Source organism: Dendropsophus ebraccatus, chromosome 3, assembly GCF_027789765.1.
Source record: "Dendropsophus ebraccatus isolate aDenEbr1 chromosome 3, aDenEbr1.pat, whole genome shotgun sequence".
In the NCBI taxonomy this organism is placed as follows: domain Eukaryota; kingdom Metazoa; phylum Chordata; class Amphibia; order Anura; family Hylidae; genus Dendropsophus; species Dendropsophus ebraccatus.
This window is the reverse complement of record NC_091456.1, coordinates 46733417-46857720: the sequence shown is the minus strand read 5'-3', so window position 1 is coordinate 46857720 and position 124304 is coordinate 46733417. Positions and strand designations below refer to the sequence as shown.

The following is a 124304-nucleotide window of genomic DNA, read 5'->3' as shown; positions in this document are numbered from 1 at the left end:
AAAAACGGATCAAATGGATTAAAAAAACGGACGAAAAAAAACGGATTGCAAAAACGTAGTGTGAACCCAGCCTAAAGCACAAACTCGTCTAAACTGCCCATGGCAACCAATCACGGCTCAGGTTTCATTTTACCAGAGCAGAAAGCTAAGCTGTAATTGGTTGCTATGGACAGTTTACACCAGTTTCCCTTTCACAGTGTAATAAATCTGTGCCAAAATGCATTGTGAACATAGTCTTATGGTATCCATACATCTTCAATAACTGTCAGCTAATCTCTCCCAAAAACATCTCCACAAGTTCCTCTGTTGTCTATGGGGAGAAGAAAGGTGCAGAAAGACTACTCTAGTGGTGGATTCTGTCGGTTGCTTCTTGGGAGATCACAATATACTGATCGCCGAACCAGCCCATAAAGTGTATGGAAAAATGTAGTGTGCTTGCCCATGACCTACTAATTTTATGAATGAGTTTAGCTATTATGGATGCACACATCGTTAAAATGACTACCGTATTTATTAGACAGCCGTCATTTAACAACAAATTACGGCTGTTATCAGGGCTGGGTTAAGGTTGGTGGAGGCCCCGGGCGACAATCCCCCACCCCCCAAAAAATAAACTATACCGCGATCTATACAGATGGCTGCTTACTGTAGGTGAATTAGCACAGGCCCCTCTTCAATCCTGGCTGTATATGTCAGCATCCTCCTCTGTTATGCACGTGGTCACTAGAGGCTGCAGAACAGGGGAAGATGCCAGGCCCTAGAGACAGGAGCAGAGGGGGGTGGGGGGTGGACTAAGTATCCGAGTGTATTCCCACATTGTGTTTGTGTTAATAATGCAATGTGAGAACACAGCACTTTCTGCGCGCTGTTGCCCACTGTGTTAGGGCCCTATTACATGGTCTGATATCCTGGGTAAGCAGCACTGTGCTGCTAGGGTTCAAGCTGGTCGGGGCCCCTAAGTGGTGGAGGCTCCGGGGCACGTGCCCCTTGTGCCCTCCCTTTAACCCTGTGAGGACCAGGCCCAAAATGACCCAGTGGACCGCGCAAATTTTGATCTTAGTGTTTTCGTTTTTCCCTCCTCCCCTTCTAAGAGCTCTAGCACTCTCAGTTTTCTATCTACAAGCCATGTAAGTGCTTGTTTTTTACAGGAATAGTTGTACTTTGTAATGGCGTCATTCATTTTACCATAACATGTATGACAGAATCCCAAATATATTATTTATGAAGATATAAATTGGTGAAATCGTAAAAAAGAATGCAATATGGTAACTTTTTGGGGGTTCCTGTGTCTACCTAATGCACTATATGGTAAAAGCGACATGATACTATTATTCTATAGGTCAGCCCGAACACAACCATATGCAGGTTTACGCAGATTCTCTAATGTTATATATATATTTTTTTTAAATGAAATCCTTTTTTTTTGGCAATTAATTATAAATAAAATGGGACTATTGTGACGCTTATAACAGTTTTATTTTTTCACCTACGGGGATGTATGGGGTGTCATTTTTTCCGCCATGATCTCTAGTTTTTATTAATACCATATTTGTGAAGATCGGACGTTTTGATCACTTTTTATTAATTTTTTTAATATATAATGTAAAATAAAATCGGTTATCCGCGCACTTTTTCCCCTCTTTTCGTGTACGCTGTTTACCTTCGCAATGACGCTTGTAATATTTTTATAGATTGGACAATTACGCACGCTACGGTATATTATATGTTTATTTGTTTATTTATTTTTATATGTTTTATTTATATAATGGGAAAGGGGGGTGATTTCAACTTTTATTGGGGGAGGGGTTTTGGGGTAGTGTGTTAGTGATTTTAACTTTTTTTTTTTTTACACATTTGAAGTCCCTTTGGGGGACTTTTACATACACTAGTGTGATTACACACACTGATCATTGCTATGCCATAGGCATAGCATTGATCAGTGTTATCGGCGCTCTGCTCATTGAGCCTGCCTGTGCAGGCTTAGTGCAGCAGATCGCCGATCGGACCGCACGGAGGAAGGTGAGAGACCTCCGGCGGTCCGTTTTACCGATCGGGACCCCCGCAGTCACACTGTGGGGGTCCCGATCGGTAAGTGACAGGGGACTCCCCCTGTCACTTACATTTAAACGCCGCGGTTGCGCCGCTATCGCGGCGTTTAAGGGGTTGATGACACACGGCAGCGCGATCGCTGCAGCGTGTCATTACCGGTGAGGTCCCGGCTGCTGATTGCAGCTGGCCCCCACCTGCTATGAAGCACGCTCCGCTCCGGAGCACGCTTTATAGCGGGAGAACCACCCAGGACGTACAGTTACGCCCTAGGTCGTCTGGGGACAGACTTCCATGGCGTAACTATACGCCCTGGGTCGTCTAAGGGTTAATCCGGCCCTGGCTGTTATTTTCTAAAAACAGCCATTATTTGTCGTTAAATAATGGCCGTCCAATAAAAACAGTCATTTTGACAGTGTGTGAACATACCCTATAGGTGTTTTTGGGGATACCTCTATTAACTAGGGCACTAATAAGGTTAATACTGGTTAAATCTTATCAAACTACTCCCATTTAATTCACCTAATCTTTTATGATTAATATTTTTTTTTATACAATTTCACCCACCGGTTACATGGTTGAATATTTCTCTAATGGTAAAATAAATTCGGATCCATTTCCCGTCCTTGGCTGAGCTTTACAATTGGCCCTGTGCAGCCTAAGCAGAATGTGCTGATTGCTTGCAGGTGCCTCCGTGTGACCACTAAGAGTAGCCCGTGTAAGCAGCAAACATCAAAAATCTCCAGAACCCTGGTTTTAACACACACCCTGTCTGTTATGTCAGAAGTATACCACAAAGAATAAGCCGTCCGTCTGGAAAATATGCTTTTATTAATGTCACCATTCAAACGCACAGTGTTTGTTATAGTTAGCCAACAATGGCAATGCATTCCTCATCGCTCTCCGGCCTTATTGAGACATGTGGGCACAAGCATTCTTTCAGAATCTACCAACAGAGACCTTCCTTTAAGCAGCATTTATAGGACTTTTCTATGGATTTCTGAAGTTATGTTAGTAAATTAGGAGAGCCGACACTTCATAGATCACTAGATGCCAATTCCCTGCGAGCGGAGTAATCATGTCCAGATGCGGTGACATAAGGAGAGACAATACACCCTTTTGTGATTGGACTCAGATCAGATTTCAAAAGTGTAAAAAAATCAAAGCTCAAACAACTGTTCCTTTTTAATAAATACCTTATGCATTTCTTCCAAATAATGATGTATCCCAATGAAAAGCGCTTAAACCTACTTGCTGAGACCTGGGGAAATGCATCATATTAACTCAACTGAAACGATTGGTCGCATTTTGGGTATTTTAAAGACTTGTGGTGATGAAGCAATATACATAGGCTATAAGCTATCAGGCGATTTTTTATTGCCCACTCTTAACCCCTTAAGAACCGGGCCTGAAATGGCCTTAACCAAGTAATGGGCTTTATTCTGCTGCCATCAGCTTTTTACGGCGATGGCAGAGAATAGAGCAGGGGCACCAGTAAGGCCCCCACCCTGTCTCCCCAGCTACTGGAGGTAGCTGCGGGGTCGGGGCAGTGTGTGGGGTCCGTCCCGGCTACCCCCCGCACCCGCGATCGCCGTTACTAAGATAACGGCGGCCACCATGAATCCACAGTGAAAGGAGATGAAAAAATGTCTCCCCCCACCCTCCAGATTAACCCCCTAGTGGCCCACTAACTAACCCTCCCTGGGCGGCCATCCCATCCAGGATGGCCGCCGCCATCACTGTGAGAAGACTGTTCACATTGATGGAAAAGTAAAGTCAATCAAAGCCCCATTCTCCGGTGGTGGAGAGCATGGGGCAGTGATCAGGGACCACCCTGTGTACGGGTACAAGCGATCAGCGGTATATACTATATACTATAATATACTATATACCGCTGATCGCTTGTTCCATGCACTGACTGGCACTTTTTATCCCCTGTCACCATAAATCATTGGTGACGGGATAAAAAGTGACAGTGTGCCCCCCCCCCACCCCCACCCCCTGAAAATCTGCTTACCAGATCACCCTGGAGCAGGAATATCCTTCCTCTTCAAGCGTCCAGGCAGTCTCTGAAGTGGGCATGCGCTTCAGAGGCAGCAAACGCAGAAAATTTAAAGTGACAGAGACCAATTTGGTCCCTGTCACTGAACTATGATCACTGACAGTGATCATAGTAATATAGTAAAATAAATGTGAAAGTGGAAAAAAAGTGGAAAACATACAAAAAAAAAATATACAACACACTTTTATTATAGTAATAATTGCAGTTTACTTCCAGAGTACCCATAACCCCCCAGATTGCCCGTAACCACTGCACGTTGCCCGTAACCACCCCAGATTGCCCGTAACCACCCCCAGATTACCTGTAATCTCAAATATTTTTTTTGCAGCTGCGCTATTCTAAGCAGTTTCTAGCTGCGGTTTTGCTCCAGCAAAATGACACTCCTTCCCTTCTGAGCCCTGCTGTGTGCCCATACAGTGGTTTATGCCCACATATGAGGTACCGTTGTACTCAGGAGAACCTGCATTACAAATTCTCCTGTTCCTCGTGAAATTGAGAAATTTCAAAATAAACAAACATATTATTGGAAAAATTCTAGTTTTTGATTTTTACTATCTAATTTTGAATACATTCCTCTAATAATCGTGGGGTCAAAATGCTCACCACACCCCAAGATGTATTCTTTGAGGGGTGCCCTTTCAAAATTGGATGACTTTTGGGGATTTCCACTCTATTGGCACTACAGGGGCTCTGCAAACGCACCTGGCACTTGGAAATTTCTTCAGCAAAATCTGAACTGAAAATGAAATTGGCGCTCCTTCCCTTCTGAGCCCCGCTGTGTGCCCATACAGTGGCTTATGCACATATATGGGGTACCTTTGTACTCAGGAGAACCTGCTTTACAAATTTAGGGTTGCTTTTTCTCTCACGTTCCTTGTGATAATGAGAAACTTTAATCTAAACAGATATACTATTGGAAAATTTAAATTTTCCATTTTTTTTACGGCCTAATGGCAAATACTTTCCTCAAGCACCTGTAGGGTCAAACTGCTAAGTATACTCCTAGATTAATTCTAGGTGTCTAAGTGTCTAGTTTCCAAAATGGGGTCACTTATGGGGGTTTCCAGTATACAAGCCTCCTGAATCAATTTAAAAAATGAACTGGTCTCTTAAAAAAAAAATTAGTTTTGGAAACTTTCATGAAATTCTGATAATTTGCTGATACATTTCTAAGCTCTGTAACACCCTAAAAAGTAAAATATGTTTATTAAATGAAATCAGAATAAAGAGGATATATTAATAATGTGACTTAGTAACTAATTTATGTGCTATGACTGTCAGCGTAGACAAACACGACCAGACAGTGGGCCCTAAACTGAATCCACCCACTGTCCCTGCCTAATTGCCTCAGTTGACCCTAGGCGGTCGCGGACAACCACGAAGACGTTCCCTGCACTGAGTACGTGGGACACAAAACACGACAGACGGACAAAACACAATAGAGAGTAGTGAACAAAGCCAGGTCAAACCACATGGGCAACGCAGTACAGAATCGGCAGGCAAAGAATAGTCACAGGTCAGGCGGAGGGTCACGAACACGAGAAAACAGGCAGAAGGGAATAGGACGGGGAACGCAGGAATAGACTGGGGAGAGCTGGGACCAGGAGTTAACCTAATAGCCAGCGAATTACCACTGGCAGTGATTGACTTATATACTGGACCAGGAGCCCGGACCAAAGACTGATTGGTCCGGCCTCCTGAGTCCAGCCTTACTGCAGCTGGTGCACTGCAGGCTGAGCGGCCGGGCGACCTGTCACTCAGCCTGAGTGCAAACCCAGCAGCTGCGTGCCGGCCGGCCGGCTAACGGTCACGTGAGCCCACGGCGTCCCCGGTTGCTAGGGACGCCGTCGGGACTCCGTGACATCACTCGGCTCCGGCGGGCGGAGCGACGCCGCGCTCCCGAGCTGACCGCCGGAGCCGAGCTGGAAGGAGACGTCGCTGGATCCAGGCAAGGTAAGTTCCTGACATTACCCCCCCTCTTATGAGGGGCCTCAGGACCCTTATCCACTGGACCAGGCCTAGACGGGTTCTGAGCATGGTAACGTCGGAGCAACTGAGGAGCGTGCAGGTCCTTGAGTGCCACCCATGTACGCTCCTCTGGTCCGAAGCCCCTCCAGTGGACCAGATACTGCAATGAGCCCTGGACCCAACGGGAGTTTAGAACTCGCTCCACCTCATACTCCAACTCGCCCTGAATGATAAGTGGAGCAGGAGGAGGCGACGGGGACACCGGCGGCACATATTTTTTCAGCAGCGCTTTATGAAATACAGAATGAACCCTCAATGACGCAGGTAGTTTAAGTCTGAAAGTAACCGGGTTAATGATCTTTACTATAGTATACGGCCCGATGTATTTGGGCGCCAGTTTCCCCGATTGTACCCTTAATTTAACCTCTTAAGGACATAGGACGTACCGGTACGTCCTATGTCCTCACTTGCACTTCAAAGCGGGGCCGCGCGGCGGCCCCGCTTTGAAGTGCCGCGATCCCGGGTGCCGCGTGTAGCCCGGGACCGCCGCTATTAGCGGGCACGGTCTGATCGCCGTGCCCGCTAATTAGCTAATCGGAGGCAGCTGTCAAAGTTGACAGCTGCCTCCGATTACCGGAGGCAACGTTTCCCTGGTGTCTAGTGGGGGAGATCGCTCCTCCGGGACCTTGTCCCGGAGGAGCGATCTCCGTTACTGATGCCGGCCGGGGACGCGTCCAAGATGGCGCCGTCCTCGGCTCGGCACTCGTTTACTTCCGGCTGCAGCAGCCGAAAGCAAACGAGTGCCGATCTCATGGATCTCTGCAGCATATTGTAACGCCCGGAGTAGTGGATCCACTGGACCGGCACCAGCGATGGCACAAACCTCACCAGGGAGCGGAGTCTAAGGGGCCGCTGGTTTTCACCAGAGCCCGCCGCAAGGCGGGATGGACTTGCTGCGGCAGGCGACCCCCAGGTCGCTACCCCTGGCTTGGTTGCTGGTGTCGGCAGGCGAGGCGTGGCAGGAGATGGCACAGGCAATAGTCTGCAGATGAGAGAGCACGTGACAGGCTGGACACGGGAACAGGTGGAGTGACAGGGGAACAGGAACCAGGAACAGGGACTTGGGACCAGGTAACGGACAGGACTCAGGAACAGGGACTTGGGACCAGGTAACGGACAGGACACAGGAACAACAGGGAGCTGGGCCAAACGCTATGGGAAGCATGTAGAGGCTCCAACCCAGGGAACAGGGCAAGCTGGGATTTATAGGGGAGTGATTAGGTGCAACTACCAATTAGGAGCGCACTGCCCCTTTAAATCTGAGACAGCCGGCGCGCGCGCGCCGGCCGGCACAGCGGGAGACAGGAGCGTGGAGAGGTGAGGCGCCCCCCGGGGCCGAGGTGATAGCAGCGCCGGGTCCCCGACTATGGACACCGGCTGCTGCATGGGGCAGGAAGCGGTCGCGGCGGCGGCCCGGAACGCGGGACGCCGCCGCGGCTGTGACACATATCTATGCTGCAGAGATCTCAATGAGAGATCACAGTGTATATACTAGAAGTCCCCCATGGGGGCTTCTAGTATATGTGTAAAAAAAAAAAAAAAAAGTGTTGTTAATAGTAAAAAGCCCCCTCCCCTAATAAAAGTCTGAATCACCCCCCCTTTTCCCAGGTTTTAAATAAAAGTAAACAAATAAATAAATAAATAAACATGTTTGCTATCGCCGCGTGCGTAATCGCCCGAACTATTAATTAATCACATTCCTGATCTCGTACGGTAAACGGCGTCAGCGCAAAAAAATCCCAAAGTGCCAAATTGCGCATTTTTGGTCGCATCAAATCCAGAAAAAATGTAATAAAAAGCGATCAAAAAGACGTATATGGGCAATCAAGGTACCGATAGAAAGATCAAATCATGGCGCAAAAAATGACACCTCGCACAGCCCCATAGACCAAAGGATAAAAGCGCTATAAGCCTGGGAATGGAGCGATTTTAAGGAACGTATATTGGTTAACAACGGTTTGAATTTTTTACAGGCCATCAGATACAATATAAGTTATACATGTTATATATCGTTTTAATCGTAACGACTTGAGGAACATGCATAACAAGTCAGTTTTACCCCAGGGTGAATGGCGTAAAAACACATTTCCCCCAAATAAAAGAAATGCGTTTTTTTTTTCAATTTCACCACACTTCGAATTTTTTTCTGGTTTCGCAGTGTACTTTATGCAAAAATTCAGCCTGTAATTGCAAAGTACAATTAGTGACGCAAAAAATAAGGGGTCATGGGGGTTTCTAGGTGGAAAAATGCAAGTGCTATGACCTTTTAAACACAAGGAGGAAAAACCGAAAACGTAAAAAACGAAAATGGGCCATGTCCTTAAAGGGTTAAGATTTCGAGTAGAGAGCCAGACCTTATCACCTACTACATATTGATGGCCAGATATGCGTCTTTTGTTAGCGAATTTTTGGTAAGACTCTTGGGCTTTAACCAAGCTCTGATGAGCTTGGGCCCAAACTGTGCACAGTTTAGAAAAGATAGTCTCAGCTGAGGGATTAACAGACTCTGCAGAGTGAACAGACGAATATCTGGGATTGAAACCATAGTTACAAAAAAAAGGTGACATATTAGTAGAACGTTGTTCATGGTTGTTAATAGCAAATTCAGCTAGAGAAATGAAATCTCGCCATCTATCCTGCATATCAGCCACGAAACATCTCAGAAATTGTTCCAAAGACTGGTTGATCCTCTCAGTTTGTCCATTCATCTGGGGATGGAAAGCAGACGAGAAGGACAAAGAGATTCCCAGCTTACCACAGAACTCCCTCCAGAATCTGGCCACAAACTGGACACCTCTATCGGAAACAATGTTCTCCGGGACACCATGTAATCGCAGAATATGATTGATAAATAACGTGGCCAACAAACGAGCACTAGGGAGTTTACACAGTGGAATAAGGTGACACATTTTAGAAAACCGATCCATCACTACCCAAATGACAGTCTTACTCCTAGATACTGGTAAGTCGGTAATAAAGTCCATCGATATATGTGTCCAAGGTTTCGTAGGGATCGGCAGAGGATGTAACAATCCCTCCGGTGGCCTACGGGGAACCTTGGACCTAGCACAGACCTCACATGCTTCAACAAATGATTTAACATCTCGGCCCCAAGTTGGCCACCAGAAATGGCGCGAGAGCAAATATTTAGTGCCTGCTATCCCTGGATGTCCTGCCAAAACGGAACTATGGATTTCCTCCAGAACCCAGAGGCGAAGGTTCAGTGGCACAAATAGGAGGGAATCAGGAGTGTTATGGGGGGCTAAATCCTGAGATTCAGCAACAAGTGTAACCAAATCCGGTTGTAGGATGGATACCACAACACCTGACTTTAAGATCGTATCGACCTGTTTCTCAGGAATGTTCCCGGGATCAAAGCTGCGAGAGAGGGCATCTGCTTTGATATATAACGAGAGCCAGGTCAATATGTGATCTCAAAGTCAAATCTAGTAAAAAATAGGGCCCATCGGGCCTGACGTGGAGAAAGATGTTTGGCAGTATCGAGATAAATGAGATTCTTATGATCTGTCAACACTGTGACTCTATGTTTAGCACCTTCCAAGAAATGCCTCCACTCATCAAATGCCATTTTGATAGCCAGTAATTCCCTATTCCCAATATCGTAGTTGCGCTCCGCTTGGGAGAACTTCCTCGAGAAGTACGCAACTGGCCGAAGATGAGTAAGAGTGTCGGTTCCCTGGGATAAAACCGCTCCCACACCCACCTCGGACGCGTCCACCTCTACAATAAATGGGCGCTCGAAGTCGGGTTGGGCCAGTACTGGAGCCTCTGAAAAACATTGCCGAAGGGTGTCAAATGCCATGATTGCCTCTGTGGACCAGTGTACCAGATCCGCCCCTTTTCTGGTTAGATCTGTGAGAGGTTTAGCTATAACTGAGAACCCCTTAATAAATTTCCTGTAATAATTAGCGAAACCTAAAAACCTTTGTAAGGCTTTCAGGTTATTAGGTCGTTCCCAATTTTCAATAGCAGCTACTTTAAGGGGGTCCATACCAAACAAATCGGGGGTAATGTTATAGCCCAAAAACGAGACCTCCTGGATACCGAATTGGCATTTCGACACTTTGGCGCAAAGATTATTTTGTCTCAGAAGCTCCATTACCGTGCGGACCTGCTTTACGTGGGAAGACCAATCTGAGGAAAAGATCAAAATGTCATCAAGGTAGACAACAAGAAAACGTCCAAGGTGCTCACGGAAGATGTCATTAACAAAGTGTTGGAAGACTGCCGGGGCATTGCATAACCCAAAGGGCATAACGAGGTACTCGAAGTGGCCCTCTGGGGTATTGAAGGCGGTCTTCCACTCGTCACCTTCCCTGATTCGGATTAAATTATAAGCCCCCCGCAAGTCAACCTTGGAAAACCATTTAGCGCCCACAATTTGATTAAACAAATCTGGAATTAACGGTAGTGGGTGTTGGTTTTTAACAGTAATTTTGTTTAGTTCCCGGTAATCGATACAGGGCCGGAGACCCCCATCTTTCTTGCCTACAAAAAAGAAGCCTGCACCCATAGGAGAAGAGGATGGACGTATGTGGCCCTTGCGTAAACTGTCCTTTATGTATTCTCGCATGGCTTCTCTCTCAGGGCAGGACAAATTAAATATTTGACCTCGGGGATATCTGGCACCGGGAACTAAATCAATGGCGCAATCATACGGCCTATGGGGTGGCAACCCGTCCATCGCTTTTTCGTCAAACACATCAGAATAATCCAACAAGAATTCGGGAATCTCTCCCTCCGCCGGGGAGCATTCTGCAAGGGAAACAGCGATACAATGGGAAGCACACCCAGGCCCCCACCGCACAAGTTCCCTGTTGGACCAATCGAAGACTGGGTATGAGCATCCAGCCAGGGTAACCCCAGGATAACATCAGACGATAGATTATGCATAATAAGAAAATCAAGATTTTCAACATGGACGGACCCTATTTTAACCTCCATGGAGGGGGTCCTATACCGTACATCACCCTGGGCAAAGGGAGCAAAGTCTGCTCCAGTGACATTAACTGGACGCTGGAGCAGCAAGGGACATACCTCTAAGCCTGAAAAAAACATGGGGTTAATGAAATTTGCTGAGGATCCAGAATCGATCTGGGCATACCTGCTAATACTTTTATTTCCCAACACCAAAGAAATGGGCAACAACAGCTTATTTTTGAAGGATACCTGTGCGCCTGAGAGACCCCCTCGATAGTCTCTCAGGTGTTGAAGTTTTCCGTCGGAGACCCCGGCTTGTTGGGACACTGCCGAACCTGGTGTCCTGTCTTCCCACAGTAGAAACACAGCTTATTCTGCTGGCGATGGGCTCGTCGGGCCTTGGCATCGGCGGGGTCTACCTGCATTGGCTCCTCGCAAGTGGGTGAGACAGGAAAGGGAGGTTTGGAGGACGGGATAGGAGAGATAGGGGTTCTGGAATGGTCAGGAGTACCCTTCTCCTTTTGTCGATCCCTTAATCTACGGTCAACTGAGTTGGGAGTGGGGTATGCTACCAACATGTCCTTCAGTCGGTCACTAAGACCCCCCCGAAACTGAAATCGGAGGGCTGAGTCGTTCCATGTGGAGAGACAGCTCCACTGCCTGAACTCAGAGCAGTACTCTTCCACTGGACGACGGCCTTGTCTCAACTCAGTCAGCTGACGTTCGGCATTGGCTGCACTGTCCGGGTCATCATACAGTAATCCCAGCGATAAAAAGAACTGGTCGGTGGTCCTTAGGTTAGGAGAGTCAGGTGGTGGTCCTTGGAGGAGGGACATGATAATGCCCACTCTCTGGGTCTCATCTCCTGAGGAGCGTGGGCGTAACCTAAAAAACAACTTGCACCCCTCCCGAAAAGTACGGAATTTACTACGGTCCCCCGAGAACTTGTCGGGGAGCTGGACAGGTGGTTCGGGAGGTAATGGGGAGGTTACAGTAAGCTGTCGGGATGCTGTCTCCTGATCCTGGACTCTTACAGCAAGTTCCTGGACCATGGTGTTAAGTCGCTGCATTTGGTCCACGATATTGGACATGGCGGTCCTGTTGTCCATGGGGCAAATGGCAGTATAAGGGCTGGCTATTCTGTCAGCGTAGACAAACACGACCAGACAGTGGGCCCTAAACTGAATCCACCCACTGTCCCTGCCTAATTGCCTCAGTCGACCCTAGGCGGTCGCGGACAACCACGAAGACGTTCCCTGCACTGAGTACGTGGGACACAAAACACGACAGACGGACAAAACACAATAGAGAGTAGTGAACAAAGCCAGGTCAAACCACACGGGCAACGCAGTACAGAATCGTCAGGCAAAGAATAGTCACAGGTCAGGCGGAGGGTCACGAACACGAGAAAACAGGCAGAAGGGAATAGGACGGGGAATGCAGGAATAGACTGGGGAGAGCTGGGACCAGGAGTTAACCTAATAGCCAGCGAATTACCACTGGCAGTGATTGACTTATATACTGGACCAGGAGCCCGGACCAAAGGCTGATTGGTCCGGCCTCCTGAGTCCAGCCTTACTGCAGCTGGTGCACTGCAGGCTGAGCGGCCGGGCGACCTGTCACTCAGCCTGAGTGCAAACCCAGTAGCTGCGTGCCGGCCGGCCGGCTAACGGTCACGTGAGCCCACGGCGTCCCCGGTTGCTAGGGACGCCGTCGGGACTCCGTGACGTCACTCGGCTCCGGCGGGCGAGCCGAGCTGGAAGGAGATGTCGCTGGATCCAGGCAAGGTAAGTTCCTGACAATGACTTTCTTTTTTTAAAAGCAGAGAATTTCATAAAATGCTAATTTTTCTATTTTTTCATGATATTATGACTTTTTTCACACAAAAAGACTAAAACTTTTGCCAGTAACATAAAGTACTACATGTTACGAAAAAAACTGTTTCAGAATCGCTAGCATACATTAAAGCATCACTAAGCTATAAGTGCATAAAGTGAGACAGATCAGATTTTGTAAAATGAGCCTAGTCATTAGGGACCAAACTAGCTGCAGCACTAAGGGGTTAAGGACCGAGGCAAGTTTTATGAATATGACCTGTGTCACTTTATTCATTAATAACTTGGGAATGCTTTTACCTATCCTGCTGATTCTGAGATTGTTTTCTCGTGACATATTGTACTTTACATTCCTGGTAAATTGGAGTCGATACTCATAACAAATCTTTATTCGTGAAAATAACGTGAAAAATTGCATTTTTCCAACTTTGAAACTTTTCTGCTTATACAGAAAATAGTTATGCCACATAAATTATATATTAAATAGCATTAGCAATATGTCTACTTTATGTTAGCGGCATTTATTAAACTATCTTTTTAGACAATAGAAAGCTTAAAACATTAGCAGCAATTTTCCAAATTTTCTGTAAAATTTCAAAATCTGATTTTTTGGGGGACCTGTTCACGTTCAAAGTGTATTTGAGGGGACTGTATGTTAGAAAGCCCCACAAAGCACCCCATTTAAAAAACTGCACCCCCCAAACTCTACAAAAGCACATCCAGAAAGTTTTTTTAACCCTTTAGGTGAGTCACAGAAATAAAAGCTAAGGGGGACATTTATCAAGGGGTTTGCACCTAATTTTTGGTGAATAATGGAATTTTTTACCCATTTTTGGTCTAAGTTCTATTTATAAATCAGTATTCGACAGGTGAATATTTTTAGATGCAACTTTTTTTTTAATCTGCCTGTTTTAAGTATTCACCCAAAAGTTTGCATAATCTGGGATTAGCGCCCAATTTCTCATTTGCGACTTTTTTAAAAGTTCCATAAACAGCTGCAAGCTTACGTCTGGTCACAACCAGGTGAATAAAACTGTGCAATTTTTTCATAGTTGCGCCTTTTTATTTAGATGCATTTACTATGGCAGTGCTACATGTTAATGAATCAGTCACAAGATATTAGAACAAAATACACACCAATCCCCATTAGAATAGTTGGACTTATTTACTTCTTAGTAAATGTCCCACTAAGTGTGTAAGAAATTTAAACATTTTAATTTTCTGTGCAGAGATTTTATTGTAATCCAATGACTTTCATAATTATAAACTTATTACCAGATTAATGCACCCCAATATTTATCATCCCGTTTCTACAGTTTATAGAAATACCTCATGTGGCCCTATTGCGCTATTTGACGCAACCACAAGCCTCAGATACAAAGGAGCACCTATTAAATTTATGGTTCAAAATGTTTTTAATAAAGGTTTTCTTAACATGGTACAACGTACAGCATATATAACAAGACATGCAACTGAGACAGGCTTAGAGGGAACATAACATGGCTATCATGAGTCAACAGGAAGCATACGATGCAGCGTTCTTAAGCGGACCAGTAGAACACAGTTCGGATTATGGGAATAAAAAGGATCACGTCAATTAGTGGCCACTACACAATCCGTACTCTGAGAAATCTGAGAAATCTGAGAAAGGGGCGCTCTCGTTATGTTCCTAACCCATCGTCTCATTCTGTTTGTATAACCTAGCAAAACTGTCACAAACAAAGATAGACGCACATATAGACAAACATAGACAAACATAGACAAACATAAACACAACCACACAACACTAAGAAAAGAAGGGGAAGAGGAAAATGGAGAAGTACCCTAAGAGAGGGCCGGAAGGGGGGACTAGAGCTAGATCAACACAGTCTCATAGCCCTTGGAGAAAAGAATAAAAGAAGAGAGAGAAAGGGGTTAGACATAAAGGGGGTTAGAAAGTAGGGAAGTCAGAGGGGTGGTGGGGAAAGTAGGGGAAGGGGCCCACCTCCAACAGCCACCACAGAACACCGGTGGCTAACTACCAGGGTCTAGGTGCTTCCAATAGTGTCATCACCCGCCAACCATCGAGCCATCTCAGGAGAGGACTGAAACATGATCCATATTCTCCACTTAGTAGAGAACTTTTTGCTGAGGTTGTGCTCGTCCGCCCGCAGCTCCTCCATCCGCATCAAGGCACCAAATGCCTCTGCCCACATGAGTCTGGAGGGGGGAGTGGTTGACCTCCACAGTCTCGGAATAATTTGTCGAGTTGCCAAAAGAAAGAAACCCAGTAGGCCCCTCTTAATCTTAGGCAACGAGCCAGGCAAGATAGATAGAAGAGCCATTTCCGGCTTCAGGATCAGATTTTGAGAGGTGACCGCGTTGTACAGAGCCTGAACCGCCCTCCACAGGGACTGAACAGATGTGCACGCCCACCAAATGTGGAGCATGGAGCCCACTTCCTTGCCGCATCTCCAACATAAGCTAGATACTGAAGGAAACCATTTGTGTAGGCGTTCAGGGGTTCTGTACCACTGGGCCACTACTTTATAATTCATCTCTTGTATCATAGCGGACACCGTAAGTTTATGAGTGAGCGTAAACGCTTTCAACCACTCCTCCCCCGAGAATAACTTGCCAAGTTCCCTGTGCCAGGCAGACTGAAAGCCCAACAGCTGGCCCTCTGTCCCCTCAGGTAGCATAAGTCCATATAGAAGAGAAATTCTGTGTTCAGGAGGGTCAGCGACCATGCATATCTGCTCAAAAGTGGTTAGGGCGAGGTTGAGCTCCCCTACTGGTGCCAGAGAACCCACCCGACTACGCAATTGGAAATTGGATCTATTTCCTGTCGTGGACGCACTCCTGTGGAGGACACCACATCTCTGATCCTAGGTGTGTGTGTGGAAGCAAGGGGGAACAAGGAGGACCCACTCATGAGCGAAGGGAAATGTGGGTTGCCTAAAAGGGGCGTAAGGGGACCTGGTATGGTAACAAGTCCAATTTTGGACGCAAAGCCCTTCCATATGGAGGACAGTGACCCTAAAAGGGGGGAGAGTTTCAGCTTCCGGGTATCTGTCTGTCTGGAGATCCAAAAGATCCCCTGTATCTGCATGCGTATCTGTGGCGTGTTCCATTTCGACCCACAATTTAGACGATTTGTGATGAAGAAGATCTAGAACACACGCGGCTATGGATGCTCTATAGTAGGTGGTAAAGTCGGGTAAGCCTGTCCCACCATTGACTTTCCGTCTGATAAGGACCGAATGCCGCAGTCTTGCCCTGAAGGAGCCCCAGACAAACTTGGACCCCATTCGTCTGACACGCTTCAAGAAGGAGCATGGGAGGTGTATAGGGAGGGTCTGGAAATAGTATAGAAGTTTTGGTAAGGAATCCATTTTAAGTACACTAATTCTGCCGAACCACGATAGTGGTAGCGTACCCCAGCTCCTCAGATCCCTCTCAAGCGTAGTCAGGAATGGTTTATAATTAAGATCATATAGTTTAAAAGGGTCGGCTGAGATGGATGTACCAAGATATTTAATATGGTCATGTCGCCACTTGAATGGGAAATTGGCACGTAACACATCTACCTCCCCTGCCCGCAGGGTAACATTCAAAATCTCAGATTTCTGTAGGTTGACTTTAAAGTTACTGAGATGGCCAAAGCGCCTAAATTCCGCCAAGACGCTAGGCAAACCCACTCTGGGGCAGGACATGTAGATCATGAGATCGTCCGCAAACAGTGATAATTTATGCTCCCTTTGCCCCATACACACACCTCTGATGGCCTCATTGTTTCTAAGAGCATTAGCTAGGCTTTCCATTACCAATATATATAGGAACGGGGATAGCGGGCATCCTTGGCAGGTGCCATTGGACACCCCGAAAGGACTGGACAGTGAGCCATTAATGCGCACTTGAGCCGATGGGCACGAATAAAGCGCAAGAATCCTGTCCACCATTATGTGACCCAGCCCCACTGCCCGCAGGGTCTCCTCTAGGAACCCCCAGTGCACCCGATCGAAAGCTTTCTCAGCATCTACTGTTAGGATGCACAGGGGGTCCCCGGAGATTCGAGCCCTAGATATCAGAGACACCTCACGACCAGGGACAAAACCAACCTGTTCCAGATGGATCATCCCTTGAACCCAGGGCTGGAGACGCAGAGACAATATCTTGGAATACATTTTTAGATCAATATTGATCAGGGAAATAAGTCGGAAGTTCCCACAGGCCGACGCGTCCTTCCCCGGCTTCGGTATGACCGTTATGTGGGCCCTCAAAGCCTGCGGTGGGAATGGGCAACCAGCAGAGACCGCATTGAAGGATCGCACGAGGAAGGGGGCAATCGAGTCTCCCAGTAATTTGTAGAATCGCGGAGTACACCCATCGGGTCCTGGACTCTTTGCGTTTTTGAGATTCTTGATGACTCCCACCACTTCCTAGAGGGAAAAGTCCTCGTCCAATTCAGCTGCCGCATCTGCTGGTACCCGCGGAGGCGCAAACAGTGACGGATAGGATCTCCTTTCTTCTCCCGCGTCCGATTCAGCAGGCACATTAGCTCCAAGGTTATAAAGGTCAGAGTAATAAGACCTAAATTCCTTGAGGATGTCTGTAGTGGAATACACTACACCCTTGGTCGGGGAATTAATAGAGAACAAATATGACTGCTGGAGCCTAGGGTGGAGTGTTCTAGCTAGGAGTCTACTGCATTTGTCCCCATATTCAAAATAGTTATACTTCATTTTGTCTTGCATACAAAGAGATCTCTTATCCAGGATAGTGAGGATATTTTGCCGGAGAGTCAGCAGTTCGGACTCCAGGGCAGCTGAGGGGGTCGCCTTATTGGATGCCTCCTTCTGGTTCAGGTCCGCCAGAAAACCTTTGAATTTAAGGGTATTTGCCTTTTTAAGCCTCAACCCATGGGAGATGAAGATTCCACGTAAGACGCATTTCAACGCCTCCCACCTTATCGGGTGGCTGGAGAAGTCCCCCTCGTGGACCAACTCAAATTCCTCAATGGACTTTTTGATGTCTCTAAGGTATAGCTCATCATTCAACAGGTTATCGTTGAGGCGCCAGTTATAGCCCTTATTGGAATGAGGAGCTATCCGAAGAGAGCCGAAGAGATGATCTAGTCTACTATAACTATTGTGTGCCTGGGAGTGATGGGTGTAATCCCTGACACCAGGGTGGAGAACCCGCCATAGGTCAACCAAATGTAGAGCAGATAGGCTTCGCTTCAAGCGACGGATCGACCTGAGAGGGACACATGACCTACCTGACGAAGAGTCCTGACCTGGGTCCATACAGAGGTTGAAGTCACCGCCAAGCAGGATGGGTGAGCTATCGGCAAACGTAGACAATTCTTGCAGCACTTGGAACCCAAATGTTACTTGACCTTGATTAGGAAAGTACAGGTTAGCCAGGGTCAACACACGTAAGAAACGGCCTTCCTTGTCAGAGAGTGACCCCACAAGTTCATATTGTAGCGACTTGTGGAAGGCTATTGAGACTCCACACTTTTTCTTATCGGGGTGGCAGCTATGGAGCCACGTCGGGTAGTATTTGGAAGTAAATTTGGCCATACTTAATTCACTAAAGTGTGTTTCCTGCAGCATTGCCACCCACACTCGTTTCCTGTGTAGGCGGTATAAAACCTGACTGCGTTTGGAGGGACTGTTTAGGCCTCGCACATTGTACGAGCAAAACGTTAGGTCTGCCATATTGAGCAATGGACCCGTGACAAAAACCACATATGCACCATTTGGCAGCTACTGGAGGAGGGTGGGCTCCTAGGGGAGGGGAAGGATCAGAGAAAACCAACTAGAGAAAGAGAGAAAGGGTTAGGGAGAAAGAAGACACAGACACAACAACACACAAACACAACGTAGAGACCACAAGAAAACATAGAAAACGAGGTCAAAATCGCCTCTAAAGTAACTATAATCGTCAATTGACAGTGGCAGCCAAAGGCTGACTTCCCTAGATGGGAGAGAGGAAGACCAGACGAGTAGCAGTTGGGCCTACCCTACCCTTAACAGTGAAACCCAAAGAGGGAATGATAATGTAAACCTCAGCACTTAAAGCGTAACTGTCATGTTTTTTTTTTATTGCAGAAATCAGTAGTATAAGCGATTTTAAGAAACTCTGTAATAGGTTTTATCAGCCAAAAAAGCCTCCTTCTGTACTCAAGAAGCAATCTCCCAGCCTCCCCCCCTGACTTCTTATCTGTGCATTATCAGGCAAACACGTCTTAATTACAGAGAAGCCAGTGAAGACGGGCTCTGCTCTCTCCATTGTAAGCCTATGAAGGGGGGAGGGGCTGAGGGAGATGAGGGAGCAGGAAGAGGTGACATGAAGGTCAGCTGTTTGTAGACTCTCTGGACACCTAAAACGCAGGATTCTGGGGTCAGAAAGGTCAGTGCTTATCTATGAACTTACTGAGAGAAGATTGCAGGGTGTTGTCCTTTGCAGAAATCCTCCGTGCTCAGTCACTCCTAACAGCCCCTCCCCTCTCCATAGCCACATAATTGAGACAGAAATCCTGCTTCATTTGATGTGAGGGGGGAGGCTGGGAGATTGCTTTTTCAGTACAGAAGGAAACTCTTTTAGTACATAAAACCTATTACAGAGTTTCTTAAAATCGCTTGTACTGTTGATATTTAATGTTTTCAGAAAAATGACCCTGAAATGACATTTACGCTTTAACTATAATAGAAAATACACATTAGATGAACATTAGTTAGAAGAAACACTATTAGAACCTGCTATTCAGGATACAATTAACAGATACCGCCATTAGGTAATAATAGCCAAAAAGAAACAGCACAAGCGTCCTGTTACTCAGGTCGGAGCATCCTGTCGGACTCGCGGCTTCCTCTGGGGTTTTGGGGCAACTCGCTGCCATCTCTCTCCAGGCGGCGTCACGGGGAGACTGCTCACAATAGGCCACTCCGGGATAGATATCGGTATCTCAAATGTCCCCAGGAATTTCGGGAGATCACCCAGAGAACGGAATGTCGCAGATCTGCCTTCCTGCTTGGCGAATAGTTGAAAAGGATATCCCCACCGATACGGAATGTCCCTCTCTCTCAGAGCATCCAGCACGGGTCTCAGCGCCTTACGCAGTTGTAGAGTGCGGCATGCTAAGTCAGGAAGCACCAACAGTTTATTTCCTTTCTACGATAAGTCCTTGGACTCCCTCGCCTTCTGCAGGATGGCTTCCTTATCTTTGAAAAAATGGATCCTGCACACAACATCCCTAGGACGCTTGGGATCTGTTGATTTCGGGCCCAGCGATCTATGGATTCTATCTATTTCAACCACTTGGTCTGGAGGGCGTTGTAAAAGATGTAAGAAAAATTCTGTAGCCCAGGACTCTAATTGGTTGGGCCCCACGTCTTCAGTGAGACCCCTAATGCGCAGGTTATTGCGACGATGGCGGTTTTCCAAATCGTCAACATGGGCTAGAAGCTCAGCAATCTGATGAGAATTAGTCTGGATAGCTTGCCTATGCATATCCAGGGTGCACAGAGTCTGTTCCTGCACGTCTTCCACCTCCACTATTCTCTGACCCACTGTTTGGAGGTCTTTCTGCAAGGCAGCTATATCATGCTTGTGAGAGGATTCCAATTTAGTGAATAGAGAGTCCATTTCAGACTTAGTTGGAAGGGCTTTCAAGTGTGCCTTCCAGTCCCAGTCCTCCCCATAGTCCGTCTGTCCCTGCACACCTCCACTAACCTGCGACATGACAGTTGGTGAGGAAGCAGCCACGTGCGCCCAAGATGGCGTCCGTCTTTCTGCCTCCCTGGGAGGAGGTGTTTCAGCCCATATCGAGGCCGGCGAGGGAGAAGATCCGTGATCCGGGGGGCTGGCAGCCCTCACCTCAGCATCTCCTGCAGGGTTGGAGTCACCGGATACGTCCGGGGAAGCCGGCAGAGCCGTCGGAGACGGGGGAGAGCGGGTCTGCTGAGAGCTGACAGGGCCGCCATGCGAGGGAGCTGAGCGGGCGCTACGTAGGTACCGCTCCATGGCGCCAGAGTCTTCTGATCTCAGGGTGGCTGATACCAGGGGCTTGAGTCTGCGGGTGCGGGTCATCCGGGAGCGTTTTGTGCCGATGGACAGTGCTGAGGTTCAGTTATGCGATAGGGTAGGACCGGAGCTCCCACAGTGTGCTGCTCACTCCGCCATGGCCAAACCACGCCACATTCACCTATTAAACTTAAACGCTACCGTTATATTTGGTCATTTTTGACTGTACCACTTCAGGTTGGCAAAGGCTCTGGGGTGCCAAAACCTAAAAAACACCCCTAAATAGACCCCTCAAGGAATGTAACTAGGGGTGCGGTGAGCATTTGGACCCCACAGGTGCTTTACAGATTTTCAGAACAATGTGGCGTGAAGAATGAATTTTTTTTTACACTAAAATGTTGTTCTAGCCTTCAATTTTTCATTTTTACAAGGGGGTGAAAGGAAATAAAAACACAAAACGTGTAGCACAGTTTCTCCCGAGTACGGAAATACCCCACATGTGGACAAAGTGCGCAAGACGAGCCTCCAAAGGAAAGGCTGGAAGCTGGATTTGACTGGAATGGATTTCAAGGGCCATGTCGCATTTACAGAGCCTAGTGCTGCCAAAACACTGGAAACCCCCCACAAGTGACCCCATTCTGTTGAGGCAGCACAGAGGTTTTGTAATTGCATCATGGCAAACCTTTAATGGGAATGGGGGCCATACCTATTTAGTTGGGGGAAAGGGACAATTTTTAATTTATTTGCAGGTATTATGCCAATTATTAGTTTATAAGGTTGAAAATGACAGGTGTCCATCAAATTCAACCTGTGTTGATCCAGAGGAAGGCAAAAAATCCTTGTGAGGCAGATGACAGTAGCCTCAACACAGGGAAAAAAAATTCCCTCCCGACTTCAAAATGGCAATCAGAATAATCCCTGTATCAAAGTGACCCCTGAAATAGGAATAAGGGAATTAAGAATAAAGAATTTAGAAAATGTAGAACTCCAATGACGTATGGTATGGTTTGAAGCGATCCTGTATGCAGAGGCCGGGGTGATCAGGACAGGTGTCACATTGGAAAATGGTGTCCTTCCTGATCACCCTGTTACACCACACTCTGCACTTCTTCTGGGATTTCCAATTCTCCAGTGTGCGAGACGTCACCTGGAAAATGTTGCCGCTCCATGGCTGCTAAATATTAGGGCTCTAATTACTTCTGATATTTTCGGATCGTGCCACAAGCTACAGTAGCTCGGGCAGCGAGGGACCAGAAGAGGGAGATTCCGGAATAAAAGTTATCTCCATACAGGTGGTAACCTTTATCCAGCAGTGGGAAGATGAGTTCCCAAACGACCTTCCCACTAAGTCTAAGGATGGGGGGGCATCTGGGGGCTGGATTCGGGTGTCCCTTCCTTCATATACTTTAAGGGTACGTGCACACTGCGGAATGGTGACGGATAACCCGTTGCGCATTTCGCAGCTGGCACCCACCGGTGGACTGATGCGGGCGCGCCCGTCTCTGCACGTGTTGTAGACTCCATTCTATGCATGGGCGGATTCCACCCTCCGTCCAAAGAATGAACGTGTTCATTCTTTGGACAGACAACGGAATCTGCCCGTGCATAACATGGAGTCTATGACACGGGTGGAGACGCACACGCCACATCAGTCCGCCGGCGGGTGCCAGCTGCGGAATGCACAAAGGGTTATCCTTTGCCATTCCGCAGTGTGCACGTACCCTAAGGTACTCTCACAGAGTTTGTAGAATTTCACACCATACCACGATCTCTTATTGAGAAGATACTGGCGGAAAAGACGTGTCTGGGGGGCAGCGTACGCTACGCTACCCCCAGACACATCACTGGATGATGAGGATGAATGGAGGAAAAAAGGATCCCCTCCATTCATCCTCACTGGCTATTTCGGTGTCTGAGGCAATAAGAGTGTATGCCTCCTCCGCTGGGTCATCTTTATACGGGGATTAGTATATGGGGTATGTAAATGTGTAGTGGGGTGTAGTGTAAAACTTTATTTCATGTAGTGTAGTGAAATGTAGTGTTTTTCTTTTTTTGTTTGTTTTTTTACAGTAATAATAATAATAATAAAAAAACACCTATGCCAAGAAAGGAGTTGCTGATAAATGCAGCACTTATGTGCGGTACTTATCAGCAGAAAGTGGCGGTAGAATATAGAAAAAAAAAAGGGGGGGGGGAGGAAGCGATCGTGGCGGTGGCACGGTGACCACCCCCATCCAGGACACTAATGGTGGTCCGTGCTGTCTCGGACAGCACCAATCGCCATTGCTTTTCGAGCCACCGATGACCTGGATAGCTGTTTTCAGCTGATCTGAATTGATCAGCCAGCAGCAGCAATCGTCAAGCTATGATGGCCTGCTATACATTATAGCAGGCCATCTACCCCGATCGCTGTATGGGAAGACAAGATTTTTAATTAGAATTACAAAATCTACATAACTTCCTGAAACCAGTTGATTTGAAAATGATTTTTGCTGGAGAAGCCCTTTAATGATTTTAATTTTTGTAAATATTGCTTAGCAATAGGATTTTATGGTGATTTTCTGTACAATTAGCAGGGAGATGTAGGCAAGGCCTATTGTAAGCAGTTTAACTAAGTTATATTAAGAATTCATCTGGCTTAGGGCAGGCTAATGCCTATATCATGAAATGTTTGGATGGGGTCAGTCATAGTAACCTTTATTAGTTCTACTTATCCCATTAGTTTTTATCGAAAAACTGGACTTGATCTTATCAGAAGAGATAAAGTAAAAACTTTCATTTGGAAGATTAATGTCAAAACACATTATACAAATGTAATATACAGAAGTCCTTTGAAGCAGAACGGCCTCAGGTCACAATTTTTTTATCCTACAAAATTCACTTTAAGTTTACCATTGAAGTTGTGCATGTGCAGTGGGAGACATGTTTGCAGGGTTAGTTTAACGCAATATTGGTGTTTGGGTTTTTTCCCCTGACAATCTCAGAACATTATATTACAAAAAAAAAATAATCATAAGGATGGAATGGCATAACAGACTCTGCTATTTCATATATGAAGAGCTGTTAAAAAAAAAATCTAGTGACACAGATGTCAGAATATTCCATGGCTTTGGCTTCAAATCTTGGGCAGATAATCTTTCTGTGTAAATGGGCCATTATAATGAAGCTGCCTAGAGAGAGATTACAGATACTCCTCCCATCTTGTTTCCTCAACGGTAGTGGTCTCAGGGTCACCCTGGCCGATCATAACTTTTTACTTTTCCATGTGACACCAATAAAAAAAAAAAAAAAAAAAAGTACATGCCAAAAGGATGTAGCCCCCCCTACACACACACACACATATATATATATATATATATATATATATATATATATATATATATATATATATATATATATATATATATATATATATATATATATAACACAAAAAAATGGTCAGCACCCCAATACCACTGTTCACACTATGCAAGTGCATGCTGCTGTGGCTAAAATAAAGACAAAAAAGAAAAATGCATTTTTCTTGTGTGGGGTGTGGCTACCTCTTTTTGGCTTGCACTCCAAGTACAGTTGGATCCTGCATGCCCAGTTTTGTAGGGTTTGTATTAGCCCAAGAGAGGCCAGTTTCAGTATAGGACCATCCCTCTGTGGTTCTCCTTGACGTGGTGAGATAGTACACTTTATTTGATCAAATTTGGCCAAAACTTTTTTTCAACAAAATTTTAGAGAAGTTTTTCAATTTGAAATATCTATATCATGTATATGACGGAGGGAGCATGTACGGTAAACCCTAGCACTTGCAGGTTTGCTGATGCATTTTTCATGTTTTGTCTATTTTAGCCACAGCAGCATGTAACCTGTACAGTGTAAAAAGTGGTATTGGGGTGCTGACCGTTTTATTGTGTCCCTGTGAAGTCAAAAGTTTGTTGTTGTTTTTTTTTTTTTTTTTTTACAGTGCCCATTTAATTTGTAATACACAATGTTGTTCTAAGAAAAAAAAAAAAAAAAAAATACCAATGCACATAAAGACAAATGTACTGTTAAACAAAAATCTATTCCAATTCTAGCAGTTTACTTTTTTTTATTTTTAGCAGCAACAAAAAGGCACATGTTTAAAAAAAACTCCAAAGAAAATTTAGTACAAAATATCAGTCATTACAAATGATTGTTTAAAAGCTTATTTACCATAGGTTTTGGACGCCATAACAATACTCATTGACAGTTACTAAAATGTATATTTTAACATTTCCATTAGAAGACGATTAGAAAGACCACTTCACCTCTGCAAACAAAGTTGAGGAATCGACTGCCGTATGTTAGTGCCCTATGGTATAAGTGCAAAGAAGTTGTACTTCTAAGGTTCTAAAGTTTTAAACTACAAAGTTAAAGCAGATTTGCAGATACTTTTACAGTTTTTGTATCAAGGTTATTATGATTTTCTTTATTCAATTACATAACTTGTTGTAAACTTTTGTTCAAAATTTGACACGGGGGGAATAAATGAAAGTAAATAAAAAAATTTGCATCAGTTTCGGGGGGGGGGGGGGAATAAGGAAGTGCACCACGCTCGACAAGCAGGGAGAGTTTGGCGGGAAGCAGAGGGAGCTTTGGATAAAAGGGGGTGGGACATAAATACAGCACCATGATGCGCCAGATTTTCAAACAGCCTGAACTACTGTTAAAGATCTGGGTTTTATTTCTCTCCCCCAAGTGTCTTAAAAACAATATAGTCAAGACTAGGCATGGTCCGAACCTGCCGAGGTTGGGGATCGTATGAACCTGAACGCTCGGCATCAGATTCCCGCTGTCTGCCCGCTCCGTGGAGAGGGCGGATACAGGGGGAGGAACGCCTGAAAAACTGGGATACAGCCTATGGCTATATCCCAGTTTTCCAGGCAGTCCTCCCGCTGGATGCGCCCACTGCACGGAGCGGGCAGACAGCGGGAATCATTACCGAGGGTTCGGGTTCGTACGAACCTAAACCGAACTCTGTCGGACCATCCCTAGTCAAGACCTTAAAAAGGGGCAATAACACTTCACCTGCTTCTTCCACCTGAATTAACAATGGGAAATGGCAGCTGGTATACTGGGCGGTATTGTGGCCAAGTACAACACCCAAAGTCCTTCTCTCCAACATAGTTCCTATGACTATAGTTAGGCTGTGTCTACACAGTGTGGTTTTGAGTTTTTTCCTCTCGGAATTTTTCTAAAATAGCTGCAAAAATTGTGCTATTTTACCATGGATTATGCAAATTGCGCTAAACATTTTACACAACAATTATTTTAAGTATGTCTCCAGCTCCCACAATGCTCCGTGTTCTGACTTTGTAAGAGGGTAAAATAAAATATATCATAGTTTTAATTACAAATACAGGCAGCACATGACAAGAAAGTAGTAAAGTGAAAAGAGCATTTTTCTAAGCTAGCAAATATAAACCTCTGGTTGCACATCCTCATGTATGAGTGTCCTTATTGAAGACAGACATGGCAGGTAGACAATGGTATGCATGAAAAATGAACCAGGCACACGGTGGCAGACACAGACAGCTAGCTGGGGAGGAGATAAGATGAATACCTCATCCATTCCAAGTAATATAATTTTGCTTTTCTTACAAGATGAAGTGCCCCAGAAGCAGAGCCAAGCAGCAGCATGTACACCCCCAATCTCCCTAACGTGACTGATGAATAGTTTAGTGCTGGAAGTCAATTAATCGTCAAAATAGGGAGAAGTGGGGGAGGGAGCGAGCTCTGAGCTGCCTGTGCGGCACTTTAGCTTACAAGGTAAACTAAGTTTTATAACTTTACAAATGGCCAGCGGATAAGTAACTTTAAGTAACTTTTCTACAAGCAATGTGTGGCTGCCGTCATGATCACATATCTAATCATTGTCAAAGCCCTAAATGGTTTTCTGCATTGTTTGTCACCAAAAGGGCAGTCACATGATGGCAGGGTTTTTCCTTTCTAAAAAGCCAACTTATATTTTTTCTAAACCTTTGTAAATGGTTTCCAGGAAGAATTGTGGGCGATATTTTCATCATGCATTTTCAAGTGATTAAAGGGGTCGGCCACTTTATGGTATAAATGTTTAGCGTACAGTATAAGTGTAGTCACAGCACTGACAGCAGCTGCCTGTATGCCTCTTTTAGCTAAAATCAGACTTCCCTCCTCCAGGCTGTGCTGTCCTGTCTTGCTGTGATTCTGTCTATAAGATGGCCAACATGGAGGAGCATAGGGCCATGCCCCACCCTTAGTGTCCACCACTGAGCCTGTATATGCCTATGGAGGACATTAGGGGGTGGGGCATGGTCACATGCTCCTCCGTGTTAGCCATCGTATGGACAGAATCACCTCAGAGCAGGAGAGCCCCCATGGAGGAAGGGAGTCTGATTTTAGTGCTATGAGGTACACAGGGAGCTGATGTCAATAAGTGCATTGAGTACACTTACTAATACTGTAGACTGAACTTTTCCACTATAAAGTGGTCAACCCCTTTCAAGTAACTTAAAAAAGATCAGAAAATAGCAAATTTACACTGAATATGACATGCTTGGGTAATAGTTCTAAAACAGATGCCTTTAAGCCTGCTAATGTGCTTGTAACCTAAAGGAATCACAGACAGACACAGAAATGTAGCTCTCGCCTATGGCACAGACAGTTTTAACAATGGTGAATTTACAGTCTTTGATATTTACAGGGTTAGCAAAACTGAACTTCCTCCAACTCAGAGCTCCAAATGAGACAAAAATCGGACAATGGGCAATTCACACATCTCGTTTACCATTGATTCCATTTCAAATTTTAGTACATAAAGTCAACAATGGGTAGCACTGTGGCTATGCAAATAAAAATACAAATGTTAAATATGTCCCCCTTGGTTTGTTACAGCCACAAAACCATGATTTTCCACCACTGGCCACAGCAAGGCAGTTTAATTAGCCTTTTGCCAAGGAATACTGTTATTTGATCTGACACTGATGCAGGTCTGTCACAGTAGAGCTGGTCATTCAAGAAACCTTACAATTATACAGTAAGTCACACAAAGCAAGCTTGAGTGAAGGAGACCACACTGTTCGGAAATAACAGGTGATCACCCATGCCATCTAACCCCTTAATATATACAATACAAATACAATAGTGTTACTGCTAAAAACCACCTATCAGTTTGTACCAACATTTCATTTAATAAATGGCGACTGCATCAGTGCCCACTGTCCAATTAGAGCAGCAGAATGCCATCCAGGGTGCCCTGATCTGTGGGAAGTTTAATTTCACTAACCCTGTACAGAGAGACTGTAGCGCTACTGTTTCATAAAGGATATACTTCACTTGAATGCATATGATACAGATATGGAGAGCCAAATCAAAACTGTAAAGCAAGTTCTTACAGCTTGCATAAAAATGAAGTGTTTGGCTAAATCCATATGGGGGAGATTTTTTTAGGCATTCCTACAGTAGGAATATTCTTTGGTGCCCATAGGAGCCAATCCCAGCTCAGCTTTCAAGTAATCATGAATTCTGGTATAATAAAAACTGAGCTGTTATAGGCCGCTATAGGCAAACCAAGAATATTCCTACTATAAACACTTGATAAATCCCCCCCATAGAGTGGTGTAATCTATGGAGCTTTAGAGTTACCATGAACAATGTTTAAAAAAAAAAATGAAGTTATTCTTTCATTACAAGCTACAAATAAATAGTAATTTTAGTTAGTTCATAAAAAAAAACCAGTTACTCTATATACTTTTATCCAGTGCTTCAACACACAGTTAGGAATATAAAAAAGCCATACTCTGTTTGTTACTACAATCTGCTTTCCTCTCTTTAAACATTGTAATCAATAGCAAAGGTCCAACATAATAAGTGTGCATGTATTCGTTTGCATATAAGTACACATTTATATAGAAGCATATACCTATCAAAATATGCACAGGAACTGTATGTATAAATATAAACGCAGCGGTCGGTGGTCTCTTTAATACAATAAAGTTGGAAGGTTTTTGTTTCAGCTTGCAATACAAAAATGATCATTGGTTTGCATTCACTTCTCTGTGAGAAATACCTTTATGTTTTTTTGTTGTTTTTTTTTTTAATAGAAATTTATTCGAAAGTAAACAGAATAAGAAAAAAAATCACAGCGTAACAGTACTAAAAAGGTGGTCCATGACATGATCTGTACATGCACCATTATTTGGTTTTCTGCTTTTTTTTTTTTTTTTTTTTTCTTTTCTTCTGTCTTTTTAATTCCTTAGACCTGGAGTGTACGCTGCTGTTAAGCTCTCTGGATTTGACACAAGAGCTTACCATAATTAGCATGTCCTAAATTTATTAGAAATGTTGCAACAAAAAGAAAAAAAAATTAATTTAGTATCAAGGTGGCGGCTTGCTTTATCACAGAGGCAGCCATGTCTAGTTCTTCATCTGTATGCTCCACAGTCACTATTACTCTTATGCTGTAAAATACAAAAAAATAACAGGTCATTCAGTGCAAGCAAAAACTGCCTCTCTCATCTTCCCATTAATGCACGCTTAAAATAACCTGATTTTAGTACTGTATGCAAACTGTACTGATCCTTGAAGAGAATTGAAAACATTATAAAAGGAAAAAAGGTCATATGCCCCAAGCAATGAAGCACATATGGGCCAGTGGGGAAAGGACACTTTTTTTTTTTTCAATTTTAATGGAGAGGGAGTGAGAGTGAAAGAAAGTGCACCATCTGGAACACCCCTTTAGGTTTTTATCTATGCAAGGGATTTAGGGCTCAGTGTTTCTAGTACCAGGAGGAGCAGCAGGGTGGTGACATGAAGATACAGTGGCTGCTGGAGATGGCGGGGCAGGCTGATGCTGTGCGGGGCGAGTACGTATGCAATGCTCTTGTGACCAGGATTTGGAAACTAGAAGCATGGACATATGCATATCTGTGCTGTCAGTTTCCCTTTAATGTGTACAAGTATCGTGGGTGGTGTCAGCTCACCTGTTTTATGTTCCGAGCTAATTTGTTGGGTTAGGGGGGTGCACGGATCCCGGCTAGCCGGCCCGCTTGATATAGAAGTTTCCCTTTAATGTTTATGTTCTGTTACTACCAGGGGTAGACAGCCTACATGTGTCATCTACAGAGTTGAGCGAACTTAAAGCATGCTTTGGTTCGTTCCAACCTAAGCATGCAGCATTAGTGGTGGCTGCTGAAGTTGGATGAAACCTTAGGTTAGATCCATGTTTTCCAGGATTCCCTAAGGCTGCATCTAACTTCAGCAGCCACCAATGTTAGACGAATCAGAGCATGCTCGAAATTCACTCAACTCTGTAGGCAACACCAGTAAGCTCTCTACCCCTGCAAGAACATTCTACGGAATTACCTTTGCTGTACAGTGATACATGAAAAACTCCATCTGAAGCAGCTTTCCAATAGGTAAAAAGGCTGTATGTACATTATTAAGCAAAAAAAAAAAAAAATCTATTTATGAATCTTAATTTTTCATTTGTGCATCTAGGCTGATCTCCAGTCAGGCTGTTGAGTAGTTCTGGGATTTGACTCATACCCTGTTATATAACTTGTTTGTGGTACCTGTTCTTTAATTGTATAAATTCTCCTTTAATTTTGTGATGGTAGCATAGAAAATAAGTCTGCCATAGCATTCATTAGACTCCTATAAATAACCTTAACTGCACTGTAAATATATGCTGGTAATGACACGAGTGATATTACACCAAGAAGAGCTAAGATACAATAGAGGATCCAGCTATTAAAGATTTACAAAAGGAACCTATATAGTTACTGACCTTGGTGACGGGAGAATTTTCTCCTCTTTTTCCAAATAACGAGCTTGAGTTAATGCAATTTTCCTATTCATGCACTGGAACAGAAATAAATTGGGTTTAATATGAGGCCCAGATGTTATGCATTTAGACATTTATACCAAACCTTTCACTTCTGGAACTAAACTTCTATACTACCCCCATAGCCATCCAGTCAGCAGCAGCTAACAGAGGCAAGCAGGATAAGGACAGCGACGTTTGTAGTATATTTAGATAATTACTTGTGTTTATGGTATGTATTATGTTCCGTCCCAAACACCAGGATCCTTCTCATAACTGGTGTGTAGAAAGTAAAGGCTATGAAATATAGATGTCATCAATGTCTGATATGGGAACACACAAAGAATAAGTTGGTGGCAGACATTTTTGGCAACATGTCCTCTGAAGTAGAAACATTGAACCTTCTTTTTCTCAACATCTGCTATTGTGGATTGTCCAAATGCCTCCTATACACATTAGGAAGATGTCTGACAATGTGGCCAGTCACATAAACCACCCCAGGAAGTGTATATTTCATAGGAATGTAGGACGACAACAGGAAGCGGGGACGGGCTTTGAGTATACAGCTTTATTATTTTCTATATACTTTAATCAACTGCTGACTGCACACCTCCTACATGGAGCGATGCTTAGCTAGCGGACAATGATTTTTTTTTTTAACTTGCTGAAAGACAAAGACTGGCTCCTCAGCTTATTGGTACCTTTATTACATGGGGTGATATCTACCCAATTTCTTTTAAACGCTGGGTACACTTTCCGGAGGGTGCCCAAATGTCTCTCCAAAGATGTCCTCACCCTTATGTTCAATGGGGGAGTAAACAGGATAGGATAAATAGGAGGAGACTTTACAGCTGGTGAAGCAGGTGTAGGGAAAAGTGAAATCAAATGTAATTCCTTAGGCCCCCTTCACACGTCCGGAAAATCTGTCCGGATTTCCTATCAGGAAATCCGGACGGATTTCCAGACTCATAGGCTAACATTAGACACGGACACCCTTCCGGATTTTTCCGGAAGGGCGTCCGTTCCGGAAAATAGGACCAGATTTTTTAGATCCTGTCCTATTTTCGTCCGGAAATCCGGCACGGACGCCCCCATAGAAGTCTATGGGAGCGCCGGAATCACGGGAATTTTCCTGATGTATATCAGGAAAGTGCCCGTGATTCCGGAATGGTAGAGAGCCAGGACCTCACCACGGGGCCGACCACCCGCACCGCACACTGTGCCCGGTACGACAGGGCTGGCCGGCCAGAGTGCGGTGCGGTGCAGCCCGCCCGCCCGCTCCATCCCCTTCGCCCCCCGGAAACTCACCACCGGCCCGCCGCATGCTCCGCACCTCCGACCGCTGCCGCCGCCCGGATCTCTGCACTGCACTCTGCCCGGACCTCAACCTCGCTGCCCGGACAGAGCAGATTACCCGTTTAGGACTACTACTCCCACCATGCTCTGATGGAGTTGCCAGGCCATGATGGGAGTTGTAGTTCTGCAGCCTGTGGCCATCCAGGTTGCAGAAGTACAACTCCCATCATGGCTCTGCTGACAGGCCATGATGGGAGTTGTAGTTCTGCAGCCTGTGGCCATCCAGGTTGCAGAAGTACAACTCCCATCATGGCTCTGCTGGCAGGCCATGATGGGAGTTGTAGTTCTGCAGCCTGTGGCCATCCAGGTTGCAGAAGTACAACTCCCATCATGGCTCTGCTGACAGGCCATGATGGGAGTTGTAGTTCTGCAGCCTGTGGCCATCCAGGTACACTAGGGGCTGTGTGGGTACCTGTGATTTATGTTGGCATACTAGACCATCTCATCAGGAAATCCTGAAGGTTTTTCCTGATGGTAAAAACGGATTACTGTCAGGAAATCCTGATACTTTCCTAATGACATTTGAGGTCTCCTGATCAGGATTTCCTGACAGTAAAAACTGACACGGACGTGTGAATGGGGCCTGACTGTTATAATTTGAGGATTTATCCAAGCTCAAGCCGTAACTTAAAAAATGAGGACTCGTGTCACTAAGAGGTTCAGTTTTCACTATTGTATGCTGTGCATATTTATGTGTAAAATCATAACACTAGTCTCTAAGGAAATGGTTGAAAGGGTCAAGGAGAACGCTGCTAGGTCTGGCAATGATTACTGTCATTTATTATAGTACTTTATGCTTTCAGGTATGCAGGAGTTTAAACTTTAGTCCAAGAATAAATCAGTGGTCATTTGCAGCACTTACGTGATCTACAATCTCTTGTAGCAGTTTTGTGTCTTTTTCCCGGCATCCCGTGCTTTTTTGTAACTGCAGATGAAAGGCAGCTGAGAAGTTCTCACCAACTACCTTCAAACCTTCAACACTACATAAAAGAAATGCAAGTTGAGTGGGAGTAAAAAAAATATCAGGTAATCCTACAGTAAGTACAACAAAGAAGTAGTAGTAGACAAAAGTAAAAAAAAAAAAAACAAAAAAAAAAAAACACTTCTCTTTAAAACTGCTGTACTCACTGGCTAAGGAGTTCCTATTTATATAATGTATTACAAAAACAATTTCAGAAGTTCCCAAGAAATTTTGTGGAGTTACGTTATGTTAACCTCTTGTATGGAACAGGCTCAGGAGCTAAGCATAATCCATACACAGCAGTTGTCTGCTGCCATCTGCAGCAAATATCCACTGCTAATTACTGACGACAGCGATCCTGCTGATGCTGGAAATTTAACTCCCTAATGCTGCGTTTACACGGAGCGATAATTCGCCCAATCGATCGTTTAACGATATTGAAGCAACAATTTGGTTTTTATAACTATCAGCGTTTAGACATATAAATCGTATATCTAAATCGTATAATAAAAGGCAAACAGAGTCCCATTTATGCCAAATTGGTACCAAATTTTAAGGTCAATGGATAACAGATAACATCTAGATGACATTGTACAGACTGCTAAGAAATACAGCCAAGTGTCTTTTGTGATGTAGAACGGGACTGAAGGCTTCTGCCACATTTCCTTGTGAAGTTTAACACTGCCTAAGGGCTTCACACAAAATGAAGACATTATTTGTATGAATGGTCCTTGCATAAAACAATGTCATGTCTTCTGTTTAAGCATAGGCCAGTCACAATGTCCTTCTTATATGCTCTATGATACAAAGAGTTCTTCTTACTACTATCCAGAAATACTTAAAGGGAATATATCGGGTAAATTTTTTATTTACTTATTTATTTTTTTAACATTACCCGATCGGTGCCAGCACAGGGATCCTGGTGGTGCAGTGCTTTTTTCTAAACACTACCCGGTTCCGCTCTTGGTGCAGTTCTTTTCAGCGAGTCTTCTCCCCGTTCTATCTCCTGATCGGTATGGGTCTGCATACTCAGACCCTGATGGATCAAAACTTCAAAGTTTTTCTTTTTTTTAAAAAAAATAACGGCAGGTACACTATAAAGTGCCACTGTTTAAAAAAAACTTTTAACATGTCAAAAAGAAATGTTAAAAGTTTTGGTTAATCTGGGTCTAAGTATTCAGATTCATACTGATTGTGAGAAAAAATTGGGGTAGGACCTGCTGACCATGCTGTGCCAAGAGTCAGGCTCCACAGACCACCGGAGCCTGAATCATCATGTCACACAGAGCCAGGAGAGGATCACAGTCAGTGTGGTCTTCTCCCGGCTTGTTGTTACAAAAAAAAAAAAAAAAAAAAAAAAAACACACACACACACACACACACACACACACACACACACTTAAATACCTTGCTCCTCTGCCACCATAAGTTATGCCACTCTGGCCCCTGCTATGCGGCTGCTTGCTGATTAAGGATCTTGATATCACAGGCCACACCAGTGTTCTGGCCAGACAGCAGGGACTGGAGTGGCATAACATGGGTGGCAGCACAGGAGCCAGCAAAGTGTACGATATTTTTCTCCGCTTTCACCCCCTCCTGGGCATATATTAAACCCTTTAGAGGGAACCTGTAAGCAAGAAAATGCTATCTAATCCATCGCCATCTTGTTATAGAGCAGGAAGAACTGAGCAGATTGAAAAGGTAACATTAAAACAACAGGATTAAATGGAATATTCTATACATACCCTTGCAGTGCTTTATGTATTCTTTGGCACTTGTCTTTTAAGGTGAGGAATATGTCTATAAAAAAATAAAATAAAAAACAGAAATTATTTAAATTAAAAAAAGGTGGTAATTTTTACTAGCAGCAAGCAAAAGCCACAGAAGATTGAAGAAATATTGTCCCATTTGCTGGCTGGTTTTAAATTTAAAAACTTTATTAAAATAAGAAACTGGACAAAGGTTAAAGTCTTCTTAAACATACAATTCTTTTTCTGATGATTCTAATTAATAAAAATTTGATACAAAGTGACACAAATCAAAATAGTGTTGTAATCCCTTGGCAACATCTGGTATGGTAAACATGCGATGGGGAGGCTGCTCCATAAATGTCAGGTATCAGCTGATATAAGCAGTTGACCAGTTGTTTATCTCCCTAGGACGCCACGGTCAATAGGTAGGTGGTAAGAAGCAGTGTGCTGGTCCTGTCTGACCTTTATCTGCCCCCCCTACCCACCCAACAACACTATCTTTTTGCATGACAGCTGGAGGCTTTCTGAAGGCCTCTATGGCTGCCATGATTTTGCTCCTAGTATGCTCTGCCATAAGCAGGATGTAATAGGACATAAAGTATTATGCAGTGTATTGTTCAGCAGTGAATATATTTCAATAAGGTGATTGTGTGTTAAGTCCCCTAAGGGAACTATAAATTTACCAAAAAAGTTAAATAAATAATAATACATAGCAGGTAAGTGAAGGACACTGTCATTATAACATTGCAAAGAACACAGAAACGAAGCCTTTCAAAAAATAAATATGAAAAAAACAATACCTGAGTTTTCCTCCATAATGTTAAGACCTTCAATAGCAGCAGAAGCGAGCAAAGGAGGAAGAGATGCTGAGAAACAGTAACCTTGGCCAGAGAGTCTCTATAAGTGAAACAGAAGACACTATTATGCCAGACACCTAAAATTGGCTCATCTACTGCAGGACATTTGGCATGTTAGCACTGGTATGGAGTCAGGAAATCCCAAACACACTAGATGACTAGATGTCCTGTCCAAACTGTCAGGTTCAATTGACTTACATCTATTTGGCAGGAGCATCTTTCGTCTCGTTGCATACACAAAATATATCCATAGGGCCTCAATGACCAAAAGAATTCCAATATTGTCATCTGACAAGATGATATGCAGTAGCATACCTTTGGATATGAAACAGTGTAGTCAACCTTGCTTTTCCATACAAAGATTACTAGTAACATTTAGTGAATTTTTTTACTACACAATCTGACCCCTCATTCGGAGTCTTTGATTTAGCCATATTCACTAGCTGTTCAAAAGCCTTGCTGCTACCTACATTAGCTGCTATGTGGAATAGAGTTGGCTGTATTTAGTACATCTTCAGGTTATGTTCACACAATGTATATTTTCGTAAAACCACGGGCGTTATACAACGGCAGTGATTATTACGAAAATATACGTGCCTTTGTTGCCTATGGGATCCGGGCTGGAGCGTATACAAATAGTATACGCTCTGGCTGGTATCTTTTGCGGCGCCACAAACAACTGATATGTCATATTCAGTGAATAGCGGCCGTAGAAAACCATGTCAGTTCACATCCGCTCGCTCCATAGTGTGCAGTGGGGAGTTCTGATGCGGGCGCGCACGGATGCGCCTGCATCAGAACACTGCGGACAAAAAGATCATCCAGCCAGTAGTACAGTACCGTTCGGGATGATCTTTTCAGAGACTGGACGTTCCGTGACCCGGACGGGTCACTGAACGGCCGGTCTCTTACGACGTGTGAACATGGCCTGAGTCTGATAAAATGCATGTAAATGTAAGAAAATATCATCTCAACTAACAAATTAGGATAAACCCTTATACCTTATTGTTAAAAAAATAATAAGGAGTTCTAGAAAGAGCAGTAAGAGATAATGGATATGACTATAAACATCTGTCAAAATTAGAAAGAAATTTACAACATACTTGATGGTCAATTACAAATGAACGACCACAGCAAAATCCTCCGATGGAAGCCAGAGCATTCTCCATATTTGCACTAATCAAGTCAATGTCATCAATCTGAAAGAAAGAAAAAAAAAAATTTGTTTCAAAAAGGTATGATAGACTTACACAGACTTTACATGCATTCCACCATTAACCCCTTAAGGTCAAAGCCAATTTTCGTTTTTTGCGCTTTTGCTTATTCCATTTTAAGTTTAAAAGTCAACAGCGCTTGCATTTTTTCACCTAGAGACGTATATGAGCGCTTATTTTTTGTGAAACCAATTGTACTTTGCAATGACAGGCATTATTTTTCCATAACATATGCTGCGAAACCGGAAAAAAATCATTTGCGCTGTCAAATTGAAAAAAAAACTAATTTGTTTTGATTTCGGGGAGTTTTGCATTTACGCCGTTCGTCCCATGGTAAAACTCAAGTCATTACGATTACTATGATATATAACATGTATAACTTTTATTGTATCGGCTGACCTGTAAAAAATTCAAACCGTTGTTAACAAATATACGTTCCTTAAAATCGCTCCATTCCCAGGCTTTGGTCTATGGGGCTGTGTGAGGTGTCAGTTTTTGCGCCATGATGCGTTCTTTCTATCGGTACCTTGATTGCGCATATACGACTTTTTGATCACTTTTTATTACATTTTTTCTGGATTTGATGCGACCAAAAATGCGCAATTTTGCACTTTGGAATTTTTTTGCGCTGACGCCGTTTACCGTGCGAGATCAGGAATGTGATTAATTAACAGTTCGGGCGATTACGTGTGCGGCGATACTAAATATGTTTATTTATTTGTTTATTTATTAATTTATATTTATAAAATGGGAAAAGGGGGGTGATTTGGACTTTTATTAGGGGAGGGGATTTTTTATTAATAAAAACACTTTTTTACTTTTTTTTTTACATGGACTAGAAGCCCCCCTGGGGGGCTTGTATATACACAGCAATGATCTCTCATAGAGATCAATGCTGTGTATATACACAGCAAAGATCCATGAGATCGGTCATAGATTGCTATGGATTGCTGCAGGCCATAGCAATCTCTTGCCGAGCCGGGATCAGCGTCATTCTGACGCTGAGGCCCGCCACGGGCAGAAGAACGGATCTCCCCCCCGGGAGATCCGACCCACTAGACACCAGGGATAGTGTGCATAAAGCACTTCAATGCAGCTGTCAGGTTTGACAGCTGCATTGAAGTGCTTAATTAGCCGGCGCGGCAACGGGACCCGCGCCGGCTAACAGAGGCACTGCCCGGCTGCACATGTCAGCCGGGATCAGCGCCGTTCAGAGCGGGGTCCCGGCGGGACCCCGCTCTGAACACCCCCTGCGGCACCATGACGTATCAGATCGGCATGGGTCGCTAAGGGGTTAAAGTGACACTTTTTGCATTCTGACTTCTCTACATAGGTTTAAAGGGTAAACTTTGCAGTTTTCATACCTTATTTTATATCATACGTCATGGTTCTTGTTCAAGTAAAAAGTGATCTTTTATCATCTGCGGATTGTGCTAAGTGGGCGGGTCTTCACTGCACAGCTCCACTTAGCCCCGCCCCCCAGTGACATCGACACATAGGCCTCGCCCCTCAACGTCCATTGTATGGGCCGACCTAGAGGGGGTGGGGCCTAGACCTTTAGGCCAGCCTGTTCCAATGGTCGGTGAGGGGGCGGGGCCTATGTGCCTATGATGTCATGGAGGGGTGGGGGCAAAGTGGCGCTGTGGGTGGGGCTAAGTGGCACTGTTGCTGTGAAGCCCGTCCACTTAGCACAATCTGCACTTGATAAAAGATCACTTTTTACTTGAACAAGCACCATGACGTATAATATAAAATAAGGTATGAAAACTGCTAAATATACTCATTACACCTGTGTAGAGAAGTCAGAATGCAAAAAGGGGGTGACAGTGTCACTTTAAGGTCTATTAAAGGTGTTCCTGGCTATTATGGTTATAAACAGCTGGTTTGCAGCACTTTCTAGGTGCAGAGTTGGTGGAGGGCATGCCCATCACATTGTAAATTACCTCTGTTTATTTCAAGACAGATTCCGCTCTATGCATTCTATGGCAGAAAGTTGGGACCAGCACAGGACTGAAGCGTCAGAACTGGTGAGTACTAGTTATAAATTATTTTACAACAGGCTAAGCATTTCATGTTATTGATACAATGGATCAAATTCATAGAAAATGCATTGCAGATACAAGATCTAATCCATTTCCTATATAGAAGGTGGAGATGCTGATCAGTCAGACCAGTCTCATATTTCACTGCAAGAAGCTAAACCGATATCATGTTGTCCCCCCATATCCCGTGGACATGTGCCTGGTTCTGTTTACAACTATATTGTGGCTTCTCAATAAAATATAAGCCACACCCCTTTGCCAATAGACTAGGGTCCACAGGGTTCCAGCATTTCCCAGTCAGTAATTATAGAATCTGTGAATGACTCTTCAAACAGAACCTCCAATATAGATGTAAACAGACGGCTTAAAGGGAACCTGTCAGCTAGAAAAGACATCCAAAACTGCTTACATGGCTACAGAGCTCTGACACTATTCATCCTTAGGCTATGTTCACACTACGTATCAGACCGGCCGTTCACGGAACGGCCGGTCTGTGCCCGGATCATCGCGGCCTCTACTTAAGTACCAGACTGATGATCCATCCGGCCGCAGAGCTCTGATGTGGGTGCATCAGCGCGCGCCCGCATCAGAGCTTCCCATGGCACACAGTGAAGCAAACGGTCGGAGCCGCTCGCTTCACTGTGTGAACTGACAGGGCTTTCTGCGGCTGGAATTCACTGAATTCCGGCTGGCAAAAACTGACATGTCAGTTATTTGCAGCCCCGTATGGGATCCCGGCCGGAGCGCATACAACGTGTGTACGCTCCGGCCGGGATCCCATAAAGAAACAGGCATTGTTCCACCGCGCCAAAAGTACGTCCGTTGTTGCCATCTGCAACAACGGCCGTACTTTTACGTAGTGTGAACATAGCCTTTTACTGTAGATGTGTGAAGCTGCAATAATCAAAAAAAATATAAGTACAATTCTTTTTATTACTGCTCTAAAATAACATAGGGGTGTGGCCCTGGTGCTTAAGTGCACAGACATAATCTGTCCACACCTTTACGAAAAGTGTGTAAGTAATTTGATTTCAAGTTAACAGTTTCCCTTTAAATCTAAAAAACACAAATAAAAGCATCAAATGTCAATCTCCAGCTTATGCACCACAACTTGTCTTAGTTGAATGATGGTCTGATTGACCCTTTTATCATGTAAAGGGTTCTAGTAGATGATCAGCTTGAGCATAGATTTAGAATGTTCTACGATTACATATGCAAAAAAAGAGCCTGTGTAGCCTCATTGAAGAGCCTTGAAACACAGGACTAGCCAGATATCCCTCCGGGCAGGGCCCAGACAAGGGGTGGCACCTGTAGGGAAACCACCAAAACCACCATATTTATTCGCCCTATAAGTCAATGTAATGACAAGGGAAAAACAAGGGAAAGACCAAGCCCAGGTATTCGTACACAGACAGCCGTTTCAGGTTGTTACCCCTCATCAGTGTGGAGCAGGATTCTGGCTAGGTAGGAGCAATGCCTAGTAGAGCCAACAGACCCTAATGGCTCTACTAGGCATTGCTCCCACCTAGCCAGAATCCTGCTCCACACTGATGAGGTTCACCACCCCAAAACAGCTGTATGTGGATGGACACCTGGCCTTGGTTTTTCCCTTGTCATTACATTGACTTATAGAGCCACTTAATATGGTGGTTTTGGTGGTTTCCCTACAGAAGCCACCGCTTGGCTGGGCCCTTCCTGGAGGGATATCTGGCTAGTCCTGTGTTTTGAGACATAAATGAGGCTCCATGGGCTCTTTTTTGCATATTTCTATTTTTCAGGGAGCAATGCACCTAGAATTTCACTGTATTGAGCACTTTGGCAGACAGTTTTCTTTGGCTGGTCTCCCTTAGATCAATGATCCTTTTACTAGAATTATATGGAATATGAACATTTTATTTATGACCTGCACATAACAAATTAACGGGCATCCTTGCCTGTCAATCACCCCTTAGAGCACGCTGACTGGACAGAGAGTCATGGCTAATAGTAAATGTAGGAGACAGCACTTCTTGTGAAAAAACATGATTTTTTTTTATTCACATCAGACGCGACGTTTCGGCTGGTACTTCAGCCTTTCTCAAGCGCTTGAGAAAGGCCAAAGTAACAGCCGAAACATCGCATCTGATTTGAATAAAAAAAAATCCCGTTTTTTTCACAAGTGCTATCTCTGTTGCTATTGGATTGAAGCCGAACGGAAGAGTCCTGTGCGGTGAGACGTGCACTCCATCTAAATATTCTTATTTTTTCCACTTTTTCCAGTGCTGTCCCAGTTGATTTTTTATAAGAGAGTCATGGCTAGTCACAGCCCAGATGACTAGTCTACATATCTTCCCGGCCTCGCTCGCGGGATTAAAAAGTATTTTTCAGACATGAAGACTACGAAGCCCAGGACCCCCAATACCATTGGAGGCCCGGCTGTGAGGTGTGTGCACCCATTCTGGGAGCCCAGTCAACACAAAAGTACTGATTGGTTCCCTTTAAAGGAGTGGACAAAAAGGCAAAACTTGGGAAGAAAGTGGATTCTAAAGACACTAAACACAAAATCCAAAAGTAGCATCACATGCAACCTACAACATAGTAGGCAAGATGAAGTCTGGACTTAAGAACAGAAAGCAGCAGTTTCATCACTCCTTGCTGGAAAGAATAATGTGTGACAATAGCGCTGGACCGGAAGTTTTATACTATACATAATAACTCCATAAATCAGTTTTAATTGGCTAAGGATGAATGCAGGCGGCCTCAGACTAAAGATTTATAGAACTTTTGGAGACATCATTACTTAACCACACGTACCAAGGATTTATAACTAGGGTTCACATGTTAAATAATGACATTTCTGTGCACAAGTTTCAAAGAGCCAAGAAACTTTTAGCACCAGCTTTCACGGGCCTCTCCTGTGTGCAGACTTTTACATGATAAGGTAAATGGACTGAAAAGCAATTTACTTACCATAAAATTAATTTCAATTTCCTCTGCTGAAAGCAGAATGAAGCCCCATTGTGTGTTCTGAAATACTTCGGCTCGGCACACGCTTTGGAAATGCCACATCTCAGCCAACATCATTACAAATGTGTAAGAACTATTTTATGCCACACTCACATAATAGGCCAGTCCATATGACATACGCAGTGGTTACAGTGTAAGAGCAGGTACTATGTCAACTGGTTTAATTGCTCCCATTTGTCCTATGTGCTGAGGCTCCGCTAAGGAGTGCTATGTAGGAGGGAGAACCAACAGACTTAAAGGGAATGTGTCATCAGAAAATTACCTATTGTTTAACCCCCTCCCGCCGCTGCACTGTAAATGAACGTCGTTGCAGCCTACGCCTGATGCTGCAGCAACATTAATTTACGACTTAAAATGACACAGGCGTAGAAGCTGCGCCTGTGTCATCCACGGAGGGTCCCGGCTATCGGTAATAGCCGAAGACATGCTGCAACTCCAGTGCTGAGAGTTAACCCTATAGATACTGCGGTCAGCGCGACTTCAGCATCTATAGGGCTTCTGACAGAGAATTCTCCCTCTACAGAGGGAGAATTCTCTGTCTGCTGTTCATCGGGGCTCTGTAAAGTGATCACAGAGACCCGATGGTAGCCATGTAAACCGGAAGCCTCAGGCTTCTGGTTTCCAGGCTACGGAGGCCGGCGGGGGGAGGAAGGGAAGGCTGTGCGCACGCCCATGAGGTCTGCCCCCTCCCTTCTCTCCCCTGCCGTTGGCACAAGATAATAACAGCGGCAGGAGACAGAATAGAGGGGGCAGACACAGGGACATCAGCTTATTTTTAAAGGATTTTGGTGATTTTTTTTTTTTTTTTTAATTGTTCCCATTTTACTATTATAAAAAATTTATTTGAAAACTTGGAGTTTTAATTGTGTCTACTGGGTCTAAAACAGAGCTGACACTTCCTGTTCTGTCTGTGGTGATAAGAGGAAGCATTACAGCAACATGTGACACCAGTAGATGGAGGAGACAATAGCAGCATGGGGAATAACCGCTACAAAGGTCAGAGTATGTTTCACATTCATCTCAAAAGGGACAGACTATGTCTGCTGTCGTCTGTCGTTATGTCCAGGAGTCTTGCCATAAAGAATGCGTTACCAAACTGTGGCCCTCCAACTGTTGCAAAACCACAATTCCCATCATGCCCAGACAGCTAAAGCTTTGGCTGTCCAGACATGATGGGAATTGTAGTTTTGTAACAGCTGGAGAGCCGCAGTTTGAAGACTAAGGGCCCTATTCCACCGGACGATTATCGTTTGCATAATCGTTAACGATTAACGATCTCAATGACCGCTATTGCGAAAGACCTAAAAACGTTCACTCATTTCCATGGAGCGATAATCGTTACTTATGATCGTATTTGCGATCGTTTTTCTTCGCCCTTTCTTCGCAATTGCGTTCGTATCTACTGCGAATGACCAAACAACTTCTTATTCAATGCGAACGATTTGCGAACGTTTTGCGAACGAGCAAAGATAAAAATAGGTCCAGGTCTTACAAAGCGATCAACGATTTCTCATTCGGTCGTTAATCGTTAACTGCATTTCAACCGAACGATTATCGTTTAGATTCGAACGATTTAACGATAATCTGAACGATAATCGTCTGGTGGAATAGGGCCCTAACACTAAATGCTGTTAAAGACAGCTCAGGCAAGATGTAAGCCCTCATAGCAATGGACAAAAAGTGAAAAAAAAAAATTAAATAAAAGGATGTGTATTAGTATATGGTTCTAATTAGTAAAAGGAAATCTAGACAACAAATTCCTTTAAGGCTATGTTCACACCACTGATGACAGGAACAATGTCCTCTACTTTCAAATGACAGCTCACTGGTTCATCTTGCCTGCCATTATGTTATTACATTTAATTTCACCCTAATATATATATTATACCCTTTGATATATCTGGGCCATGGGGTCCACTGCAGAGTATGAGTTTAGCTCTTTTTGTGAGTACAGTGGTGCCTTGGATTACGGGCATAATTTGTTCTGGGACCACGCTTGTAATCCAAATCCACTCTTAAACCAATGCAAATTTTCCCATAATAAATCATAGAACTGCAGACAATTGGTTCCACACCCAAAAAATAATGATTTATTATTCTGAATATCATTTAAAACAGATGAAACAAACATTCAGAAACAGCAGAATATGTGATATTTTAAGTTACTATACAGTAATGGAGAGGATGGGAAACTCAAGGGCTGACAGAGACTGGGAGTATGAAGGAATGAGCAGGACAGATGTGGGAACATACATGCAGCCCTCTCTGTCTGCGGAGAGAGAGGTTACAGCTATGAAGCGATTACATACACCATCCTGTCCCCTGATGTAAGCCCCAGCCAGAAGTGGATCTGCTATGATTTGGAAGGTGAGGGAGATTTCCTGGGTCAGAACTCCCACCCAGCACAGGGAGCTCTTAAACCAAAGCAATGCTCTTAAACAAAGTCACAATTTTGAAAAACTGTGAGCTCTTAAAGGGGTAGTGTGGCGCTCAGAAATTATTCACAGAATAACACACATTACAAAGTTATACAACTTTGTAATGTATGTTATGTCTGTGAATCGCCCCGTTCCCCGTGTCCCCCCACCCGTGTACCCGGAAGTGTGGTGCATTATACATTACATGATCCGTGTCGAGGGCCGTCCGCCATCTTGTGCCAAACGTCATCTTCGGACGGACGGCCGAGTCGCTGCCGCCCGTTCCCCCTCTGCCGCGTCACAACTGTGCTCAGCCGCGATTGGCTGATGACATAGAAACATAGAAGATTGTCGGCAGAAAAAGACCACTGGGTCCATCTAGTCTGCCCTTTTAGTATTTTCTTTCTTATTATCTTAGGATAGATATATGTCTATCCCAGGCGTGTTTAAATTCTGTTATTGTAGATTTACCAACCACCTCTGCTCAAAGTTTGTTCCAGGTATCTACTACTCTTTCAGTAAAATAATATTTTCTTACATTGCTTCTGATCTTTCCCCCAACTAACCTCTCACTGTGTCCTCTTGTTCTTGAGCTCAGTTTTTTACTAAAAACACTTCCCTCCTGAACCTTATTTAGTCCTTTAACATACGTAAAGGTTTCAATCATGTCCCCCCCCCCTTTCCCGTCTTTCCTCCAGACTATAAAGATTCAAATCTTTAAGTCTTTCCTGATATGGTTTATGCCTCACACCCTCCACCATTTTTGTAGCCCGTCTTTGGACCCGTTCTATTTTATCAATGTCCTTTTTTAGGTGAGGTCTCCAGAACTGGACACAGTATTCCAGATGTGGCCTCACCAGAGCTCTATACAGGGGGATCACAATCTCCCTCTTCCTACTGGTTATACCTCTAGCTATACACCCCAGCATACAATTTGCTTTCCCCACCGCCTAGTTGCACTGGTGACTCATTTTAAGGCTGTCAGAAATCATTACCCCTAAATCCTTCTCTTCTGAAGTCTTTTCCAACACAGTACTGCCGATGTGATACTCGGATAGAGGATTCCTACTCCCCAAGTGCATTATTTTACATTTGGAAACGTTGAACTTCAATTTCCACTGTTTGGACCACTTATCTAGCAAAGCTAAATCATTTTCCATATTACTGACACCTCCAGGAATATCCACCCTATTGCACACTTTTGTGTTGTCAGCAAACAGACAAACTTTACCTACCAAACCTTCTCCTATGTCACTTACAAACATATTAAAAAGAATAGGACCCAGAACAGACCCTTGTGGCACACCACTTGTAACCAGTCTCTGCTCAGAATATACACCATTAACAACAACCCTCTGATATCTATCCTTCAGCCAACCCCAAATCCACTGAACTATCCAGGGATTTAGTATAATTTTCTCCAACTTCTCTATCAGCTCTTTATGGGAAACTGTATCAAAAGCTTTGCTGAAGTCCAGATAGGCGATATCCACAGCACCACCTTCATCCAGCACTTTTGTGGCATAATCAAAGAAATCAATGAGATTAGTCTGACATGATCGGCTTTCAGTAAAGCCATGCTGGTTTGGATCCATCAAATTGTTGATTCTTAGGTGATCCATTATCTTCTTTTTAGAAGAGTTTCCATCATTTTCACTACTACAGATGTCAGGCTCACTGGCCTGTAGTTACTGGGCTCTTCTCTATTCCCCTTCTTGTGGATTGGTATAACATTGGCTGTTCTCCAATCATCGGGGAAATCTCCTGTTAGCAGGGATTGGTTATACAGATCTGTCAGGGGGGCAGCAATCACAGATCTGAGTTCTTTAAGAACCCTGGGATGGATCCCATCTGGACCCATCGCCTTATTCAGCTTTAAACAAGCAAGTTCCTCTGCAACTTCAGCCTCTGAAAATACTGGGCGGCCGGCATTCGGAACAGACGGAGCTGTTCGCCGTCCGCCCGAAGAAGAAGTCACTCGCTGAAGATAGAAGACTGGTGTCGGCACGTGACAGGTGAGTATAGCGCACCACACTTCCGGGTACACGGGTGGGGGTAGTGGGACACGGGGAAGGGGGCCATTCAAAGACATAACATACATTACAAAGTTGTATAACTTTGTAATGTGTGTTAGTCTGTGAATAATCTTTTACCGCCGCACTACCCCTTTAAACCAAAACGCTCTTAAACCAAGTTACTCTTAAACCAAGGTACCACTGTATAGTGATAATCGCAATGCTCTATAAATAAAAGATGACACATAGTAGAATATAGTATCAGATAATATCAATGTATATTTTTGTACTAACGGAAGAAACTTACGTTTATTCCAAAGTGTTCAGTGACTCCTCGTCCATGTTCCCCTAGTACTCCAAACGAGAGGCTTTCCTCCAGGAATATTCTGACTTTGTATTTGTATTTTAACTCAACCTGCAATTTCCAAAGACATTAAAAGCTAACGTTTCAACAAAAATGAAAGGCATATAAACACTGGGGAAGAAAATACGTGCATGAATTACAGGACTCAGCAAAGCTATTCCAATAGACCACTTAACATTTATAATAGAACATATAAAAAAGAAGTTTGCACCCCGTGATTATTTTTAAATGGTCACCACATAAATGGAAAGAAAAGGGCTCCATACATCGCTAGGGCTCCTTTATTAAAGCAAAACAGCTTTACATCGCTCCAGTGGTTCTGCATGGATGCTCTCAACGATATCAATGGGAATATATATATATATATATATATATATATATATATATATATATATATATATATATATATAATGTTGGCCGAACTGTTTCACGTCTACGAGCAGCCTTACTTTCTTACAGATTTTTTCAGCCAAAGCCAGGAATGGATTTGAAAAGAGGAGAAATCTCAGTCTTATCTTTACGCCCTGTTCTCCGTTTATAGTCCATTCCTGGCTTTGGCTGAAAAAATCTGTCAGATAATCTGTCAGGCATCTTTTGGTGTAATAGAGTCCTTAGATATGCAACATATTAGTGTGAAAAAAATTTACGTACCAGTTTTGGAAGAGGACAGATGTCACCAGTGTTCATATAAAGTCCTTCAGCAACAATAAATCGCCTGGTCACTCTGGCTTTGCGTGGATTCTTTTGGGATAAAGGACACAAATATAGTATTCAGGTACATTATACAACGTACAAATGTACAGACATATGTATGGTACAGATTTCCTAGTCTTCCCATCTGCATACTGGGGTTTTTTTCTCAGCAACAAACACCATGAACCTAATGATATCTCTCACTGTGGCTATTTATTATACAACGATCAGCTCTTGGCAGAAGCCAACAAAGTCCACTTGTAAAGGCCAGGAAAATAGAGAGAAAATCAAAATCTGTGTTTGTTACACAAATTACATGAAAAAAAACATTGCTAAAATAAGCATTGATCTCCTGAGCACTGGCTGATACATAGGAATTCCACAAATTATACAAGCATATTACTCATAAAATTTACAAGCCCATGTGGGTGATCCCTCGCAGTGTGGCCTAGGTTAGCACCACATTTGTTTTGCATTCTGCTTTTTTTTTTGCACAGAAAAAAGTAACACATGGTTTTATCCATTCTATCTATCAATATACATTGTGCTTTGGATGCATGAGCTATATACCTAGTGGGATAATTTACTTCTTTACTGGAGCTGTGTACATTAAATCCTCATGTTACATTTGTATGCAATTTGTTACACCACATTAAGAGAGACTGACCCTGAATCCAAAGAAGTTATTATTACTTCTACTTTTATTGGCCAGTTGAGGTTACTAGGCCTCATTTTTCTTGTGTTGTAAAGTAGTCGAATAATTATCATATATTGCCACAAGTGAGATTTACATGGATACATGATTTAGCTGAAAGGCTTGCCATAAACTGACATCAGTAAAAGTGTGTTTAATATAGAGGTTTCTATAAAAGATCATTTCCCCCGGTGGAACAACTCTCTAGCATTCTAGAACAAACATATTGTTTCGGAATGATTTCTTTTATTAACAACTTGCCAATACAAAGTCTATTGCATGTATTAATGCAGACCTTACACTCAGGATATCAGTCATTACTCCACAGAACTCGATAATAAAATAAGGCTGTGAAAATGGCAGCCAGGCTTTACAGATGTAATACTCCCACCTCTTCCATTTATCACGTAGGGATTTAATAAATTACTATATCTTAGCAAGACAGGCTTTCACTGGACAGCAGTCACATGTCTGTGAAAATGTCTGACCCAAGAGGAGCCTTAAAGGAGTATTCCCATCTAAGCTTGTTTTCCTGTATCAATAGGATAGGGATAGCAAGCCAATTACTGGAGGTCCAACTACAGCAGTGTTTCTCAAACTGTAAGGCGCCCCCTAGTTGTTGGTGAGGCGCAGCTGTGGAGTCAGTATTCAGAAAAGAGACTATAAGCTGCACAGTTCTTTCCCTAAATGCAACAATCTCTGGTTAAGGGACATCATTGACTCATTTGATGCTTATTTAATGTTATACAGAGGTTAGGAGACAAATGAAGGGTAGACTGAGCAATAGTTTTTATCTTTGCATGGACTTCCATCACAGAATGGGTCGTCGAACATTTCCAAGTTCAGCACAGCCCCATAGAGAATAAATGGCAACTTGGCCATGCAGATCTAGTAAGCGCTCCATTCATTGCGGGGTAATTGTATCTCCAGTTACAGGATTGGCGAGGGTCCAGTGGTCCGGTTATGAGCAGGTGATAACAAGCTGAGATAGGAATAACCATTTAAAAAAGGGTATTTTGCCCACTAGAAACATGCAACAATAAACCTGGCTTAAAAAAGTAAAGTTACTAACTGCAAGGATGTGTAAAAAACACAGTTAGAATCAGGGACCCAAGTCTACAAAGTGATATCAAAAATGGAAAGTCTGTAGACTGACCACAGGTCCTCTTTAAAGAGGATGTACCATCAGGTACATCCTCTTCAATGTGACCCAGTGACGGGACCCGTGGATAGAACGGTGCCGTACACGGTAACAAGGCCGCAGTTCAAAAAACGTACCGGGCACCGGCTTCCCCGTGACAGTGCCGATCTATCCCTGGGTCAGATTAAAGAGGATGTACCTGATGGTAAATCCTCTTTAAGTTCTTATTATACAGGGTGATTATCGTATTCCATGTAAAAAGGGCCCAGAAATCGTTCAAAAAACCATCCATGCTTATTCGGCGGCTTACTGCATCTTTTAGGTAGACATAGAAACTCTTATTTATTTGTCAGCAGCACATCGCCCCATCTAAACAGGTGATGCATCACTGACAATGAGGGAAGTAAATGAAAGAATAATTTACATAGGGCGACTGTCAAGAGGGAAGGTCCACATGAAAAAATCCTGTGTAAATTGCCCTTTCAGTAAATGCCTTGTACATAGGCAGCACTTGTATTGAGCTTACGGTCTGCCTGTCTATAGGGAACTTTACAGCTTGCATACAGGAGAACATAAGCCAAGCCCCATTCAGCACTGTAAACAGTAACATACACCCACAAAAGAGAGGGGAGAATTTTCTTACCATAAAGCCATGGCACAATACACAGACATATAGGAAAAGTGCAACTCCATTGGAATACACTATATTATATTATATATATATATATATATATATATATATATATATATATATATATATATATATATTTATTTATTTTTAGCAGAGAGCCTACTGGAACATTTCCCCTATTTTTTACCAGCATGCCCTGGGACCCCTGCAGACAAGAGTACAACTAATTTATCAGAATGTGAACAGTCTAAAAGAAAGACAAAACGAACGCATAAATAAGATTACAAGATGAATATTAAATGATATCCTTCTTGGCTGTCCATATGAATAGCATTCTTTCCATGGATATGGATGCTTACATACAAACACAGCATGCAGATCTGTGGAGGCAGCATGCTTCTAGCTAGTAATCACAATGAATTATTCACCTTTTGATCTTCTAGTTCCTGTTCCTTTAACAATCGCTCCAAGTCACTCATATCATTGTGTTTGAAGTACTTGATGTTGCTTCTTGATGCTTGGAGTCCCTTCTGAATAGCAAAACATGCAGCTTCATCCCTGTGAAACCAAAGATGATCATGGTTAATAAAGCCATAGCCATACACTTTATAATACAAAGTGTAAAACAGTACCACTCCTGTGTAATTTCCATTAGGTCATTAATCAAACCACATGTAATCTATGAAAGACAGCTATAAACAATACTAATGGTGATTCATGGTGATGTCAGAAACAATATGTGGGTCAACCAAATGCAGAAAAAGCAGTGATGTGAGACAAAGGTTCAACTTTGCACCCTGAACTTATGCTTCGCCTATTCTAGTAAACCTTTATATTAAAGCTGTAGAATATAAAGTTTTTTGGCAGCTTACGGCTCCCACCGGTTCGCTCGTCTCCCCGCACTGGATCAGTATCAGTGGATAATAAAGTAAATTTGGGGGTTTAGAGGCTGTAGAGATCTCCACACATGGTTTCAGTCATATATAAATAAAAATAATAACTTGCCCAAGAGCAACACAGCTGCACTTCAGTAATAAAAGGGTGTGCTACACAGTAAAGATGGAGACTGAAAAAGAAATGAAGTACAGGCTTATAAAGACAACAAGAACATGCAAGCTGTTCTGTAAAAACACAAAACACATCAAACTCCAAAGATAAGTACATAATATATAATCCACTACAAATAAACCTTAATGAGGGAAGTATCAGCAGGTTAGATGACTCTAACCTACTGATATCTCCCTACAGCACACAGGGCACTGAGGATGAAGGTGAGTCTCTTACCTTCATCCTCAATGCCATTTCCACAAAGTTGGAAGTTAACTTGTTATGCCAATAAGATGGTTTGATGCACTGGGAGACAGGACTACTGGTGCTGGCTGGGCTGGTGCACTAGGGGTTGATAGTGCATCAAACCACCTTATTAGCGTAACAATTTAAATGGAAATGTATAGGTCCGTTTTATAGACTTATATCCAGTATTTTAAAATTTAAGTGCACCAGATGTATACCATCTGTAAAAACCAGAATCTGAGCACGATAAGGGAGATCAACCAAGAAGCCCAGATGCAGATGAACAGGGCCCTTTAACCTGTCATTTACAGCACTTATGTGGAAGATAGGTGCAGCTGTGTCCTGTACACCCTGTAAAGCAGACCTGTCAAGCAGGCTTTTGGTTTATATAATAACACCATGACCGTATATATACACACCTTTGTTATGATAACTGACCCTTCCAGCACCAAGATATCCCACATTTCATTGATGTGCAAAATGATAAGCCCAGCCAGGTTCACCCCATCCACTTGTTAGTCACCACCACCTCTGGGGCTGCATGTAACCTCTCCACCACTCTGTTCTACACCTCTGCCTCTTACAAGACATTCTGCATAAGTGTTGTGGAACAATGGGGCCGCATGTGTGCAGTAATCATGCCTTTTCATGGCAGCCTCAAAGCTTGTCCTTTGCTTGTTCGCTGCTCACAGTTTTGGGTTAACATTTTAATGTAAGGTTCTCCATTTGCAAGTGATTCGGTTTTTGGGTTGTGGAAGCCACCTATCATTAGGGCAGTGATATTACTTTGGTGCTAAAGGGGGTAGGGACAGAAGTCTGTGGTATATCGTAGGTGGCGGGATGGTGGCCGGATGGTGGTGGGGGGAATATATGGGGGTCAGGTAGTTTGAGTCCATGACTTATCACGCTCCTCTCAGTCTATGGCAGGCAGTGATGTATTGTGCCACTATAGTTGCTGTGGTCTCTTCTTCCCCCAGCAGGGTGAGGAGTTTCTCTTCCTCCTCCATGGTGGAGAAGCCTGGAAGGAGATTGGAGAGTCGCCTATGCTGAGTATTTGGAGCAGTGTAGCAAGAAGTGGGCCTCATCCTCCACGGCCTCCTGCTCGCACTGCTGGCACAGTCTGCTCTCCCTGGGCTTGTACGTCTGTCGGTGCCGCCTTGTTTCATTGGCCAGGTTGTGGGCGCTCAGTCTGTAGCAGCTCAGGGTTTTCCGGCCTCTGTGGTTGGGTAGTTTCTCCAGATATGGGGCCAGTCTGTAATCCCTCTGCAGATTCTGGTATATGGTCAGTTTCTGGGATTCTCTGATGTCATTCCTCCAGACGCTGATGTAATCCTCCCTACCCTTGTCTATTGTCTTCTAGATCTGGCTTTTCGTAATGATGTGCTGGTTGGCAACAAGGTTGGGTTGGGTTTGGGCGACTTGTTCCCAGGGACTTTGTTTTCCTGGGGTTTCTTGGTGCAGCAAGGCCTTGTCATGGTAGGAGCTGGGACTGCTGCTGTGTAGGTGGGCCCTAAATGATAGCGCCTTCTTGTGGACAGCAAAGTGTAGTGGGAACCTGCCCAGCTCTGCTCGTCAGGCGCTGTTCGATGTGCTTCGATGGACCTGGAGAAGGTATTTACAGAATTCTAGGTGAAAGACTTCTTTGGGTCCAGAGTCCCACTTTGACCAGTCTGGGTATATCTCGGTGCCCCAGACTTCACTAACATACAGAAGGATTGGGGCAATGATGGTGTCTCTATCTCTCTCCTATCTAATCTATCTAGTTACATGTCCCCTTTAAATCTCTGGCCACCTCAATCTCTTACATTCTATAGATCTCTGCCAGGATGATGTCACCAGCCGTGCCAACCGGGACGGGACGGGGGGGGTGAGGGCCGTCTAACACGCCGCACAGGTGGGGGGCCCATAGGATGGACAGGTGGGCGGGGGCGTTCTCACATGCCGGACAGGTTAGAGGCCGCTGGGATGGACAGGCGGGCCGGTCTCACACTCCCGCAAGTTCAGGGGGCCCCTGCAACGTGCGGGAAGGCGGTCTCACACGCCGGGCATTTAGGGGCGAGCAGCTGGGACAGACAGGCGGGCGGGGGCTGGTCCGATATGCCGAACAGTTGGGGGACCGATGGGAAGGGCAGAGAGGCAGTCTGACACGCCGGACAGGTTGGGGCCAGCTGACATGGACGGGCGGACGGCCGCTCTGACACGCCGGGCGGGGGAAGAGAGGCGCTCTGACATACAGTGCAAATCTCCTATGTGCTGTCTGTGCATCCCTGCAAAGACAGCACATAGGAGACCTCCTTCAACCTGTGCAGGGAACAGATGTGCGGGTTGATAGTGAAAATACTGCAGATACGTCCTGGTAAAGTTGAGCTCGGTTAACAGACGCCAGTGACGGTATCGGTATTTTCATGGTATACCGCCCAGCCCTTCTTTTTAGGCTGGTTTGCATATCAATTATTATTGTTATTGTAACAAAAATATACAAGGATACAGGGTCAGAAGTCCTATACAGCCTCGGCCTTCGGTTATACACCAAAAACCCTCACAGGTAGCATTTAAAGTTATACTACAGCCTTCCAAAACATCATGTATTCTAACAACACAGGCTAACATTTAGCATGGAAATGTACTTTCCATTTAAATTCTTGTCTCATAGCACATAACAGCATTAGACAGATGACTACATCCCCGCCGCTGCCTGTCACCCACCCGGGGTATTAAAGTCCTTTTTTGGGGGTATACAGCTCCGCTACGTGCCGCGGCTGCTGCAGGAGCTGTATGCAGCAGTTCAGGTAACCATATCAGCCTGACTGGGCTGATTGGTTCCCTTTTAAGTGAATTTGTCAGCTGCAATTCAAGTTCCAGACTGCTGACACTATTATATGAGAGGTACCATTTGTCTCCCTGACCTAACATCTATCTATTTGTCTGTGCTTCCAAAATGTGGAAAGATGCTTTCAATCTCCTGTGCAAAGTGTCAGGAGGCTGGATTGCCTCTTTGCTCCCCCTTGCATCCCTGCCCCTGCTTGCTTAACAGTCAGGGCTCAGCTTTCAGCTGACAATCAGGCAGGGATGGAAGGGGGGTGAGGAGATGTTATAGCCCTCAGTACTTGAGGAGCTTGGGAAAGTCTATTTGACCCTTTACAATGAAGAATAAAAGCATTTTCTACTTCTGAAGGCAAAGGCCAATATAGAAAAAACTACCATGCGTCTCCTTGACCTAACAGTGTCAGCAGAATGGAACTTGAATTAAAGCCGTCTCATACAGGGGAGGGAATTCCCTTCCACTGGGGGCGGGAATCGTTGATGTTGTTGATTATTGATTTAGATCTGACCCTAAAATCATTGTTAACCGTTCGCTGTAATTCCGCATTCGTTCACTAATCATTCAGTGTAATTGCACATCGTTCCTTCTTTTGCTGGGATCAGATAGAGTAAGGGTCCATTTACACAGAAAGATTTTCTGACAGATTATCTGAGAAAGATCTGAAGACAAAGCCAGGAATAGATTTAAAAAGAGGAGAAATCTCAGGCTTATCTCTGTTTATAGTCTGTTCCTGGCTTTGGCTTCAAATCTTTGGCAGATAATCTTTGTGTAAATGGACCTTTAGAATTCGGCTATGTTCACACTACGTATATTTGAGGCTGTATGTTTGAGGCTGTATAGCAACCAAAACAAGGAGTGGATTGAAAACACAGAAAGGCTCTGTTCACACAATGTTGAAATTGAGTGGATGGCCGTCATTTAATGGCAAATATGTGCTGTTATTTTAAAACAACGGCTGTTGTATTGAAATAATGGAAGTTATTTACAGTTATATGGCGGCCATCCACTCAATTACAACATTATGTGAACAGAGCCTTTCTGTGTTTTCAATCCACTCCTGGTTTTGGTTGCTATGAGGACCTGACATGAGGACCAAATACAGCCTCAAATATACATAGTGTGAACACAGCCTAAGGCTGCGTTCACACTATGTATATTTGAGGCTGTATTTGGTCCTCATGTCAGGTCCTCATAGCAACCAAAACCAGGAGTGGATTGAAAACACAGAAAGGCTCTGTTCACATAATGTTGTAATTGAGTGTATGGCCGCCATTTAATGGCAAATATTTGCTGTTATTTTAGAACAACGGCTGTTATATTGAAATAATGGCCGTTATTTACTGTTATATGGCGGCCATCCACTCAATTTCTACATTGTGTGGACAGATCCTTTCTGTGTTTTTAATCCACTCCTGGTTTTGGTTGCAATATGAGGACCACAATACTGACTGAAATATACGTAGTGTGAACATAGCCTAAGAGTGCATTTACACAAAGATTTATCTGACAGATTTTTGAAGCCAAAGCTAGGAACAGACTAATCTGAGATCAGGTCATAAAGGAAAGACTGAGATTCCTCCTCTTTTCAAATCCATTCCTGGCTTTGGCTTCAAAAATCTGTCAGATAAATCTCTCTGCGTAAACGCACCATAATGACGATCGTTCTGTGTAATATGGTGAATAATTTCAGGTTAACGATCCAGGATCAGAAACCATTGCTAGTAGAGGCGGACTGCATTTTACCTGGACACATGCACACTTGGCGATTCGACATCCTAGGTGTGATCACTTTTAGGCTACCCTGCCATATACATGTAAATAACAGTACAAATATACAGAGCACAAAGAAATATAATATATCATTGTCAAAATTGGAGTCTTGGTAATAGCAGTCAAACTTCTATAATGTTACTTCTAGGTGTCTTCTAAAAAGAAGTATGACTTCACTTGGCTTTCTTGAGAATATACTGATGAGGAACACAGGAGCCTTTGAATGATCCATTAACTGTTCTAAAAGCAATACAGTAGTGATCTCTCCAAATGATTTAACACTGAAGAGAAAGTGTATTGAGTTACAAAGTGAAAATACAGGTTAGCTCCATTAGCCAGATCAGGCGGTGAATCTGTATTTCAGAAATAGTCCATTCCATGAAGCTTCATCACTACTATAGCAGTAAACAGGGATTATGCAGGATTACAGAACAATGCAAATCATCATACTAATATTAACAAGACACTCAGTACAATAAGACAGCCGAGTGTACCAGCATTTACTAAGCAGACCTGACTGCTCAGTGTCACTTATGCCTACATTTAAAGGTATTTAAAGTAATACTGTCACCCCTCCCCCTTACTCTATGTGTGGTTCTCCGCACCATCCACAAGTTTAGATGCTTAACATTTCATACATACCTGTATACAACTTGTCTGTGTCTTCTTTCTGAAAAATCATTTGTCAGACGTGTCACCTAAGTGGGGCTTCACGGAAGTTAGGCCCCCTCTTTTATATAGACAGTGTTACATAGGTGTAAAGCCCTGCCTACAGTCCATGGATGAAATGAAGCAATTTTTCAAAAGAAAGAACTCAGACAAGTTATATACAGGGATATATATATATATATATATATATATATATATATATATATATATATATATATATATATTACACACACACACACACGTTTTGTGCAGCATCTAAGCTAGTGAATGGTGCAGACAATGGCACATAGAGTAAAGGGGTATGTGACATTGCAGCTAGAAGAGCTGTCAGAGCTGGACCCGAGAGGGGTGCTACAGATCACAAGGATAGGTAAATTTAGTTTTTTATTTTCCCGCATCCCCTTGGCGCCCTGATTTTTTTTTTTTTTTTATTTGGTGGGACTTCCCCTTTTATGGCTGGCTGACCCCACCGATACACAGGATGAGGAGTCTCAAGTTCCCGAAATTTGTCACAGGAGAATAGTCCCCCGCTGACAGAATGACCACCTAATGGAGAGTATCATCAAGTATTCTCATTGCAGCGATATACCACAGGACACCACATTTTAAAGGGTCTGGATGCTGTCAAACAAGCCTTTGCTACATGGTTTGTTAAGCAAGTATTAAGAAATTAAAAAGAGCTAGCCAAGTAGAGGCCTTCAGCTCTCTTGTAAACCATGATTATCAAGGACACCCATAGATTTCGGTGGGTAAGGAACATACAAGAGAACGGCACCTGGCACTACCAACTCTGAAGCTAAACGAGCATAATCAAGAACCAGTGAGTGAAAAGTAGTAGGTAATGGTAATGCTCAGAGCAGCAAAGGCACAAATCCAGGAAAACACAATTCAAAACGTAGAAAATAATAGCCACAGCACTCATTGACCTGCAGGTTCATCTTACTTTATTTTAAGTTCATTTTTGTGTGCAAATACATAGATCAGGTGGGGGAAGACAAACAAGATGCCTTTCAGCTGAAACATGTCCTCCCTCAGCTGATCTATGTATTTGCACTTGAAAATAAACTTTAAATAAAGTAAGATCGCAGTATGGCGAGTGCCGCGGCCACTATTTTTTAAGCTTTGAGATTTCAATGACTTCACTTTCATGCTGCCTGAACCTCAAGTCATTGAGGAGGTCCCCAGCGGCTTCTGCCTGCCCCATCGGCCTCGACTGATAGATTTCTTCCTATACTTAAACAGTCTGGTGAGGCGGAGAGAAGCCGCAGGGGACCGCCCTGATGACTTGTTTGGGCAGCATTAAAAAGATGGGTCCCTTTAACTTAAAGTACTGTACTATTAATGGGTAATTGCAAAAAGTACAAGGGCAATAAAGGACACACTATACTTACACAAATACTATGTCCCCTCGCTTGGAGTAAGCTGGAATAGCACTTGCAATAGTGGCAAATCCATAAGAATAAATGATCGCTTCTTCTGTCCTCATAAACTTGGCTAATCTGTCCTCTAGTTCCAAATGTACATCTGCAAAAAAGGTTGTGAAGGGGTTAAGTACTGCAGTCAGCCGATTTCTCCACAAGGCAACCCAGACTAAAATGTGACTAATGGAGAATCATTCCTAGCTTTAGAATGGCTTTATAATGAACCTACACATTTTTTGGATATATTCACAAGCTTAAACAAGCCAAACAAATAAAAAAGTACCAGTGTAGTGTGAAGACAACCATTTATAAGTGCTGGACATACTAGAGCTCTGTAATACATATAGTGCTGGGCCAAGTACTTAAAGGGGCTATCTGGGCTTAGAAAAACATGGCTGCTTTCTTACAGAAACAGCACTAATCTTGTCTTCAGGTTTGGGTGTGGGTTTTTAAACTCTGTTCCATTGAAGTGAACGGAGCTCAATCGTAATACACAACCTGAGAACAGGGATGTTGCTGTTTAGCAAGAAAGTAGCTGTGCTTTTACTTATCCTGGATAACCCCTTTAATATTCCTTCTGCTATAGGAAGGGTTAGGTAAACCACATTCCAAACTCTAAAAAAAAAAAAAAAAAAAGTCCAGTCTAGAGGACAAGTAAGAGATTGGAGTGGGGGTCCGACCTCTGTACCCTCCGGCTTCTTTGTTATGTTAAAGCCGCAGGTACAACACAGAAAATGCCTACACGGCTCTTTCCTGTGGCTCCATAGGAATGAGTTGAGCGGAGGGTCACATGCTGTACCCAAGGCTGTATTCATAAAGAAGAAGCCAGGGGCCTGATAAGGAGATCAGTAGGGGGGTACGGAGGTCAGACCCCCGCAATCTCTTACTTATCCCTTATACTGTGGATGGAGTACAGGTTAATTTTGCTTGGACAACCTCTTTAAGTTGATAATTTAACATGAGAATTTATAGTTGGAATCAACAACACAAAAAATTTTGGAAAGACTGCCCTCTAGCTGGCAACCGAGGTATCACAGACAAGTAATGCAAAAAAGTATAGTGAAGGAAGGCAAACACACTAGTTCAATATATAAAGGAGATATATAGAAAGATAGACTTCACTTTTATTTTTACAATGCTATATGTTAAAGGGGTTGCCTCAAGATGACAACCACCTAATAAGACATCATAGACGGGGGTCTACCCGACTGGGGATGTCTCACTGTATAAAGAAAGCAGCAAGTTACTCTGGTTGACCTGAATTCAACTGAATGTCATGAAATAACCTGACTTATTTATTGGCCCCATGATACATTGCCCCACAGTAGAAATGTTACAATAGAACCTTGTAACACTACATTACACTATCCTGATACGTGGGCCCCAGTGCTTTGTGATGCCCATAAGGCCCTTCTGCTTTATACAGCAGTGCTATAGAAAGGCATGGCAGAGATGTGCTGCCACACAATGATTTTCTCTGGGTACACCCACTCCTTACACTAACCATATAAATATACTCTGGTTATTTTCAGCTCATTACCTTAGTAAAACATATATTGTGCTAACCTAATGGGTAACTTACTTACCAAATGTACCATAAAACCCTCTTGGACCACATGTGCCGACACCATACTTTCTAAGTGATGCCAACGCTGCATTCTGCAAAATACAGGGAGAAAAAGCCACATGCATGAAAAACTATTAAAATGGACCATTGTGTAAAAAAACTTAAAGTTATAAGGTAAAGGGGCATTCTCACCTCAACTACCATACCTAAACCTGTAGGAGTCGTCAAGTTAAAGACTTTTGCAAATATATTCATTTGGAAAACCTTCCTAATATGCCGCTTTTTCCCTCCCATTGCTGACAGCTTATTAATCTAGGTTACAGACCACCAACCTGCTCTTAAAACAGCAGTCTGGCTGGTATATATAGCTATAATGTAGACCTATAAGGAGAGATAGATATAGAGATAGATAGATAGATAGATAGATAGATATGCACACACATACATACTATAGCTATATACACACCTGCTTTTAGAGGAGAGTGGTGGTCGGTAAGCTAGACAACAAACATCATATCAGTATATTAGAAGAAAGAGGCAAATTTGCTAAATGAATCTATCTGCATATTTATTCAACTTGATCAGCCCTACACAATTAAGTATGTTAGCTGTGATAAACAATTAAAGTGACTCTGTACCCACAATCTGACCCCCCCAAACCACTTGTACCTTCGGATAGCTGCGATTAATCCAAGATCTGTCCTGGGGTCCGTTTGGCAGGTCATGCAGTTACAGAACCACACCTGTATCATGGTCACTTGCAAAAAACATACTGTATACTGTACTAGTTTCTTGACGTATTTACACAGTGCAGGAGCAGAATGGGGATCGATACCAACCTTAACTCTATCGTCATCAAGAAGGCCAAGGAAGTTAAACGATGAGAAATTGATGCACTCTTTTCCATTGACAACTATATTGTGGCCTGGAGGCCTGCAAGACAAAACAAAAACACATACATTTACAAATCACAACTATATATCTGGACAAAATGACAAGGATCTATGTAACTCAGAGCGAGCTGTCGTACAGCGCAAGTGCCTGTACAGGACACAGAGCCATGGGAGCTCAATACCTAAAGGTTCTTTTACATGCTCCTTCATGCAAGTGGGCTGATTATCAGCTGAGGAATGGGAAAATGCTTAATTTTCAGCTGATTGCATCTTTGGTATGGCACTAAAATATATCGCTATCGGTCATACATCTCCCTGTGTAGACCGACAGCACTATATTTAATTTAGCGCACAAGCGATCCAGGGATCATTCTTGTGGTCTGGCAGCACGATTAATAGCGTTTTCTGAAGGCACTGTAAACAAGTACCCATCTCACTGATTGGCGCTTGTTTGCTTCTGTAGATGTCCCCATATTGTCTGTCTAAAAGGACCTTAAAGGGGTACTCTGGGCGGAGGGGAGGGGGGGTATTTTTAGGGTATGGCCGGGGAAGGGGTGGGGAAATAGAGGCAGTCGGTCACTTACCTCCCCGGTTCCATCGCCGGGTCCCGGATCGCGCCGCCCTGTTCTCCCGTCCGGCTGCGGCGCTTCCTGGTCGGAGCTGCGGCTTGAGACGTGATGTATCAAGGCAGCTCAGCTATTTAGTGGCCGAGGCGGGACTCCACTACGACCGCTGAATGTCTGAGCTGCCTTGAGAAGTCACGTCTAAAGCCGCAGCTCAGAGCAGGATGCGGCTGCCAGAGGGGGGAACGGGGCGGCGGCCAGAGGGGGGAACGGGGCGGCGGGATCCGGGACACGGCGCTGGAACCGGGGAGGTAAGTGACCGACGGCCTCTATTCCCACCCCTTCCCTGGCCATACCCTAAAAATAACCTCCACACAGAGTGCCCCTTTAATTCTAGAGAAATACCATGTGGGCCTCTTGCATCTCTACTATTCTAAGATTCCATCCTGCATGGACAGTGTGCTTTACCTACAAAAAGGCATCAGCGCTGAAACATCACTACAAGTGATTACGATGAAAACAAACACCTACTGTATGTACTAATAAGTATTTTGCACAGCCATACTTTTGCTTTAGACATGGATTTATAAATTACCTTATAAGCAAGCATCTGATAATTCACCTTTAAGTGAAAATACATATTTTACATTTGGTGGACAAAGGTGACCCGCAAGTAGTCTAGTGCCCTGAAAACAGGAGAATTTCTACCATTCTCTGTGGCAGAGTTTTTAAAACTAAGGCGCAGGGCCTTGTCTGTGCCTGACATCAGCACATAGCAAAGATTCTAATAGAGAGACTGAACTCATAACTTATCACCCAGGCCCTTTACTTAAAGCGACTCTGTACCCACAATTTGACCCCCCCCCCAAACCGCTTGTACCTTCGGATAGATGCTTTTAATCCAAAATCTGTCCTGGGGTCCGTTCGGCAGGTTATTGTCCTAAAAAAACAACTTTTAAACTTGCAGCCCCGTGCCCAATGGCCGTGGCCTAGATTGTGTAGGCATTAGGCTGGCACACTCTCTCTGTCCCTCCTCCCCACCCTCTTCATCATTAGGAATTCTCCAGGCAGATTGTCTCCTATTCCCCACCTGTGTCAGCCCGGCACATGGGCTGGATCGATAAGGCACCTGTGCTATGTTCAGCATGGAGAAAATGTTCCATATGCATTCCTAATGATGAAGAGGGTGGGGAGGAGGGATGGAGGGGTGATGCAAAGTTAGGGCACAGATATTCTGAGCCATGCCCGTTGAGCATGGGGCTGCAAGTTTAAAAGTTGTTTTTTAGGACAATAACTGCATCACCTGCCGAACGGACCCGAGGACAGATCTTGGATTAAAAGCAGCTATCCAAAGATACAAGTGGTTTGGGGGGGTCAGATTGTGCGTACAGAGTTTAAGGGGCAGGGTAAATGAACATGGACAGCACAGTAAGATTTGAGCATCATCTCCTGATCCTCCTCCACTGGTAAATGTGCAAAATAGTCTAGTGGTGGGATAAATGGGGGAAAGTTAAAGGGGCTCATCAGTGTACAGTACAAAGTGGTACTTCAGTTTGTGGGCTTCTCCCACTTTATCTTGATATTTTTAAGTCCAGATAGTCTAAAAGAAACACAATGGGGTTGAATGAAGAAAAAAGGAGCAGCTCCCCGTTGAAACCAATGAAGTTGCTGTTTTCATTTTCAAAAGGGCTTCTGATCCCTCTGATTGCCATTTCATCTTTGCTCTACTCTTGATACATTGCCCCCACTATTCTTAAAGTGTACCTGTCACAAGTTTTGGTTGGTCTAAGCCTAAACCCTCAGACCCACACCAGTTTCTTAAGGGTAGCTTCACACACACTGGATCGCAGCGGATTTTATGCTGAGGATTCGCAGCAGATCTGATCTAAATAACTGAACACAGCATCAAATCTGCACCGTCAAATCTGCTGCAGATCCTGTACGTGTGAATGCACCCTAAAAGATCTTCTCTCTCTTCCTCTCTGTGGCCATAACCAAGGAGGTCCCATACACTTACATAGGTAGTCCATCTCATTCACATGGCACAGAGCTGTGAAAGAACAGCACACATCTCCTACCTTGCTCTAGAGATTAGTTGGGGTTGGGCAGACCGCAAACTGATCAAATCTTTTGACAATATCATTCAAAGGTCTTCAGGTGACAGTGCCCATTTAAAATACAGACAAAGCAGTAACTTACCCTGTAACAATGTTATAATTAAAAGAAGGATGATCTTTAGGAACCAGAGGGACAAGAGGTTCAGGGTGCCACTCATCAATTAACTCCTCCTTTTCCTGCAAAACCAATAATAGCATTAAATAGGAAGCAAACAGAAAAGTTTTCTGCCATCTACATTTACAGCAGGATGGATCGGGCAGTAAGTTGTCCACCCCTGCTTATACTGTGTAGTGCATGTACAGTGCCACCTGCCTACTGACGGACACTAAGGAGAACATCACTGCCCTGATGATTAACAATGAACAAACGTATGCTTGGGTGCCAGATGTGCATGTGTACAGAGGTGTCAGCTGAACGAATATTTGGACGATAGCTACTACACATGAATGCGTATATGGGTACATTTACACTTTTCCACAAATATCTATACTTACAGATGGTAAGAGGACTTTAAAGCTTTTTGCTGCTCTTATCAGATGAATAAAAAAGTCAAACCGGCTCCTGAATTAGTCTATCTAACCGGCCTGAAGCAGAGGTGGACAAATAGTTGAAATAACTAGTTATCCATTACAATAAAAACCCCAAGGAATTATTAATGGTAGGACGTATGAGATGGTATCTGTGGCTAGCATTCTATTCTGATGTGCCTGTAGAGTATTCACATTTATGAAGACATCTATGGCTGTGGCTCAGTATAATGGGAATCTAAAGCGTGTGTAAGAGAACAAAAGCTTACTCTCAGGGTGCCAGAAAAAATGTGCACGACGTGCAGTGTAAATGGCTCTACCATCTCCTTACTTTCTGGCGATATTGTTAAGGAGATCACGCCGATCAAATGCAACAAGAAACAGCTAATGCAAAAGAAAAGTCAACTCTGGTCTATGCCTGGAGTATAGGGGGTTATACAGGATTAGAAAAAAAACACTAACAAAAACTGCGCCACCAGGTTGTGTGTGGTATTACAATTCAATTTCATTCATTTCAACGGAATGGAGCAGCAAAACTGTACCCAAACTGCGAACAAGGGTGGTGCTGTTTCTGAAAGAAAGTGGCCACATATTTTCAAAACCTGGATAACCCCTTGAAGTTATATATTTGATGCCTTGATAAAGCTAATTTGCTAAAGCTGGCCAAACATTTACACTACTCGTGTCTCGTGTTTTTCTTTGAGTGGGAGCGAGGAATAAGCTGCAGCCAGACCTCTGGTGCAGAAGCTAGGGATGGGCAGGTTAGAATCCAAGACACTTACTATCAAGGGACAGTCAGGTGAAGGTTTACAACCATCTATGTGTACTTTGAATGTACACATCGACTATTATTGCCACCATCTACATATTAATAAGCCAAGAGGTTAGCAGGTTTTTATTACCTTTTCTGTAAGGTCAGATCGTTCCTGGAGTTTGTAAGTCTTGGAAAATATGAGTCTAATAATCCAAAGGATCAGAATCCCTTCCAGGATCAGGTGATAGGCAGGTGCCTGAAAAATACAACAATCGTCATTGCCACATTATACAATAATAAAACAGGAGTCATCTAAAAAATAATAAAGAAATAAGAATAAATTTAGAAAGGTCACACAGTTTTGATCAGTTGGGGGCTGGGTGGGAGATGCACACAGCTGTGCTCTTCGCTCCTCGGCTTACTGTTCTATCCATACTGACTGCATATAGACCTTATAGACCTTATATAGAATCCAGAGGTCTTGGCACCCAGACCCTGAACAATTCAAACCTTTGACGTGTTTCTCTAAAAAGTTTTTTTTTTTTTCAATGGACTTTTAACACTTACGGTTTTTAGAGGGCAGACCATAGTAACAAATTTTAGCGATGCACAAAAGATGCGATCAGCCAATGAGCACACGTTTTCTGCTCCTCGACCGATCGCTGACACTTTTACATGGTCAGATTATCAGCTGAAGGAGCGTTTCTAGAAACCGGCATGATCGGCCTAAGTAAACGGTGCTTTACCAAGCGATTTCTCCTCTGGTTACTTTGTTTGGTGGGGCAGCCAGCTCTTTTTGCTGTCAGTCCACTATACATCAGTAGTAGTGCGTTCACACGTACAGGCTCCGCAGCAGATTTAATGGCGCAGATATCAATGTAACAAAATAACTGAACAAAGCATCAAATCTGCTGCGGATCCTGTAGGTGTAAACGCACAAACCCACACACCGTATACACAGCAGATACGCAACAAAAACGCAGCAAATACGCAGCAGATTTGTTGGTACAGATTTGATGCTGTGTTCAGTTATTTAGATATAATCTGCTGCGTTTTTGATGCGTTTTTGCTGCGTGTTTGCTGCGTATTTGCTGCGTATCGCAGCAGTAAATACGCTGCTTATACGGTGTGTGGGTTTATACACAAGGGTACAAACCCACACACCGTATACGCAGCTCATTTACTGCTGCGATACGCAGCAAACACGCAGCAAACACGCAGCAAATACGCAGCAGATTAGATCTAAATAACTGAACACAGCATCAAATCTGCACCACCAAATCTGCTTCAAATCTGCTGCGTTTTTGCTGCGTATCTGCTGTGTATACGGTGTGTGGGTTTGTACCCTAAGGGTACAAACCCACACACCGTATATGAAGCAAATACGCAACAAATACGCAACAAATACGCAGCAAATACGCAGCAGTTTGATGGTGAAGATTTAATGCTGAGTTCAGTTATTTAGATCTAATCTGCTGCGTTTTTGTTGCGTATTTGTTGCGTTTTTGCTGCGTATTCGCTGCGTATCGCAGCAGTAAATACGCTGTGTATACGGTGTGTGGGTTTATACCCTAAGGGTATAAACACACACACCGTATACGCAGCGTATTTACTGCTGCAATACGCAGCAAATACGCAGCAGATACGCAGCAGATTAGATCTAAATAACTGAACACAGCATCAAGTCTTCACCATCAAATCTGCTGCGTATCTGCTGCATATACGGTGTGTGTGTTTGTACCCTAAAACTTTTTTTAATCTTTACCCCTGCTGTATAGAAGAGTGTATCCACTGTATGCTTATACAGTCCATACACACAGAGCATGACATGGAGAGCCTTACATCTTACCACTATTCAAGGGAAGACTCTGAATATGTATAAGAAGGTGAGGATATATGTGATAATAGGCTCCATACTGGTAACTAACAAGCTATTAGTAACGCATACCAGAATATGAATAGGTGAAACCGGAATAAACAATGCCCCACCCCAACACAAAGGCCAGATCACAACTTCCATCAATTCAAAGTAAGAATTGACTCTCTTTGTGATCCTAAAAAACTGAACTATCCAGCAAAACATATGACTGGGATTAATAGGGTAGTTCACAAAAAATGTTTTTCTTTCAAGTCAATTGGTGGCAGAAAGTGCCAGAGATTTGTAATTTACTACTATGAAAAAATCCCAAGTCTTTCAGTATGATGATTTACTGTCATAATGCAGAGAGTTGAAATGCTTCACTTGGCCTCCAAATTCTACAGACCTCCATTCCTGTCTGTGTATGATCACACTGAGTAATACACACACTGAGAGTTGACATGTCAACTCTTTGCGCGGCGAGGGGAGGCACGCGAGCCATCCCATTGACATAGTGAGGCAGGCGGGATCGCCTGTTTTACTCTAAGGCCCCCTTCACACGTCCGGAAAAACCACCCGGATTTCCTATCAGGAAATCTGGGCGGATTTCCGGACCCATAGAGTTGTATTAGTCACGGAAACCCTTCCGGATTTTTCCAGAAGGGTGTCCGTTCCGGAAAATAGATCCGAAAAAATAGGACATGTCCTATTATTGTATGGAATTCCGGCCCGGACGCCCCCATAAAAGCCTATGGGAGCGCCGGAATCACGGGCACTTTCCTGTTGTACATCAGGAAAGTGCCTGTGATTCCGGATTGGTTGAGAGCCACACCAGACCGGCCCTCGACAGCCCGCCGCCCGAATCCCCAAGCCCACAACCCACCCTGGACCTCTGCACTCCACTGTGCGCTGCACACCGCCTGCTTTCAAACACCGACGCCTCCCCCCCACCCCGGAACTCACCACCGGGCCGCCCGCAGACAGCACACCACTGACTGCCGCCTCCCCACCAGATCTCAGCACTGCACTCGGAGCGGCACCGGACCTGACCCAATCGTCTCCCCGCCCCCTCCCACCCGGACAGGGCTGCCGACATTGCTCCCCCCGGACCTCACCGCATCAAACTCCTGCCAGCCCCGCCCCCGGACCGGAGCAGCGACGGCGATCTCAAAAACCAGGCCCGGACAGGTTAGATCCACCACTCCCCCCGAACTACAACGCCCACCATGTCCTACAGGTCATGATGGGAGTTGTACTTCTGCAGCCTGTGGCCATCAAGGTTGCAGAAGTACAACTCCCATCATGCACGCTGACAGGCCATGATGGGAGTTGTACTTCTGTAGCCTGTGGCCATCCAGGTTGCAGAAGTACAACTCCCATCATGACCTGCAACCTGGGTGGCCACAGACTGCAGAAGTACAACTCTCATCATGGCCTCACAGCCGGGCATGACAGGAGTTGTAGTTCTGCAAGCTGTGACCATCCAGTTGGCAAAAATACATCTCCCACAATGTCCTATTTTTTTTTCTCATCAGGAAATCCTGATGAGACAATGGTGGTCAAGCAAGCGTACTCATCCCCTGGTGAGCGCTGGGGGGTCTGGCTCTGGGACATTTCAAACGTTTTTGCAAATGACAGTGACACAGTAGTGGTAAACAACCTGCAACCCACCAGCTGCTGCAAAACTACAATTCCCATCATGCCTGGACAGCAAAAGGGTGACGAGAATTCTGCAGCCCTGTTAAAATACACATAAAAATGACTTTATTTTTTAATTGCCGCTGAAGAACATTTATTTTTGTCAATTACACAAAAATATACAAATATAAATATGTAGGCTGTCTCGCTATGGCTGCCGCACATAGATGATACCATGCCCACTCAATGTGGCTAAGGAGCCAGTATTCTACTAGTAATACTACAGGTATTGGTGGCGAGATCCAGCGGTCACCGCAGCTGCCAGTGTGGGAATGCGGCTTTGATCCGCAGATCAATAATCAATGGCAGATTTAGCAACTGGAACTAATGACTCATCATGAGGAAGTTCAATCAATATAGAACGATTTCTGATGGTTCCCATTAGGCCCAGGCCGGACTACAGCCTCACACTGCTAACCATTATATGCTATGCTAATCATTTCCGTCACACTTAGTTAGTGAATGGGACAAATCATGTGACTGACAAAAAAAAATAAAATCATGTGACTGCCGTATGCTCTGAGAGGGCTGTGGATTTTGTTGAAGACTTATTGAGACCCCTGAAGATCACCCAAACACTGCCCCCCAACTCCCCAGGACCATTTGTTAGCTCTTCTCTTCCTTCTTGCCTGGTCTGGGGGGGGGGTGCCTCTCTGTCTCCCGGGGCCTGCGCTAGGGAGACAGAAGATCCAGGGAGGAGGAGAGACGCCGCAGGCACACCCCTTTGACACAGCGCTGTGTGACACTACCTGAATAAGGATGCTTTTTACCCAAACACCGGAACTAAGAGACAGCTAGACCCCTGGACTAGGCATGGGATTCAGAAGAGCAAACAAACACTACCCGCTCATACTGGGCTTCTCCTCTACCCAATCCCCCAATGTGTCCGGGCTACTCCTCTACCCGATCCCCCAATGTGTCCGGGCTACTCCTCTACCCGATCCCCCAATGTGTCCGGGCTACTCCTCTACCCGATCCCCCAATGTGTCCGGGCTACTCCTCTACCCGATCCCCCAATGTGTCCGGGCTACTCCTCTACCCGATCCCCCAATGTGTCCGGGCTACTCCTCTACCCGATCCCCCAATGTGTCCGGGCTACTCCTCTACCCGATCCCCCAATGTGTCCGGGTTCATGCCGGGCTACTCCTCTACCTGATCCCCCCAATGTGTCCGGGCTACTCCTCTACCTGATCCCCCCAAAGTGTCCGGGCTACTCCTCTACCCGATCCCCCAATGTGTCCGGGTTCATGCTGGGCTACTCCTCTACCCAATCCCCCATCTTGAAGGCACCGATCCCAGCTGAGCAAGACTTTCTGCCTTGGATCTGACATACAGGAAGCACTGGCTCAGCCACATCAGTGACCACCATGACCGCTGGATGACTGGGGCTTCCTGTGGATCAGCCCTCTATACAGTATATAATATAGGGATACAGCCCCCACCCCAGCATACAGTATATAATATAGGGATACAGCCCCCACCCCTGTATACAGTATATAATATAGGTATATAGCCCCCACCCCTGTATACAGTATATGATATAGGGATACAGCCCCCACCCCTATATACAGTATATAATATAGGGATACAGCCCCCACCCCTGTATACAGTATATAATATAGGAATACAGGCCCCACCCCTGTATACAGTATATTATATAGGGATACAGCCCCCACCCTGTATACAGTATATAATATAGGGATACAGCCCCCACCCCTGTATACAGTATATAATATAGGGATACAGCCCCCAACCCTGTATACAGTATATAATATAGGGATACAGCCCCCAACCCTGTATACAGTATATAATATAGGGATACAGCCCCCACCCCTGTATACAGTATAAGTATACAGCCCCCACCCCTGTATACAGTATATAAGTATACAGGCCCCACCCCTGTATACAGTATATAATATAGGGATACAGCTCCCACCCGTGTATACAGTATATAATATAGGGTTACAACCCCCACCCCTGTATACAGTATATAATATAGGGATACAGCCCCCACCCCTCTATACAGTATATAATATAGGGATACAGCCCCCACCCCTGTATACAGTATATAATATAGGGATACAGCCCCACCCCTGTATATAGTATATAGTATAGGGATACAGCCCCCACCCCTGTACACAGTATATTATATAGGGATACAGCCCCCACCCCTTTACACAGTATATAATATAGGGATACAGCCCCCACCCCTGTATACAGTATATAATAATGGGACACAGCCCTCACCCCTGTATACAGTATATAATATAGGGATACAGCCCCCCCCACCCCTCTATACAGTATATAATATAGGGATACAGCCCCCAGCCCTGTATACAGTATATAAGTATACAGCCCCCACCCCTGTATACAGTATATTATATAGGGATACAGCCCCCCACCCCCACCCCTCTATACAGTATATAATATAGGGATACAGCCCCCAGCCCTGTATACAGTATATAAGTATACAGCCCCCACCCCTCTATACAGTATATATGGACACAGCCCCCACCCCTGTATACAGTATATAATATATGGACACAGCCCCCCCCCCACCCCTGTATACAGTATATAATATAGGGATACAGCCCCCACCCCTGTATACAGTATATTATATAGGGATACAGCCCCCACCCCTGTATACAGTATATTATATAAGTATACAGCCCTCACCCCTGTATACAGTATATAATATAGGTATACAGCTCCCCACCCCTGTATACAATATATAATATAGGTATACAGCTCCCCACCCCTGTATACAGTATATAATATAGGGATACAGCCCCCACCCCTCTATACAGTATATAATATAGGGATACAGCCCCCAGCCCTGTATACAGTATGTAAGTATACAGCCCCCACCCCTGTATACAGTATATAATATATGGACACAGCCCCCACCCCTGTATACAGTATATAATATATGGACACAGCCCCCCACCCCTGTATAGAGTATATAATATATGGACACAGCCCCCCCCCCACCCCTGTATACAGTATATAATATATGGACACAGCCCCCCCCCACCCCTGTATACAGTATATAATATATGGACACAGCCCCCCCATCCCTGTATACAGTATATAATATATGGACACAGCCACCACCCCTGTATACAGTATATAATATATGGACACAGCCCCCACCCCTGTATACAGTATATAATATATGGACACAGCCCCTACCCTTGTATACAGTATATAATATATGGACACCACCCCCCCCCACCCCTGTATACAGTATATAATATAGGTATATAGCCCCCACCCCTGTATACAGTATATAATATATGGACACAGCCCCCACTCCTGTATACAGTATATAATATAGGAACACGAACTGGAGAGAATGGAACCGCTGCACATCCCATCTATGGCTGATACTAATGCCGCTAGGCCTATATTAAAAATCAACACCAGAGTGTCTGTATATGAATTGATCAAGCCATATTGCCCCGTGTACCACCGCGCAGGTCCTCTGGTCCACACGGGTCCCTACGCTAACTCCACACCGTGTCGGTCAGCGACCGCCAACCCCGCAAAGCGTGCACATGCAGGGAAGGGAGGCCATGGAACGGCCCTGCAACCCCAATGTCACAGGACCAGACCCAAAAAGCCCCACCAAAACCCAGCCAGCACCACCGGCGGGGAAGGCTGCCCCCAAACGACACAAGTATGGATATGGTATTACACTTACCATTGCTGCTCTCACAGAATGGGGAAGACATAGGGTCCAGACATGTGAGCACAGACATATCCTGCTAATTTTGGTCATGTGGGTCTTATAAAGGAGTGCTAGCTGTTCAGAGAGGGAGAACTGTGAAACACGAACTGGAGATTTTTTTCCCATTCTGTTTGCTGCAGCTATGGTGAGTGTAATTCCTTATCCAGACTTGTGCTGCTTGGGGGCGACCTTCTCCGCCGGCGGTGCTGGCCGGGTTCTGGTGGGGTGTTTTTGGGTCTGGTCCTGTGGCATGGGGGTCGCAGGGCCGTCCCATGGCCCCCGTTCCCTGACTGTGCACGCCTGCGGGGTTGGTGGCCACTGACTGGCACGGTGTGGACTTAGTGTAGGGACCCATGTGTATCAGATACCGGCACGAGGTACATGGGGCAGTATGGCTTGATCAATTCATACACAAAATTCTGATGTGTTTTTTATTTAGCCTAGCAGCACTAGTATCAGCCATAGGTGTGAGGTGCAGCACTCTGTTTCTTCCCTGAACAGTATATAATATAGGGATACAGCCCTCACCCCTGTATACAGTATATAATATATGGACACAGCCCCCCCCCACCCCTGTATACAGTATATAAGTATACAGCCCCCACCCCTGTATAGAGTATATAATATAGGTATATAGCCCCCACCCCTGTATACAGTATATAATATAGGGATACAGCCCCCACCCCTGTATACAGTATATAATATAGGGATACAGCCCTCACCCCTGTATACAGTATATAATATAGGGATACAGCCCTCACCCCTGTATACAGTATATAATATAGGGATACAGCCCTCACCCCTGTATACAGTATATAATATATGGACACAGCCCCCCCCCACCCCTGTATACAGTATATAAGTATACAGCCCCCACCCCTGTATACAGTATATAATATAGGTATATAGCCCCCACCCTTGTATACAGTATATAATATAGGGATACAGCCCTCACCCTTGTATACAGTATATAATATAGGGATACAGCCCTCACCCCTGTATACAGTATATAAGTATACAGCCCCCACCCCTGTATACAGTATATAATATAGGTATACAGCCCCCACCCCTGTATACAGTATATAATATAGGGATACAGCCCTCACCCCTGTATACAGTATATAAGATAGGGATACAGCCCTCACCCCTGTATACAGTATATAAGTATACAGCCCCCACCCCTGTATACAGTATATAATATAGGTATATAGCCCTCCTGTATACAGTATATAATATAGGGATACAGCCCTCACCCCTGTATACAGTATATAAGTATACAGCCCCCACCCCTGTATACAGTATATAATATAGGTATACAGCCCCCACCCCTGTATACAGTATATAATATAGGGATACAGCCCTCACCCCTGTATACAGTATATAAGATAGGGATACAGCCCCCACCCCTGTATACAGTATATAATATAGGGATACAGCCCTCACCCCTGTATACAGTATATAATATAGGGATACAGCCCTCACCCCTGTATACAGTATATAATATAGGGATACAGCCCTCACCCCTGTATACAGTATATAATATATGGACACAGCCCCCCCCCCACCCCTGTATACAGTATATAAGTATACAGCCCCCACCCCTGTATACAGTATATAATATAGGTATATAGCCCCCACCCTTGTATACAGTATATAATATAGGGATACAGCCCTCACCCCTGTATACAGTATATAATATAGGGATACAGCCCTCACCCCTGTATACAGTATATAATATATGGACACAGCCCCCCCACCCCTGTATACAGTATATAAGTATACAGCCCCCACCCCTGTATACAGTATATAATATAGGTATATAGCCCCCACCCCTGTATACAGTATATAATATAGGGATACAGCCCTCACCCCTGTATACAGTATATAATATAGGGATACAGCCCTCACCCCTGTATACAGTATATAATATAGGGATACAGCCCTCACCCCTGTATACAGTATATAAGTATACAGCCCCCACCCCTGTATACAGTATATAATATAGGTATATAGCCCTCCTGTATACAGTATATAAGTATACAGCCCCCACCCCTGTATACAGTATATAATATATGGACACAGCCCCCCACCCCACCCCTGTATACAGTATATAAGTATACAGCCCCCACCCCTGTATACAGTATATAATATAGGTATATAGCCCCCACCCCTGTATACAGTATATAATATAGGGATACAGCCCTCACCCCTGTATACAGTATATAATATAGGGATACAGCCCTCACCCCTGTATACAGTATATAATATAGGGATACAGCCCTCACCCCTGTATACAGTATATAAGTATACAGCCCCCACCCCTGTATACAGTATATAATATAGGTATATAGCCCTCCTGTATACAGTATATAAGTATACAGCCCCCACCCCTGTATACAGTATATAATATAGGTATACAGCCCCCACCCATGTATACAGTATATAATATAGGGATACAGCCCTCACCCCTGTATACAGTATATAATATATGGACACAGCCCCCCACCCCACCCCTGTATACAGTATATAAGTATACAGCCCCCACCCCTGTATACAGTATATAATATAGGTAAAAAGCCCTCACCCCTGTATACAGTATATATTATAGGTATACAGCCCCCACCCCTGTATACAGTATATAAGTATACAGCCCCCACCCCTGTATACAGTATATAATATAGGGATACAGCCCTCACCCCTGTATACAGTATATATTATAGGTATACAGCCCCCACCCCTGTATACAGTATATAATATAGGTATACAGCCCTCACCCCTGTATACAGTATATAATATAGGGATACAGCCCCCACCCCTGTATACAGTATATAAGTATACAGCCCCCACCCCTGTATACAGTATATAATATAGGTATATAGCCCTCCTGTATACAGTATATAAGTATACAGCCCCCACCCCTGTATACAGTATATAATATAGGTATACAGCCCCCACCCATGTATACAGTATATAATATAGGGATACAGCCCTCACCCCTGTATACAGTATATAATATATGGACACAGACCCCCACCCCACCCCTGTATACAGTATATAAGTATACAGCCCCCACCCCTGTATACAGTATATAATATAGGTAAAAAGCCCTCACCCCTGTATACAGTATATATTATAGGTATACAGCCCCCACCCCTGTATACAGTATATAAGTATACAGCCCCCACCCCTGTATACAGTATATAATATAGGGATACAGCCCTCACCCCTGTATACAGTATATATTATAGGTATACAGCCCCCACCCCTGTATACAGTATATAATATAGGGATACAGCCCCCACCCCTGTATACAGTATATAAGTATACAGCCCCCACCCCTGTATACAGTATATAAGTATACAGCCCCCACCCCTGTATACAGTATATAATATAGGTATATAGCCCCCACCCCTGTATACAGTATATAATATAGGGATACAGCCCCCACCCCTGTATACAGTATATAAGTATACAGCCCTCACCCCTGTATACAGTATATAAGTATACAGCCCCCACCCCTGTATACAGTATATAATATAGGTATACAGCCCTCACCCTGATACCATGACACATGTGCTGCCCCCTCCATATAACACTGCCATGCCTGCTGAGGGTGGAGCCCGCACAGGGCACTGCCTGCCGTCACCCGCCGCTCCACACCTGACACGGAAGTTACTCGGGCGCCTCGGATCCGGGGACGCGTGCGGAATGACGGGAGCGGGTGACACTTGGACCTAGTGGCCTTCCGTCCTCGGGCTGGGCGCCTGAGCCGTTACCTGAAGCCACTCACCTCATAGAAGGCCTGCACCATCTCCACCAACACCCACTGCTGACTCGCCGCCATGACTCCCGGGAGACCGAGGCGGTAGCGTAGCTACGAGAAGCCGGACGCTTCCTGGACTGCGAGTGACAGAGGTCGGTAGGCGGGGCCTCTGGAGAAGCTTTGCACTCATTGGTGGTTACTAAGTGATGTCATCACACGGAAGGAACTGGGCGAGGAGCCGAGGATCCCACGGAAACTGGGCGGGGCCTGGACGGCGCTGCCCAATGACGATGGTGCCGTGGTAAGGCGGAAGTTGTTGACGTTGAAGCTGGGTGTGTTGTTGCTATGGTAACGGAAAGAAGCGGAAAGGAGGACGGAGGTGGTAGAAGCATCCCGGTTGTTAGGCATGGACTAGACGGGGAGCGCTGCCGCCGCCGGATATACTGGGAGCCATTTCCGCCATGGACAGGAGAAGCGGAGTAGCTCCATGCTCCTGGCTGCCTCATCTTATATATACAGTGTGGGCTGCGCAATGAAAACTAAGGGCCCTATTCCACGGGACGATTATCGTTCGCATAATCATTAATGATAAACGATACAGACGACCGCTATTACGAAAGACCTGAAATCGTTCACCCATTTACATGGAACGATAGTCGTTACTTATGATCGTTCTTGCGGTCGTCTTGTCTTTGCTATTGTGTTTGTCACTACTGCGAACGACCGAACAACTTCTTATTCAATGCGAACGATTTGCGAACGAGCAACGATAAAAATAGGTCCAGGTCTTATTAAACGATCGATTTCTCGTGCGGTCGTTAATCGTTAACTGCTATTCAAACGAACAATTATTGTTTAGATTCCAACAATTTAACGACAATCTTAACGATAATCGTCCCGTGGAATAGGGCCCTAATAAAACCAAGTAACGTGTTGTATTTTCCTGCGTATAAGACTACTTTTTAACCCAGGAAATTCTTCTAAAAAATCATGTGTCGTCTTATACACCAGGTGTCGTCTTATCCGCCAGGTGTCGTCTTATACGCAAGGTGTCGTCTTATAGGGCCGGTGCTGAAAAACCTCAGAACCGGACTGGAAAATCTGTGGTTGCTGCTTACGGTGGGGGAGCTCAAAAATGGCCACATCCCCTCTGTACTCGCCGACCATATGAAGGACAGAGCAAGCTGCAGGCATACAGGATATGGAAAAGAGATACGGTAGAGTGGCCCTTTCACCCATCTGGCCCGGCCTTGTACCCTACCGGTATTAATGCACCTCCTGGCACCTCCTTCTCTGCCTCTCAGCTCTCGCTGCTGTCTGATATTTTCTATTAATTTTTATTTAGTGTGCGTTGGAAGAGGGGTAGTTTTATACTGTGAGTATATCCCGAACTTTATATTTTAACTGGAAAAGTCTTCGGCATCTTATACACTTGAAAATATAGTACTTTGTAGAGACGAGTGAATCTGGAGACACTAAACCATGATCCAAAACCAATCATGGCGAACAACTGGGTTTGGATGAACCAGAGCGTGCTCAAGATTACCCAACCTTCTTCACCTTTGGAGTACCCCTACAAATTACCAGTCTACAAACAGCCTCAGTCAGTGACTCCCAGGTGACATCTTCTGTGATCTGAGACCTTCACGTTCCCTTTTTCTTTCTATCCAGCCCAGACCACCAGGACCAGCCCTCAGCTGTTCCCTTCATATAGTAATAATGCCCTCAGCTGTTCCCTACATATAGTAATAATGCACCCTGCTGTGCTCCTATAGTAACAATGCCCTTGGCTGTTCCCTCTGGATAGTAATAATGCCCCCTGCTGTTCCCTCCATATAGTAATAATGCCCCATGCTGTGTCCCCATAGTAATAATGCCCTCAGCTGTTCCCTCCATATAGTAATAATGCCCCTGCTGTACCCCTAAAGTATTAATGCCCTTTGCTGTTCCCTCCATATAGTAATAATTCCCTCAGCTGTTCCCTCCATATAGTAATAATGCCCCCTGCTGTGTCCCCATAATAATAATGCTCTCTGCTGTGCATCCTGAGACAGGAAAATGCCCTCTGCTGTGCCCCCTCCAACTCTCCACTGTCTGCAGTTAACCCTGTATGCCCCTACACCTGCAGTTAACCTCTCACGCCTCAGTTCTCTCACCTCCTGCAGTTCTTCAGCCACTGGTAATCAAGTGCCAAGACCTCCGGGTTCGAACGGATTCGAGTCTGTTGAGTTGCGCTAATCTATTAACCTCTTAAGGACGGAGCCAATTTTCGTTTTTGCGTTTTCGTTTTCCTCCTTGTGTTTAAAAGGCCATAGCCTTTTAAAATTGCTCTATTCCCAGCCTTATAATTCTTTTATCCTTTGGTCTTTGGGGCTGTGTGAGGTGTCATTTTTTTGTGCCATGATGTGTTCTTTCTATTGGTACCTTGATTGCGTATATGCGACTTTTTGATCGCTTTTTATTACAATCTTTCTGGATTTCATGCGACCAAAAATGCAAAATTTTTGCACTTTGGCGGGTCTTTGCGCTTACGCCGTTTACCGTGCGAGATCAGGAATGTGATAAATTAATAGTTCGCGCGATTACACACGCGGTGATACAAAATATGTTTACTTATTTCTTTTTAATTATAAAATGGGAAAAGGGGGGTGATTCAAACTTTAGGGAAGGGGGCTTTAAATAAAAATCCTTTTTTTTTTTTTTTACATTTACACAGTAATTAGAAGTCCCCCTGGGGGATTTCTAATACAACTACACTGATCTCCCATCGGCCTACTGCAGACCATTCAAATAGAATATCGAGCCAGGATCAGCGTCATTCCGACGCTGAGGCCTGGCTTGATGAGATTAAATGATGCGATCGCACGGGGGGAATCTCGCCACTAGACACCAGGGATAGTCTGCATTTAAGACAGTTAGATGCAGCTGTCATGTTTGACAGCTGCATCTAACGGTCTTAATTAGCGGGAGCAGCGATCGTCCCTCTCCCGCTAATAACCGCGGTCCCGTGCTGCAGATAGCAGTCGGGATCGCGACAGTTCAGATCAGAGCGGGGTCGTGGTGCGGCCCCCCACTGAACGTATGCCGTACTCCTTAAGAGGTTAAGTATAGATTCTTTGACAGCGGCTAAATGCCTAATTGCTAAATATTTAAAGCAGGTTCTTATTCCCTCGGCGTTAGAGCTTATCAATAGGGTGCAGGAGGTCCGGAGGTGTGAGTACTTACCTGCTTCCAATGAAGATCATGTAGAGTCTTTCAATAAAATATGGTCCTCGTGGGACGCTTATTATGAGCTGTTCCGTGCCACAGTAACCACTCCTATGCCTGTTACCCAATCTCTTCCCTAATGTTCCTGTATTGTTGTTGTAGGTCTGTGGTGTTCGGTGTTGTGTGTTTTATGTTGTTAAATTCACTGTTACTTTTGAGCTACGCTTGGTTACTCGGGAATTATGACTCCCTATATGGGGAACTTAGATTTGTAGCTAAACAATGTCCTATGTTATACCCTTTGATGTCCAACATCATTTCATCTACCTTCCATGCCCGGGTTACGATATTTTGGACTTTGGTTCTACATGGGCGTGTATATGCTTACCACCGCTGTTGATTGTTACTTTTCTGACCAATATTTGCTGTATTCTTTGTTTATATGGAAAAATTTATAAATTAACAATTTATTAAAAAGTATAGCTTCTTTATTGTTTTCTAGATAATTGCAACAGTACATAAAAACTTTTCCCTCTCCGGATAACCCCTTTAAGAAACTGGATGCTACCACTGTGCCCTCTACCAATTTGCATCCAGGCTTATAAACTAGAAAGCTGTATCTCTGGATAGACTGAGACAGGTCATATAAATAATAACTATTATACATTTAACCTCATTACTCTATTTTAGGCATTTATTCATTTATAATGCATGCATCGCTATCATTATCTGCTTTATATTGATATTTTTATTGATTTGTCTCTACTAAGAGCAAGTAATAAGCCAAACGTCTATTAAAGACCTGACTTCCATTCAGTTTATAAAGTTCTAGCATTGTTATGTAGTAGTACATGGCTATCATTCAGATCGATTTTAGTCTGGGTAATGTAAGGACATCCAAGACTGTGGCTGTGTAGACACTTTCTACTCTAGCTAATAGAGGTTTGTCATGAGTGGGGCACACCCCACTATAAGATCTTTATGTCTTGATACAATATATGGACACCAGTTAGCAGATTAGTTAAAGAAGCACCTTGACTTTTTTCTTTTGCTTACATAGTGCAACATAGGCTATTATTGGTGGAAAATGTGCTCTTTCAGATAAGTATTTTAGTTGTTATGCCATTTAACCCCTTCAGGACGGGGCTAATGTTCATTTTTGCGTTTTCGTTTTTTCCTCCTTGTGCTTAAAAGGCCATAGCACTTGCATTTTTTCACCTACAGACCCACATGAGCCCTTTTTTGTTGCACTACTAATTGTACTTTACAAAGGCAGACTTAATTTTTCCATAAAGTATGCTGTGAAACCAGAAAAAAATTATATGCGCAGCGAAATTGGGAAAAAAAAGGAATTTGTTTTCATTTTGGTGGGTTTCGTGCTTAAGCCATTCGCCCTATGGTAAAACTGACATATTATATATGTTCCTCAAGTTGGTTCAATTACAACAATATGTTACTTGTATGACTTTTATTTTATCTGCTTTTAAAAAATTAAAACCTTTAAAAAAAATAACCTAAATGTGTTTAAAATTGCTCTATTCCCATCCTTATAACGCTTTTATCCTTTGGTCTATGGGGCTGTGTGAAGTGTAATTTTTGGCGCCATGATCGGTTCTTTCTATTGGTACCATGCTTGCTTATATGCGACTTTTTGATCACTTTTTATTTTATTTTATTTTTCTGGATTTGATGTGACAAAAAATGCACAATTTTGCACTTTGGCGTTTTTTTTGCGCTTAAGCTGTTTACCGTGCGAGATCAGGAATGTAATAATTTAATAGTTTGGGCGATTACGCACGCGGCGATAGCAAACATGTTTGTTTATTTATTTTTTTTATTTATAAAATGGGAAAAGGGGGGTGATTCAAACTTTTATTAGGGAGGGGATATTTTATTAGTAAAAGCACTTTTATTTATTACTGTATAGTGCAACTTTTTGTCCCCCTGGGGGACTTTTAGTATTATTGCAGTGATCTCCCATAGAGATCACTGCAGTATACTTAATACAATGATCAATCAGATCATTGGTTTATTAGTCTGGTCTGTAGCAAACCAGATCTACAGATTGCCGAGCCGGGATCAGCGCCAGTGCGACGCTGAGCCCTGGCTGGCTCAGTAGAAGGGATCTCCCGAGATCCCCACAGTAGACACCAGGGAAAAGGGGATATACATTCAGTTTTGACAGCTGCATTTAAATTAATAATTAGTGGACGTTGCAATCGGACCGGGCCTGCTAATAGCTGCGGCCCCGGGCTACGTATAGCACCCGGGATCGTGACGATTCAGAGCGGGCCACGCTCCCACCCCCCCTTTGAACCGACCCTCCTGCTTCAGGACGTACAGTTACGTTCTGATGCGGGAAGGGGTTAATGATTGTCTGCCATCTTGATTCTGTCTTCCTCTTTGATATGGCTTTCCTAATGTCTTTTTTGGTCTTTTTTCTTTTTGGTTTTGCATATACTAAGTGGGTAGAGTTGCATCACATTGCATTAGGTGTGGGTCTTATCTAAGTGCTGCAATTGATAGATCAGTGACATAGAACTTCTGTCCCCTAACACACTATTGAGTATCGGTGTATTCCTATGAGATACAGCTACAGTCTGTCTCCTAGGAATATGTTTCTCACTGTCAGTTCTTACAGGCAGTGTAAAGCGGCATCTCGTAGAAATATACTGCATATTCTATAGACATTGTGACTCCGGGGAGTCTTCTAACTGCAGCTAATCATTATATACACTTGCCTGTTGTATCACTGCTCACTTGGGGCAAACTAATATTTGCAGCAGGGGAGAAGGGCTTTGGTAATAGAGGTGACTAAGAACCCAATGGTCATTCTGACTAGTCTCAAGATCTTTTATGCACATAGAAGAAACTTCCAGAAGGCAACCAGGACTGCAGCACTGGACCATGGTGGTGGCAGCATCATGTTTTGGGGTGTTCTTCAGCAGCTGGGACAAGGAGAATGGTCAGGGTAGGAAAGCTGGAAGCAAAGTATAGATGAGTATAATGAAAGCCTGTTCTGGCGTTCTCTGTACCTCAGATTGGGCGAAAGGTTCACCTTCAACAAGAAAATGACCCTAAGCACACAACCAAGACAAACCTAGGAGTAGCACGAACAACACTGTGAATGTCCCTAATGGAAACCACTAAGTCCCTGGTGGAGCGTGAATCAGCCCCAGTACCTTATATTTGCTGCAAACTGCTCTCCGACACTGTGCCTGGCAGTTTTCAGCGGGGTGGAAATTTCAAAATATCACTTGTTAATCTGCTACCGGGACCTGCAGCAGCATGTAGTGTGACTACATAAATGGAGGACTAGTCATAAAGGAAAGATTGCCATTTATCCTCTTTTTATATCCATTCCAGACTTTGTTTTTAACAATTGCAACAACACAACATAAGAGTGTGTGTAAAAAGTGAAAGGGTCCAAAAACTGTATTACTATACCACTGACCAGGACACCGTCAGCTTTCATGGTGGAGATTTCTCCCTTTAGGGTAGTGTTTTGTCTTCATTTTAGGCAGAAATAAATCTAAATAATACAGTATACGCAGATTAAAATAATTATATATTCAGATTAGCCCTGTTCCTTTTAGAAAATTGGACTTTATCCCTGGATAGTTCAGTGGATTTGTTGTTGGCTGAAGGATAGATATCAGAGGGTTGTTGGTAATAGTGTATATTCCGAGCAGAGACTGGTTACAAGTGGTGGCCACAAGAGTCTGTTCTGGGTCCTATTCTTTTAATATGTTTGTATGTGACATAGAAGAAGGTTTGGTAGGGAAGGTTTGTCTGTTTGCTGATGACACAAAAGTGTGCAACAGGGTTGATATGGAAAATTATTTAGCGTTGCTACATAAGTGGTCCAAACATTGGAAACTGCAGTTTAGTGTTTCTAAATGTAAAATAATGCATTCGGGGGGAGGAATCCTCTATCCAAGTATCATATCGGCAGTTTTGTGTTGTCAAAGACTTTAGAAGAGAAGGATTTAGGAGTAGTGATTTCTGAGTCACCAGTGCAACCAGGCGGTAGGGAAAGCAAATCAAATGCTAGGCTGTATAGCTAGAGGTATAACCAGTAGGAAGAAGGAGATTGTGATCCTGCTGTATAGAGCTCTCGGGAGACCACATCTGGAATACTGTTTCCAGTTCTGGAGACCTCATCTTCCAAAAGATATTAATAAAATACAATGGGTCCAAAGATGTGCTGCAAAAATGGTGGAGGGTGTCTGGCGTAAAACATCAGGAAAGGCGTAAGGATTTGAATCTGTATATTCTGCAGGAAAGAAGAGAAAGAGGGGACATGATCGAAACCTTTAAATATGTTAAAGGACTAAATAAGGTTCAAGAGGGAAGTGTTTTTGGAAGACTCAAGAACAAGACGACACAGTGAGAGGTTACTTGGGGAAAGATCAGAAGCAACATATTACTTCAATGAAAAACTAGCAGATACTTGGAACAAATTTCCAACAGATGTAGTTGGTAAATCTACAATAACTGAATGTAAACCTGCCTGGGATAACGAAAAGGGAATCCACAGCTTCTTAAAATGTGAAAAAATCTTTATTTAAATCAGCATAAAACGTAGAAAAAACTGTAAAAAAAAGCAGGCCTATGCGTTTCGGTAGTAAACCCTTGCTCGCGACAATCAAGGCTGTAATCAAGGGTTTACTCCCGAAATGCGTAGACCTGTGTTTTTTTACTGTTTTTCTACGTTTTATGATGACTTTAAGATTTTTCACATTTTAAGAAGCTGTGGATCCCCTTTTCGTTTCAACTTGGACTCACTGGGTGGCAGCCTGCATCTCTCCACGTGCTTCACACCTGGGAAACACCACCAGTAATCATAAGGGGCTCATGGGTGAGCAGATTTTTTTCTTCTTTTTTCGTGCCTGGGATACACATATATCTATCCTAAGATAATAAGAAAGGAAATACTAAAAGGGCAGACTAGATGAACCAGGTGGACTTTTGCTGCAACAATCTTCTATGTTTCTATTAAATGGGCTAATCTGTGTCCTAAATTTTACACAAAAAGGATGCATGGGACGCTCATAGCATTGGTTTTGTGGCACACATTTTGGCATGTAATATAAAGAGAAAACATGGTGTTAATGCTTCACACAGAAGAGTTTTAAAGGGGTAGTCCACCAAAAAAATTTTTCTTTCAAATCAACTGGTGCCATAAAGTGCCAGAGATTTGTAATTCACTTCTATTAAAAAATCTTAAGTCTTCCAGTACTTATTAGCTGCTGTGTGTCCAGCAGGAAGTGGTGTTTTCTTTCCCGTCTGACCCAGTGCTCTCTGTTGCCTCCTCTGTCCATGTCAGGAACTGTCCAAAGCAGGAACAAATCCCCATAGAAAACATCTCTTGCTCTCCAGACTGGAAATAATACAACTTCCTGTTGGGCATACAGCAGCTGATAAGTACTGGAAGGCTTGAGATTTTTTAATAGAAGTAAATTACAAATCTCTGGCACTTCATGGTAGCAGTTGATTTAAAAGAAAACATTTTTTGGTGGACTACCCCTTTAAGTATAAAATTCATTTTATGTAAAATGATACCATTGATATTTTTGAAGTTTAAGCTGGTGTCTTATGTTACATTTGATCGATGGATTACTGATTTGTTTTGCTGTTCTTTATGTTGTGAGAGAAAATGATTTTGTCTCGTCTCCTTTGACTGTGGGAAAATAACACAGCTATTCGCGGATGTGTCTGGAGAAATGTGACAGGTTGCTGAAATTTCTAATTTTATAAAGTGAGTCATTGTTATTGGTCTCTAGCCATTTATAGCAGACTATATATTGTTTCTTGGAGGTACAGTAAATGCTTACCCCATCAGTTATGGCGACAGTAATTGTTGTCATTTAGTGATTCAAGGTCATTGATTTGACTCTGGTCTCATCTATTGACTGAGCTGGAGTGCTAACTAGGCGTGCCAATCCTTGTAATAAATCCCTTTAAAATTCTTGTAAAGCAAAGGAGAAGGAGTTATTATGGTTACTAGTAACGATGATGTCACTAATACTCCAAGTGAAATCCTTTGAGACCTTGCTTTATAATAGTGCTCATGGCTCTACGAGCATATAATGATATAAAGGTGTTTGCTTTACATACACATTCCATTTATTTAACGCATAGCCTAAACTCATGCTAATATTATTCTGTGATAGCAAGCTTCAAAGTCCCATTAAAACAAAGTAAACAGCCCTATATTTTGGGGGTAGGTGGGGCCAATAAGTGAGACATTAACCCCTTATGGACCACATTAGTTTTTGTTTTGTGTTTCAATTTTATGTCCTCACTTTCTCAGAGCCATGGCATTTTTATTTTCCCAGTCGTATGAGGATATGTTTGCAGGACCAGTTATACTGCATTAAATAATTACATTTTTTTCTCCTCTGATCTGTAGTTTTATCTGTCCCATTTTGGGGTAGATGGTACTTTTTGATCACTTATTCCATTTTTTTCTGGGTTGTGAAATGATCAATTATAACCTCTTAATGACCACAGATATGTCTTTTTTGCTGTGTTCATTAAGGGTCCTTATTGTACTACGCCACCTTTGTACTATGCGTAGAATAAGGCAGTACAGGGATTGCGGGAGCTCGGCTGTCAGTATGATCCACTATTCCTTGTAGATCAACCCTTTACATGCTGTCAAATGTTAAGAGCATTGTGCAGTGTCCTTACCTATCGGCATCTTGATGTCAAGGTCTCTGATACCAGTTGGCCTCCATAGCAGCCAAGGGCATTGTGATGGCCCCCACGGCTTCTATGGATGCCTAAGTACCCGTGTCTGCAGTACGGCTGAGTACATTGCCTGTAAGCAGACTGTAATACACTGCACTAGAGGACTAGTTCAGTGTATTATAGTAGTGATCTAATGACCACTGTCCCCTTGGGGGACATGAAAAAAGTAAAAAACAAACAAAAACTATACTATAACTACAAACAATACCTTTTCCCTTTACCTTCCCTATTCTAAATAAAACATAAAAAATACACATATTAGGTATTGGTTATTAAACAGTAACTTTATTTAATTTTTTATCACACATAGTAAATGGTGTACAAAATAAAAATTAAAAAAAATGCTATGATTGCTGTACTTTGTCAAAGCCTCCCCCCAAAAAAAGCTAAAAGAAACAAGCAAAACGTCATATGTATTACAAAATGAATTAAATGAATGAAAAAGTCAATGTATTGTGATGAAAAGTACAACTTTTACAAATAAGCCCTCATATGGCTATGTCGATGGAAAAATAGAAATGTTACCCCGCTTGGGAGGGGACCATGGAAAATAAAAATTACTTTGGCACTAAGGCCCAGAATGTGACGTGGAAAAGAATTAAACAATTCTGGATTCATTTTGTTTTCCTTTTTAAGGCACTCTCTCTTTGGTATTAATAACGTTCTGTTTTATTAGTTCAGGTATTTCTGCACACGTTGATATTAAATGTGAAAAAAAATGTAAACATTTTTTTAAATAAAAAGTCTTATGCTTTTACCATTGATTCAATGGAAATGTATTTTTCCCCTTACAGACAAAAAGAAGTAACATGTCATAATTGTCAGTATCTGTGAGAATGATTGCTTCTTCCAATTCCTTGTACTTTACTGCGATCATGCAGTGTGCCCATTCTCGCTTCTAGCATCTAGATAAACATTTCAGATTTTAGATCTTGTGGTTTTGAATACATGCCACCTGATCCTGCTTTCCTGTAAAGTCTATTTGCTAATTCCTGCTGAGTGCCTATTAACTATCATCTATGCGTGCCCTTCGTCCTTCAGGACAATTGCATTGGGGAATTCTGCAAACAGAAATACATTTGATAGTGTTAATTGCTCTAAATAAGATGCCCATTTTATTATAAGAGTAATGGAAATGCTGAAGACATCTTTTTTTTTCTTTTTTAGACATCCTTCAAGAATAAAATAGCATAAAATAAAATTGGAAACGTTTTCCCTTTGTATGTTAACACCCTCCTGCCGATGCACAGTAAATTAACATTGCTGCAGTCTATGCCCGATGATGCTGTGACGTTAATTTACGATGCAGGATGCAGAAACTGTGCCTGTGTCATCTGCGGCGGGTCTTGGCTGTGGGTGATAGCCAGAGCCCAAAACTTCAGTGCTGACAACCCCATAGATACTGTGGTCAGCATCTTTAGGGCTTCAGACAGAGAATTCTCCCTCTAGAGAGGGAGAATTCTCTGGTAACCAACTGGGCTCTGTGATGTGATCGCAGAGCCCCGATGGTAGCCATAAACACCTTAAGCCGCAGGCTCCCAGTGTCCTGGCTACAGTGGCCGGCAGGGGAGGGAGGTAAGGCCGGTGCACGGCCACAAGTTTCGTCCCCTCCCCTCTCTCCCCTGCCGCTGTTACAAATTCTAACAGCGGCAGGGGGTAGAGCTAGGGACTTTAGGTTATGGGATCCTTATGATCTCATAACTTGAAGTCCAAGACGACCTGGGCTTTGAATCAATGACCAGTGGTCATGAAAGGGTTAATAACATTTATTGTATAATGAAAATTATTTCCCTTCTTAAATTTGTACAACATTCTAATATATTTGTGATTTCACATCACAATCTCCTGGCAGTGAACTGAACATTACACTGGGTGCAAGCAGTGTCATTATTCTGCAACAATGTCAGCAACAGGAACATCGAGGGTGACTCAACACCTTATGTCTGGGGAATAACACATATATAAAGTCTGTAGAGCTCCACCATACAAGACACTACCTGTACTACTCTAATGTATGGGGGATAAATGTAAGGTTTAAGAACTTCGGGTTCTAGTAGCAAGCTAAATACCAATAGAAAAACAACTGAACCTCTGACATATTATAACATATAAATTTTATTATTAAAATTGCAAAAGAATAACAAAATAATGAATAAATACACAATGAACCATGGCTGACAAGAAATATTAAAAACGACAAACATACAATGAGGGGGCTGCTGCAGATGGACACAAGTAGATAAATTAATAAATAAATAAGTAAATGGTAGACTAAAGTGCTAAATACAGTACCAAGAAAGCTATAGGTAAATAGTATATACTAAGCAAGCCAAAGGAGTGCAATAAACAATTCATAAATTACAGCTGATAAAAGAAAATACTAAAGTGTCCTACCATAAATAATAAGGGTCAAAGTGTCCACCGGCGGCCCCCACCCCAACGCACGTTTCGGCGTAGCCTTTTTCAAGGCTTGAAAAAGGCTACGCCGAAACGTGCGTTGGGGTGGGGGCCGCCGGTGGACACTTTGACCCTTATTATTTATGGTAGGACACTTTAGTATTTTCTTTTATCAGCTGTAATTTATGAATTGTTTATTGCACTCCTTTGGCTTGCTTAGTATATACTATTTACCTATAGCTTTCTTGGTACTGTATTTAGCACTTTAGTCTACCATTTACTTATTTATTTATTAATTTATCTACTTGTGTCCATCTGCAGCAGCCCCCTCATTGTATGTTTGTCATTTTTAATATTTCTTGTCAGCCATGGTTCATTGTGTATTTATTCATTATTTTGTTATTCTTTTGCAATTTTAATAATAAAATTTATATGTTATAATATGTCAGAGGTTCAGTTGTTTTTCTTATGTCTGGGGAGTAGGAGGAAGCAGCCTCTGTATTATAATGTGATTGTGTTGTCTTTAGCAAACTGCAAATTGACTTTGTAACAGATTTTCCAGCTTCCTGATCAAGAACAAGGTAGCAAACAGAGTCAAATAAAGCTCTAAGGGTACAAACACACACACACCGTATACGCCAGTGATTTTCAACCAGTGTGCCGTGGCACACTAGTGTGCCGCGACACATGGTCGGGTGTGCCGCGGGGAAAGTTCCCCAAACTATGGTGCCCCTGTGAAACAGGAGAAAACAATGGGGGAGAGAAACCTGGGGATGGGGGAGAAACAGGGGAGAGAAGTTTGGTGGAGAGAAGCACGGGGGAGAGAAGAAAACAGGCCCAGGTATAAATACATTTAGAATCTTTATTATCAACTATATGTATAATATGTACCGTTTTAGTGTCATTTTGTGCCATTTTGGTTGGTGGTGTGCCCCAGGATTTTTTAAGTATAAAAAGTGTGCCGCGGCTCAGAAAAGATTGAAAATCACTGGTATACGCAGCATATTTTCTGCTGCGATACGCAGCAGATACGCAGCGGATACGCAGCAGATTAAATCTAAACAACTGAACACAGCATCAAATCTGCACCATCAAATCTGCTGCATATCTGCTGCGTATACGGCGTGTGTGTATGTATCCTAAAAGAAACTTGGTTCTGCTAATACCGTAGTGTTAGAATACTTTATTGTACTCATAGAGAAGCAGTAATCAGAAAATACTGTGTCCACACTGTATACTGTAACTCTAAGAATAGTAAACACACAAAAACACTGAAAAATGCAACAGCTCACCGCAACAGCAAGATACAGACCCACCACAGTCATGAAAATAGTTAAAAGCAGCCCCCCCAACTACCAAAAAAAATTCCCACAAAAATAATGAGTCTCTTGGTTACTATTTGCAAACAGCGTAAACTGCCTCACCACGATAAGGTGAACTTTTTTTTGGCAGTTGGGGGGGGGGGGCTTCTTTTAACTATTTTCATGACTGTGGTGGGTCTGTATCTTGCTGTTGCGGTGAGCTGTTGCATTTTTCTGTGTTTTTGTGTGTTTGCAATTTCAGCCATGACAACGTGCTCCTGCCCAGTGTGAACGGTGTTCTAGGAGAGCTGACCAATTTTTTCTTTTTTTCTCTGTCTAAGAATAGTAACCTTGGAGGAAGCATTGGATCTGGCAGACACCAACATATGACTGTCATGATTTCTTGTCTAAAACAATATCACCAAGGTGTCTGAGAAGTGAACAATAATCATATCAAACACATTCTCAGATTTGTGTCATTATCTTTCCTTAAAGAGTCACTGTCGTTTTTTGTTTTTTTTGTTTAGTTTTTTTGCAGAAATCAATAGTCCAGGCGATTTTAAGAAACTTTGTAATTGGGTTTATCAGCCAAATATGCCATTATCTGCACTCAAAAAGCCTTTTCCCAGGTCCCCCCCCTCCTCTTTTCCATTCACTGCAAAAAATCAGGAAATTGTGACATGTTGCATCAGACATACCCAGTCTGTTCTAGGGGGAGGGGGGAGGAGGAAGGAGGGAGTTAGCCGACAGCAGAAAGCTGATAACAGAGGATTACAGGCATGGAGCTGGGTGACCAGAGCTCAGAGAGGTCAGTGGTGACTGTCAGAGGAGATAAAGGGTGAGGTATTTGTAGATTAACTCTTTGTTGTCCTGTTTTGGTCTATTATTTAGCGCTCTCCATAGGAGAACAATGAAGACAGGGGGGAGAGCTTCAAACTGCTTTTCATGATAAAAATGCATTTTTTTTTCGGCTAATAAACCCAATTACAAAGTTTCTTAAAATCGCCTGGACTATTGATTTCTGCAAAAAAAATAAAAATTTCACGACAGTGACACTTTCACCTCTTAGCCGCGCGGCAACCCCGCTCTGAACCGCCGCGATCCCGGGTGCCATGTATAGCCCGGGACCGCGGCTATTAGCAGGCATGGTCTGATCGCTGTGCCCGCTAACCAGGTAATAGGAGGCAGCTGTCAGAGTTGACAGCTGCCTCCGATTACCGGATGCAGCCGTTCCCTGGTGTCTAGAGGGGGAGATCGCTCCAAGATGTCGCTGATCCCGGCTCGGAACTCGTTTGTTTTCGGCTGCAGCAGCCGAAAGCAAACTAGTGCCGATCTCATTGATCTTTGCTGTATAAGTATAAAGCAAAGATCTCAATGAGAGATCAAAGTATATATACTAGAAGTCCCCCAGGGGGGCTTCTAGTATATGTGTAAAAAAAAAAAAAAAAAAAAAGTGTTGTTATTAGTAATAAAAAAAAACCTCCCCTAATAAAAGTTTGAATCACCCCCCTTTTCCCAGGTTTTAAATAAAAGTAAATAAATAAACATGTTTGCTATCGCCGCGTGCGTAATCGCCCAAACTATTAATTAATCACATTCCTGATCTCGCACGGTAAACGGCGTAAGCGCAAAAAAAAAACAAAGTGCAAAATTGCACATTTTTGGTCACATCAAATCCAGAAAAAAATGTAATAAAAAGCGATCAAAAAGTCGTATATGCGCAATCAAGATACCGATAGAAAGTAAACATCATGGCGCAAAAAATGACACCTCACACAGCCCCATAGACCAAAGGATAAAAGCGCTATAAGCCTGGGAATGGAGCGATTATAAGGAACGTATATTTGTTAACAATGGTTTGAATTTTTTACAGGCCATCAGATACAATATAAGTTATACATGTTATATATCGTTGTAATCATAACGACTTGAGGAACATGAATAACAAGTCAGTTTTACCCCAGGGTGAATAGCGTAAAAACAAATACCCCCCCAAATAAAAGAAATGCAGTTTTTTTTTTCAATTTCACCACACTTTTGAAATCTGGTTTCGCAGTGTACTTTATGCAAAAATTCAGCCTGGTATTGCAAAGTACAATTAGTGACGCAAAAAATAAGGGGTCATGTGGGTTTCTAGGTGTAAAAATGCAAGTGCTATGGCCTTTTAAACACAAGGAGGAAAAAAACTAAAACACAAAAACGAAAATTGGCCCCATCCTTAAAGGGGTTGTCCGTCGATAAAAAATTATTCACAGAATAACACACATTACAAAGTTATACAACTTTGTAATGTATGTTATGTCTGTGAATGGCCCCCTTCCCCGTGTCCCACCAACCCCACCCGTGTACCCGGAAGTGTGGTGCGCTATACATTACCTGTCACGTGCCGACCACGGTCTCCGATCCTCAGCAGTGACGTCTTCTTCGGGAGGCCGGCGGATCTTCCCGAGTGCCGGCCGCCCTCTGCAGCGTCATCCGAAGCTCAGCCACGATTGGCTGAGCATAACTGTGCTCAGCCAATCGCGGCTGAGCGGCTGATGACGCGGCCACGTCATCAGCTGCTCAGCCGCGATTGGCTGAGCACAGTTATGCTCAGCCAATCGCGGCTGAGCTTCGGATGACGCTGCAGAGGGCGGCCGGCACTCGGGAAGATCCGCCGGTCTCCCGAAGAAGACGTCACTGCTGAGGATCGGAGACCGTGGACGACACGATATGCGGTGAGTATAATGCACCACACTTCCGGGTCTAGCGTGGGTGGGGGGAAACACGGGGAAGGGGGCCATTCACAGACATAACATACATTACAAAGTTGTATAACTTTGTAATGTGTGTTATTCTGTGAATAATTTTTTATCGACGGACAACCCCTTTAAAGGGGTACTCCGGCGGGGGGCACTTTTTTGATGGCTGAGGAAAAAGACGTCCACTCACCTCCCCGGTTCCAGCGGTGGGTCCCGCATCGCGGCACTCCGGTCCCCGGTTCCCGGACGCTTCCTGGTGTCTGACGCCGCCTGAGACGCTACGTCTCAGGTCCGCTCAGCCACTCAGTGAGTGTCAAGTCCGTTCAGATTCCACCTCCTTCACTGAATGGCTGAGCGGACCTGAGACCGGAGTACCCCCTTTAAAGGGTTAAAACAAAGCTATACTTACTTATATCTAGGACCAGTCTCAAGAAGGCAACTTTTTAGTCTTGTGCTGGTTGAAGAAATTGACTAAACACATGAAGTCTGGCCAGTACAGAGAGTCACAGCTCAACACGTCCATCAGTCCATCAGCAAACTTGTTTATTTTACATCTACCATTGATTTTGAAAGTTACAATGCTCATTAAAAAACACAAATAACATATGATAATGTTGATACTGCTAGATGTGAAGATTTAAGTGGATGTTAGCCTGTGACCACCATATTGTTTTTATAAATAAATTATACATTTTATACAGTTCAGATTTACTAAAATATCTAAACTAATCTTAAACAGTTAACATCCTGGACTCTCCAGTTCTTATTTTAGACAGATTTCCATTTCTGGCACACAGGTTTTATAAATGGCTTGTAGTAGTACCAAAATACGGCCGAATTATGGCCTCATTTTACAGTGTGTGATCGTAGCCTTAGGTTATGTTCACACTACGTAAAAGTATGGCCATTGGGCCATACTTTGTACAGTGTGGAACACAGCCTGTTCTTCTATGGGATCCCAGACGGAGCGTATACACATAGTAAACGATCCGGCTGGGATTCCATGTGGCGCCGCAATGAACTGACATGTCAGTTTTCTGCAGCCGCAATTCAGTGAATTTCGCCCGCAGAAAGACCTGTCAGTCCACACAATGAAGCGAGCGGCTCCGGACGCTTGCTTTATTGTGTGCTGTGTGAAGTTCTGATGTGGGCGTGCGCTCATGCGCCAGCATCAGAACACTGCGGCCGTTCTGGCTGTTCCATGTCCTGGCCGGGTCATTGAACGGCCGGTCTCTTACGTAGTGGAAAGGCTGTTTTTTTCGGGGGGGGGGGGGGGGGGGGGGGTGTTCTGTAGCTTCCACTACAGTTTTTTTTTCCCCAAATACTTGGACAACTTCTGTTTTATATATATAAAGCTAGTGGGCACCGCTAATAATCATGGAGTGCTAAACCAATACATATAAGTAGTACATCATCCTCTCAAAAGAAAAAAAGCATATGCACAAAAAATGGTAGCACATCACAAAAATCTTTATTATAACACTGACATAGATACAAAAATACCACAGAAATATATGAATGTACAGGAGTAGTAAAATGAGGGAGACAACACCCCAAATACTGCTCTACATTAAAAACACTAAAATGTCACCATAAGTCCTGCTGGTGTTCCAGCCGGGAGTAATCTACCACTCTGACTCTGGACTGTATGTACAATAACAAAAATCCAACATCTCTACCTAGACAGAGACCCAGTAAAACAAAATATAACCACAAATAATGGAACATAGGGAAAAAAAGAAAATTGGAAAAGATCACCATATACAGTCCAACAGAATGAGAGTCAGATGGGATAAGAAATCACCCCACGCCGGTCTCTTACGTAGTGGAAAGGCTGTTTTTTTCGGGGGTTCCACTACAGTTTTTTTTTCCCCCAAATACTTGGACAACTTCTGTTTTATAACAACGGCTGTTATTTGTATAATAAGGGGTCTTATTATAAAAAAAAAAAAACAGCAGTTATTTACAGTTAAATAACGTCGGTCCAATAAAAATGACCATCATTTTGTATGTTGTTATTACAGTAAGCGTTTTGAAATGCTGTCTGAATGTGGCCACTGGGGGCCGCTGCTGAGCTTAATTTATTTCTCTACTAGCTATGCAGATCATTTCTACAACTTTGCATAATAAACACATAGGGGGAATTTATCAACGTTTTACATGTCTTTTGACGTAGAAAAGTAGCAAATTTTGCACAATCGCTTCACTGCTCACGTCTGATGTTAGTAAAGTTTTATTTATGCCATTCATGCCACATTTAACAACTACAACTTTGTTGTTTTTTTTTAAAGGCACAAAGTCACTCCAGTCTGGACCACAATTGTGTGAAATGGCAAATAACAGCCATTATTTCAAAACAACTGCAGTTGTTTTAAAGTAATGGCAATTATTTGCCACTAAATAACAGCCATCCACTTAATTTCAACAGTGTGTGAGCATAGCCTTTCTTTGTTTTTAATCCACTCCTGCTTTTGGTTGCAAAATACTGAGCAAAAATACTGTGTGGCAACATAGCCTAAAAGTGCAATTTTTCCCACTATTACATCAGTAAATGTGTTCATTCAATACCATATGGAGAAAAATGTTATGGATATATCAATATTGCATCCAAGGGAACATGCATGGGCTATATCTTCCTTCTCTCACTTTCTAAAACTCAACATGGAAAAATACAGAACTAAACATCTTTCCCCCATGTCGCTCCACCCCTTTCTCTAATCTCTCAATCACAGTCAATGGCTGCAATCTGTCCCCTGTCCCCCAAGTCTGCTGCCTTCGGGTCACCTTTGATTCTACCCTTTCCTTTAAACCCCACATTTAAACCCTGACCACCTCCTACCGCCGTCACCTCAAAAAAATTTCCCGAATCCGCTCTTTTCTCAACCCTGACTCAACTAAACTGCAGGTGCAGGCTCTCATTATCTCCCGCTTGGACTAATGCAACATCCTTCTCTCTGGCCTTCCATCTTACTCTGCTGCCCAACTAATCCACCTTTCCCCTCGCTTTGCCTCTCCCCTGTGCCATGTACAACCTGTCCCCTCTGTATGTCTCTAACCTGATATACCGCTACCGTCACTCACATAACCTCCGATCCTCCAAAGAACTCCTTTTGTGCCCCCACTTGTTCGTACCTCACACAATCACCTCCAAGATTTTGTCAAGGCTCCCCCATACTCTGGAACTTACTACCCCAAAACATCCACCTCTCATCCACCATCAAGACCATCAAAAGCAACCTGAAAACCCATCTCTTCAAACTAGGCTACAACCTACAATAACTCTGCTCCACACTGTGACTGGCTGCACTTTACCTTCTGTCTCTCTCCCCTTACCTCATAGATTGTAAGCCCTCGCGGGCAGCGTCCTCTCTGCTTGTGTACCAGTCTGCCATCTATCTTATTCATGTAATGTGTTTTTGATCTTGTAGTGTTCCTGTTTGTTAACCCCTATCTCTTGTTTAGCGCTCTGAAATCAAGGGCTCTTTAAAAACAATAATAATAGGTAAAACATTGAGGTACTGTTATGTTATTTAAAACAGGTTAAAACACAATATCTGAAATAAATCAACTCAGAATGGACCTAAAAAGGTGTTCAATGGTAAAGGTTGATTTTAAAGTTTCCCACCACTTGATACTTCCAATATCCCTCCCTGTCAGTCACCCCTTACTGTCCGCAGCGGTCACAAGAGGCCGCTTTCTGGTGCCGGCACTTGAGTGACGTCACTGGAGCAACGGCACCAGGACAAGGGGAGAGCGGCCTCTTGTCGCCGCTGCAGTTTGGCCACAAGAGGGGAAGAGGAGAGGAGACGCCGGACCCAGGTGAGTAAAAGTGTTTGGTTTTTTTATGTTATATTCTATATAGAGGGGGAGCAGGAGGGGTCTTTATACTACTGGAAAGCACAAAGCGGGGGACTATATACTAGTGGGGGAGCGTACAGGGCGGCTATATACTACTGAGGGAGCACACAGGGGGGCTATATACTACTGGGGGAGTGCACAGGGGTCTATATACTACTGGGGGAGCGCACAGGGGGCTATATACTACTGGGGAGCACAAAGGGGGGGCTATATACTACTGGGGGAGCGCACAGGGGGGCTATATACTACTGGGGGAGCACACGGGGGCTATATACTACTGGGGGAGTGCACGGACGGGCTATAAACTACTGGGGGAGCGCTCAGGGGAGCTATATACTAATGGGGGAGCGCACAGGGGGGCTATATACTACTGATGTTCAGCTCGGACCTTCACCTTACGATAGACCCCAGTAAGTGGACCTTCACTAAAAGTTGTTGAGTAACCCTGCCCTATAAAATGGTCTGGTTTTGATGCCATGGTTTTGTTTAGACTCTGCAGTCTTGTCTAACCAGGATTAACCACATAGTGATCTAAAGAAGTCTTCTAGATAATAGCACTGAAAAAATACTATTCTACCCAAAGCTCAAAGAACCAAAATTAGCAAGAAAAATGCCTTCCTCATGTGTCATGTGTAATTCTAGGCAGTATGGGTCTGTGTTGTCCCCTTGTTCATGTGAACAGACTATTATTTTTTTAATATATATTTATAGCAGCACATTGAACCTCTTTTGGCCCCAGCATTTCTTTGTGACATAGATTATACTAGGGGGAAATTTATCAAAGGGTGTAAAATTTAGACTGGTGCAAACTGCCCACAGCAACCAATCACAGCTCAGTTTCCAACTCTGGTAAAAGTCCCCCTAGGTGTGCTCTGCAGGAATATTGGCCCATGTGGATGGGATAGCTTCTCACAGTTGCAGCAAACTACATAGAAATACTGTCATGCTCTTAAAATCTCCAGAGATGCTTGGATTAAGATCTTGGGACTGTAAGGGCTAGGGAGGTCATTGAAATTTGCTCATCTTCCTGAAAGAAATCCATGACTGTACGACGCTTGTGGAATGGTGCATTTTCCTGCTGAGAGTCTTTCTGCATAGGTTAAACACATGGGCGTAACTACAAATGGCTGAGCCCCATAGCAAACTTTTGATTGCACCCCAATTGACCACAAACCCATTAGGTGCAGCCATAACCTTTAAAGGAGAAGTCCGGCCAAAATTTTTTTTTTATTTGTTATTACTTATGGAAAGTTATACAATTTTCTAATGTACATTAATTAATGCTCATATACTGCTATTTCCCTTAATTTAGTGTATCAGGAAGTGTTAGAATTATCTCAGATCCAGTGATGTCACGATGAATGGTGTAATTCCTATGGAGTGTCCAGCAGGGGGCGCTCTCTATATAGAAGTCAATGAGTACCATTAACTTCTGTATATAGTGCGCCCCTGCTGGACACTCCATAGGAATTACAGTGTATGTGAATCTAATGTTATGGACTGTACTTTTGTGACTTCATGAATACATTTATGGAATACTTTGGGGAGCAAGTGTCCTTTCTCCCCAAAGTATCCCATAAATGTATTCAATGAATACATTTGCAGGGCACCGAGCAGGGAAGGAGAGAAGTGCCATCTACCTCCCCCCTCCCTCCTTGCTCGGCACATATGCAAAGTACTACTCCCCCATTATCTGCAGATAATGGGGGAGTAGTACCTGTGCTATCCCTATCACATTGCCGCCGCCGCTCACACAGGGGCTGCCTCTGACTCCCACCCGCCCGCGCCGCTCCTCACTATCCGGCCGGCCGCTCACTACCACCCGCCTGCCTGCGCCGCTCCTCACTATCCGCTGACTCCCGCCCGCATGCCCCGTTCCTCACACTATCTGGCCGGCCTCCGCTCTCTGCTCCTGCATGACGGCCGTGTCAGCTCGCCCCCACCCCAGCCGGGAGCACGGCGCTACCTGGTGTCCCCGGCCGGGGTGGGAGCAGAGAGCGGCGGCCGTCCAGATAGTATGAGGAACGGTGAGGAACGGGGCGTGTGGGCGGGAGTCAGCGGATAGTGAGGAGCGGCGCGGGCGGGTGGGAGTGAGCGGCCGGCCGGATAGTGAGGAGCGGCGCGGGCGGGTGGGAGTCAGAGGCAGTCAGAGTCAGCCCCTGTGTGAGCGGCGGCGATGTGATAGGGATAGCACAGGTACTACTCCCCCATTATCTGCAGATAATGGGGGAGTAGTACTTTTTATATGTGCCCAGCACCAAGCAGGGAGGGAGGGGGGAGGTAGATGGCACTTCTCTCCCTCCCTGCTCGGTGCCCTGCAAATGTATTTATTGAATACATTTATGGGATACTTTGGGGAGGAAGGACACTTGCTCCCCAAAGTATTCCATAAATGTATTCATGAAGTCACAAAAGTACAGTACATAACATTACATTCACATACACTGTAATTCCTATGGAGTGTCCAGCAGGGGCGCACTATATATAGAAGTCAATGGTACTAATTGACTTCTATATAGAGAGCGCCCCCTGCTGGACACTCCATAGGAATTACATTCTGAGAGAATTCTAACACTTCCTGAGACACTAAATCAAGGGAAATAGCAGTATATGAGCATTTCCCATAATTAATGTACATTAGAAAATTGTAATAACATATAAAAAAATAATTTTGGCCGGACTTCTCCTTTAACTGCAAGAGCTTGTCAGGAACGCTTGCTGCTAAAGGTCATTTGCAGCACCCTGAAGGCCCACTCTGCCACCGTGTGCTGCAAATGATTACGGCTCAGAGAGCCCAGTGTATTGCAGGAGTGGGCCACCAGGCCCCCTGATGTGGTGAGCCCCGTAGTAGCCGATATGGCGGTAGTTACAACCCTTGATAAACAGGTTCCATTAAGGCATGGATGTGGTCAACCACAATAACTACTGTGCAGGTCCTAAGATCTAACCACATGTATCAAAGGCCTCAGGGTATGCCAGGGTACACCATTATGCCACCTTCACCAGCCTAAACTGTGGACACCTGTCAGGAAGTGTTCAATGATTCATGCTGCATGTGACAAATTATGACCCATCCATCTACACAATGAAACAGGAATATGGATTCATCTGACCAGGCAATGTTTTACAGCTGCTCAATTTTTTTGCCCACCCGATTCTTATCTTAGACAGCAACTGGTAATCTGCTGTTGTATCACATCAGTGCTAGAGAACATTGAGGTACGTGGTCAGACACTTTAGTTGGAGAATTAGTATTGTATTCAACAGCAACTTGCTTGACTGTGCCCCACCTGTTCATCCAAACAACTGTGAACATCCTTCTCTAAACCTTTTCTTAGATGAGTTACTTACATCTACGTCATCTCCTTTGACAGAACTTTTTTTTTCTTTGACCATACCATTCTTGATATACTATAGACACTATGGCATGAGAAAATCCCACAAGGGTGGTGGTTTCTGAAATGCTAACCCTAGCTAGTCCCGGCATCATATTGATACATCATGCTGTGCGGAGAAAGACTTCACGACACAGCTTCCCCGTGTTTCACAGAATGTGGGAACAACCCCTTAATCAGTTCGGACCAGGAGTTAGTGGGATGGCAGTGGGATGGGATTTAGAAAGGTGAGTATAAGTTTTTTTTTTCTTTTTAAGCCAGCCAGGAAAAGAAGCCCCCAAGATATGCTAATGTTTTTGATAAAACCATGTATGTAAGGCATCAAGAGATGGTAAGAACTCTGGTAGGGTACCAGTTTGGGACTCTTGAGATGGCAGCAGTAAGGGGGACTAGGCAGGTGAGTATAACCATTTAGTTTTTGGGCCAGCCCACAGCTAAGACTTTTGTGGCCATCCCTTTAAACTATTAGCACAATTATGAAAAGACCATACATTCTCAGACACTTATGACAGCTCATACTATAACATGTTATTTCCAAGCTGATTCATGACTTGCTGGACAGTCATTATTGAAGTTTATTTTTAGTCCCAAACACATGTTAGAGATGGTAGTTCTGAAATGCACTTGATGAAACTGGAATAAAAACAGCAATCTGAACAATCTAACGTCAGAGCTTCAGAATAACAGTTCACTCAAAAATAGAAATTTCCTTGAATTGAGGTCAAGTCACTTCTAAATCTGTAGACATTGCTTGTTTACAGCTGGAACCATGGGAATTACAGTCTTATTGATAGCACAGACATCACAAGACTTTGACAGAAAGTTAAAAAAATAAAAAGTATATTTAGGCAATTAATCACTTCAGGACTGCATTTTACACTCTAATAAATAATGCCTGTTGGAGTAATTTGTTACCAGAATTATTAAGAAATATATGTCTCTTAAAGGGTTACTCCGGAAAAAATACAGGTTTGGGCCTTGTTCACACTATGTATTTTTTGATTAAACAACACCCATTGTTGCATATTTGCAACAATGGCCGTTGTTTTATCACAGCGGCTGATCGCATTAACCCCTATGTAATCCTTTGTGCAGCTGCTATTCAGTAAACAGGGGCTGCACAAAATAGACTGTGCATACAATGTAAAGTACGGCTCCCAGCCGTACTTTACATTCTGAGCTGTAGATAATTAGCATGCGGGCACACCTGAATGCGCCCGCATTCCAATTAAGTTACAGTCGTGTTCACCCAGCCGATACTGCAGTATTGGCCAGGTTGAACATCTCAGACAGCAACCATTCTGTGACACTGTTATGCCATGTGTGAACATGGCCTTGGAAATTACTTCTATTTAAAAAAAACACTGTTCTTCCAGGACTTATTAGCTGCTGTATGTCCGTCAGGAAGTGATGCACTCTTTTTTGTCCGACACGGTGCTCTCTGCTGCCACCTCTGTCTGTGTCAGAAACTGTTCAAAGTAGGAGAGGTTTGAGAGAGGTTTTTTGCCTTTTTTTATGACAGAAAACTGACGAAGACAGTCTAGTAAATTTCCTCCTTCCAGAAAAAAGCGTACATGATACTCAATAATATCTGGATATTTGATTTTATTTGCTTTAGATACAGTCTGTATGATATGGAGTATAGGCTAAAGGTGATAGCCTTACATGTCATGTTCCAAAACTAGCTGTGTATCACAAATACGTGACGTGACTCATACACCAGCTGAGAACACAAACATCATCTGTAGGACGTTGTTTGTATTTGCTGTAGCAACATGCAAACTCTACATCAGATTTACTTAAAAGCTTTCAAATGAAAAAAATGCAAGGCGCTTTTTGTGATTGTTGCAAGGTTGCTGGAGATTTTGTTATGGGGAAGAACTGAAGATGGATCACAGACATAGTCTATGTTCCCAGAATATCTTTTTTGGGGTGTTTTGCGGGTGTTTTTTTTTCAATGGATGTCATTCTGGTGCCAAAATGCAGACACTTTATGCAAATTATGGCTGCAATTTGCATAAAACAACCACGTTCTGACGCCAAAATGACGGCCGTCCACAATATGGTGCCTTGTAAACATTTTCCCTGCCCAAAAATTTTCAAATAAATGTACTTTTTTTTTTTTTTTGGACAAAAGTGCCATCTCTAATGTAAAAAATATCCACAGGTAATTCAGCTTTGTAAGGTACTGAGACTTTTCCGGAGAATTGTTGAGTTATAGATTTTTTGGTGCAAATTACCAGATAACTTGCGCCTAAAAGTCCTTTTAGACCTACAGATTTTTCGGCTGCGGGGGCAACAAACAAGCGCCGATCAGCAAGATCGATAACTTGTTTTCCTGTTCCTTTACACAACATGACAAATCGAGGGGCCTGGGCTGCGCAAACAATCTTTTCATAGTTTGTACAACCCGGGAAACTGACAGCACAGATATATGTATGTATGTATATGTATATATCTGTATCCTCAGGCCGCCTCCTCTAGAATGATATACAGCCGTAGGAACGGGGCCTTGAAAATACAGCCGACACTTGGAGGACTGGAGAAATTAGATTCCAGATCAGCACGGATGTAAGTATAGATTTAGAGGATGTAAGGTCTCTAGCGACACCCCTGACCGATAATCTGCCCATGTAAAAAGGCCTTTCACTCTGCAAAAAGCAGAGACCCCCATCAATGACAAGAGCCACCAACAGTCCCATCTGAGTACCTCTCCACTCAAATGGGGGGACGACTCCCATTACCATAATCAATGGGGGTTCCAGTGGCCAGACACCAACCAATCAGACTCTCTAGCAGACAGGTGATTCGTTTTGTTTGTGGGGAAACCAAATTTTAAAGGGCTTTTTCAGTGCTACAAAAACTCTTGTCTCCAGATTGGGTGGGGTTTGAAACTCAGCTCCATTTAAGTAAATGGAGCTTAAATGCAAACCACACCTGAACTGGAGATAAGAGTAGGTCAAAGGAGCCATGTTTTTGTAGCACTGAAAAACCCCTTTAATATGCTTAGGGAGCTTCAGCACTGTAGAAGCATCAGTTGTTCAATGCTCCCCTGCCCTGGAACTGCACTGGCTGGACGCTATACCACCCTCTTTGTCAATAAAGGAACATGCCATTATATTGCACATAGGGTGGTGTGTAGGAGACTTTAGTTATTGAATCAAGGCAAAGATAATGTACTTTCTCTAGTCGCAGATGAAAGCCTGCCCACATGTAATGCCCAATATAGTATTACATGTACCCATTGATTATCACATGTGGACATGCTTTTAACTGCATGCAATGGCCATAACTGTTGAAACGTCCCCTTAGGGGGCTACTGATAACAGTATCTAAAACTGATGAATATTATTGAATTAAAGAGACTCTGTCAGTGACAGAGAAGCTGAACAGAATGATGCATCACTTACATTGTTCTGTGCAGCTGATCCAGAGATATCCTCCTGAATAACATGGGCAATAAGTAGTCCTCTCCATTCTGTTCATGAGCCCAGTAGTCCTGGATATCCATGAGAAGCAGAAAACTCCGCCCACCAGCTGCTGATTGGCAATTATCAATGCATGCTATGTATAGGCAGTCAGCTGTCAATCAGCAGCTGGAGGGTGGGAGAGGGGTGTGGCAACAATTCTATTCTCCTAAATATTAGGAGAACAGCTGAACAAAATGATGTAAGTAATACACCCATCTGTTCAGCATTTCTGTCACTAGTTTATGCTGCCTTTTTTTAAGGTGGAATAAAGCTAGTGACAGATTCCCTTTAAAAATTGTGGTTGTTCACTGACTTGACTGATACTGTTATGAATCTATGGCATTAGCTTCCTGGCAGGGGCTAAAGATGCAATGGGGCTCTTTCTGTCCCTCTGTCATTAGTATCAGGGTATGTTATTGTTGGCACAGACTGACCACCTCAGTTATTTTCTTTCCCCTAACTCTCCTTCCACACAACTCTGTCTAGGATCCAGTGTTCCAATATAATTATACTATGTAAACTGCATATTGTCTTTGAACATGTTATCTTGAGAACATTGTTGTTACATTACAAAAGCAAACTACTTGTACACTCCGAGGGTTGGCAGACTGCTAACCCTTGATGTCATGTATGCTTATTTTCCTGGTTATTGTTATGTGCATGAGCTAACTTCCTAAAAACTGCCAGGAATGTGATACTCGATTATTTAGAGGAAGTTGTCGCATTGGACGCTTATACAGAAGACCTGATTTACAGGTAATACATTCTTAGAGGAGCGACCAGGGACTTATCATTAATAAAGTGACTCTGTACCCACAATCTGACCCCCCCAAACCACTTGTACCTTAGGATAGCTGCTTTTAATCCGAGATCTGTCCTGCTGTCCATTTAAGAGGTGATGCAGTTATTGACCTAAAATAAAAACTATTAAACTTGCAGCCCTGTGTCAAACGGCCATGGCCTAGATTGTGTATGCATTAGGCTGGCACAACCTCTCTGTCCCTCCTATCCACCCTCTGTCACGGCCACAGCGGCGTCCCGTGCTCTGGGCTGCCGCTGCAACCTCCCCCCTGCCCCCATGCAACCCGGGGTCCATGTGCAGGGACCCGGCGCTGCTACTAGTTCGGCCTCTGGGGGCGCCTCACCTTCCTCCGCTCCTGTCTCTTGCTGTGCCGGCCGGCGCACGCGTCCCCGCCTCCTAGGGCGCGCGCGCGCCGGCTGTCTCAGAGTTAAAGGGGCAGTCCGCCCCTAATTGGTTCTTGCACATCACACTCTCCTATAAAGGGGTTGGAGCCTCTACATGCTTCCCATAGCGTTTGGCCCAGCTCCCTGTTGTTCCTGACCTCAGTCCCTGTTCCTAGTCGCTGTCCGCTGTCCCGGTCCCTAGTTCCTGTCCACTGTTACCCATTGTTTCTGAGCACTGCCTGCCACCTGCGGTTTACGCCCACAGACCTCTGCCTGCACTATCTTCTGCCTACTGCTCCTGCCACGCCTCGCCTGCTGTCACTAGCAACCAAGCCAGGGATAGCGACCTGGGGGTCGCCTGCCGCAGCAAGTCCATCCCGCCCCTGTGGCGGGTGCTGGTGAAAACCAGCGGCCCCTTAGACTCCGCTCCCTGGTGCGGTTAATACCATCGCTAGTGAGGGTTCAGTGGGTCCACGAATCCAGACGTTACACCCTCCTCATCATTAGGAATGCTCCAGCTAGATTTTCTACTATTCATCACCTGTGTCAGCCCGGCACATGGGCTGGATCGTTAAGGCACCTGTGTAGTTTTCACTGCAGAGGAAAAGGGAAAATGATGAAGAGGGCGGGGAGGAGGGATGGAGGGGTGGTGCAAAATTAGGGCACAGATACTCCAAGCAACGGCTGTTGGGCACAGGGCTGCAAGTTTAAGGGTAGCTTCACACGCACCATATCGCAGTGGATTTTCTGCTGCGGATTTGACTAAATGAATTATCACAGCATCAAATCTGCATCAAATCCACAGCAGATTTTACAGTGCGGATTTGATGCTGTGTTCAGTTATTTAAATGGATCCGCAGCAGAAAATCCACTGCGATGCGGTACGTGTGAAGCTACCCTAAAAATAGTTTTTTAGGACAATAACTGCATCACCTGACGAAAGGGCCCCAGGACAGATCTTGGATTAAAAGCAGCTATCTGAAGGTACAAGTGGTTTGGGGGGACAGAGTCACTTTATAGAAGAAAAAAAAAGTAATTTAAGAAGATAAATAGTAGATTCCTATTAATTTTATATTTTTAAAAGGCAATTTTCTATAGACATTGAAGATACGTTATTTCAAGTATTCTGGTGGGGAACACACTGTCTAATCTTTGGGTCAACACGTTCAGTAAAAAAAGAATCTTCATTATGATATTGCTGTCCTTAGAGGTACCGAGATTGTGAAGATGAAGGAAATAAAAGGCTATTCTAATAATTAGCTGTATACGTAATGTTTTATTAACCATGATATTCCCTTAAAGGGGAACGATCAGCAGGTTAAACAAATCTTACCTGCTGATAGCGCCCTATTAAGCAGGTTGTGCCGAGAATGCAGGTATGTCTCTTACCTTCATCCTCAGCGCTGTTCCTGAGCACCACCTGGTAAGACCGTTAAGAGCACTGCCCCGCCTCTATAACGCCTATCTGCCCCAGACACTGCACATCCACCAAATTTGTTAAGACTCCTCACTGCACTGTAGTAACTGCTTGATGGTGTGTTTAGACAAAAAGATTTATCTGACAGAAGCTAAAGCCAGGAATGGATTTGAGAAAAGGAGAAATTTCAGTCTTTCCTTGACCTGTTCTGTGTTTATAGTCTGTTCCTGGCTTTGGCTGCAAAAATCTGTCTGATAAATCTATCTGTACAAACACAAAATTAGGGTGGTGCTCTGCTACAAGACAGGTCCTTTTTACCAGTGTTTCTCAACCTGCAGTATGCGTACCTTAGAGGAACACCGCGCAGGTTGAGGGGGTACGTGGGAGGTGTAAAAAAACAAACAAAAACTTTTACTTTTGGCATAGGGAACTTTATTATCATTCAGCACCTGACTCCACCCACCTTCCTTTTCGCAGTGTTCTGCACAGGGTGTGGGGCTTGGTGATGCTGCTGGGGGATGGAAGGAGAGTTGGGGCACAGCCTCAGGAGAAACCCTGGCTGCAAGGTGACATGTATCTACCTACAAGGGGAAAGTATATACCTACAAGGGGCCATGGGACGTGCACCACCTGTTCAGGCAAGCCCAGCCCCCCCCCCCCCCCACACACACACACACACTGTCAGTGTTCCCAAAAGTTTTGTACAAGGTTTATATTTGTCACCCTCTCCACCCCTTGTGTGTGGCCTCACTGTACTAATACAAGCCTGGCAGAAGGTATTTATGCGCATTTTTGCCAATGTGCACCCTGTTAACCTTATGTGCGAGCATGGGGGCATGGCCTCATCTTGTTTTTTTTCTAATAGTATTAATCTGTCCATGAGAATATTTATAGTGAATAGTAATGCAGACAAAAATGATGCAACACCAACATCAATTCAAATTGTTTTTTTTTTTTTTTTTTAAATAGCAATATGCAATATTGTAATGAAATATTACCGGCCCTTTAATAACCAGTTGATCCGGTGACTCTCAGGTCAGGCCTGGTGGAGACCACAGAACGTGCCGCAGTCATTCCTACCCGTCCACTATTATCCTGATCTGAGAGTCACCGGACCTAAAGATCCAGAGGAAGGCGAAGAAACCCCCCGGAGATTCTACATCAGGGGGGAAAAAATTCCTTCCTGACCCCACAAGTGGCGATCGGATCTGATCTCCCTGGATCACAACTAGCCTGCTGCATACAGCTGTATATATATTATATAGGATCAGGAAACGTCATTCTGTAACAGAAGAGAGAGACAGTAATCCTGCACAATATGTTGGATCTATAGAAATAACTATTATTATTATTATTATTATTATTATTATTATTATTACATATACATCCATCTTATATACGATACATGTCCTGCTCCTAAGAGCTTACACTCTATCTGGTTCGGGAGACCTGCCCTTAAGAGTTTACAAGCTAATATTCACAATACATGTCCTGCTCACAGAGCTTACACTCTAATAAATCATACAATCTACTAATACAGGCCCTCCTCTTAGGAGCTTACAGGCTGATATATAACACATGACTACATGTCTGCCCCGAAGAACTTACAATCTAATGTACACTACAATACCCCACTCCTAAGAGCTTGCACTGCAATGTACAGGCCCTACTCCATGGAACGATTATCGCCCGCATTTGGACGATATTGGCCGTTACGGCCTATAATCGTCCCGTGGAATTGACAGCAACGATCCGCCGACATTGTTCATGTCGGCTGATCGTTGCAGTCGTGTGTTTTTCAACATGTTGAAAAACAAACGACTGATACAGCAAAGATCTGCTGCCGTTGCTCCGTGAAATAAGAGTGTTGGCAGCAGAAGCTGCTGTATCCTATGGGCTGCCCAGAGGATCAGCGATCCCCCGGGCAGCCTCCCCGCAGCCCCCCCCCCCCCCTCCCAGACTCACCCGCTCGCTGCTGCTGCGTGAAATAGCAGTAGCAGCCAGCGGGGAATGAGGAGCAAACGAGCGCTAATGGTACTTGTTTGCTCCTGCCAGTCGGCCCGTGGAGTAGGGGCTTACCATACAGATGTCGCCAGTGTTAACATGAACATGACAAAGCATTTCATGGTAACACAAGCTACATGTGTAGAGGCCCCGCAGGAGCTTACAATCTAATATACAACCTACATTCTTCCACACAGCAGACAGACAACAGAGAGGCGGCTGTCTACATGAGAACAGCCATTTTAAAAGGGTTTTCCAGGGAATGATGGCCAATCCTGTGCATAGACCACAACTCAACTTTCCCTGGATAAACCCTTTAAGGCCAGGTTCACACATGTGCCCAGATGTGTTTACTAAACTCATTTTAGCTCCATGTGTGAACGAGGCCTCAGCGAAGAGCTCCCTACCTGGACGCGTCTTCTCCAAGTTGCCAACCTGTAACTAACAGCAGAAGCCTCAGCTACACCTGTATACTCCGCACCATGTGTGACATCATGAGACGTGTGCTTGTGATTAGAGATGAGCGAACCTGGAGCATGCTCGAGTCGATCCGAACCCGAACTTTCGGCATTTGGTTAGCGGTGGCTGCTGAACTTGGATAAAGCCCTAAGGCTATGTGGAAAACATGGATATAGTCATTGGCTGTATCCATGTTTTCCAGACAACCTTAGAGCTTTATCCAAGTTCAGCAGCCCCAGCTAATCAAATACCGAATGTTCTGGTTTGGATCGACTCGAACCCGAACCCGGTTCGCTCATGTCTACTTGTGATGTCATCATAACTGCCGCTGCTGTTTATGTATCAAGCTTACAGTCAGTGATAAGTGCTTAGCTGTGATTGGTTGCTATGGGCAACAAAGGACGTTCCTACTGTAAGACTGGGCCATAAATCTATCTTATATAAACATTGGGGGAGATTTATCAAACATGGTGTAAAGTGAAACTGGCTCAGTTGCCCCTAGCAACCAATCAGAATCCACTTTTCATTCCTCACAGACTCTTTGGAAAATGACAAGTGGAATCTGATTGGTTGCTAGGGGCAACTGAGCCAGTTTCACTTTACACCATGTTTGATAAATCTCCCCCATTGAGTCCATCGAATAAACTAATAAGGAGTTGGGGGGGGGGGGGGGGCTGGGGAGACAACAATCACCACCGCTTCTGGCTCCACCCACCTTCCTTTCCCCTGCAGCAGCTCATCTGCATTCTGTACAGGGGGTGGAGCTTAGTGATGCCATTGGGGAAAAGGAGAACAAATGCATGGCCTCAGGAGCGTCACTGATTGGTCCTCAGTCACGGCTCCGAGCCCAACCTCCCCTTGCACACAACCCTTACTGTAAGGGGACATATATCTGGCTACAAGAGGGAGGTACTGTATATAGCTGCAAGGGGGGAAGTGTCTGGCTGTAAGAGGCCATGTATCTGGCTTGGGGGGGGAGGGGTATATGAGGGGGTATATGGCTGTAAGGGGACATTTATCTGGCTACAGGGGGAGAGGTATATGGCTCCATGGGGATTTGTATCTGGCAACACGGGGAGGTAGCTGGCTACATGGGGAAATATGTGGCCACATTGGGACATGTCTGCTTGGGGCATATCCATGGGGCTCCATGGGGAATACCTGTCTGCAAGAGACATATTTGGCTGCAGTGGGCATACCTGGCTAGGAGCATATCTGGCTGTAGTGGGCATACCTGGCATTCAGAGACATAACTGACTGCAGGGGCCATACCTAGCAGAAAGCGGCATATCCATCTACAGGCGGCATATCTGACTCCAGGGGATATATCTGGCTGCAAGGGGGCACACATGGTTTAGGGCATGTCCTGTTTCAGGGGGCATACCTTTCTAGGTGACATCTGGCTGCAGAGGACATATCCTACTGCAAGATGTATATCCAGGTTCATGGCACATATCTGACTGAATGGGACATACCTAGCAGAAAGGGGCATATGTGGCTGCAGTGGGCATGCCTGGTTAGGGATGTATCTGGCTGCAAGGGGGATATGTGACTGCAGGGGCATACCTAGTTGAAAGGGGTATATCTGGCTGCAGTGGGCATACCTGCCACCAAGGGGCATATCAGGCTGCAGTGGGCATACTTTGTTGTATGTGTCATACCTGGCTGGAGGGGGCATATCTGGCTGCAAGAGGCATACCTGGCTACATGGGGCCTTTCGTTCTAAAGTGGGCATATCTGGCTACAGAAAGCATTGCATCCAGCCACAGGGTGGGCATTATTATTACTGGGCAGAGGGGCTGTTATTATTGCAAAGGGGGCATTATAACTAGGGACGGGGGGTTTATTATCGAAGCATTATTATTTGACATTACTTGAGCATTATTACTGGGACTTACAGATATGTCACATTGTTATGGGGGGATCTGATCTGGGAATCAATTGCTGATGTGTTTTTTCTGTTCTTTAGCCTACTCTTGGTATAATTAAAACAAAGGTAGCATCCTGTTTTTGTTTTATTAGTGAATAGGTTAGCTCCCTGATTATATTGATTGGTCAATTGCTGAGAGAGACTTTATACAGAGCTTATGGCAGCAGTGTGATCTCAGCCTTTTTAAAGAGTCACTGTTGTTAAATTTTTTTTTTGCAGAAATCAGGCCAGTAGCGTAATTTGGTGGGGGCAGAGGGGGCGGATGCTCCCGGGCCCACACAGGCAGGGGGCCCACTGAAGATTTCACCAGTTAATGCTGTCTGCAAAAGCTATTGCTTTTGCAGACAGACTTAACAAATGTCTATTGGCTGTAGGTGGCCCCTGGCCAGCACTACGTGCTTCTACACGGCTAGCAAATGCTGTGCCTGATGCGAGAACATACGGTTGAATGCGGCACAGTGATTGAATAGGCTCTCCACCCTGCCAATCACTGTTGTGGCCACAAGAGGCTGTTCCCTCCCTTAGAGCTTTTGGACATGAGTGATGTCACTCATGCGCTCACAGAGTAGGGAGAGAGTTGACATGAAAAGACTACAGTACTGCAACCGCACAGCAGGTAAGTATGGCTTTTGTTTTCTTAGTTATAGAGGAGGAGACCTATGTGGATGGATGGCTAACTCCTGGGAAGGATGTTATCTATAGGGGTTGGGGTATGGGATGTGCTGCCTAACTGAATAGGGGTACCTAATTTGGAGGTACAGTCCACTCACAGTGGTGGTGTCTAACCACCAGGAGGATTACCAGGGAGATTACAGCTGGGGAAGGGGGTGGTCGCATGGGAAATACATACCGGGGGGATTACCTACATGAGATGGTGCTGGAGGTGATGCCTACATGCAGGATACTATCTTTTGGGGGGGGGGGGGATTGCCTGATTAAGATAGATATGAGATAAAGAGATAGAAGAATGGATGGATGGTCAATTAGAAAACAGATACAGCGCCATAACTTCCTCTATGTTGTTTGTGGTATTACAACTTGGTTCCATTCTCTTTTACTGGAACTGAGCTGCACTACCACATCCAAGCTTTGGGGGAGAGTGGCACTGTTTCTGGAAAAAGGCTGCTATGTTTTTGCAATGCTGGATAACCCCTTAAATTTTTACATGGTTATATACAGTATGTGAAATGTAGAAAGTATTTTCCACTGTTCTCAGTCCCTGTGCACTATGAATAATGTAGTAGAAAATACCCTTTATTATTCGGAAAGCATTGTCATCTACTGAGGTTCCCTATGGGTAACATAATTGGTTGGGGGCCCACTAAGACTCACTCCCCCCCCCCCTAGGCTTAACCCCTAGCTACGCCCCTGGTCCAGGCGATTTTAAGAAACTTTGTAATTGGGTTTATTAGGCAAATATGCAATTATCTGCATGTAAAAAGCCTTTCCCCAGGTCCCCCCATCCTCTCCTTTCTGTCATCCACTGCTCAGAATCAGGAAATCGAGACTGTTTTTTCATCAGTCGGATCTGTCTGGTCTATGAAAAGGGGAGGGGGGAGTGGGGAAGGAGTGAGATTAGCGGGCAGCAGAGAGCCAGAACAAAGGATTGCTCAGCGGGGGAGCTATTCAGAGCCCTATGCAGAGGTCAGAGAGGTCAGTGGTGACTGTCAGAGGAGAGAGCCCGTCATGTGAATGTAAATTAACTCTTTGTTGTCCTGTTTTGCTTCCTCTATTTTCTCTCTCCATAGGAAAACCATAAAAACAGGGGGGAGAGCTTCAAACTGCTTTTTCATGATAAAAATTCATTTTTTGGCTAATAAACCCAATTACAAAGTTTCCTAACCCCTTAGCGACCCATAACGTATCTGATACGTCATGGTGCCGCGGGGGGGGTTCAGAGCGGAGTCCCGCTGGGACCCTGCTCTGAACAGCGCTGATCCCGGGCGCTGATCCCGGGCGCTGATCCCGGGCGCTGATAGCCGGGCAGTGCCTCTATTAGCCGGCGCGGGTCCCGTTGCCGCGCCGGCTAATTAAGCCTCTAAGTGCAGCTGTCAAACCCTAGAGGCTTAGAGGCTTTGATCCGTGCATCCCTGGTGTCTAGTAGGACGGATCTCCCCCCCGCAATGCGTTCACGGGGGGGAGATCCGTTCTTCTGCCCGTGCCAGGCCTCAGCGTCGGAATGACGCTGATCCCAGCTCGGCAATAGATTGCTATGGCCTGCAGCAGGCCATAGCAATCTATAACCGATCTGACCAATCTTTGCTGTGTATATACACAGCATTGATCTCTATGAGAGATCAGTGCTGTGTATATACAAGTCTCCCAGGGGGACTTCTAGTTAAAGTAAAAATAAAAGTAAAAATGTTTTTTTATTAATAAAAAATCCCCTCCCCTATTAAAAGTCCAAATCACCCCCCTTTTCCCATTTTATAAATATAAATAAACAAATAAATAAACATATTTAGTATCGCCACGCGCGTAATCTCCCAAACTATTAAATGATCACATTCCTCATCTCGCACGGTAAACGACGTAAGTGCACGTAAGTGCAAAATTGCGCATGTTTGGTCGCATCAAATCCAGAAAAAATGTAATAAAAAGTGATCAAAAAGTCGCATATGCGCAATTAAGGTACCGATAGAAAGTACATGTCATGGTGCAAAAAATTACACCTGACACAACCCCATAGACCAAAGGATAAAAGCGCTCAGATAATATAAAAGTTATATATATAACATATCGTTGTAATCGTAACGACTTGAGGAACATGCAAAACAAGTCAGTTTTACCATAGGGCGAACGGCGTAAATGCAAAACTCCATGAACTTAAAACAAATTCCTTTTTTTTTTCAATTTGACACAGCAAATGATTTTTTTCCGGTTTCGCAGCATACTGTATTTTATGGAAAAATAATGCCTGTCATTGCAAAGTACAATTGGTTTCGCAAAAAATAAGGGCTCATGTGGTTGTCTAGGTGAAAAAATGCAAGCGCTAGTGCAAAAACGAAAATTGGCTTTGACCTTAAGGGGTTAAAATAACCTGTACTATTGATTTCTGCAATAAAAATTTTAAAGACAGTGACACTTTAAAGAGGTATTCCAGGAAAAAATATTTTTTCCCCATCCACAGGAAAGAACCAAGTACGGCGAAGGGGCGCTATACTTGGCTCTTTCTGTCGCTCCATAGGAATTAATAGAGTAGTGGCTCACATGCCGTACCCATGGCTCTATTCATTATACAGAAGCCAGGGCTGGATACGGAGAGCCGTGGGGGGCACAGAGGTCAGACCCCCTGTGATCTCCTACTTTAAGGCAACATTTCTAATTAGGGTACCTTGGGGGTACTCAGCTGAAGCATCTCATCACATGGGGGTATGTGACTTGAAAAGGTTGATAAACACTGCTATACAATAAAAAAATGTCCGACACTTACCCAAAGGGTTCATAACAAACCATACCTTTCATGGGAAACTTACTGCAGGTTCAAAGAATCAAACTGCCATTACATTTTATTTGTAATTCTATTTTATTAATATGTTCATTAGGCAGCTTGGTGCACTGGGAGCAGTACTACAGCCAGGGCCATATTTACCACTAGGCACCCGTGGTCCGGTGCCCAGGGCGGCACCCGCATGGAACACTTTTTTTTTTTAAACCCCTCCGTAGGCACCGGCCCACGGGTGCCTAGTCCGCGCCGGGGGTGGGGGGGAGAGGCTGGGGGGGGGGGGGGAGATGGAGCGGCCGGGAGCAGAATGGGCAGGCAGGCTGGTTCCCTCCCCCATGCAGCGCCGGGGTGCGGGGTCCGGGGTGCGGGTCCGGCACACACAGCCTGACAGAGGCCGGAAGCTCACAGCTGCAGCCCCGCGGTCCCGGATCTTCTCTCCTGCTCGGCGATGACGTCACATCACGTGAACGCCGTCGAGCTGGATAGAGGATCCGGGACCGCGGGGCTGCAGCTGTGAGCTTCCGGCCTCTGTCAGGCTGTGTAGTGCCTGCAGCTGTTGTAGTTGGGTCCTATATACTGGAAGCTTTGTGGTATATAGGAATACAGAGATCTGTGGGGGCTCAGTGTAGGGAAGTGACCCCAGAACAGCACTAATAGGGGATAGAACAAAAACATCTCCCCCTATCCCTATTAGTGATGTTCTGGGGTCACTTCCCTGCACTGAGCCCCCACAGATCTATGTATTCTTATATACCACAAAGCATCCAGTATATAGGACCCAACTACAACAGCTGCAGGCACTACAACTCCCAGCATAACCTGAGGGCTGCAGACTGTCAGTACATGCTGGGAGTTTTAGTGCCTGCAGCTGTTGTAGTTGGGTCCTATATACTGAAAGCTTTGTGGTATATAAGAATACATAGATCTGTGGGTGCTCAGTGCAGGGAAGTGACCCCAGAACATCACTAATAGGGGATAGAACCTATTAGCGATGTTCTGGGGTCACTTCCCTGCACTGAGCCCCTAGATCTATGTATTTTTATACGCCACAAAGCATCCAGTGTATAGGACCAAACTACAACAGCTAAAGGCACTACAACTCCCAGCATGTACTGACAGTCTGCAGCCCTCAGGATATGCTGGGAGTTGTAGTAAAGTAGTACAATCCTCTAATAGCTGCCGCTGTAGACTGATGTATTGCTGGACCTTCATGGCTGATGGTTGTGACCCACAGATTACAGCCACCAGAAGCCTCTGCACACAGTGATTTATTACAGGGTTGTCCTCTCAGAGACTACAACTCCCAGCATACCCTGAGAGCTGTATAAATGGAGGGTGTTCTGAGATTTGTCACAGATACAGATGAATTCAGGAAAGGAGCGGGTCAGCATGTCGTGTCTCACTGGTTGTATATTGGTGGGCTCCAGGTACCCCAGTCCAACACTGGACAGAACCAGTCCCCAAACTAAGACGTCCCCGGCCTCCTTCCTTCCTCCATCACAACTGTTTGATGAGAACAGCGGGCATCAAGCGGAGCAGCACCCAAGTGCCAGGGTATATACCATGCATGTACAGTAACGGGGTGGGGGGGGCCTCAGCGTGCAAAGTGCCTAGGGCAGCATGAACTCTAAATACAGGCCTGCATGGGGGTCTATATACTAATGGGGTAGCACACAGGAGGGCTGTATATAACTGGAGGAGCACACAGGGGGCTATATACTACTGGGGAAGCTCACAGGGGTTCTATTTACTACTGGGGGAGTGCACAGGAGGGTTGTATATAACTGGGGGAGCACACAGGGGTCTTTATACCACAGGGACAACTTAAAGGGGTAGTGCGGCGGTAAAGAATTATTGACAGAATGACACACATTACAAAGTTATACAACTGCCAAACTGTGCTCAGCCAATCGCGGCTGAGCATCTGATGACGCTGAAGAGGGCGGCCGGCACTCAGGACGCTCGGAGGGATTCAGCCCGGCCGTCCGAAGACGACATCGCAGACTGAAGATCGGAGACGAGTCGGCACGTGACAGGTATGTATAGCGCACCACACTTCCGGGTACACGGGTGGGGGTGGTGGGACACGGGGAAGGGGGCCATTCACAGACATAACATACATTACAAAGTTGTATAACTTTGTAATGTGTGTTATTCTGTCAATAATTGTTTACCGCCGCACTACCCCTTTAAAACTATGGGGGCACAGAGGGGTGTTACTGTATGTGTTGGAGCCTAAAATGTTTCTCTGGCAGATTCTGGAGAAAAGATTCACAGCCAGGAGAAGACTTCATGGAGGCCCACGCTGGATGGAAAGAAAAAGAATAGGTGACAGATTCTGATCGGAGAAGACGCCCAGTGAGTCACTGGATGTAACTGCACTCTGTTATAGGCTTGTAGTGATAGGGGTCATGGTGTGATGGTAGTATGTAATGGTATCATTGGTGATATCTTCCTGTTTTGTTCAGTGCAGTTTTCATGTAATATGTAATCACTGTATGGTGGTAATAGTGTTAAAAGGTAACTACTGTATGTATTGGAGCTCTTATTACAGTGTGGGGGCACATTCAGTACATTATACTGTGTGTGGAGTTCTGATTCTGATAACACATGGGGGGAACGAGGGGCGTGCGCCGAAAGGAAAGGGGGGGCAATCTTGAGGGCTGTGCACTGGGCCTACCAATGTATTAAAATGGCCCTGGCTGTTTTGGAAAGGAGGGGGGAAGATTGAGAGAAAAGCTCACACAGTTTTCGTGGGCAGCGACATATGAAAAGTTATGTTTGAGTGGAATACCCCTTTAAGACTATTCTGCACTCAGTGATGACAGGTTGCTTGCTGGCATTTGCAAACATCTTATACCTAGATACAGTACTTTTCAGCTGCCTGAAATGTAGTGGATTGTTCTTGACTAGAGATGAGCGAACCGGGTTCGGGTTCGAGTCGATCCGTACCCGAACGTTCGGTATTTGATTAGCTGGGGCTGCTGAAGTTGGATAAAGCTCTAAGGTTGTCTGGAAAACGTGGATACAGCCTATGACTTAAAGGGGTGCTCCAGTGGGGGGGCACTTTTTTGGGGGGACCGGGGAGGAGGTGGATGAAATAAAAGACGTCCACTTACCTCCCCGGTTCCAGCGGCGGGTCCCGCATCACGGCGCTCCGGTGCCCGGCCGCTTCCGGGTGTCTGACGCGGGCCCGAGACGTGACGTCTCAGGTCCGCTCAGCCACTCAGTGAAGGAGGCGGAATCCGCTTGAAGTCCGCTCGGATCCCGCCTCCTTCACTGAGTGGCTGAGCGGCCCTGAGACATAGCGTCTTGGGCAGATTCAGACACCCGGAAGCGGCCGGGAACCGGAGCGCCATGATGCGGGACCCGCCGCTGGAAGCGGGGAGGTAAGTGGATGTCTTTTATTTCAGCCACCTCCTCCCCGGTCCCCAAAAAAAGTGCCCCCACGCTGGAGCACCCCTTTAATCCATGATTTCCACATAGCCTTAGGGCTTTATCCAAGTTCAGCAGCCACCGCTAATCAAATGCCGAAAGTTCGGGTTCGGATCGACTCGAGCATGCTCGAGGTTTGCTCATCTCTATTCTTGACTTATCACTTCCAATGCCAATGATGCATTCCATCAACATACCAAAGAAGAGGAGTTTATATATTTTAATGGCAATATTTACTAATAAAAAGTAGCATTTTTATCATATTAGGTCTCCCATCTACATGGATGAGGGTCTATTGTAATAAGTTAATAAGTTAAGTAGTTCTCATCTGGCTAAAGAATTGGTGCAGCTTAATGGTTGGGATTGTTCACATAAGTTTAACAATCACCTTAAAAATGGATGTAAACTGTTTTATATCAGTACATTAAGTGTGGAAAAAAATTAAATAAAGCTCGGCGGAACCCATCGTGGTTACTATGAAGAAAAACTTAAGGCCCTATTACACCAAACGATTATCAGCCGTACTTGGCTGATTACCGACACATCTTAAAAGACCACAGTCAGCCAACATGCACAATGTCAGCTGATCCTGGTCTTTCAACAAGTTGAAAAAGCCTGATCATGTCAGCTATGGTTTGCTGCTTATCACTGGCAGCAGACGGATGCTGACTTCAATGAGCTGCCTAAGCAATCTAAGGATTGTCCGGGCAGCTCCTACTACTCGTTGTCTGTGAATGTAATAGCACAGGAAGCAGCGGGGTACAAGGAGGAAGTGAGAGCTCCGTCCTCCTTAATATTGTGCCATATCATACAGTCTTGACAGTTGATAGTGGCCACTGAAACCACTACCAGGCATCAATAGCACAAGGAACATACATTAAAGAGTTGCCTTTAACCCCTTAAGGACAGAGCCAATTTCCATTTTTGCGTTTTCGTTTTTTCCTCCTTGTGCTTAGGCCATAGCAGTTGCATTTTTTCACCTAATTGTATTGTTCACCACTAACTAATTGAACTTTGCAATAGCAGGCTTAATTTTTTGCATAAAGTAACCAGAAATTTTTTTTTTTATGTGTGGTGAAATTGAAAAAAAAAAAACGCAAGTTTTTTTTATTTGGGGAGGTTTTGTGTTTACGCCATTCGCCCTAGGGTAAAACTGACTTGTTATACATGTTCAAGTTAGTGCGATTACAACAATATGTAACTTGTGTAACTAAAGCTTTTTAAAGCTATCAAATAAAATAAAACTTTAAAAAAAAAAAAAAATGTTCTTTAAAATCGCTCTATTCCCAGGCTTATAGTGCTTTTATCCTTTGGTCTATGGGGCCATGTGAGGTGTCATTTTTGTGCCACGATCTGTATTTGTTTGTGTATATGCGAGTTTTTGAACACTTTTTATTACAATTTTTCTGGATTTGATGCGACCAAAAATGTGCAAATTTTTTTGCGATTATGCAGTTTACCATGCGAGATCAGTAATGAAATAAATATTTCATGAGATTACGCACGCGGCAATACCAAATTTGTTTATTTATCTGTTTTTATTTATAAAATGGGGGAAGGGGGTGATTCAGACTTTTATTAGGGGAGAGGATTTTTTTTATTAATAAATTATAATTTTTTTTGTTACACACTTTCTAGACATTCCCCTTGGGGACTTCTAGTATTACTACTCTGATCTCTCATTGAGATCTATGCAGTATAGATATACTGCATAGATCAATAAGATTTGTGCGCAGACCCCGGCCCGGACCAGATGCTGACTAGACCACCGGGGACCAGGAACTTTGACAGCTGCATTTAAAAGGTTAATTAGCGGGCACAGCAATCAGACCATGCCCACTAATTGCCGCTGTCCCGCGCTGCAGATAGCTCTCGGGATGGCAGCGGGATCGCAGCAGTCCGTTTGGCAGGTGATGCAGTTATTGTCCTAAAAAACAACTTTTAAACTTGCAGCCCTGTGCCAAACTGGCGTGGCCTAGAGTGTGTGCCCAAGCCTTGCATAGCCCCCATGCAGGATTTTTCCTATTCATCACCTGTGTGAACACTGCACATGTGGGATCGTTAAAGCGCCTGTGCAATGTTCACACAAGTGAATGAATATGAAAAATATTGCTCAGGGGCGTTGCTAATGATGATGATGAGGGTGGGGAAGTGGGAGAGAGAGGCGGTGCAAGGCTTGGGCACACACTCTAGGACACAGGGCTGCAAGTTTAAAAGTTGTTTTTTTAGGACAATAACTGCATCACCTGTTGAACAGACCCTAGGACAGATTTTGGGTTAAAAGCACCTATCAGGAGGTACAAGCAGTTTTGGAGGGTCAGATTGTGGGTACAGAGTAAGTTTAAAGGAGAAGTCTGGCGAAAATTTTTACTAAAATATTGCATTGAACCCCCCTCCCCACAAACATTATACAAATCGCCAATATACACTTATTACAAGAAATGCCTATAAAGTGTTTTTTTCCCCCTGCACTTACTACTGCATCAAGGCTTCACTTCCTGGGTAAAATGGTGATGTCACGACCTGAATCCCAGAGCTATGCGGACTGTGGCTGCTGGAGAGGATGATGGCAGGGGGACACTGAGCATCCCTCTGCCATCATCCTCTCCAGTAGCCACAGCCCACACAGCTCTGGGAGTCGGGTCGTGACATCACCATGTTATCCAGGAAGTGAAGCCTTGATGCAGTAGTAAGTGCAGGGAAAAAAGCACTTTATGTGCATTTCCCATAATAATTGTATATTGGTAATTTGTATAATTTTTGAGGGGCAATACAATACTTACACTGGACTTCTCCTTTAAGAGCTCCCTTACATCTTTGCAATTTGCACTAGTGTTATACAGTCTTCACTACAAGCACAGACTTGCAGATTTAATCCGATTTCCTGAATAGAGTAGCTCATGACAAAGTGAATTTTGTCAGATGCAATTCATATTCCAAACTGCTAACACTGTTAGTTCAACGAGAAACACAATACATTTCATATATCCGCCTGTGCTTCCATAACCTAGAAAAAAGTGAAAAGTAGGCTGTAACACCCCCTCCCCTGCATGGAGCTCAGCTTACTGTCTATCAAATAGGGTCAGCTATGGGAGGGGTAGTTAGGAGGTATACCAGCTTGCAGAAGATCAGGAGTTTGGAAAAACCTCTCTGACACTTTTCATTGGAGAAAAACACTAACACTATGGACACACAGACTTATACCATGTGTCTCTACTAACAGTGTCAGCAGTTTGGAACAGCATGAACAGCAACTGACAGATTCCCCTTAATATTTAGCACTTTGCCTAAATATGACATACATGTAAATGTACCCTAACTGAGCTCATGTTATACCACCTGGTAATATCATATGATGATCTATTGTGCCATCATGGGTAAGACAGGTCATATGAGGCCAGCCAGTCACTGCTTACTGCACGTTATCCAAAGTGATGTTACCACAGCTGTCCAGCAGTTAGATGTGGCCTTCTGCTCTTCACATGATCCTCAGATACATATAGATTTGGTGGTATTTACTTGTTAGGAAAATTTTGCATAAAAAACAATGCAGTGTGGTCCATAGCATTGTGAGGCTGGGTTCACACTACGTATATTTCAGTCAGTATATGTATATTTCAGTCAGTATATTTCAGTCAGTATTGCAACCAAAACCAGGAGTGGATTAAAAACACAGAAAGGATCTGTTCACACAATGGTGAAATTGAGTGGATGGCCGCCATTTAATGGCAAATATTTGCTATTATTTTAGAACAACGGCTGTTATATTGAAATAATGGAAGTTATTTACTGTTATATGGCGGCCATCCTCTCAATTTCAACATTGTGTGAACAGATCCTTTCTGTGTTTTGAATCCACTCCTGGTTTTGGTTGCAATACTGACTGAAATATACTGACTGAAATATACGTAGTGTGAACCCAGTCTTTAATAGTGTATTCCATACATGGCATTGTAGTAATGTGTCCCATACATAGCATTGTAATAGTGTATCCCATACATAGCACTGTAATAGTGTAGCCCATACATAGCATTGTAGTAGTGTATCCCATACATAGCATTGTAATAGTGTATCCCATACATAGCACTGTAATAGTGTATCCCATACATAGCACTGTAACAGTGTAGCCCATACATAGCATTGTAGTAGTGTATCCCATACATAGCACTGTAATAATGTATCCCATACATAGCACTGTAATAGTGTATCCTATAGCACTGCGTTCACACTACGTATATTTCAGTCAGTATATGTATATTTCAGTCAGTATTGCAACCAAAACCAGGAGTGGATTAAAAACACAGAAAGGATCTGTTCACACAATGTTGAAATTGAGTGGATGGCCGCCATTTAATGGCAAATATTTGCTGTTATTTTAGAACAACGGCTGTTATATTGAAATAATGGAAGTTATTTACTGTTATATGGCGGCCATCCACTCAATTTCAACATTGTGTGAACAGATCCTGTGTTTTCAATCCACTCCTGGTTTTGGTTGCAATACTGACTGAAATATACGTAGTGTGAACCCAGCCTAATAGTGTATGCCATTCATAGCACTGTAATAGTGTAGCCCATACATAGCACTGTAATAGTGTATCCCATACATGGCACTATAATAGTGTAGCCGCACGCTCCATTGTGTGAGCTGACAAGTTCTCTGCGTTCGAAATTCAATATTCATCCACAGTGCTGCCATCCAGCAAAGAAATGCACTCCTTATTCCACACATCATTTCAGTTGCCAACTTTATTTGATAATGTTGAGTAAATGAAATAAAATCTCCAACGCAGAGATGAAAGAAAACATTTATTGAATCAATGTCAATACTTTTTCCGTAATATCTACAAGCCAACACTGAACTGACTTTATTCAAGAATGAACACAATGTACAAAAAGTATGCTTTGTTATAAAAATATGTCAATTATTTTACTTCTTATTTCTCTTGATCAAAGAATGTGAAAATATTTTTTGATAAACCTGCTCTTCAGACAGATTGGTAGTAGGATGATAAAAAGCATGACAAATAATCCTGGCACAGTCTAATAATGCCTTACACGGAACAGTGTGTAATACCACACAATACTGAATGCTTTACAACACTTTGGATGTATCACAACAGTGGAGCCATTTTGGTTGGGTGAGCTCCACGTCCTGCGGGCGACAGATATCTGAAACAAGAATTCCACCACTGCTTGTTCATAAGCAACTTTGATCTGGCGCAGGGGTAGGGAACCTTGGCTGTCCAGCTGTTGCAAAACTACAACTCCCATCATGCCTGGACAGCCTTAGGCTGTCCAGGCATGATGGGAGTTGTAGTTTTGCAACAGCTGGACAGCCAAGGTTCCCTACCCCTGTGCGGGTGTATTGCAATAAATTCACATTATTGGTTCTCCCACTCCGATAAGCTATCTGTTGTGACACTATGGACAGGGTATGCTTGTCATGCTAGATATTATACAGAACATTTTGGGTTCTCGACAGGCATTCAGTCAGGCTTATGTTTACATCCCATTTAATCAATACTGTGTTAGATGTGGCGCTGAAACTAGCCCGATACAACAGAGTCGTGCTACCTCCAAGACACCTCGCTTACATGATCTGATCGCGAGACCAAAACATGTATATCTGTAAACAGTGCAATATCAAAATAACTATTTTTACAATGTGTAAAAGACATACACGTTTCAGAACCTGAGCAATAGACATTTTATGGACGCTGTCAAAAGTCACCCTGTATATTAAAATACCTTTTTTTTACCTTTTTCCTTAGTCTTGGAATTTTTTCCGTATCACAGAACAGCACTCTACAATCTTACAGCCTGTAAGAAATTAAAGTGGTCTAAAATTTAGCGTTAAGCACAACTCGAGCATGCTCAGGTCCTTCCAAACCCAAGGGATTAGCGGTGGCTGAAGAAGTTGGATCCACTGCTAATGCTGCCTGAAAAACATGGCTAAAGCCGTAGGCTGTTTTCTGATCAATTGCTGCACGCTCAAGTTTGGACGGACCCAAGCATGCCCGAATTGTGGTCATCTCTGCTAAAGTTGTCATCACTTTCATGCTGTCTATAACATGGGCCATTGGGGAAGTTCTCAGTGGCTTTCCCCCTGCCTCATCAGCCTTGACTGATAGATCTTTCCCAGTTTTGGATAAATGGAGAGATTTGTCCACCAAGGCCGGTGGGCGGAGAGGGCTGAGGACTGCCCAAATGACACATGGTGTGGGCGGCATGAACGTGATGACTCTCTAAAGGAGAAGTCAAAAAGACAATATAAAAGCCCCAATCAAATGAGGAATAAGAACTTGAAGCACCATTTTCCAAGAACTATGGTGACTCAAGATCAAGATAAGATGTTAAAATAATGATTCCCATTTTAGCTTATAAAATTTGAACACCCACTGGAGTCCCAAATGAGAAAGCGGACCATAAAAGGGATCCAAACTGTTAGTCAGGTCATCAGGACCATTAATAAAACTGGGAAAACTTCTTGAATTTTCAAGAGCCGAATGTCAAGCTTTAGGTAGCGGAGTACTACTTTTTTTTTTCTTTTTTTTTTTAAGTTTAGAGAACTCTGTTAATGGCTTTTAAATTGTCCTTTTGAAAATCCTCCTTTATGGTGCGTTCACACCTACAGGATCTGCAGCTGATTTTCTGCAGCAGATTTCATTTAAATAACTAAACACAGCATCAAATCTGCTGCAGATCCTGTAGGTGTGAACGCACCCTTAAAGAACATTGCACCTTTTTCCTTAAAAATGAACAATCTCTTCACAAGGGGCAGAATTATGTCTGATCTGCTCTGTTTTCAAGTGCCCCGGCCAGCTTAAGGGACACTGGCCTAACCGTGAAATGAGCAATTCCACCCATTTATGAGTAATACATGTATGCTAAAATAATTATAGAAACAAAGTACTTCACACTCCAAACAAGAGGTAATGCCTGGGGCCACATTCAACTCCGAGATGGAGGAGGAATTTGCCAAAAAGTCAGCAATATTGGCAATGGCCTTTGCATTTAGTTATAGTTCAGGATTCCTATGGTGAGCTACACAATTGGGCTTTGAGGCAATGGTATGAGACAATTGCCCTAATCGATAAGCTAAGCAAGGACTGGGCAAATAGCAAAGCCCCTGGCCATCAGCAATGACCCCACACTAGACCTTCAGGAGACCAGCACTATCATCTTCCTTTAGTTCCGATATGCTGGTGACAAGTTGCTGGTGTACTACAACCACTTTATAGGAGCCTACTAGTTACCTACTGTACCTCTCTGGTGAGTAGTATTTGTTTCCTTACTGGGTGATGTTGGAGGAACTATGTGCGACAACTCTACCAGTGGCACCTTGTACAATGTAAAACTCAACACCAGGTGAAAATGCTCATTGGTCGCATAATTTGACCATCTCTTACACAGATCATTTATATTTCTATCCCTTGTGGTTGGTTAAACCTTTATGAACATTAGTCGGAATTCCTTTCTTCAGGTAATGCAGCTTGTAAGTGGTGGACTATGGGAACTATTTTCATTATAAATCTAGACGTTCTATTATATTCTCCTTTATAGAATTCTACATTTGAAAATAATAATCTATAGCTGTTTGTGCCAATACAGAAGGGAGTGACACTTCAGTAAGTTTCCCAGAAATCTGACAAAATTGTTCATTGATTCATTTAGACTAAAACTGTATCCATTGGATGTCTCCTAGGACTTCATCCTTTGGAGACCTCAGTATCTCATACCAGACTTTTCCGGAGCTTTTTGGAAGTCGAATAACTTTTTTTTCCGGACTAAAAGAATCAATTGCCAATTTGTTGGATTAGGGCATTGTTACTGTAGATTTTCTCACCTTTAGCCAATAAGTAGTGTGGATTATTATGCGTGTGATTACTCCTGGGAGGGCATAATGTTAATATTGGTAAGCACCTCACAGGTTTCCATAGCTAATGTATTATAAGAATGAATTTCCATAGTG

At 43.9% G+C, this 124304-nt stretch overlaps 1 protein-coding gene across 1 annotated transcript; it reads right to left on the bottom strand.

The window, feature by feature from the left end:
* Positions 1–24986: 24986 nt before the first annotated feature.
* Positions 24987–75625, bottom strand: SPTLC1 (serine palmitoyltransferase long chain base subunit 1). Its single transcript, XM_069961676.1, has 15 exons — positions 75357–75625; positions 64429–64536; positions 63081–63175; positions 60265–60358; positions 59445–59517; positions 57829–57961; positions 50310–50439; positions 47374–47463; positions 46666–46773; positions 36768–36863; positions 35608–35704; positions 34802–34856; positions 32958–33075; positions 30704–30777; positions 24987–29375 (listed from the first exon to the last, which is right to left on the bottom strand). The coding sequence occupies exons 1-15, from the start codon at positions 75408–75410 to the stop codon at positions 29282–29284; spliced, it is 1419 nt and encodes a 472-aa protein (XP_069817777.1). The 5' UTR covers positions 75411–75625; the 3' UTR covers positions 24987–29281.
* Between the last annotated feature and the right edge of the window lie 48679 nt (positions 75626–124304).

Excerpts from the sequence above, each read along its gene's own strand:
- SPTLC1 (XM_069961676.1), bottom strand. The coding sequence starts at position 75,410 with ATGGCGGCGAGTCAGCAGTGGGTGTTGGTGGAGATGGTGCAGGCCTTC. Across the intron at positions 60,359-63,080 it reads AATTATAACATTGTTACAGG|GCCTCCAGGCCACAATATAG; the intron begins GTAAGTTACTGC and ends TTTGTCTTGCAG. Across the intron at positions 35,705-36,767 it reads CATTTGTAATTGACCATCAA|AGACTCTCTGGCCAAGGTTA; the intron begins GTATGTTGTAAA and ends TTTCACTTATAG.